General features: G+C 41.9%; 1 protein-coding gene across 5 annotated transcripts; it reads left to right on the forward strand.

The window, feature by feature from the left end:
* Positions 1-25,149: 25,149 nt before the first annotated feature.
* On the forward strand, positions 25,150-120,729 carry NRCAM (neuronal cell adhesion molecule). 5 transcript variants are annotated; one of them, XM_060020235.1, is made up of 28 exons: positions 25,150-25,258; positions 27,667-27,684; positions 30,546-30,651; positions 32,552-32,748; positions 39,068-39,190; positions 43,797-43,967; positions 44,486-44,542; positions 46,349-46,460; positions 48,500-48,684; positions 50,783-50,914; positions 60,391-60,534; positions 61,711-61,822; positions 63,150-63,316; positions 63,720-63,867; positions 65,223-65,347; positions 65,792-65,821; positions 67,577-67,678; positions 73,992-74,189; positions 74,287-74,357; positions 75,360-75,585; positions 75,979-76,094; positions 77,432-77,636; positions 87,474-87,596; positions 88,860-89,045; positions 90,040-90,075; positions 101,086-101,217; positions 102,395-102,473; positions 112,523-120,729. In XM_060020235.1, the coding sequence occupies exons 1-28, from the start codon at positions 25,150-25,152 to the stop codon at positions 112,758-112,760; spliced, it is 3,648 nt and encodes a 1,215-aa protein (XP_059876218.1). In that variant the 3' UTR covers positions 112,761-120,729. The 5 variants fall into 5 exon arrangements, with proteins under 5 accessions (XP_059876218.1, XP_059876219.1, XP_059876221.1 ...); XM_060020236.1 differs by lacking the exon at positions 44,486-44,542 and having other exon boundaries at positions 88,860-89,036; XM_060020238.1 differs by lacking the exons at positions 65,792-65,821; positions 90,040-90,075 and having other exon boundaries at positions 88,860-89,036.
* Positions 120,730-144,179: the final 23,450 nt, after the last annotated feature.

The raw sequence follows: 144,179 nt of genomic DNA on the forward strand, positions 1-144,179 counted from the left end.
ATGGAATATTACTCAGCCATAAAAAAGAATGAAATAATGCCATTTGCAGCAACATGGGTGGATCTAGAGATGATCATACTAAGTGAAGTAAGTCAGAAAGAGAAAGACAAATATCATATGATATCACTTATATGTGGGATCTAAAATGTGACACAAATGAACTTATCTATGAAACAGAAACAGAATCACAGACATAGAGGATGACTTGTGGTTGCCGTGGGGGAGGGAAGGATTGGGAGTTTGGGATTAGCAGATGCAAACGATTATATATATATTATTATATATACTATTATTATATAGAAGATGGATAAACAACAAGGTCCTACTGTATAGCACAGGGAACTATATTCAATATCCTGTAATAAACCTAGTGGAAAATAATATGAAAGAGAATATATATATGTATGACCAAATCATTTTGTTGTACAGTAGAAATTAACACAACATTGTAAATCAACTATACTTCAATAAAATAAATTTTTAAAATAAAAAGAAAAGAAATGGTCCTACCAGACTAGAAGGAAATGTCTTATACTTCACCCCAAATGGTTAAGTTGAGGCCACGCCATCCTGAATAGGGGAGCCAGCATGCAGCCTTTCCGTGACCTGTTATTTCACCAGAAAGAACACTGCAGGATTTTTATATGCCATTCCCTAGGTGAAGGCCCAAGTGGTCAATTTCTGTGTGTTTTGGCATAACACATGATGAAAGAGATAAAAGGACCTCACCTAAGAGAGATATTAATTAAAAAAATATACAGGGACTTCCCTGGTGGCATAGCAGTTAAGAATCCACCTGCCGATGTGAGGGACACAGGTTTGATCCCTGGTCCAGGAAGATCCCACATGCCGTGGAGCACCTAAGCCCGTGAGCCACAACTACTGAGCCCACGAGCCGCAACTACTGAAGCCCAGGCGCTAGAGGACCCGAGTGCCACAACTACTGAGCCTGCGTGCTGCAGCTACTGAAGCCTTCACACCTAGAGTCCAACAAAGAAGACACCGCAAATGAGAAGCCTGCGCCCCGCAGCAAAGAGTAGCCCCCGCTCGCCGCAACTAGAGAAAGCCCGCACGCAGCAACAAAGACCCAAAGCAGCCAAAAAAATTAAAATAAATAAATTAACTAATAAATTAAAAAAAATATACGGGAGTCTTCATGATTTTCTTCTTCACAAGCAGCTAAAGAGATTTTTCTTTGTTGAGATTGGCCAACATGAGGTTGACCAACTTGTGCTGCCCCTCCCCCCATCCATGCCAATGGCGACTATGGCAGATCAGTCCTGGCCTTGTAACGCCAGATTGCAGCCTCTGGCTCCTCCCACAGTCCACCACGAGGTCATTGCCAATTGATTCAGGATGGCCTAGGAGTCTAAACCTATTTGCTCCCTCTCTGTAAACGTTTATGATGGTTCCTTTGGTTTGAGAATCATTAAGCCCCATTGAAAACAACAATGTGAGGAAACTTTATAAAGAACACTCTGGTACTTCTTATACATAAGAGAATAGACTTGTGGTTGCCAAGTACAATGTTGTGTTAGTTTCAGGTGTACAGCACAGTGATTCAGTTTCCATATATGTATGTATGTGTGTGTGTGTATATATATATATACACACACGTATACACACACACACACACACACACACACACACGCATATACAGAGAGAGAGAGAATATATGTATTCTTTTTTAGATTATTTTCCCTTATAGGTTATTACAAAATACTGAGTACAGTTTCCTGTGCTATACAGTAGGTCCGTGTTGTTTATCTATTTTATATATAGCAGTGTGTATATGTCAATCCCAACCTCTTAATTTATCCCTCCCTTCTACCTTTCCCCTTTGGTCACCATAAGTTTGTTTTCTAAGTCTGTGAGTCTGTTTCTGTTTTGTAAATTATTTCATTTGTATCAATTTTTAGATTCTACCTATAGTGATGTCATATGATATTTGTCTTTCTCTTTCTGACTTGCCTCACTCAGTATGATCAACTCTAGGTCCATCCATGTTGCTGCAAATAGCATTAAGTAAATATTGGCTATTATTATACAAAAGGAACAGTTTAAAACCTGACCATTTTGAACATGAGGAATTTCAGGAAGGAAGCCAAATTCTGCTGTGTAATTTGGAAAGTGTAAAACAGAGGTCATATGTGAACCTGTTTCCTAAGAGGTGATGGGGAGCGATTAGGGGGACTCCACCTAGTTGCTAAACCAGGTCAAACTGGGGCTAGGTCTCCACCAAGCTGTGCTGTGGAATCATCCATGTCTCACGGAGGGACAGTGAGATCCAGCTACAAGGTGACCTGCCCTCACCACTGCATCAAGGGTGAGGGCACTGGTGAGACCTTCCACCAGGTTCAGGGCTATTCCATTAGCCTGTATCCCAAAGCTCCAAGGTTTCCTGAAGGATCCAGGAGAACTGGGGAAAGGAACAGGGTTCTACAGATGATAAGGGAAGGGACGGTTGGGAGTGTGCCCTGAGCATTGTCGCATAGGTTTACCTTCTATACACAGCTGAATCCCCTGGAGCCCTGGGTGAGCCTTGGCTACAGCCCATTCAGGTCTGAGCATCTTTCAGGAGGTGGGGCTGAGGTGAGCAGTCGGTGGTCGGAGGTTACACAGGTGCCACCGTGGCCCCTGGGAGCACCTGATGGAGCTCCCAGCCTGGATATCTCAGCACTTCTTGAGCAAATGTAAGGTCAACATTCACTACCTGTCTGCTACTGTTCCTTACACTGTTTGCTTTTGGAGGGAGGAGAGGTGTTGAGATCGCTGCTTTTTCATGATGCCTTGCCTGGGGACAGAGAATAACTTTTTCTTTCCCTAAAGACCCTTAGAATTAGAAAGCTAGAGGCTGAATGAGGGCTTAATCCAATGAATCAGGCTGGAAACAGACTCTGATTTCTGATTAAACGTGACAACCCAGGGAAAGAGAATTGTGTGTGTTTGTTACAGGAACAGAGAAATGGTCTTTATTTTTAGCCCTAACTCTGGAGACAGTAAGAAGCAGTGGGTTGCCAAGGAGACTAATAAAGGTGGCTCCTGTCTAAACAACTGGCGCCAGGTACAGTGAAACCCTGGATCCTTCAGTATGGAGCATGGATATGTCTCTGAAACATCAGTTTGTTACAACGGTTGGACCATTTTTGGAAAGACCATTTCAAGTAAAGGTAGAATAATTCTGGTTTGGGTGAGAGCTAGTGACCTGAAGTTCATTGTGATTTCCCCAAGAGTCCTAGTTGTGCGTGATCTTTTTAATTAAACCAAAAAAAAAAAAAACCCACAAAACCCCAAAACAAAAAAAACACATAATTTAGTTTGTGTAGAATTTCAGCATAATTAGAAATAAAATAATGCAGCATCAGATATATCTTCCTAGGTAACTGAAAAGAGAGCTTTACACAGGAAGTAGAAGAGAAGATGCTAGGCCATATTATATTTTCACGGACATAGCATTAAACTTAGTGGTAACATTAGGATATGTTTTGGAAACAGCACGTGATGAAATGTGGAAAGACTGCACAGGGGAAGGCCTGAGTGTATTGTAAGGTGAATAATGTTCAGAAGCTCTTTAGGCTGCCAGGCTGCTATGAAGCCTGGCTCAGGTCACTTTCAGCTGCCTAACATGTGTTCCTGGCGGATGGCATCCACCCAACACGAAGACGAGCGTTTCTGATTAAGTCATCCTCTAGGCCTGTGAGCCCAGCTCTGCGGAGTGAGTCATTCGTGGAGATGAATGACTTCTCATGTCCTAAGTGGTTTCCGTGTGACAGTTGTGCTCGTGGCGGGGGTAAGGGCTTCAGAGAAACACCCCATGATTTGAGGCAATTACCCAGCGAGGTGCATGGCTGGGAAACGCCAGCACCTGCCAGATGGTGCTAGCAGGAAGCGGGAGCTGGGCGGTGCCTGCTGGGGAAGCTCAGAGTCAGGGCAACGGACTGCTATTGGCTCCACGGCCAGTTTGCACCTGTTAGGAAAGGGGCCAGACCGCTGTGTCGTTCACATGCAGAGGATTTCTTTCTTTGTCACCTTTGGAGTTAGTGTTATTCTCATCCTCACACTTGGGGAGAAAGGACATCAATTCTCATTCCCACCAAAAAAAAAAAAAAAGAGGCAAAGAAAGTCATGAAATTCTTTTCTGTGAATATGTTGAATAAACAGAGTGAAATGAGGCAAACAAACACAATAATATGATTTGATTATTCCTCCTGGAGTCTGGAGTCAGGAAATTTGGGGGTCGCTGCCCCAGGGCATCAAGGTGCTCCCCGAGGGGGCCATAGAAAAGAGCCAATTGCCCTGAGCGCCTTGGAAGATGAGTTGTTTCGGGGTCCCCGTGGGCTGTGTTATGTTCACCTTCCTTCCAGTGTGTGCCCCCAAGTCAAGCTGGGAGCCAAGCTTGAGAAGCTGAAGATGTCTGAGAAATGCGTCTTCAGCTGTGGCTTAGAGAAGGAATTTGCACCAAGGGAGTTCGTAGTTACGTTTCCAGTGAGAGAAAGGAGAATGAAGAGCTAAGCCACGGAGCTTCACGGTGAAAGAATGTGACCCAGAGAAAGAGAAAAGGGAAAACAGTTCTAGGCAATGAAGCAGAAATATTTTCACCCTGTGTGGGTCAGAATAAGCCACTGGGATGCCGTGTGCTCCCTGAGGTGACGGAGGACAGGCCAATGCAGAGTCTCCAGGAGACGTGACGCAGCAAAAGAGCGAAGCTGCACATCTAGAGATGTGTGTCTTGTATAAAGCTTGTCCTGTAGATCTTCAGGGAATAAACAGGGAAGAAAAAGGATGCCCAAGATTTGTAGTCATAAGAACTTGTCCACTATGAGCTGCCATAGGAAGATTATGGGCTTTGGACCCACAGGACTGGGTTCAAATCCTAGTTTGAACTCTCACTGTGAGATCGCAGATGAGTCATTTGGCCTCTGTGAACCTGTTTCCTCACTGCATAAAGAGGATAATGTGGTCGCTGAAACAAGGCAGGCCGTAGCAGTGCCCAGGGCAGAGGTGTTCCTGTTTCCCCTGTTGGCCTTTGGAATAAGAGACACAAAGGAGCCCTAGAGTAGGGGTTGTAGGGACCCCAAGGGGCCAATTGTCCTCCTGGAGCACGAATCTAGAGTGTGAGGCTTTGCACCTCCAATCTAAGACCACCACCCACTTGTCTTAGCCTAGGGTCCCCTAGAAGCTGAGTCAGAGACCAGAACTTGTTTGTTTGGAAATGTCATCTCAGGGAGTAGAAATGCAGAAGAGGGGAAGTGAAGCAGAGAAATGGGAAAAGCCAACACAAGGATGCATGATTATATTGGCTCTTGGACCCCCCAGGGACCTGTGAGGGGGTTTACAAGATGCCCGTCAGAACTGGCCGCCAGGGGATGAAAGGCGGGTGCATTTACTCACTGGCTGGAGATTCCCATTGCTCAGGGGGGCGGCCCACAGCACTAAGTCTCTGGCCCTGCTGGGTCATGCGTCCTGAATGCAGGGTGGACTCCTGGGACTGTTGAGCTGGAGATGCCCAAGGCAGGCAGCAAGGGGTCGCTTATGAGGGACAGGATGAGGCCGCTGTCCAGGTGCCCCTGTGCAGAGCTGCTCCAGGCCTGCAGGGAAAGAAGACCCCAAACAGCTGGGGCTGAAATTTGAGGAGCCATTGAGAGGGTTTCAGAGCCCTGCAGAAGACGGGTGAATATACCAACTCTCACAGGAATGTCTTCTTTGTCCTTCTGCCTGGAAAGAGGGGCATGAATAAATAAATAAACAAACAAACAAGCCCGCCCGCCCTTGGGCCTTTCAACTCTATGAGTCCCAAAGATAAAAACCAAAACTTACTGAAAATGACTTGGTTAGTAAAATGTGAATGAATAGGGCAAATCAGAGCAATGGCATTTATCGTGTAGACAAGATACGGAGCAGAAGAGAGCTACAGCCAGTGTCTACTTAGAGAACAGCAGACTCAGTGTAGGCAGTTGTGATCAACCCAGAAAGCAAAGGCGGCATCGGTGTTTGGGCTCCAAGGAAAAGCTGGTGAGAAGCCAAGTTTATTGATCCTTAGTACCATGACCATCAGCTGGGCCTTAAGTGGTTTTTGTAATGATATAGGAAATCTTATTCAAGATGAAACTTTGGAAGGGATGCCAGAATGGTTTTCTTAGTCTGAGATTTAGAACCCAAAAGAGGACATGGGGAGTCTTTCAAAGAGACTTGGCTCCAGGCAAAATTATAAAGTAGATCAGGTTTGTTTTCAGCCCTTCTCTGCTGAAGGGCTAACACCCCAACACCCACTTTGCCTGCATCACATTCACCCTGTGGGAACCTAGCATCCCCACTGGACTCTCAGATGCCTCTACGCTGTCAACCAGTCAGTTTTTAATTGATGCTTACCATGGACCAAGAACCTTGCCAGGAGGAATCAAGTGTGACAACACCCCACATTGTAAGTCTTCCCCTGATGTCATCCTCTGGTGCCCAAGTCCTGCCCGTGATGGCTAGATCATTTGCAAGATTAACTTATACACATCGTGCCAGACATCTTTCATGCTCCCCTTCAGAGCCTCTCAGCCTCTCCATCCCTTGTTCCAGCTCTGCATGGCCTCTGAGCAACTTGACACCAGGCTGTGTCTCATCTCCCACCCAACGTTCCTGTGTCAGTACCACTGCAGGACCCACTAGGTGTCCATGCCTGGGAACGCACAACCCAGAACGCAGGGGGCGAACCTTTGGGTGGAGCCTGGGGTAACTTCCTCCTTTCCCCACTCCATCCTAGGGCAGGTTCTGAACTGCAGTTTATACGGCTTCTTGGAGGTGTGGTCTGTGAATTGAAAGCGAGTCATGCTCTGCGGCTCAGTAAACTTCTCCACACTGCCTCTCCTTCCTTCTCAGCATCTCTCCCCTTGGATCTCATTCCTCTCCAAGAGTGTATTCCCCGATAAAAGAAGAGCTCATTCACTCCTTCTAGAAATATTTGTAAGGTACATACTATGGGCTAGACACTGCCTAAGGCACTATGAATACAGAGATATTTTATACAGAGTACTTATCTGCCATCAGATAAGTACCCGGGAGCCATATCATTTAATTCTCTTTCTTGGAGGCCAAGAAATCCTGGCCACATGGCCTAGAGCTGGGCTTGCCTGTATGGGTTAGGAACCCAGAGGGGACAGAAAGAAATGTAATCCCACAAAAGAACAACAGAGAGGCAAAGGAGGGAAGCAAGCCAGAGCCCATCTGGGAAGACACACGTGGGAAGAGGCAAGAGGTCAGAAGTCAAGGAGGTCAGGAACTGAATTAAGAAGGATAGAACTGGATTGAGAAGTGGAGTAGGGGGGCAAAACAAGGCAAAACCGTTCAGGACTAACTCCGGAAAGCAGGGATATCAGGAGTTCCTTCCTTGTGGGTCTGGGCCCTCCAGAAAACGAACCCATTTAGCAAACTCTTACTGATGGGGTGGTAGTTCAGAAAGCTCACAGAGAAAAACAAGTAATCGACAATCAAAACATGAAGCCGGGGCTTCCCTGGTGGCGCAGTGGTTGGGAGTCCGCCTGCCGATGCAGGGGACACGAGTTCGTGCCCCGGTCCGGGAAGATCCCACATGCCGCGGAGCGGCTGGGCCCCGTGAGCCATGGCCGCTGAGCCTGCGCGTCCGGAGCCTGTGCTCCGCGACAGGAGAGGCCACAACAGTGAGAGGCCCACATACCGCAAAAACAAAAACAAAAAAACATGAAGCCATGAATACCCTTGTAAACGTATGCATGGGTTCTTTGGGAGAAGGTTAGCAGAGACGTTTTCCTCTAGAGCTGCTCTGTCCAACAGAACTGTCTGTGATGATGATAATGTTCTCTTCTGCTCTAGGCAGCCACAGGTAGCTGTGGGTCACTTGAAATGCAGTTAGTGTGACTGAGGAATTGACTTTTTAATTGGAGCTCATTTTAATTAATTTAAATCGAAGTAGCCTCATGTGGTCAGTGGCTACTGTTTAGGGTTAGGGTTTAGGATTAGGGGTTAGGGTTTAAGGTTAGGGTTTAGGGTTAGGGATAGCACAGTTCGAGAAGATGGCATCTTTACTGAGTGTCCAGGGGAGAGGAGGTGTTATCTAGGCCAGGAGGAGGGTAGGTATCAAGTAGAGAGTGGGAAAAGTGTTCCAGCCAGAAGGAACAGTTAGGGCAAAGCATGGAGATCAGTGTGTCTGTTCGTTAGCTTGTGATAGAACAAGGGGCAAGAAAGGGGGCTAGAAGGGGACGCACGGGCTGTGTGTGACAGGCCTTGTCACGTTGACGAAGTCCCCTTTTACTCAGGGTGTGTTAAGCTCTGCGTGTGTTGCTGTGAAAATACCACATTCATCTCACGTATCCTCTCTCCAGCCCTGGAGCCAGGTAAATTGACCTCATTTTACAGGAAGGAAACTAAGGCACAGAGTTGATTTACCATAACCAATGCAACATAGCTTTTAAGTGGCAAAGTCAGGATTTGAAGGAGGGTCTGACTCATAGCCCATCTTCTTTCCACTTTATCACTTTTCCCCACTCGGTTTTTTTTTTTTTTTTTCAGATTCTTTTCCCTTATAGTTTATTATGAGATACTGAATATAGTTCCCTGTGCTCTACAGTAGGACATTGGGGTTTATCTCTTTTATATGTAGTAGCTTGTATCTGCTAATCCCAAACTCCTAATTTATCCCTCCTTCTCCCCTTCCCCCTTTGGTAACCATGAGTTTGTTTTCTATGTCTGTGAGTCTGTTTCTGTTTTGTAAATAAGTTCATTTGTGTCATATTTTAGATTCCACATATAAGTGGTATCTTATGGTATTTGTCTTTCTCTTTCTGACTTCTTTCATGTAGAATGACAGTCTCTAAGTCCATCCATTTTGCTGCAACTGGCATTATTTTATTCTTTTTGTGGCTGAGTAATATTCTATTGTATATATATACGGCATCTTCTTTATCCATTCATCTGTCGATGGACATTTAGGTTGTTTCCATGTCTTGTCTATTGTGAACAGTGCTGCTATGAACATAGGGGTGCATGTATCTTTTTGAATTATAGTTTTGTCTGGATATATGCCCAGGAGTGGGATTGCTGGATCATATGACAACTCTATTTTCAGTTTTTTGAGGAACTTCCATACTGTTTTCCATAGTGGCTGCACTAATTTGTATTCCCACCAACAGTGTAGGAAAGTTTCCTTTTCTCCACACCCTCTCCAGCATTCATTATTTGTAGACTTTTTAATTATGACCATTCTGACTGATGTGAGGAAACAATAAAGAATTTACTGTATAGCACAAGGAACTAGATTCAATATCTTGTAATAACCTATAATGGAAAAGAATCTGAAAAAGAATGTGTATATCTGAATCACTTTGCTGTATACCTGAAACTAACACAATATGGTAAATCAACTATACTTCAATTTTAAAAAAAGGAAAAGAAATCAATTCATTATATGATATAAAAACACAATAATAGTATTACGTCCTTTCTTATAGTTGCGAAAATAAAACTCTAGGATGATAAATTTTTAAAAAGAAATAGATATATTTAACTTATACTGGAACTAGAATGAGTATTATATGTGAGAGCACGTACCAGGGGAAATAAAGCCATGAGTGTGTCCTCTGAAGTGTGTCTTGATTTGCAAAACACGGGGTATTCAAGTTATTTTTGTTTTTTATAGCTTTATTGAGGTAGAGTTTACATACCACCAAATTTATGCATTTTAAGTGCAGTTTGATGAGTTTATACAACGGTATAAGTTTATACCGTTGTGCTAGCTTCACTCAAATCTAGTTTTAGAACACTACCATCACCCCAAAATTCCTTCCTGCCTGTTTCCAGTCGATCTCATTTCCCACCCCCAGCAGCCACTAATCTAGTTCTGATTTTATAGTTTTATCAGATGAATGGAATCATAGAGTCTTTTATGTCTGGTTTCTTTCACTTAGCATAATTTTGACCTTTTACCATGTTGCTGCACACATCAGTAGTTCATTCTTTGTTACTGCAGAGTAGTTTTCCATTATATGACTATCCCTCATTTTGTTTATCTTTTCATCCATTGATGGACATTTGGATTATTTCCGATTTTTGTTTATTAGCAAAAATGCTACTGGGACCTTTGCATACAAGTCTTTTTGAGAACATATGTTTTCATTACTCTTACGTAAATACCTAGGAGTGGAATTGCCGGGTTTATAACAAGTGTATTTTAACTTTTAAGAAATTGACAAACTCTTCCCAAGTGGTTACCTTTTTTACATTTTCATAGCAACGTAGGAGAATTCCAGTTTCTCCACATGCTCACCAACACTTGATACGATCAGTCTTTTTAAAAATAGCTATTCAAATGGGTGTGCTGGTGTCTAAGTTGCATTTCCCTAATGATAAATTATACTGAACATCTTTTCATGTGTTTATTAGCCATTTGTACATTTTCTTTGGGAAAGTATCTATCCAGATCTTTTGCCTATTTTTTTTTTTATTGTTTGTCTTACTTTTGAGTTGTAAGAGTTTTTCTATATGTTGTGGATACAAGTCCTTTATTAGCTTTATGATTTGTAAATATTTTTCTCCTAGTCTGTGGCTTCTTTTCGCATTTCCTTATCGGTGTCTTTTGGAGCACACATGTTTTTAATTTTGATAATGTTCAGTCTGTCATTTTTTATCTATCATGTTTTTTCTTTTATGGATTGTACTTTTAGTATCATATCTAAGAAATCTAATCCAAGGTCACAAAGCTCTTCTCTTATTTGTATTAAAATTATTGAATTTCATTCCTTTATAAAGTATCAGGAATCATCTGGGGACTTCCCTGGCAGTCCAGTGGTTAAGACTCTGTGCTTCCCCTGCAGGGGGCTCGGGTTCAATCCCTGGTCGGGGAACTAAGTTTCCCGCGCAACTTGGCCAAAAATTAAAAAAAAAAAAGAACCATCTGGATGCCACAACCGTGCCTTGGCCATCTCTGTTTGTTAGTTTTATGCCTTAGTGGTTGGGCTGATGATAGGGATCAAGAGGCCAGGTATACTGTTGTCATTTTAAATAATTATAACTTGGCCCCAGAAGCCTTATATTTTCCATTCTGCTGAGCACAGCCCTCAAAAGGCTCCTTCCTGCCCGTTTGCCATCCATCTCCTCTGACCACCCCAGCGTCAGGCAGCCATTGAGCTGGACATAACTGATTCTCAGATTATTGAGTTAAACTTAATTGAATCCTCTAAAATTTCCTGCACATTTTATTCTTTGCATGAGAAGATGGCACTCTTTTTTTAAACATTTATTTTATTGAATTTATTTTATTTTATTTACAATGTTGTGTTCATTTCTGGTGTACAGCAGAGTGATTCAGTTATACATATATATATATTTCATATTCTTTACCGTTAATGGTTCATTACAGGACACTGAACATAGTCCCCTGTGATGTACGGTAGGACCTTGTTTATCCATTCTGTATATAATAGTTTGCATCTACTAATCCCAAACTTGCAATCCATCCCTACCCCATCCACCTCCTCCTTGGCAACCACAAGTCTGTTCTCCGTGTCTCTGGGTCTGTTTCTCTTTCATGAATAAGTTCATTTGTGTCACGTTTTACATTCCACATGTAAGTGATATCGTATGATATTTGTCTTTCTCTTTCTGACTTACTTCACTTAGTATGATCATTTCTGGGTCCATCCATGTTGCTGCAAATGGCATTATTTCATTCTTTTCTTTATGGCTGAGTAGTATTCCATTGTGTGTGTGTGTGTATATATATATATATATATATATATATATATATATATATATATATATACCACATCTTCTTTATCCATTCATCTGTCAGTGGACATTTGGTTGTTTCCGTGTCTTTGCTATTGTGAATAGTGCTGCTACGAATATAGAGGTGCATGTATTTTTTCTGAATTAGAGTTTCTGTCTTTTCCAGATATATGCCCAGGAGTGGGATTGCAGGATCATATACAAGCTCTATTTTTAGTTTTTTGAGGAACCTCCATACTGTTTTCCATAGTGGCTATACCAGCTTACATTCCCACCAACAGTGTAGAGGGTTCCCTTCTCTGCCTGGAGCATTCTTGTTATTCTTCCAAGGCAGAGTTCAGCTCTTCATACTGAAGTCTTTCTTCTTCCCTCTTGAGCAGAATTGGTTGCATCCTGCTTCCTGCTGCTAGTGAAGAACATACCACGTTGTTTTACATTTGGTTACGTTCTCCTAAAGCACACTTCCCTCTCCCAAGCCCAGATCTGAGCACATCAGCGACATGAATTATGTCGAATTTGCTTTTCAATTGTCCCCCACCCAGAGTATCTGAAACTTAATAGGTATGCAATGAATTTTTTTTCTTTTTTCTTAAATTGTATTAAAACAGACATAAGATAGAAGGTACCATCTTAACCACTAGTAAATGTACAGTTCAGTGGAATTAAGTGCATTCACGTTGTTATGCAACCATTATCACCACCCATCTCCAGAACTTTTTTCATCTTGCACAACTGAACCTCTGTGCCCATTAGACAATCACTCCCCGTTCCCCTCTTCCCCCACCCTTTAGCATACTCAGCAATGCATACAGGATCACTTGTCTCCATTCAAACCCTCCCTCTCAATGGAAACCAAAAATACACCTTTCAAACTTGGCTGTTGTTTTCTGGTTCTTATTTGTCTGTCTGACAGCTTAATCCAGTTTGCCAAGTCTGTACATAAGAACTAGGTCTCTTGAACTAGGTAAATGTAGGGACAGAGAAAAAAATGCGAATATATATATCCTGCGCTTATAACCAACTTGGATAAAACTCAGAAGTTACCCTGGAGCTGCTATTGAGTACTGACAGATCTGCTGGAGCAATTTCTAGAAGGGTAGTTAGGCCTTCTGAAAACAAAAACAAAATCTTTTTTTCCTCTACAAAACTTAGCAGGACGTTGGAGGCCAACAATTAAAGTTTTGTACTCCAGCAAAGGCCTAGAACACCCTTTTCAGAAATTCTTGAAGTAGACAAAAACCTAAACTTTGAAAGCGTTCCTCAGACAGGCTAATTGGACATATTTAAGGTGCTGCCCTTGGCCTAGTGAGGTTGGGCAAGGTGGGGGGGCCGATGTTTACCAACTTAATCCTGAGCCCGCTGAGCCGGCAGGGAGAGAAAGGACTTTTAAGTTTCTTCTGCCCATGACTGGGTAGCCCCTACACTCACACCCAATACACAGTGAAAGCCATATCCAGCTATTCTCTTCTGCTCTGGGAATGTCTCTGGGGTCCCTTGGTCTCCAGCCTTATTCTTGGTGGTCTCCCTTGGTATCCTGTCTGTTACCTCTTTCCTGATTGCATCCTTTACCCAGCCCTTTCACTCCTACAGTCTGTCGGCCGCTCTGCCAGCCTTTTGAATTCCTTTCTCCAAAAGATGTTCAGCTTGGCTCCCCTGGACACAGGGATACAGCCAGTGACGCCCAGACCCAGAAGCCACTGCCCAGCGTCAGCCAAGGGCCCCCAAGCCCACTCCTCTCTGAGAAAGCACTGGGCACAGACGTACCTTACCTGCTTCCGTCCTACTGCCCTTTGAGAGATTACTCATTTCTGCATTCCTGCCTTGCCTACCTTTATCAGATCCAATAACCAGCAGCCTTGTGGAATCTGACGCTTAGCTCTCTTTTTTTCCCTGTTTTTCTTTTTTCCTTCTGCTGTGGTATCTCAATGGCTGTACTGCTGGTGGCTACTTTATTAGATTCCACTTACATTATAGCAGGTGCAGCTCTCGTAATTCCGAGTAGGGCTGAAAGAGACCTTAGAGGTAGTCAAAGCATGAGCCCTTGAAGAGGGGCTTCTGTGTAAGTGTTTTCCTTAAAATAGTTATGATTCCTTACATGTGCTTAAAACTTTTATTTTTCATAGGTATTTTTCTGACCACCTTCTTTATGAATTACCACAATTTCCAAGCAAAAAAGTGATGATAATAATAATGTAACTTGGAAATTTCTCACAGCTGCAGCATTTCTTCTTTCATTGCTATGTCTTCGTCCTCCTGTCTCACTTTTTCTTCTTACTTCCCAACTCTCTTTCTGGAAAGCCACAAATATTTGTCTTTAGGAACTCAGTTGACCCACAAAAATTTTGTTCATGAATTACTCAACTGAAGAGCTGCAAAGAGGCTGTAATTCTAGGTTTAATGTTCCTATTAACCAACTTTGATGAAAACCAGAGGCTTTTCTCTTCTGATTCTTCCAGGGAGCTGGAAACTTGGACCAAGAATGCTTTCCTCTGGTTGATGCTTCTAACCCGCTCTTTGAGTTGTTATTTCTTCCACACCATAGCAATGAAATTCCATATTTCTTCTATGAAGTCCCTTTAGGCAGTGATAGAATATGACCTTTTTATAGAAAAGGTGGTTCCTGAGAAGGCACACAAACAGAATATTCTAGAGCTTTGACTGTTGGCTTGATTGAATCTCACATTGCAGAGAACAGTGTTTCTAACATTCACGCTTTTGTGTGCTTTGCTTCTATGGAGAATATGGACTCCTGAGGACTTCTGAGGAGCTAATATTTAACTTCCTGGAGACTGAATTCTATTCTAAATGCCAGGAGGAGGATATGCTCTTTGAAGTAAATCTGACAAATTCTCTTCGAAGCAAAGGATCACTTCCTGATTTTTTTTATAAATGCAGATTTTCACGTAGCCTGTTTAAAGAAAATTAAATGTTCCAGGAATTAAATATGAATTACTCCCCTGTTTGGCTGGTAAATCCTTTGTAGTAGAAAATGCATATCAGCGAGTGACTGGGATTTGTTCTTTATATAAAATAGCCTCTAGCTGGAATGAAGGATTTCCAGCTATTTAGTTTATGATAATACACCTTCCCCAGCACTGATACCAAGTGGAAAACACAATTCTTCATGTCATGTCAGACTCCATTTCTCATTTTCACAGTCCCGTTGTGATTATACAGAGCCTGGATACCTTAGCAAAATGCATCTGGAAATGTTACTGTGAAGATTATAGTCATTTGTGACATGGCAGGAGGGACAGCCTTTGGATTTGATCAATCTGGGCATTCTGCCTGCTCGCCCCCATGCCCAGGCCCATGTCTGGGGGAAACCCAAGTTACAGGAAAGAGTGGTTCAGACATGCAGCTGAACGGAAGGCAGAGGAGATGGTTGCAGCCAGCCAGCGCCCACACAGCCCTTGTGCACCACCATCATCCCGCCCCCTGGCTGATCACTGAGAGGAAACAGTGCAATGGCCCTCCTGTAGCATGTGACTTCTGAAACTCTTTCCAGAAAGGCACCTTCAGATTTACTGTGAACCAAGCATGCCCTCTGTGGCAGAGATAGTGGTGCCCCAGAGATATTCACAGGCACTGGATATTTCCCAGAATCCCTTGTGGTTGGAGTCATTGACTCCCTCCGGTCCATGGGTGGTGAGCAAAAGATGTGACGTCACCTCTGGGTGGCGGCAGTTAAGAGCAGAAGAACACGGGGACTCTGGAAGCCACGTATTGAGATGGCAGCCTCACAAAATGGTGGAGCCTCTGTCAGCCTAGAACAGAGCCTCTTGCCCACCCACACCGGACATTTGCAAGAGTGGGGTATATAAACTGTACTGTGCTGAGACCTCGGGGTGATTTCTGCCAGCGGTTTAGGATAATTCTCTCTCCAGCTCTTTCTTCTCCCCATCCCCCCAACTCAGGCCATTGAGATCTTGACCCCTGCCATGCATCTCCAGCCTGAATGGCTCATACCATTTCACAAGAATAACAGTTTGTAAATGCCGGCTTCTTATCTTTGACATATGACATAATGTTTCTAGAGTGACTAGCCTGCCAAGGCATTCCAGAATGCTGTTATCTACTATTAAGTGGCTGCCATGTTGCCATGTGTTGTTTACTTGACAAGTAGGTAAGGTAGCGCCCATGGAGAATATTAATATCCTGCGTGGCCTTTTCTGCTGGAGGTTTTAATAAAGTGTTTCTGATCCTTACATCTTTTCGGTGATATTTATAGAAATCTCCATTTACAAGAAGATAAGTCGAGCCAGAGCTTGTTTTGGTGACTTGACAAATGTTTCTGAATATATAACGAGGCTCATATTCAGAATGAAATTTCCATTTCTCAGACTTCACCTTTAGAGCAGTTCCCTACTTTCCATTTTTAAAAATTGGAACTTTGTTTCTGTTTCGTAATCTGAAGGAAATCACCTGGGAAGCGGACCTTGTGATAAAGTAAGAGACCTGTCTCTAAGGCCTGCCTTTCCCCTTCTCCTTCCCTTTTTCTTCAACTCCCTGTTTAGTAGGTGAGTGCGTAGGTGCAGGTAGAAGCCGAGATTGAGCAGCGGCAAATTCTGATCTGATTCAGAAGATGGGAAGGTAGAGCTACACAGGGCTCCCTCTCACCCTGTCCTCTAGCTTAATTTTTGCTTTTCTGCATTAGAAATAGATTGATATAATCCCTAAGACTCTAAATTAGACATGATCCACAATTATTTTAGTGTAAAAAGTTTTCTTGGATGTCAGTAGTAACTGTTTTCTGTTTATTGAGTACAAGTTTTGTATGAGAAATATAACTTAAGTCTGTGTCCTTTGGCTGGACCAACATATATACAAGGAAGTATATCTAGGAAAAAACAAAATGACATCATTTTAGAGGGAAAACCGACATCACCAGACTATTCATTTAGGATTGCTGTGGTCCCAGCCATGACCTTGTAAGAAGATCTGTGCATCTAAATCATCAGAACTCTTTTTTTTTTGTTGGGGGTAGGAGTTTATTAATTTATTTAGAGGGCTTTCTCTAGCTGTGACAAGCGGGGGCCACTCTTCATCGTGGTGCGCGGGCCTCTCAGTATCGCGGCCTCTCTTGTTGCGGGGCACAGGCTCCAGACGCGCAGGCTCAGTAGTTGTGGCTCACGGGCCTAGCTGCTCCGCGGCATGTGGGATCCTCCCAGACCAGGGCTCGAACCCGTGTCCCCTGCATTAGCAGGCAGATTGTCAACCACTGCGCCACCAGGGAAGCCCCATCAGAACTCTTGAATGGGCGAATTAGCATCTTTCTGGTTGCAAGAAATAGCCGATCTGAGTTTATCTTAATTAATTGTTTCAGGTATCTGTGGCTACATAACAAATCACCTCCAAATTTTGTGGCTTGAAACAATTATTTTTTGTAATTCTAAGCGTTTGTTAACCCTCAGATGACTGGCATCTGATTGTTCTGTTCTCAGATGGTTCTTCTGTTGCATATAGTTCAGCAGGTCACTTGCTCAGCTGATCTTAGCTGGGAGCTCAGTAGGGCCCAAAAAGTCCAAGATGATCTTTCATCTCCCCAAGGTCTCTTTCTACTCTTTCCTCTCACCATACATAGTCTAGCTAAGCTTCCTAGAGGGAACATTGCAAGAGGAAAGCCCAGTGTGCAAATGCTTATCATACCACTGCTCGCATAATCCTTGCTAAAATCCCATTGGCCAAAGCATGTCCCATGGCCAAGCCCGGAGTCATAGTGAGAAGGGAGTACACAAAGGGACACATGCTGGAGGAGTGCTTCCTGTGGACCACTGATGTAACAGTCTACCTACCACGTTAGTGAAGGCTCGTTTTAGCGTTCACACGCTGGAAGAAAGACAAGAAGACCTTTCAACCGCAAGCACTATTCTGGCGAACCTCATAGAGATTTGGAACGTTGTTTGGGATGCCAAGAGTTTGAGAGACCTGGTGATCACAGTGCAAATGGAGCAAGTCCTTGTCATCACCTGCCAGGCATTCCACCAATGCCGTGGGCACTCAGTGACTGTCTGCTTCTACTGACCCTGTTGCTGCCCACGGCCGCATTCTGCTCGGGACACCTCCCATGCCCTGCTTACTCATGGTTTCTCATGCTGCCTTGCCTCTGTGTCATCTTTGGCCTTTGTTCCTGCTCCAAACTGTTGACTCATTCTCTCTTTCCGCCTCCTATTCATGCTCCCCATGAGAAAGGAATTTACTACCACTTCGTTGGTCACTCTCCAGCCCTCTAAAATAGCCAAGTCATCTCACAGGCTCTACATGGCCTTTGGTCAGACACCCACGCCGGATTCTTCTAGCCCTGGTCAGGATGATGGCGTCAGCGCAGAAAGACAGACTGTGAACATGGCAAGCATTGAGGGAATAGTCTCCTCTCTGATCTGTTTAGCTAATTGTGATTGGATTCGGAAGTGGGGGTGAGGAAGGCTTTCTTTGAGAGGCCCTAGTCCCTTTCTCTCTTACTCCGCCCAGCCTTCCTTTTCTCGTCAGCTCTCTCACCCCTGAAGCCGATCCTGACAGATGTCATCAGATAATTGGCTGGACAAGTGTGGGACAGGTGCCACCCTTGGTCATGGTCGCCATTAGCCTCACCCATATGCACTTTTCATTAAGCATGCTTTATCCTTTGTTTTAGATCTCTCAGTTAATCATCCTTTACTGTTTCCTTTCTTGTAATTGCTGTGTTAAATTAAGGAGGTGTGAAAAAGCCCGTATCCAAATAATTTCGTGTGTTGCAAATAACTAGATTTTATTGAAAGACTTGGCTGTTTTTGATGATCTAACTTCAATGGCAAAAGGGCTTTAAAATTGTTTTCTATATCCAAGCGGTCCTTAAAATATTGTGTGATGTGTGTTTTTAGACCTCTTCATGCATGAAATATCCCTAGAATAATTCACAAAACTTGGCGTTAGTAACCCTTCCAAGGGAGAAACTGGGTTGTTGTGCTGCTTACTTTGAATTATGTGGCCTTTTGTACCTTATGAATGTTGTACCATGTGCATGTATATTGCCTACTTTCTTTGAGGCATTTTAAATATTTCTAGTTTTTAGTTTTTAAATTTTTTGTGGTTCCCTTTTTGTTTTAAATTGATGAATAGTTGATTTACAATGTTTCAGGTATACAGCAAAGTGATTCAGATAAATATAGATGTATATTCTTTTTCAGATTCTTTTCCATTATACGTTATTATAAGATATTGAATATAGTTCCCTATGCTATACAGTAGGTCCTTATTAGTTATCTATTTTATATATAGTCGTGTTTACCTGTCAATCACAAATTCCCAATTTATCCCTCCTCCCCTTTCCCCTTTGGTAGCCGTAAGTTTGTTTTCTATGTCTGTGAATCAATTTCTGTTTTGTAAATAAGTCCATTTGTACCATTTTTTTAGATTCCACATAGAAGTGATATCATATGATATTTGTCTGTTTCTATCTGACTTACTTCACTTAGTATGATAATCTCTAGTCCATCCATGTAGCTGCAAATGGCATAATTGCATTCTTTTTATGGCTGAGTAATATTCCCTTGTATATATGTACCACATCTTCTTTATCCATCAGTCTTTCAGTGGACATTTAGGTTGCTTCCATGTCTTGGCTACTGTGAATAGTTCTGCTGTGAACATTGGGGTACATGTATCTTTTCGAATTACAGTTTTTGTCTTTTCCAAATATATGCCCAGGAGTAGGATTACTGGATCATATGATGACTCTATTTTTATTGTTTTAAGAAACCTCCGTATTGTTCTCCATAACTACATTGCCTGCTTTTAAAATTAACTTTCTGAAAGTGTGTCTTGCCTACAGTGTCCTAGCTTGTGGTTCCTTTCAAAGGCCAGGGTCAACATGTGGTACAGTTCCAGCAGGCCCTGTTCACATGCCATCCAGTGTGAAGGGGCCCCTGAAGTTGTGCTCTGGGCCACACGGGGAAGATCTTCTGTAGATATTCACAAACCATTATTAGCACTTTGTTTTTTAACATCAGTGACTAAACTTGGTAATTCTGTTTGCTTATTGGCTAAATGCAAAATAAGAGGATATGAGAAGAAGGGCAATGTGACAGGCTGAAAGCTCTAGAACTTTTCGGAAGAACTGGAGCTCTGGGTCTGTCACTTCACATACCTTGTGTGTGTCCTTAAGCAAATGACTTTACCATCCCGCATCTCAGGTTCCTTACCAGTAAACTGGGAAATGAAATAGAGTTTCCCTTTTGGGGTTATTGGCAAGATGAGATAAATTAATACATGGAACAAACTCAGAGTGATTCCTGGCACATAGAAGGTCTCAGTGAATAATGGCCACCATGATTGGTTTTTTCCTCATCTGTTTAATGGGTATAATACCTGCTTTTCTATTTTCTGTGATTTTTATGAATACCAAGTAACATAATCAGTTAGAGTGCTCTGAGTATTGGAGATTTGAGCTATTATCAAGATGTATTCTGTCATCTATTACTTGGTTAAAAAACATCTATTAATTATTCACCTTTCCTTCAGTACTATTCCAGGTTCTAGCTACCAGATTCCTTGCAGAATCTCTATTATGGGACATCCCTTTGGTCTGGGAGGGAATTAGAAACATGTTCCTCTGCTTCACAAAGTTTGCCTTGTTATTTGAAGAGATCGTTACACTCTCTAGAGTCACATAATCCCAAACTCCTTTTTTCTAAGGCGCATTCCTGGTAGTGGAGTTGTGTAGATTTGTGTGACTTTGTTCCTGTGTTAATTATACAAAGTGTTTGTCCATTTCTCTCTAATCTTCCTTCCGTAGTCTTAGACTCAAAACCAGTGATTGACCAGCACAAGCACGGGCTAGGAATGGGCATTAGTGTGCTTATTCCTTTTGGTAAATGTTTAACAAAATATAAAAAGTAACCCTCCCAATACTACTCAGCCGTAAAAAAGAGTGAAATAATGCCATTTGCAGCCACATGGATGGACCCAGAGAGTGTCATACTGAGAGAAGTCAGTCAGACAGAGAAAGACAAATATATAACATCACTTATATGTGGAATCTAAAATATGACACAAGTGAACTTATTTACAAAACAGAAACAGATGCATAGACATAGAGAACAGACTTGCGGTTACCAAAGGGGAAAGGGGTTGGGGGAGGGATAAATTAGGAGTTTGGGATTAGCAGATACAAACTACTATGTATAAAATAGATAAATAACAGGGTCCTACTGTATAGCACAGGGAACTATATTTAACGTCCTGTAATAAACCATAATGGAAAAGAATACATATATACACACATACATGTATATTGATATATAACAATCAGTTTGCTGTACGTCAGAAACTAACACAAGATTGTAAATCAACTATACCTCAATTAAAAAAACAAGTAACCATCCCGAGTTGATTGCTGAAAAACGCCTTTCACAGTCAAGATGATGCCACTTCCAGTTAGCTATCCACTCAGCGAGGCCAGCCGCTGAGGGCTCACCAGAGCGATAATTAGTGTGCCAAAGGGCATCCAGTCACATAAGCATCTTTGTTTACTGGCTTAGAGAGTAGATTGTGTTACACTGTGCAATCAACATTGAACCACCCATGTTGGGAAGCTGAAAAGTACAGACAGGCTAGAATGAAGTGGTAAGTGGTGCATGGCCTTCTGGTTCTAGTGGAGAGCTGCTATATTTTTTTTATTCAAATAATTTCAGTTTTCACTTGAGAAAAACAAAGATTTTCTTTTCTTTCTTAATGACAGGACTTCTTAAGCAACAAGAGAGCTGTGTTTCTTGGGCTTAATATGAATCCTTTGTCAAAACCTTAGGTTTTTCTTTTAAAATATATGGTAAAAATGTGAGGCAACATGTGCTGTATGGTTTCATATGAATTTTAGGCAAAAGAAGTAAGGAAATCTTGAATTGTGTTTCTTTCCTCATGATAAAAAGTTTACTAAAAGAGGGAGATTTTTTTTTCCTTCTGTTAAGAGATTCTGTAGGTAATACATGAAAAGTTGCTTTGAACGGAGTGAAATGAAGTGAAATAGTAAAAGGCTTTCTTGTTTATCATTACTCTGGGTTGTTTTAACAATATATGTGGTTTTCAGTATCAGGATGATTTATATTCTGAAGATGAACCTATCATTTGCCTCATTCAAGCATGCTTTAAAATGTCTGTGGCAAATATTGTTTGAAAATTAGAAGCTATATTGTGCTAACATGCCCTCTAGCCTTGACTAAACAAGATGCTGCTATTTCAAATGGGGGTTTCATTCATGCTAATGTAATTGCATTAACCATTTAGTTTTAGTTCACGCTTCTCATGTATGAGAGAATGACCATCCTTTTTCCAAGGTAAAGTAAAAGACAGGTGGGCTCCTGGCAGGGCAGGGTGCTGACATCGGTACTCCGAGGGCAGAAGCAGTGGTTTTTCTTTGTAAGACTTGCAAAGCCCATCGCTCTTCAAGAGAGAAAGCTCAGTTTTCTGTAGCTGTATTTGATTTTCACTGTGACTGAGTGCCGGGGACCTAATGCTGTCCTTGGGTATTGGGTTATTCACCTGTGATGGCATTCATAGGAGAAGTCGGTGATTTTCCATGGGCAGGATTTGGAGGGTGGGCTGGGCCATTGCTTTGTCCTCCCCAAACAGAATCTACACTGGAGATGATTTTGTGGCTGTTGGTTTAAATGAACTTACAGCTTCTGAAGAGAGACCACATCTTCATTCCCTGTAGTTCATGAGCTCCTCTCACTGTGAAGATTGACTCATGTCTCTTTAAGTAAGTGTTGTTTCAGTTTTTCTTAAGATTTTTATTTTTTTCTTTATATAACACTGTGATATAATGTGGAATATTTTATTCCATCTATATTCTGAAAAGGCAAAGCAGTTGAATGATACTTTCTTTTACACGACGTTGTGTCATTGTTTTCTCTGTTCTGAAGGATGAGTCGTTAAGGCATCCAAGGAAAATAAATAATGAATGAAAAACTTGGAAATTGTATGTAGTTGCTTACGATCTTACGGGCGTTACAATTTCTTAGTACATCTTTTAGAAAGTGTTTTAGTTCTCTGGCGTCTCTTCAGAAAGCTAGGCACTTCAATTGAATAAACTCAGTTAGCTTGACACACAAATCAAGCGGGTATGCCTTTTGTCTTCTTGGTGCTTGGTTCTGTCCTTTTCTCTCAGTATGTGTAGTATGTACCATGGACTTGTTTTAGTGCCATTTGTGCCATTTATGTTAATTTTCCTTGAAGCTTATGTGTAAATTCACAATTAGCGTTTCAACCCAAAAAAAAATCATGAGAGACCTAAGTCAATTCGATTAAATGGTATAGATCTGCTTTGCATGCACAGAAAGACAGTCTGGATTATATTTTGGTTAGAAATGGTTGGGCGAGCTTTTCTACCGGCCTCTCGCTGTTTAATGGTCATGATTGTTTATATATTATAATATGGGAAGACAAATTTCCTGGATCTTAAATGAAACCACACAGTATGGATGTTTCATTCACAAAATAATATTTATATATGTATCATGTCTATGTTTAGCATATTTTTTTGTATTTGTTTAGCAAGAAATGTCCAACTATAATTATAATCCGGTTCAAATCAGAACTCAGCTGCTAGCAAAACACATGTTGTCAGCATTGTTTCATTTTTCTTTTATACATTTAAGCTCTCTTCCATACACAGACATGATATGCCAACTAATTTGATCATATTGACAAGAGTTTGGTTTTTAAACCAAGTAGCGTAAATATAAATATAGCCACAGGCAGACTGTGGTCAGAGTGCCTATCTGAATACAACCTCACCTTTCCCCTTTCCCTCCTTCACTTTTTTTCCACCAATATTTATTTACTCCCTACCACGTGCCAGGCACTGTGATGAGCTCTGGGGACACAATGGGGAACAGGAAAGATGTTGTCCCTACCCTTCGAGGCTTTCAGTTCAGTGGGAAAGATGGACATTTTAAAAATACACGATTACACCAGTAATTAAGCTGTAAGAACAATCTTAGTTTATAATAATGACACCCCTACCTTCGCAAGAGAGCCATTGGTCACTCACACTTCTCTTTATTGATGAGAAGCTGTGATTAAACCCGTCATTCCAGGTAGAGGTCTGTTGTAGGACAGAGGTCTGTATTCCGTGTGCTCATGTTCTCTTGGTACTTTCATGTGCAGGGCATACTACCTTAGGTGATAGGAGAGGAATACAAAGATGGGAGAGGCTCAACCTTTGCCTGAAGGAGTAGGGGAGAGAGTATGCATACCCCCAAAAAAGTCTATCACTGTATCTACCTGTATACTATATGTGATGAATAAAACGTAATTTCAGAGATTCTCAGAGAGTGAAATGCCTTCTAGTTTGAGTGATCAGCTCATGTTGGGTTGGCCAAAAAGTTCGTTCAGCTTTTGCCATAAGATGTTACAGAAACCCAAATGAACTTTTTGGCCAACCCAGTAAACGCTCTATAAAGAAACCCATTGGACATTGTTGAGGACATAGGGTGGAGAGGGCATTCCAGGTAAAAGGAATAGAATAAACCAAGGCAAGAAGTTAGGAAAATTCAAAGCGTACTGAAGGATTGACCCAAGAAAGCAAAGCAGAGTCAGACAATCAGGCAAAAAAGAATACTTACGTGACGATAGAGGGAAATGAGGTTGGTGGGATGAATTGAGACCAGGTCGTTCAAGTTTTTGTATTACTTATTTAAGGATATATTGAACTTTAATTGGGTAGGTCCCATGGGGCTACTCCCAGTATTTAACCAAAGACCCTTAGGAAAACTAATCAGCACTGTTTAGGAGGGTGACTGCAGTGAGGAAGACCTGGAACTCAGAGCCCAGGCATAGCTGTTGCCACCGTCTAGGTAGGAGATGGAGAAGGCCAGAATTCTTGGTGGTTGAACCGGTAAATCAGTGTTTGGGGTTTGAAGCAAATTGGCAACCATGCCCTGAACCTTCCCAGTGGTAATCTCTAGAAAGGAGAAGCCATTAGGCCTCCCCTTCAAAGGCACACCTTCTAACTGATTTATAAGCCAAGTTTTCCTGATCTATTAGGAACATGGTAGCCTCTAATATAAAGCAGATATTTAAAATGGGAAAACCAGAAGGGTGGCAAAGTTGACAGATTTTGCTTGACATCCCTACAAATATTTCTGACCTAATTTTAGCTGATTTATGAATAAATGAGTCTCTCAGTCTTCAGAGTGGAATATTTAAAAGTTAGAGTTCCATTTAGAGTTCATGTATAATACAGAACTGATTTTCTATGCTGCCGACTTCCTCTCTTCGTTTCCTCCTTTTTTCAAAAGTGCACTATAATTCTTCTCCTATCCTTTTTCAGTTTCCTGCATGAGACTTATTTAAACGTTGCACACACATCTTTTGTGAAAGAAGAAAAGGAAATTCAGCTTGTGGGGCTCAGCGGGAGTTCAGCTAATGCAGCTTAAAATAATGATGCCGAAAAAGAAGCACTTATCTGCAAGCAGAGCACCCCTGATCCTCTTCCTGTGCCAGATGATTAGTGCACTGGAAGTCCCTCTTGATCGTAAGTATTAACGTTGGAAAGCTCTTAGGCCCGGGAGTCAGACCCTCCCCGGCATTTACCATCACTCTGAGCCGTGTGGATGGAGGAGATGTCCGTGTGATCCTGAAAAGTGAATCAAAACTAATCTGGCTTTTACCTTCAGCACCCTGTGTTTATAAAGAATCAGACCCTAGAAATGGCCATTGAATCGCAGACACATTGTCCCTTCCCTGTCATTATCTTTCCCTCCCCTCAGGTGCTTTTGGTGTACCATGGGGGGGCTGACCAGAGAAGGAGTGAATTGTGAGCTACCCTGATCCTCCCAGCAGGCAACTCTTTATAGAAGCAGTCCCGCAAGAAAACTATAGAAATCGCTTTAAAATGATCACAGAGACCCCCCACACACCCCGTTTATCCTGTCCCCGCATCTCCACCTTCTTTCTTCATATGCTAAGAGTGAAAAGATCATCTCTCAGCCAACCCCACGCCCCTCTGTATCCCCAAACTACCCACGGCTCGTTTCTCTGGATTCAGACAAGGCACAATTCACTTTTGAGTTTGGGATCTTAATATGAGTTTAGAGCTAGGAACTATATCTTATCTAAAGCCTAGTGAGAGGTCTTTGTTTTTAAAACGGTGATAAAAAACCAAGATGTCAATGTTGAGAATGAAACAAGTCTTCGGCAAAATTACTATTTAAAATGGAGCAAGTGGGCTTCCCTGGTGGCACAGTGGTTGTGAGTCCGCCTGCCGATGCAGGGGACATGGGTTCGTGCCCTGGTCCGGGAAGATCCCACATGCCGCGGAGCGGCTGGGCCCGTGAGCCATGGCTGCTGAGCCTGCGCGTCCGGAGCCTGTGCTCCGCAACGGGAGAGGCCACAACAGTGAGAGGCTCACATACCACAAAAAAAAAAAAAAAAAAAAAAAAAGTGGAGCAAGTAACAGCTACTATAGGAGCCCACCCTTTCCTGAATAAAGTACTGTATATACTGCACTCTCCCTGGGCTGGGTGGCCTGTTTGTAAGAAATAAAGATAATGCTAGGGGCCAACGGGTCACTTTTCCTGCAACGGAAAGCAGAATTTGAAATCTGGACTATTACTGTACTTCAGAATTGGTTTATTCTTCATCCCTAATCAGCATGACCTCTTTAAATCCATTAGCTTCTTGAATAGAACATCTGTTTGGCGAGCTTTCCAAGGTACAAGGAAGGTACACTTTCCCGGGGCGATTCTATTGTTGGGATGTCAGGTTTTTTTTGTTTTTTTTTTTGCCAATGAGGTTGCAACTGCCAGTGGGGAGACAATTAAGAAGAGATGTGATTGGCCCCATACTTTGTTGACTCCCTTTTCTGTGCATCTTTAGTCTAAAGTGTAAGAAAATGCAACGTTCTCCTTCTTTTCAAAAGATATGCATTCAGTGACCTTAATTTCAGTTAAAAAAAAAAAAAAGAGATATGATTGGTTAAGCCCATTGGAGTTGGAATGCCTAAGTAAGCATTTGCCCTAATGGATGTGTAGAAGAAAGAGCATTTGAGAGAAATGCTTTTGTTCTCTCTTCTGTTAAATATGTTCCCCTTTAATCTGACTGCTCAGTCTTACAATCAGAGGGAAACAGTCACCTACGGCTAACTCAATTATCGCTGCTAATGGAGAACAGCAGAACCATGATGAAAAGAAAGTCACAGGCAACCCAGGTGCTCCTGCATTAACCTTTGCAAGTAGTAATGACAGGCAGCACAGCAGAGTCATGTGAACTGCATGCTAATGTCATTTCTTCCCTGCCCCTCTTCCTTATCCCCCCTTTCCATGAGCCGCTCCTTGGGGTGGGTACTAGCAAACCCTGGGTGACTGAGGAATTCTGAAGCAGAGACATGCTAGCAGTCTGAAAAGTGCAATTACCTACTTGGCGATTAACCGTAGAAATCTAAAAACCTCAGATCAGTGTTGGATTTAGCTTGGATGGAGCGCTGTCATTGTAGCAATGTCCCATTGTTAGGTATTGTCACCATGTGCGTAGTGATGTCTGGGGTAATAGGATCAGACACAACACAGTCTGTGACAACTCAGATTAATTGTAGATTTCAGCTGTTTTTCAAATTGAATGTAATTACTTGTCCAGCACAACACGTATGGAATGGAATTAGCCATTCCTATTCCTGGCAGAATCATTTTTTGGCCTACAGGATCCCTTTTGTTCTTCCATATGTGGATGTAGAAAGGTCTGCTTCAGGAATAAACAAAACCTTTAATGGGAGTTTCTTTCTCTTGCTACTTCACAACCTCCGTCTTTGCTCTACTGGTTTTTTAGGTCAAATAAAATAGGCAAGATGCCCCTTTTATCTTCAGGGTGCTAACGTTCTTATTACTAACACCTGGTTTTCTTTAATCCTGTCTGCCCACTCACCTGCTGATATTGCTGGGGAAAAAGCAAAACTTCTTGAAGACTGTAAGTGTCTTTCCGTCATTACCAGGCAGTGTGAAAATTTGACTGTGTCTTTGTTTTTGAATGAATGCTGTGAATTAAAACGCACGATTTTGTTTTCGTGACTAACGTCTTTTTAAGTGTGTGTGTTTACTGTGGCTAATCATTGCATTTAAATTCCAAGAAGCAGGTTTAATCTATTCCTTGCATGAATTCTGAAGACTCAGGTATTACTGTCTTTCTTTTACCAGTATTCTGGGCTACTAACTTCTGAGCTTTGTTCACATCTGATGTAACTCAGTGAGAAAATTCACAAAATTTGAAGAGAATGTCTGGTTCTAAATGCTGTTAAAGGCTTGCTGGAATAAAAACATGTCTTTGGGTATATATAGGAGGTGGGTGCATGAAAATGCTTCACCCGAGTTCGCTGTCAAACTTCTTCAACCTGTAGGACTGGGTAGACTAGTGTTTCTAAGTGTCATCAGTATAATGGCCCAGAGAATTTGAGAATTGTTTTGATGTGTGCAAAAGACAGGCACTCCCATTCACATCATCTCTGCGTGGCGTGCTCTAATCTATAACTGCTGCCTCTGACAGTAGGGCAACATCTGTCATCTACCTAAAAAAGTAGTTTTCAGGCATTTGAAAAATTCTTTGGTATTAGATTAGCCAGGAAAATTATATAAAACCACCTTTTCCCCTTATTACTTCAAAGCCCTTGTTAGTTGCCAGTTGACCTAAGCACGCTTCAAAGAGGTACATCTAGGTGCTAAACTCTTAGTAGTTACGCGTGGCAGCTAAGCCAGCTCTGTTACAGACACATGAATAGAAGTTCTGGGTCTGCAACCATTACCCTTGCACCTCTGTCACTTACAGAAAAGCACAAAAAATTGGACTGAGTCACTCCTAAAAATCCCCCTACCCACCACCTATGCCCACCAGTCCCTGAGTGGGAAATTCTAGGCTTCTTTCCATCATCCCAAACTCTCTACTCCCAAAGCCTGAAGGATCACTCCAAAGTGAAGCTGGTCTAATTAAAAATGTTTATAGCTAACATCACTGAACCATTATAGGACTGGAATGTACTAAGAATTTTACACAAATTATTTTATTTAATTTTCCCAGCAACCCTAGGAGATAGATACTACTTTTAAACCCTGTTTTTCCTCTGTGGAAACGAGGGCTTACAGAAGTTAAGAAACTTGCTTGAAGTCTCACAGCTGGTAAGAAATAGACTAGTTCTTAACCACTAGCCCAAACTGTTAACCAGCTTTGGTAACTGCCGGCTAGAAGCATGAGTGTCCTGTGAACAGTGCTAGAGGCTGGGAAGAGCAGCTGGCTAAGGAGGACGAGGAAGGGATGGATCTTGCTAAAGGAGTTGAAATTGACGCTGTGCAGTAGTATCCCGCAGTTAATAGGTGCACAATAAATGATGGCAATTATGAGTTTCATTTTTTATCTATATTTTAGGTGTTATTTGGATGTTTAGTAAGAGACGTCTGGTGAACAGCCCCGAGACTGCAGACAAAGCAAGAGAAGAGATCCATGTTTACAGATTTATAAGGCATTGAACATGGAAATGATCAATTTAGCCCTGGCAACAATTCACCACAGGAAAGAAAGACAAAAGCTGAGGACGATTATTAAGCTTTGGGAAATACTTGATTGACAGGTGGAAGAAGTTTCACAAAGGAAGCACAGAGCATAGGTGGAGAGGAAAGGGACGATCCAGAATATGAAAAATGATCCAGATAAGTCTTTACATGGTAAAGATGTCCTGTACATTGTAAGATGTTTAGCAGCATCCCTGGCCTCTACCCACCAGATGCCAGGACCACCCCCATCCCAGTGGTGACAACCAAAATGGACTCTGGATGTGGTCAGATGTCCCCCAAGGACTGGGGGCAAATGGCCCCTGGTTGAGAACCACTGGTCTGTGTAAACAGCTCTCCTTCGAGTTGTGCAAGGCAGTGGCTTCCACCAGGAGAGTTCGCTTCTCTCCTCTGCTTTGTGCCTTCCTAGTCAAGCTATTTTGCTGCTCTGAGCAACAAAAGAAGTTGAAATGGATTATTTCTCCAGTCCCTTCCTGTTCTACACTCTGTGGTTCTGATTTTACAAGAAGGAAGACGTGGTAATCTTAGAGTGACCTGAACATCAAATGTCCACGTACCAGCTTTTTTCAGATTCAGTTGCTCCAGATCAGAACAGTTTCTCCCTACAATTTGATAATAAATGATCAGATAACACTTTGAAGAGTGAAATGAGAATATTGTTTCCTAAAACAGAGAGCTTCCCAATTCAATTTCTCTTCTAAAGAAGTTTGTTTTATCTTTGCTCCTAGTAGCCACCTACCTCCTGGCTCTAATAAGACATGTCAAGTCTCTAATTTTAACCATCTTTTTCACGTTAGCTTCTCAAATATATTTGTTACCAATGTATTAATTTACATCAGCCCAGTAATGAACTACAAGTCCGTAACTCTTTCCCAAGAAAGATGCAAATTTACCTCATAACTTAAATTTCATTGAAAGGCATCATTTGAATCAAAACTATCAGAGAAATTTCTCATTGTTACATCAGAAATGAAACATCTTAATATTAAGCTTATATTGGTAATTATTTTCCCATACTTTCAGAGTGGGGAAATGGGCTTTATGAGCACATATAAAGTTACCAAAAGGGAGTTATGCCTTGACTCCAAAATTTTAGGAGTCTTTTAGCTAGCTAAAAATCTGCTGAGGGGGTGTGTTACCACAGTGGAAATTACTAGAAACATTTGGAGAATATTTAGTCTAGGGTAAGTGATTTTGATATAGAAAAAAGTGATTGCTATTATGATATTAAATGATTTATTTCTTTACATTGTTCTTCTTTCTACCATTAAGTGGTACAACCTCCAACCATTACTCAACAGTCTCCAAAAGATTACATTATTGACCCACGGGAGAATATTGTAATCCAGTGTGAGGCCAAAGGGAAACCTCCTCCAAGGTGGGTGTGCTTTGTGCTGTTATAATATTGATAATAAGCATTGATATTCATGTTGAAGTTAATTTCAGGTCCTGCATATTATTAAAGTATCATTTGTAGGTTCATTGTTTTGTCTCTCTGCTTAATTAAATTCTGTTGGTCCTTCTTAAAAACCCAGATGGTTGCATTTCCATACTGATACCTTTCTGTGATACGCTAAAAAATTGTGGGAAGGTGTGGAAAGAGCCTTCTGATGGCTTTATGACATGGGTAGATTCCTTCTCTATGGGCCTCAGTTTACAGATAAATGTAAAATAAAGAAGTTGAACTTGACAACTTCGAAGATCTCTCCTAGCTCTCTACAAGTCTATAAAATAGCCCCAAGTGGTTTTCCAAACATGGCAGTGTTCAGCACTCAGGATTCTCCATATGCACCTTGGCATGCGCACTGTACAGCCTTTTAGAGTTGGGAGAGACAGTAGACATTATCTGGTCCAACCAGTATATCTTATAGATGGGGAACTGATGCCCAGTAATGCTAGGTTAACCTATCCAAGGTCCCACAGCTCCTTAGTGGATGATCCATAACTTGTCCAGTAGTATCTGGAAATTCTGGAGGGTTAGATCATTATTTTTGAGAGATAATGTGTATTTTTTTAAGTTATAAAGAAGGGAAATTTTCTCAATATTTTATTTCCAAGTTTGTCTATGACGAGCCTTATTCATCTATCACAGACTGGCACCGGAGAAAAAAATTACCAAAGTATACCAAAAACTTCCATCAAAGGATGGCTTCAAAGCAATCTCTTCTGTCATATTATTAGAAACCCTTGAGCACTCAGGCCCTAATGTGATGTCCTTTGATGACACCCCTTTTAGTTTAACATTTAATTACTACCTCCTGTAACTGTTAGGCAGGATTTCTCCATCTCAGCTCTATTGATATTTTGGGCTGGGCAATTTTTTTGCTGTGGAGACAAGAGCTTTTCTGTGCATTGTGGGATACTTTGCAGCATCCCTGGCCTCTACCTACAATAAGCCAGCAGCAGCCAACACCCCTGTCCCCTACCCTAGGAGTTGTGACAACTCCTGCTATAAGGATAAGCAGTGGGAAGGGAAATCCAGGAGGGCTTGGAAATCATGGGAAAGTTCAGAGATTCATGCTTTTGTTAAGAGCGTGGCCATTGTTGATTTGTGACCAGTTATCAAGTATTTGATTACTTGGGCACTGGGACTTCTATATAAGGCAGTCTTTTACATAAATAAAACTGAAAAAGAAGACTTTCAGTTGACAATTTGAAATACTTCCTAAGAAATTTACAAAAATCATCTCTAGAATTAAAAATTCTCAAAATATATTTGATATACAATGATCACTTTTAATAACCGACACTTAAAACACCATTGAGCTCATGTTTCCTCTCCTCCCAACTCATACTTTGCATTTTGGTAACTTGACACTGGTCTGATCACTTTTAAACACACACATATATTAGTACTTGTGAAGGCCTTTCTTCTTACACTTCAGCCCAGAGCAAATCTTTATAGGCAGGTTATCAATTCTATGAACAATGGAGTTTACAATTAAAATGCTAATAAACCTCTAAGAGAGTATGCCTCGGAGACCTACTTCCTATGTTTTCTTTGAAAGATGACAGGCAATCTGTATGCATGATTTCTTTATTGAGTCAGATTTTGGTTAGTTCTAATGAAGACATGTACCTTAGTATGTATGGCCGGCACTTTTTTCTAAGTCATAATTCAATGAAACATTTTAGGTGTGGAGCCTATTGTTCTTTTACTGAATACTAAAATCTAATCGTTATTTAGAAATCCATAAAATTGCCAGGAATTTGTTAGAGAGGAAATAATCCTGTTTTTCTGGGCTGTAAACAAGCTTAATCCTTTATGCGTTGGGCAGTTTCTCCTGGACCCGAAATGGGACTCATTTCGACATAGATAAAGACCCTCTTGTCACCATGAAGTCTGGCTCGGGAACCCTCACAGTCAACATCATGAGCGAGGGGAAAGCAGAGACCTATGAAGGAGTTTATCAGTGTACAGCCAGGAACGAACGCGGGGCTGCAATTTCTAATAACATTGTCATCCGTCCATCCAGTAAGTCGGACCTGTTCACCAAACAGGACCCTTTTTAAAGTATAGCTCCAACCCCAGCATCTGTTACACCATCTAAATACCATTACACGAAAGCAATGGAATTGATTCCAGTACTCTGAAAATCATCACCCCTTTCCACTTGACCTCAATTCCTCAGCCTAATGCTTTGCCAATCCAATGTGTCTTTTGTACAAGTCCAGAATAAAACACCAGGGGTAAGGAAAGTGTATTTTTCCTCAAATTGATCTAATCATTAATTTCTCATGAATCTTATATTTAAGCGTACTCCAAACAGCCAGATGGAAATAAATTAAGTATGAAATGGGTAATTGAGGTCTAAGTGTTATTTCTTTAAATGTTTTTTAATTGAAGTACGGTTGATGTACAATATTTTAAAAGTTACAGGTGTACAATTTTTAAATGTTATACTCCATTCATAGATATTGTAAAATATTGGCTATATCCCCCATGTTGTACAATATATCCCTGTAGCTTATTGTTTTTTAACATCTTTATTGGAGTATAATTGCTTTACACTGGTGTGTTTCTACTTTATAACAAACTGAATCAGCTATACATATACATATATCCCCATATCTCCTCCCTCTTGCGTGTCCGTCCCACCCTCCTTATCCCACCCCTCTAGGTGGTCACAAAGCACCGGGCTGATCTCCCTGTGCTATGCGACTGCTTCCCGCTAGCTATCTATTTTACATTTGGTAGTGTATATATGTCCATATATACACTACCACTCTCTCACTTCGTCCCAGCTTACCCTTCCCCCTCCCCGTGTCCTCAAGTCCATTCTCTAGTAGGTCTGCATCTTTATTCCCATCTTGCCCCTAGGTTCTTCATGACCTTTTTTTTTTTTTTTTTTTTTAGATTCCATATATATGTGTCAGCATACAGTATTTGTTTTTCTCTTTCTGATTTACTTCACTCTGTAGGACAGACTCTAGGTCCATCCACCTCACTACAAATAACTCAATTTCATTTCCATTTATGACTGAGTAATATTCCATTGTATATATGTGCCACATCTTCTTTACCCATTCATCTGTCGAGGGACACTTAGGTTGCTTCCGTGTCCTGGCTATTGTAAATAGTGGTGCAATGAACATTATGGTACATGACTCTTTTTGAATTATGGTTTTCTCACGGTATATACCCCGTAGTGGGATTGCTGGGTCATATGGTAGTTCTATTTTTAGTTTTTTAGGGAACCTCAATACCGTTCTCCATAGTGGCTGTATCAATTTACATTCCCACCAACAGTGCAAGAGGGTTCCTTTTTCTCCACACCCTTTCCAGCATTTATTGTTTGTAGATATTTTGATGATACCATTCTGACTGGTGTAAGGTGATACCTCATTATAGTTTTGATTTACATATCTCTAATGATTAGTGATGTTGAGCATCCTTTCATGTGTTTGTTGGCAATCTGTTTATCTTCTTTGGAGAAATGTCTACTTAGGTCTTCTGGCCATTTTTGGATTGGGTTGTTTGTTTTTTTAATATGGAGCTGCATAAATTTTGGAGATTAATCCTTTGTCAGTTGCTTCATTTGCAAATATTTTCTCCCATTCTGAGGGTTGTCTTTTCATCTTGTTTATGGTTTCCTTTGCTGTGCAAAAGCTTTTAAGTTTCATTAGGTCCCATTTGTTTCTTTTTGGTTTTATTTCCATTTCTCTAAGAGGTGGGTCAAAAAGGATCTTGCTGTGATTTATGTCATGGAGTGTTCTGCCTATGTTTTCCTCTAAGAGTTTTATAGTGTCTGGCCTTACATTTAGGTCTGTAATCCATTTTGATCTTATTTTTATTTATGGTGTTAGGGAGTGTTCTAATTTCATTCTTTTACATGTAGCTGTACAGTTTTCCAGGACCACTTATTGAAGAGGCTGTCTTTTCTCCATTGTATATTCTTGCCTCCTTTATCAAAAATGAGGTGACCATATGTGCATGGCTTTATCTCTGGGCTTTGAATCCTGTTCCATTGATCTATATTTCTATTTTTGTGCCAGTACCATACTATTTGGATTACTGTAGCTTTGTAGTATAGTCTGAAGTCAGGTAGCCTGATTCCACCAGCTCCATTTTTCTGTCTCAAATTGCTTTGGCTATTCGGGGTCTTTCCATACAAATTGTGAGATTTTTTTGTTCTAGTTCTGTGGAAAATGCCATTGGTGGTTTGATAGGGATTGCATTGAATCTGTAGATTGCTTTGGGTAGTGGAGTCATTTTCACAATATTGATTCTTCCAATCCAAGAACATGGTATATCTCTCCATCTGTTTGTGTCATCTTTGATTTCTTTCATCAGTGTCTGAGTATAGGTCTTTTACCTCCTTAGGTAGGTTTATTCCTAGGTATTTTATTCTTTTTGTTGCAGTGGTAAATGGGAGTGTTTCCTTAATTTCTCTTTCAGATTTTTCATCATTAGTGTATAGGAATGCAAGAGATTTCTGTATGTTAACTTTGTATCCTGCTACTTTACCAAATTCATTGATTAGCTCTAGTAGTTTTCTGGTAGCCTCTTTAGGATTCTCTGTGTATAGAATCATGTCATCTACAAACAGTGACAGCTTTACTTCTTCTTTTCTGATTTGGATTCCTTTTATTTCTTTTTCTTCTCTGATTGTTGTGGCTAAAAGTTCCAAAACGTTGAATAATAGTGGTGAGAGCGGACAAAATTGTCTTGTTCCTGATCTTAGAGGAAATGGTTTCAGTTCTTCATCATTGAGAATGATGCTGGCTGTGGGTTTGTCATATATGGCCTTTATTATGTTGAGGTAAGTTTCCTCTATGCCTACTTACTGGAGGGTTTTTATCATACACGGGTGATGAAATTTGTCAAAAGCTTTTTCTGCATCTATTGAGATGATCATATGAGTTTTCTCCTTCAGTTTGTTAATATGGTTTATTACATTGATTGATTTGCATATATTGAAGAACCTTGCATTCCTGGGATAAACTCCACTTGATCATGGTGTATGATCCTTTTAATGTGCTGTTGGATTCTGTTTGCTAGTATTTTGTTGAGGATCTTTGCATCTATGTTCATTAGTGATATTGGCCTTTAGTTTTCTTTTTTTGTAGTTTCTTTTCTGGTTTTGGTATCAGGGTGATGGTGGCCTCGTAGAATAAGTTTGGGAGTGTTCCTCTCTCTGCTATATTTTGGAGGAGTTTGAGAAGGATAGGTGTTAGTTCTTCTCTAAATGTTTGATAGTATTCGCCTGTGAAGCCATCTGGTCCTGGGCTTTTGTTTGTTAGAAGATTTTAAATCACAGTGTCAATTTCAGTGCATGTGATTCGTCTGTTCATATTTTCTATTTCTTCCTGGTTCAGTCCTGGAGGTTGTGCTTTTCTAAGAATTTGTCCATTTCTTCCAGGTTGTCCATTTTTTTGGCATAGAGTTGTTTATAGTAATCTCTCATGATCCTTTGTATTTCTACAGTGTCAGTTGTTACTTCTCCTTTTTCATTTCTAATTCTATTGATTTGAGTCTTCTCCCTTTTTTTCTTGATGAGTCTGGCTAATGGTTTATCAATTTTGTTTATCTTCTCAAACAACCAGCTTTTAGTTTTATTGATCTTTGCTGTCATTTCCTTCATTTCTTTTTCATTTATTTCTGATCTGACCTTTATGATTTCTTTCCTTCTGCTAACTTTGGGGTATTTTTGTTCTTCTTTCTCCAATTGCTTTAGGGATATGGTTAGGTTGTTTATTTGAGATGCTTCTTGTTTCTTGAGGTAAGATTGTATTGCTATAAACTTCCCTCTTAGAATTGCTTTTGCTGCATCCCATAGATTTTGGGTTGTCATGTTTTCATTGTCATTTCTTTCTAGGTATTTTTTGATTTCCTCTTTGATTTCTTCAGTGATCTCTTGGTTATTAAGTAGTGTATTGTTTAGCCTCCATGTGTTTGTATTTTTTACAGATTTTTTTCCTGTAGTTGATATCTAGTCTCATAGCATTGTGGTCGGAAAGGATAGTTGGTACGATTCCAATTTTCTTAATTTTACCAAGACTTGATTTGTGACCCAAGATATGATCTATCCTGGAGAATGATCCATGACCACTTGAGAAGAAAGTGCATTCTGTTGTTTTTGGATGGAATGTCCTATAAATATCAATTAAGTCCATCTTATTTAATGTATCATTTAAAGCTTGTGTTTCCTTATTTATTTTCATTTTGGATGATCTGTCCAAGGTGAAAGTGGGTTGTTAAAGTCCCCTACTATGATTGTATTACTGTCCATTGCCCCTTTTATGGCTGTTAGTATTTGCCTTATGTATTGAAGTGCTCCTATATTGGGTGCTTCTTCATCTGCTGTGTGTTTCTGTCTTCTCATTTTGCTTAACTTACTGTATTTGGGGTCTCCTTTTCGCTGGCTGCAGGTTCGTAGTTCCTGTTTGTTTTGGTATCTGCCCCCAGTGGCTAAGGTTGGTTCAGTGGGTTGTGTGGGCTTCCTGGTGGAGGGGACTAATGCCGGTGTTCTGTTGGATGAGGCTGGATCTTGTCTTTCTGTCAGGCATGACTGCATCCAGTGGTGTGTTTTAGGGTGTCTTTGACCTTATTATGATTTTAGGCAGCCTCTCTCCTAATGGTTGGGGTTGTATTCCTGTCTTGCTAGTTGTTTGGCATAGGGTGTCCAGCACTGTAGCTTGCTCGTTGTTGAATGGAGCTGGGTCTTAGCGTTGAGATGGAGATCTCCGGGAGAGCTTTCGCCATTTGATATTACGTGGAGCCGGGAAGTCTCTGGTGGACTAATGTCCTGAACTCGGGTCTCCCACCTCAGAGGCACAGGCCTGACACCCTGCTGGAGCACCAAGATCCTGTCAGCCACACAGCTTCTCCGGAGAGTCTCTGAAGACCCGGTGGGCTCAGGAGGCAGCTGGCGGCCCCTGCGAGGTCCTCCACGAGGTCTCCCTGGTCTCCGGCATCTGCTGGACCCCGAAGTAAGCGGTGACTAGAGAACGGGCAGACTGAGAGCCCCAGCAAGCTGGCTGGGCCTGGGTGACTGCATGGAGGCTGCCACAGGAGACAAGTGGGGGCCTGCGGGCATGTGTGGCCTGGGCCACCGCCAAGCTCTCCTACGGCAGCAACCGCGAGATGGATGGCACGGAAGCCACGCTGGGGCCTATCCTTGTAGCTTATTTTATACATAAGAGTTTGTAGTTCTTGACTCCCTACCCCTATACTGCCCCTCCCCCTATCCCTCTCCCCACTGGTAACTACTAGTATCTGTGAGTCTGCTGCTTTTTTGTTATATTCACTAGTTTGTTGTATTTTTTAGATTCCACATATAAGTGATATCATACAGTATTTGTCTTTCTCTGTACAGAAACTTATTTCACTTATCATATGCCGTCCAAGTCCATCCATGTTGCTGCAAATGGCAAAATTTCATTCTTTTTTATGGCTGAGTAATATTTTCCATTGTATATATGTACCACATCTTCTTTATCCATGCATCTGCCCGATGGACACTTAGGTTGTTGCTTCTATGTCTTGGCTATTGTAAATAATGCTGCTGTGAACATTGGGGTGCATGTATTTCTTTAAACATTTTTATTTCAAAATTTCACTGGAAATAGGGTGACCTCACTATCTTGATATTATTGTGGCTCTTTTTGCAATAGTCAGTACCCACATGCTCTCAACAACCCAAGAGCATGTATTTAAAGAATAGCAACCATTTGAAGTTCTTGTCATTTTTTAAAATGTTTATTATGTATATAATATGTGCGCATTATAGAATAAACCAATTACAAATGAACAAAAAAGAAAGTTCAAAATTACTCGCAAATCCTTTCATTCAAGGAAATTACTATTCTTTCTATTTTTACCCAGGCATATATGTATGTACATGTCGAAAACAAGCTCATTCTGAAGTACTATTTTATAACCGTTTCTGCCTTATCTAGATATCATGTATATTTTATATTAATCTTATAAATAAGTATGCAGTGTCTAACACTGTATGATATTCAAAGGTGTACATGTACAGTTATTTGTTTAACAAATCTTTTGACATAGAAATGTTTTTCATTCTTTCATGAAGGGCACGCTTGTAGAAAAATTAGTTTGTATCTTCTTAAGGATTTATTTAATATAAATTCTTAGACATGGAATTGCTGACTCAGAATTCATACTACTAATGTCATTTTTTAACACCGTATTTAAAATTTTTTTTGTCGTTAATGTATATAAATTTCGAGTTACTATTTCTCCAAAAGTTTGGTTTATATTTCTTTCTAGTGCTCTTTTTATTTTCCAATGCAGAAATAACTTAGAAGTTATTGTTTCATTTCATTAGGATCACCGTTGTGGACCAAAGAAAAACTTGAACGAATAACACTTAGAAATGGCCAGTCTTTGGTACTGCCCTGCAGACCCCCAGTTGGGTTACCACCACCTATAATATTCTGGATGGATAATTGTAAGTTTTAAAAATAAGAACTTTCTTTCTTCAAGAGTCTTATGATTATTGGCTGTCCCAATCAATTATTACCTCTTGTGATTCATAAGATGTTTATAAAATGTCTTAGAGATTCTCAGGAAAATAAATCACATATCCTTTCATTCAGTCACTTTATTTTATTGAGCACCTACTATGTACCAGGCACCTCTCTGAATAAGCCAAACAAAGGTCCTGCTCTCACTGAATTTATATTCTATGCAATGGGAATAAAAGCGGGGAGAGAAGGAAGCGGAGAATAAATGCATTTAGAAAACATGTGTCAGTTGGCAGTAAGTGCTGTGAAGAAAAATAAGCAGAGTTTTGAGCAGAAACTTACAGGAGTGAAAGAGCAAGCAGGCCCTTAAATATCTGGGTGGAAAGAGAAAAACCAGTTTAAGCCCCAAGGGCAGGAGCATCCCTGGTGTGTGTAAAATCAGCAGGGAGGCCAGTGTGCCCGGGCTGACTGACCCAAGGGCGACAGTGAGAGAAAAGGTCAAGAAAGTCCAGGGGCTCCAGTGCGAAGGGCTTTGGCTTTTGCTTTCAGTGAAGTAGGGAGACATTGAAGGAGTGGCTTCACCTGAATCAAAACAAATAGTAAGAGCCTCACTTTGGTTCATGTGTGGAGAACAGAGAGGACGAAAGGGGGAGAAGGGCGTTCTGTTAGGAGGCCAGTGCTGTGATCTGGGCAAGAGTTGACGGGGACTCGGACTTGGGTAGTGGCAGTCAAGTAAGTAAGAAATGGTCAGATTCCAGGGACTCCCCTGGTGGTCCAGTGGTTAAGATTGCACACTTCCAATGCAGGGGGCGTGGCTTTGACCTCTGGTCAGGGAACTAAGATCCCACGTGCCACGAGGCCATTAAAAAAAAAAAAGAAAGAAAGGAAGGGAGGCAGGGAGGGAGGAAGGAAGAAATGGTCAGATTCCAGATATAATTTGAAGGTAGATCCTCCAGGATTTATCGGGGTCAGGGTGGAGGCATGAGACAGAGGAATCAAAGGTAACCCCAAAGTCTAATCAAAGGTAACTCCAAAGTCTAAGACTGAACAACTAGTAAAATGGAATTGCCATTTCCTGAAACACCAGAAGCCCATCAAGGGAAGGAAATCAAGCTGTTCAGGATGTGTTATGTCTCTTCTTTCAGTTTCGTTCTTTTATCCCCAACAACAGCTAATTTTCTTTTAATTTAATTTTTTACTTTATATTGGAGTACAGTTGTTTCACAATGCTGTGTTAGTTTCAGGTGTACAGCAAAAGTGATTCAGTTATACATATACATATATCCATTCTTTTTCAGATTCTTTTCCCATATAGGTTATTACAGAATATTGAGCACAGTTCCCTGCACCATACAGTAGATGCTTATTGATTATCTATTTTATATATAGTAGTAACAACAGCTAATATCGATTGGACATTTACTAAGTGCCTGTCCCTTTGCTAAAGACTTTACATAAGTTATCTCATCCATTTTCTACAGCAGTCCCAGGAAGCATTTCGGATGACTCTTACCACTTTTTTTTTTTTTTTGCGGTACGTGGGCCTCTCACTGTTGTGGCCTCTCCCGTTGCGGAGCACAGGCTCCAGACGCGCAGGCTCAGCGGCCATGGCTCACGGGCCCAGCCGCTCCGTGGCATGTGGGATCTTCCCGGAGCGGGGCACGAACTCGTGTCCCCTGCATCGGCAGGCGGACTCTCAACCACTGCGCCACCAGAGAAGCCTAGACTCTTACCACTTTTTAGATGAGGAAACTGAGGCACAGAGAATTGAAGTCATTCATTAGGCAGTTTAACATCTGTTCACCCCATCCCTATCCTTAGGGAATTGTTTGTTGCTCTGCTCTCCCATCCTTCCACACCTCCCCTTAGCATGTTACGTTGGAGACTAGGGACCAGGGTTTGGGATGAGAGGCTTGTGAGGCATCCTTGTGGAGGTTCTGCCGGGAGACTAGGCACCAGGGTTTGGGATGAGAGCCTTGTGAGGCATCCTTGTGGAGGTCTCCAGCAGGAATCAGAGCTACAGCTACATGAATCCAAGGAAGACTCAGGGCTCTTGCCGACAATGTGTGAATGTTAGTGCTGCAGAGATGCTCTGTAGAGCCGGGGACTGGAGGGGAGGATGAAGGGAGGGAGTGCAGGTGGTGAAGAGCAAAGCCTGGGGACTGAGACCAGGAGCCTCCAGGGGCCAAGAACTTAGGGAGCAAAGGAAAGTAGATGAGAAGAAGCAGTCACTTAGGTAAGAAGAAAACAAAAAGAGAGGGTGTCCCCGGGACGAGGGGAAGAAAAAGTGTCAGGAAGACAGAATATCAGCCGGTTCAAATACTGCTGAGAGATCAATTTCCAATCTGACTGAGAAATGAGTATTACATTTGGCAACACGGTGGTCGCTGTTGACCTTGACAAGAGTCCTTTGGGTAGAATGGTGGGAATGGTTGCAAAATATGTGTAGGGAATACATTCTGTTCTCAGTGACATGATTTCCTTTGAAATCACCAGCTGTGCACATTACTGAAGATAAAGTTCAGCTCTCACATTTCATTTCCAGTTTTGACTGTTCTGCATCAAAGCACTCAGAGAAAGTATCACAAAGAAATGGAAAATCAATATATAAATGAATAAATGGGCGAAGATATTTTTCCTATGATCACGTAACAGCTTTTACAGATTTTGAAAGAATAAGTAACAAATCAAATGGAAATGAGTGGGTTATGTGGTCGAGGATAACAGTATCCAAATGTACTGCCAAAATGAGACCCAATATTTGGTTATTGGTTCTTACTCAGAATTGATGACTTTTCCACTTAATAAAGAGGCATATACATGTAGAGTCTCAGAATCATCTGAATATGTAACTTATTTTTTTCACATTGCACTGCTGGCCATGTCATTTACCTACATTTTAGGCTGTAGGCAAAGCGTCTGGACCTTTCAAGTGAAATTTCATCTGGATATGAGAAAAAATTCAGATCTGTGTAGCATTCTTCTGGGAAGATGACCTTATCATGGTATTCCTATCTGCATACATTTTTGTCCCCAATGTAATGCCAAGGAACTCCTTGGGCAAAGTGCTACCATCCTCATAAAATGGCGTTCCCTTTCATTTGATCTCCCAACACCGGTCCATAATAAAATACAGCAGGAGAAATGGAAGAGAATAAATGTGTCCCTATCTTTAGCTCTTTGTATTCATGAAATAAATGTACATTATTTTTCGGAGTTATTTTTTAAAACAACCCTTTCCCTGGTTAATGGCTTCAAACCATGAATTTACAACCACCATCCAAACCCCCATCTTGACCTAGAACTTGACTAACATGGCTAACCAGCATCCTTTCAAGGTCTGGCTCCACATTTCCCTACCTTTTCCTGCCCAAGGGAGCTGCAGGCTTTTCCCCATAATTTTGCATTTCATGACATTTTAGATAGGGCACCTGCTGCTGTAGGAGCACATCTGCTTGACTCAGACTCGAGAAATCCTCCAGGAGACATGACACCTGGCCCCAGGCAACTAGGAGGTACAATTTTTCCTGGTTCTCTCACTTCAGAGCTGAAGAACTCTCCCAGTGAACTGAGTCAGATGCTTCCTGAGTCATGCTAGCCAGCCAAGTGTCAGTTCACACATAGATCATTGGTCCCATCTCCCTGAGTTCCTCATCGCCTTAGAAAATCCCCCCTCCACGCCTGAGGCTAGACTGTTCCTTGGGCCTGAGGAGAAGTCGGTTGTTAAATGTGAAACTGGAAAGTCAGAATGCTGATGGTTATTCATTTCATTTTGGAGCTTCTGTGAGGGGCCAGGTGCATTTTTTAGGGCTACAACAGTAGACAAAGCAGATGACGGTCTCCGTCCTTCTGGAACTTAAATTCTAGTGCGGGGAGACGGGCTATAAGCCATACGCATGACAGGTAAAGTACATTGTCTGTTAGAAGGTGATAGGTAACACTAAAAAGAAAAAGTAGAGGAGGTGAGGGAGGCTGGGTGTGGGGGGCCTCTGAGTGGCACGTCTGCAGCATTACACCCTGTTGTTAATTGCCTGTTTGCTGCCTGATCTCCAGTTAGATCCCAAGCTCAGGGCAGGGAACCGGGTCCACCTGACACCTTGCCCAGGACCTAGTTCATCACAGTTAGGTGCTGTCACAGTATAAGGTGTCTGACTGTGTATGTACTGCAATAGATGCAACCCGTGTTAACATCCTTACAAGTTTCCATAATGCACTTTCTGAGATACGTGTGTATCTATGATTAACAATTAGGGATTAACTTAAATGTTAGGAAAAGTCATGCAAACTCTGTAAAACATTTTTTGGTTTATGCTTGCTTCATGAAACCCTTCATTGGACAACTCTAATCTCACCTCTACACCCACTCCAGAGAAATGAGGGTCTGGCAGGTACAATTGGAGTTTTAATACATGTGTCTTTTTTTTTTTTTTTTACAGTTATTTGCTTTTACTCAAAGATCTTTATAGAGAAAAAAAAAACATTCAAGTGAAGTTCACAGAACTAGTTATTAGTAGATACATTTATCTCACTAATTTGCAAAGTGGCTACTTTGTGATGGAATGATCTAGATGTCTCTCCGCCTTTCTCCAGCCTTTCAAAGACTTCCACAGAGTGAGAGAGTTTCCCAGGGTCTGAATGGAGACCTTTATTTTTCCAATGTGCTCCCAGAGGATACCCGGGAAGACTACATCTGTTACGCACGATTTAATCACACTCAAACCATACAGCAGAAGCAACCTATTTCTGTGAAGGTGATTTCAGGTAAGAGTTCAGTTTCCAGAAACTCTCTTGCCATGATGTTTACAAATGTGTGCAAATGTATGAATTATTAAATCCTACTAGCTTTGAAGTAAACAGGTTCACTGATCAGGAAAGTACCTGTGAATAGTCGCTAAAGTGTTGGCATATGTATCAATATTATAAGGAGCTTGCCTACCTTAAATACTGTATTTTACAGTTTTTGCTGTCATACCATTACTGTTGCCATGGTAACTTCCTGAATCTACTTAGTGTTCTGAGCATTTGTGAGTGCTTTATGCTCCACGATGCCTTTAATTGGGAGTCCTGCTGCTTCGGTTATATATTCACATATTACTGATTGGGGGTGGCTGAGTGAATTAATGAAATAGTTCTATACAATGTAAAGCACTGTTTTTACTTGGTAGGGATGGTACTCGGTCAGCATAGGTATATATGTTTGCTTTTGTTGCCCAATACTTTCTTTTACAATCCCCTGCCCCCTACTTTTTGCATTCTTCATAATATTCTGTTTATTTCAGTGGATGAATTGAATGACACTATAGCTGCTAATTTGAGTGACACTGAGTTTTATGGTGGTGAGTTATGGTGATTGTAACTGATATGTCTCCTTCATTGTAGAATTTAGTTCACTAACTTCACCTCCATGGCTGTTTAACCTTATTTCTTTATGAAATTCCTAGTTCCATGTTTAATACCACTAAAATCAATGTATGTTTCATATGAAGTTTAGCTCTGAGCTTTCAAACATGTCACTAAAACGTGTTCCATGTTGTATGTATAATAATGAAAGTTACTATAACTGTTTTCATGTAAAGAACCATTCCACGAGATTTGGAAAAAAAATCTTTCGTGTATGTTCAGAATTACATTTTTCATATTTTGTCTGGCTCATAAGCTTTTCTCATGAATTAAATAAGAGTTGGCAAGGTGCGTTAACCTGCTAAAATACTAACGTCAAAGTCTTAGTAAACTTTCTGCAATTAATATTAAGTGGATTTTGATAGTAAATCATCGTATTTCCATCTGTTTTCACATGACCTTATCAACGTCATATAATTAGCAATAGTATTTCTCTTAGTTTTGTTTAAAATCGAGTGACTGTCTTCAGTGGAAGTAATCTTTTTAAAAATAGAGGATTTAACTTCATTCTTTTAAAAAGAAAAGAATTTGATTTCCTTAACGGAAATATGGCTCTCAGGTATAGAGTCTATACCTGAAAATTATGGGTTCTGGATATGGGGTCCTCTTAATTATCTATAAGGCAGAATTTCTGCTGTATTAATTTTTTACCTTTGAGATATGAAGTAAAAAACATTAAGGTACTATCAATGACCAGAGTAAACAGATCACAACTCCTGCCTTATTTTATTTTATTTTATTTTATCTTACCTTATTTTATTTTATGTTAAAATCCTCCTGAAAAATATGGGTCTCAAAATCATTCCCAAAGTGATTTCAGAGCAGTAAAATCTAAGGAAAACTCTAATTTATCTCCAGTAATACCTTCTCTGGTGTTCAGTCTTTTCTTCTGAGAAATGAGAAGAATTCATATGTTACCTTTTCAGTTTTTATGAGCATCAAGTAGATAATACATTAAAGTGTTGAACACTGTAAAGGGCTCTTAGGACCTCAAGACGGTATGATTTCGACTTTAAGTTTTTCTGAGAGGCCATCAGGAGATAAGGCCACATTTAGGCAAGGACTACATAAAACATGAAGGTAGTCTGTAGGTATCTTCCTGAGATTTCTGACTTGAGCCCTTTTTTTACGTTTTTGTCGAGGAAACCCATTTCAATTGCTTTAAGTCCACCCTTAATTTATGACACACAATTTGCCATACCTCTGCAGTCACTTTCTAGTTGTGTTTTGTTTTGTTTTCCATAAACTTTGCAGTTTTGATATGTTAGATGTCCATCACGATTTATCTTCACGATTGGTCAATGGAATTGACTATAATGTTGTCCCTAGGGTAAAGCAAAATACCCCTTCCATCACCTTATCTTCCAGACAGCTCATTTTCCATTTGACGTGCACACTCATCTTAAGAGATGGATAGTTTGATAACATGATTTTCCTCTCTATGTCTACATTTTGAAAATTTGCCAACTCACCAGAAATTCATAGGACCCTAACCCAAATTAGGGAAATGTACAAGAGGAAAAAAGTTCTTATTATTAGTGCTTGTGGTGCAACCAGAATACTTTCTGCTTCCGGCTGAGTGAGTGATGGCTATTTGCAAGGCAAAGAGTGTGTCTGTTTACCAGATTTCCCAATCAAATGCTAAATGGATTCGCAAAGGGATTAGGTTCTTAGACAGTGAACGGGGCTTCTAGAAATCCGTGTTCATAACTCTGAATGCATATTGATTTTCTCGTTTGCAGCTAAATCACATAGAGAGAGGCCACCAACATTTTTAACTCCGGAAGGCAATGCAAGCCGCAAAGAGGAATTACGAGGAAATGTCCTTTCACTTGAGTGCATTGCAGAAGGGCTGTGAGTTAACTCTGTCTGTCTTGATGTCCACTTCTTATGTAAACATAGTAGATTGGTAGAGAGGCGTTAATATCATAACAAGAGTCATTGTTTTATGTTGATTCCATTAAGCATCAAGAAAAATGTGATAATTCCTTCCAAAACAGGCCATATAAATTTCATGTTATTAAAATATTTTGTTAATAGTGTTCCTTTTGAGATAAGTATCAGTAATCACCTTCTGACTGCTCTGATTATGTAATTCAGGTTATTATTTTGCTACTGTTGTCTAACAAAGCATCTCAAAAATTAGTGCCTTAAAACCCATAGCTGTTTATCACTGATCGTTTGTCTGCAGGTCTGCAGGGCAGCTGTGCTGTAACAGGCTAGATCTGACTGATTTCAGTTGACCCTGTTTGTGCATCTGCCGGGCGGCTCGGCTCTGGGTTCACAGCTCTGGGTCTGCTGGCTATGAGCAGGGCAACGGAGCTCTTGACCATGAGTTTCTCACATCCCTCTAGCAATCTCGCCCTGGCTTGTTCTCCTAACAGCAGAGGCAAACATGGCCTCACAGGACCTAACCTACCTGGCACACTGTCCCAACCCCTGCTTCCTAGTGACCAGTCACCAGCCCAGCTTCTTTGCAGATGTCTCATCTGTGCAGACCTCAAAACTGACGCCACCCCCAGAACACACGTGCCCTTGACAGGAGTCCCATATTAGGAAAACGTTTAAGGCAAGCTTCTCTATGTAGTTCCCTCTTATGCCGGACACAGAGCAAGTACTACTGATAAGGCACATTTGCTGAAAACATTGATTGGAATCTCGGAAACATGTTGTGATCACGTGTTAGGATCTGTGCTGTCTTTGGCCTGGTGACTCCAAGTCCACATTCCTTCCTAGAATCCCAGAATTGGCCTCCAGGAATAATTTTACCTCCGGAGGCGCATGGAGGCCTCTGCTGGCCGTGTCGGGAAATCACACTACTCACAATTCAGTTCCTCAAATATATCTGTTCAATTATTTTTATTCGACAAAACAAATGAAAAAAATCCTACAATCCATTAATTCCACTTGCATTTCTAATGATAAATACATTGTGATCTTCCTGAGGGCGTGGACCATTCTGTTTTTTATCTTTATCTTCCCAACACACAACTCGGTGCTTGGTCTATAATTTAGTCTCAGTAAATGTATTGAATGGATTTTTATTTTACCCTCATGAAAACCTTCTCAAGTCACCAGATCAAAACAAGCATCATTCTGCGCATTAAGGCAACAGAGAAACCTGAGGCCCAAAAGGGTCAGGGATCCAAGATCAGAGAGCAATTTAGGGATAAGGCTGGGATTTTGAAGCAGACCTTTTAACTCTAAGCCTATGTCTGGCTTTTCATCTGCCTCTATAGTTCATGATTTAATAAGAAACATAGGTGAGAAATGGTATGAGTAACACATGAGTTGGGCCTGCTTCTGTCAATTGGTATTTTAAAATATCACTAATAATGAAACTAAAGTAAGAGCACGATTCCTCTAATCACTTCATCAGATAGCCTGTTATAAGATAGGGAGGTGCTTCCATTTGAAATGGAAATGTGTGAAAAGTTCCTGGGCACAAATATGTATATCAGCTCTTTCTCTGGCATTTTTAGCTCTAGCCGATAAAAAAAGGATAACTCGGTGTCATTAATTTCATGGTCATTCTTTTGATTGACATAGTCCCTTCATGCAGAATTTTCCAAGAGTGCCTCACCGATCAGAACTTTGAAGAAAATAATTAGGTCCCTTCAGTCAAGTAAGTCTTGCTGCCATTCTCACCAGATCCCTGAAGTCCAAGTTCACAGTGTGCCGTAAATTAGGACAGTTCTGCTTGTGTGAAAATGGTAACTTACAGACTGAAGTGTAAGGTTTTGAGCATGACTCAGGAAAGTGTGGTGCTAGGTAAAATCTCTATATATTCCTCATGATCTTTATGTTTGTGACAAGCTCGCATGAAAATCACCCTCAAAAGCAGCTAGGTGAACTTCTTTTCTTGTAATGTTATTGTTTATTCATCTTATCAGGCCTACCCCAATTATTTACTGGATAAAAGAAGATGGAACACTCCCCATCAACCGGACATTTTATAGGAACTTTAAGAAAACTCTGCAGATTGTTCAGGTTACAGAAGCAGACTCTGGGAATTACCAGTGTATAGCCAAAAATGCACTAGGAGCCATCCATCATATCATTTCTGTCACAGTTAAAGGTATATCATTGTCTAAAATACATGGCTCTTGCCTCCATTGAGAATCCCTGAGTCTTCAATCAAATGCCTTTGATTATATTCAATAATAATGTAATTTATATCAACATACATGGCACCTTGAATCTCTTCTCATTGCTATTTATAGTGCATCTAAATCAGGTTAAAAATTCACTCCCTCGGATCTTCCTTGTAGAGGATTCCAATTAATAAGTGTAGAAAGAATGAAGGAAATAGGAAATCACAGTTAGAATCCCACAGTTATAACTGCTGTAGGCAAGAGCTAGTGATGAATGCTAAAATTACGGGACGGAACTTTAAGGAGAAACAGGATATTTGCATAGCCTCAAAGTGTTTCTTCTCCCCTCACCCCCCAAAAATTAATTACTGAGGCAGGTTTAATATATGTCCACAAATTCTTTGCTCCTCGTGCCTTAAGGAGATGGAGCTTAACTGTCCTCCCCTTGAGTGAGGGCTGGACTTGCTTGCTTCTAACGAATAGAACATGGAAAGCAGGAAAATCATAACTTTACAGTGGAGAAACCTGGCAGACATCACTCTAACCAAGTGATCAAGGTTAATATAACCACTCATAAGCCATGTCAGTATCATGTACTCCCAGATATGATGGACGTCTACAACAGCGGTTACCAGTGGGGAGAGGCAGTAAAGGGGTAGAGGGTTAAGAGGTACAAACTATGATGTTTAAAATAAGCTACAAGGATCTATTGTACAACACGGGAGATATAGCCAATATTTGATAATAACTGTAAATGGAGTATAACCTTTTTTAATAAAAAGAAGTCATTATGATGATACTGATGGCGGTGGTTGGATGGTGATTATAATCTAAAAATTCAGGAGTTCTTCACTCAGAAATCACCAAATTTGACCTTAGATGGAAGAGCTTTTGTTCACTTAAAACCTTCCCATTGATCTGTAGGAGAATTCAGTAGTCACTGGTAGAAACATTCTCTAGGAATGAGTGCATGTTGAAAATGTTTCACAAAATATTTTAGTTACAGATAAGAAGTAGAGAACATACCTTAGGAGAAATACAAAGATTAATCAATTTAGTAAGCTTGATTTATCCCTGAAAGAATTCAGTTGACTAGTTCTCCTTTGTAAGTCTGGAAGGATGTTCAAGGAAGAAACTCTTCATGAGAAAAAGAGAGATGATGGAGAACTTATAGTGTTGGGCTGGTAATTAACATTGATATGTAACCCTTATGACTAACACTGACATATATTCACTTTTCTCCATTTCTGTCCTGAGAATGATGAAAAGAGGATGTTCCTTATTACAAAAAATAACCAAAAAGCTCTTGATTATTTAGAGAAAAAAAAAAAGATGTTCTACAAAATAACTGACTAGTTGTCTTTAAAAGTCTCGGGTTCATGAAAAACAAGGAAAGAGCAAGAAACTTCCAGATCGGAGGAAACTAAGTAAGAAGATGTGACAATTAAACGCAATGTGGTGTCCAGGACAGGGTCCTGAGACAGAAATAAGACATTAGGGGAAAAATTGGGGAACTCTTCATACAGTGTGTAGTTGAGCTGATGGTATCCAATGTTAATTTCTTGTTTTGGTATCTGTTCCATGGTTTTGTAAGAGAAAGCTGATGAAGGGCTTCTAAGAACACGCTATACTAACTTGGCAGCTTTCCAAAACTGCAAAGCTTTAAAAACTGCTTCCCAATTTTATAATTGTATGTATTCTACAGGGCTCAGATTTATAATTGCATGTATTCTACAGGGCTCAGATTTTAAATTCACGTTTCTTAGCCCTATCTGTACCTGTAAATTCCTCTACACCGTTAGAGAAATGTTACCTCTTCGATGTCTGATTAACGTAATGTAAAACAAGATGACGATATTTGAATCAAAAGGCTCTAGAAATAATACATAGATGTCACTGAGTCTTCTTCAACATTCTTCTGAAAATCTGAAGTGTTCTTTGAAGCATAAATCGATTCACTCTAAAAAAAATGAAACTAACAAATGTTTTGCAAAATACTTCTTTTTATTAAGATAGTTCAGTTTGCTAGAATAACTTATTTGATTCAATTTTTTGTGGGTTTTTTTTCCTTTCCTCACAAAGCGGCTCCGTACTGGATCATAGCACCTCAAAATCTTGTGCTGTCCCCAGGAGAGGATGGAACCCTGATCTGCAGAGCTAATGGCAACCCCAAACCCAGAATTAGCTGGTTATTGAATGGAGTCCCCATAGAAAGTAAGTTTCCTTGAGTGGCTTCAATTGCAGTATATTTTCGGAGCATAGTGACATCTCCACAGGGTACAAATGGTGATAAAATAACTTGGCTTAAGGGAGGAAGCCATATATAAGTTAAACAGAGGCACGAAATTACCTTTAGGTTTTAATTTTACTACCTTTAGATATAATTTATTATGACGCATCGTTTAAGCTATTTTTTTTTCTTTTTTGGCTGCGTTGGGTCTTCATTGCTGCGCGCAGCCTTTCTCTAGTTGTGGCAAGTGGCGGCTTCTCTTTGTTACGAGGCACGGGCTCTAGGCATGTGGGCTTCAGTAGTTGTGGCACGTGGGCTAAGTAGTTGTGGCACACAGGCTTAGTTGCTCTGTGGCATGTGGGATCTTCCCGGACCAGGGCTCAAACCCGTGTCCCCTGCATTGGCAGGCGGATTCTTAACTACTGCGCCACCAGTGAAGTCCCATTTATGCTATTAACATAACGGTATGTGCTGGTTGGAACTTGGCAATATTTCCTCTGTTTTTTACATGGATCATAGGAAGAATGACAGGGTGAGAAATAAACATCACTGAAAAGTTCAGATTATCTTCTTTGTTCAAAATGTCAAGTGATTTGTGGAAACATCGCAGGAGTCGGAGGGGATGGGTGGGGAGGCTAGGAATAGAGACAGTGGATATGACAAGAATAAGAAATACAACTGTCTTAATGTAAAGAGGTTTTCATTCCTAAGTAGAGCCCAGATGTTCCCACGTTCTCCAGTCTTGAAAGGTCACCATCCCATTTAATACCCAAAGAAGAACACATCCTCTGACCCCAGTCCTCTGCCGGGTGCTCCATCTTTGACCAGTTTTCCCTCCCTCCGTATTGCTGAGATCATCCTTGAGCGATACCTATATGGTCCTAGCTGCCAAGTGTCACCTCTTCTGCCACCTTCCCTGGACCACTCCAGCTGTCTCTCAGCCAGCTTGTCCAGGCTGCCCCCCTGCTGCCAGGAACAGTTCCCCAAAGTGTGACCACAGGCTTTCCATCAATCTTCTAAATCACAACAAAGACCAGTTTTACAAAACTTGGTTAAAGCCTTGAGCATAATATAAGGGAATTATAGCAAAGAAAACTTAAAATGGATAATGCGTCTTCCTGCTCCCGGATTCCTAGGCCCATGGCCATTCACAGGGAGCCTACTGCCTTTCCTTTTTCTTGACCCCGCTTACCACCAGCTGCTACTAAGAGGTGAATTTTTGGACATTTTCCCCTTCTTGAAGTTCAGACCTTCTCTTAGACCCAGAGAGAGAGAGAGAGAGAGAGAGAGAAAACCGGTTTCTGTTTCAAACCCAGCCTCAGGTTCACTCTCCCAGTCAGTAGCATAATAATCTGCAAAGATATTCTTTACCCCCAATAAAGAGAACCTTTAGGATTATGATGCAGAGCAGCTTAGCTCCACATTTTGCCTCCAAGCCAGAATCAAAAATTGGTTCCACTTTTACATACCCACAAGGTCCATTAAACTGGCTTTCCTGCAAGTCTTCACCCTAAGATGGACCTGAAAGCTGCTGGCAGATTTTAAATGAGACACGTCCCTTCTTCTCACCATCAAGGTCTTACCACTGCAGGTCTAGAGGGGGTGAGAGACCCGGTTCCATGAGTGTTTATTAGGAGTTTGTGTCACACAACACAGTCCTTATCGGATCCTCAGAAACAGACAGCCTGTGTTTACCGTAAAAGGAAATGTGTTCCTGGGAGAACACCGACACTAAGGAGGCCAGCAAATCGGGTTTGGATATTTCCATTCCCAATTTTAACTAGGATGAGGATCACGAAAAACTGCAGAGAGTATTTTGGGACTGTGCATTGGGAAGCTGTTGCCACTCTCAGAGACAAATAGGTGAAAACTGAGAAAAAGTGGAAGAAAGCCCAGAACTGAAAAATAAGTTTTTTGGTAGAGTATCTGATTTTCTTAGGAATGTGTTCAGAATGGCAATAAAGGCTGGAGCGTGCTCAGCACGTTGGCGCTGTGTTTTGCATCTCAGAGGCTCTGTGCCAATTTATGGAAGGGTAAATGGGCCCCTGAGGTCAGGGAAACTGACAGGTGGGAGGGGACATCCATCATTTCTGAGCAGGAAAGCCAGGGAGCCAGGGAACGTTGGAAAGATAAATCCTCAAGCTCCGCAGCCAGCATGCAATCGTAAGCAGGGGAAAATGGAGATGTAGGTGGGTCAGTGACACGAGGACGAGGGGAGATAAAATAAGGAAGCTGATCTTTCCTCCTGATTGGCTCAGCTTGTGAGCATTCCAAACCGGGCACAGGTGGTGCCTCTCAGGGAACCCTGTAACTGCAGCTGTAATGAGTTTTGAACTTCTAGGTGTAAAATAAGATTCAAGGGTGTAATGTTCAGCACAGGTACTATAGCCAGTATTTTATAACTTTATATGGAATATCAAATCACTGTGTTCTACACCTGAAACTAATATCGTATTGTAAGTCAACTAGACTTTAAAAAGTCAGCTTTGAAATTATACTCATAGACACTCCCCTTTAAATGAAATATCGGGGGGGAGGATCAAAAGTGAAAAGCCTACATTTTGGGGACGGGGGCGTGCAGGACAGCGGTCCCTGGAGACAAGTGGAAGCTGTCTGCTGTAACCCCGAATCATCTGATTGGGTCCAGAACAAAATCTTTCAAATCAGGTTCCAAATCAGTTCATTTCTTCCATCCCCAAAGTATGTGTTAAGTCCACGCTGGAAGGAAAACAGGAGGCTCAGCAGAGTAGGATCAGAGTTCCACGGTGCCTACAGATCCAGGGCCCCTTGGCCTCTGGCGTGCCTCACAGCAGTCATTCTGGTGGACGAGCAACAAGAGAAACACCGTGCAGCCTGGCAGCAAAGCCAGGGGCCCTGGCCGCCAGGCTGCCCCACAGTGCTGGGAGCAGGTGCTGTGTATTTTTACCGAGGTGATGAGAAGTGTCCCTGGAAGGTGTCTTTTTCCACATCTGGTAGCCAAGCTAAAAGTGCATGGATTACTGTTCGGAATCTCAGAACTGAAAGGTGACATTGGGCTTGAGGCACCTGGGGGGGACCCTCACAGCTGTCTGCACGATGGTACTGCAGGGCCACCGCTGTTACCCATCCCCACCCTCAGCCACTATAGTCCACCTACAGCTTCTGCTGAATGACTTCTTGGCTAGACACTGTCTTTTTTTTTAATTTTTAATGAAATATTTTTGTAATGTTTAATATAAAAAAGTTTTAAATTGTATTCAAGTATAGTTGATTTACCATGTTTTGGTAATTTCTTTTTTTTTTAATATTTTTTACTTTTGGGTGCGCTGGGTCTTCGTTGCTGTGCACGGGCTTTCTCTAGTTGCGGCGAGCGGGGGCTACTCTCCGTTGCGGTGCGCAGGCTTCTCATTGCGGCGGCTTCTCTTGTGGAGCACCGGCTCTAGGCACGTGGGCTTCAGTAGCTGTGGTCTGTGGGCTCAGTAGTTGTGGCTCGTGGGCTCTAGAGTGCAGGCTCAATAGTTGTGGTGCATGGGCTTAGTTTCTCCGCAGCACATGGGATCTTCTTGGACCAGGGCTTGAACCCATGTCCCCTGCCTTGGCAGGCGGATTCTTAACCACTGCGCCACCAGGGAAGTCTCTTTCTTGTGTTAATTTCTGTTGTACAGCAAAGTGATTCAGTTGTACATACACATTCTTTTTCATATTCTTTTCCATTATGGTTTATCATAGGATGTTGAATATAGTTCCCTTTGTTATACAGCAGGACCCTGTTGTCTATCCATTCACTATATAATAGTTTGCATCTGCTAATCACAAACTCCCAATCCCTCCCTCCCCCACACCTCCGTCTCCCTTGGCAACCACAAGTCTCTTTCCTATGTCTGTGAGTCTGTTTCATAGATACGTTCATTTGTAGATACTAAGTCTTAAACAGCTACGTTCCAAGTGAACGCTACCTGTCCCACCCTGTGTGTACCTCTCCTGATCCAGGAAAAGGAGTAAATGAAGAAGAAAACTGTCCCCAAGTAGGTAGAATTCGAAGAGCCTCGTGCTTCTCCCCTGTCCACCCTGCCCATGAATTCGGATGCCTCTGAACAGAACTGCCTTTGAGGTTTGGGTACCATTCTGGAAACAAGAGACTGGGGCTTGTTTTTCATCTGCAGTTTGCTGAGTTTGCAGCCCACAGATGCATTCAGCAATGACAGGGCAAGGAGGAAGGGTGGCAGAGAGGCAGGGGTAGCAGGAAAGAGCAAAATTTACCATAGTATATAGTGGCACAGAATTGGCATGGTGAGGATTCAAGGGGAGACTAGAGTAGACCCCAGAAGTTAGCTGGGAGCACAGTCTGGCTTGCTGACACCCTCTACTTAAGCGGCTGCAGAAACCTTGGGTGGACCAGTTGCCAAGGGGCAGGAACAGGGAATAGCAGTGCTTCTGCAGTATCATCGTGCAGCATCCCCACCAGGTGCCTGACATCGCCGCCAGCTTCAACACAACAGAGACATTATCAGGGCACCACAGTACCAGATACACAGCCTCCCCGCTCCTGACTTGTGGGCAATCACCTAAGGACATTGCCACTCTCTCCTCCCACCTCTGCGGGCTCTGGCTGCCAAGAGCGCATGAGGACTGTAAAAGGAGAAGCTAGATCAGGAGGGGGAGGGGTCAGACTTGGGTTCTGTTAGCAAAATGCAGTGGTTTTTTTCAATATGTATTTTATTTATTTATTTTGGCTGTGCTGGGTCTTAGTTGCAGCATGCAGGATCTTTTTTTTTTTTTTAAATCTTCATTAATTATATTCACACCAAACCTCCAAATTCCTTGCATGTGGTAGCACATTCTCAGATCTTCACAATTCAGTTTTTTTTTTAGTAGTTGATGGTTCTTATTTATTTATTTATTTATTAACATCTTTATTGGAGTATAATTGCTTTACCATGGTGTGTTAGTTTCTGCTTTATAACAAAGTGAATCAGTTATACATATACACATATTCTCATATCTCTTCCCTCCTGCGTCTCCCTCCCTCCCACCCTCCCTATCCCACCCCTCTAGGTGGTCACAAACCACCGAGCTGATCTCCCTGTGCTATGCGGCTGCTTCCCACTAGCCATCCACTTTACGCTTAGTAGTGTGTATATGTCCGTGCCACTCTCTCACCTCGTCACAGCCTCCCCCTCCCCCTCCCCATATCCTCAAGTCCATGCTCTAGTAGGTCTGTGTCTTTAGTTATGGCATGCATGCGAGGTCTAGTTCCCTGAACAGGGATCGAACCCCGGCCCCCTGCATTGGGAGTGCAGAGTCTACCCACTGGACCACCAGGGAACTGCCAGCAAAATACAGTGTTACTGATTTGTGACTGTGCATTTCAGACCTGGCACCTACTGTTTTACACAGCCGGAAGAATTCATTCAAAAAGAGCCTGGGACCTAATCTCAGTATCTTCCAAAGCTCTGTCCCTCCAGGACTGGCCAGGTTACTTTTAACTTTCCTTGAAGCAAAAAACAGACTTATTAAATATGGAATTTGTCCAAAACCACCTAATTTTTTTTTTTTTTTTTTTGCGGTACGTGGGCCTCTCACTGTTGTGGCCTCTCCCGTTGCGGAGCACAGGCTCCGGACGCACAGGCTCAGCGGCCATGGCTCACGGGCCCAGCCACTCCGCGGCATGTGGGATCTTCCCGGACCAGGGCAGGAACCCGCTCCACAAGAGAAGCCACCGCAGTGAGAAGCCCGCGCTGCAATGAAGAGTAGCCCCCGCTCGCCGCAACTAGAGAAAGCCTGTGCACAGCAACCAAGACCCGATGTAGCCAAAAATAAATTAATTAATTAATAATATTTTTTTAAAGGAAAGGGCTCAGTGACATCGCTTATAGGGGATAGAATGCCTAGATGGAGAAGAAAAGTCTTCTCTTCCCCCAGAGATTTGGAGGCTGCACCATTTAGCAGAAATAAGGCAGATACACTCAGATGCCTCTCAAGGAAAGAATAACACTGGAAAGAGTTGATAGCAAAACAAAACAAAGAAATGCAACCGTGGGCTACATAAAAGCTCTTTTAAATGGTGTATATTGTGCTTGATGAATCCCTTCTAGGGGAAGATCGTCCTACTGGCTTTGTGAACTGAACTAGTCTTCCATGTTCATGGTGAGGTAACTTTTTATTGTGGTTAAAAAAAACACATAACAGGTCCTACTGTGTAGCACAGGGAACTGTATCCAATCTCCTCGGATAAACGATAATGGAATGTAAAGTAGTTAGCTAGGGGGAAGCAGCCGCATAGCACAGGGAGATTGGCTTGGTGCTTTGTGACGACCTAGAGGGGTGGGATAGGGAGGGTGGGAGGGAGGCTCGAGAGGGAGGGGATACGGGGACATATGTATGCATATGGCTGATTCACTTTGGTGTACAACAGAAACTAACACACACATAAAAACAGATTATTGAAAAAAGAATGTCTATATGTGTAAAACTGAGTCACTTTGCTGTACAGTAGAGACTGGCACAACACTGTAAATCAGCTATACTTCAATTTAAAAAAAATCATGCATAACAGAAAATTTACCATCTTAACCATTTTTAAGCATATAGTTCAGTAGTGTTACAGTACATTCACACTATTTTGAAATAGATCTCCAGAACTTTCTCATCTTGCAAAACTAGAACTCTATACCCATTAAACACATGGTGATATAATTTTTTTGTTTGTTTGTTTTGTTTTGTTTTTGTTTTCTTTGTGGTACGCGGGCCTCTCACTGCTGTGGCCTCTCCCATTGCGGAGCACAGGCTCCGGACACGCAGGCCCAGCGGCCATGGCTCACGGGCCCAGCCGCTCTGTGGCATGTGAGATCTTCCCAGACCGGGGCACGAACCCGCGTCCCCTGCATCGGCAGGCGGACTCTCAACCACTGCGCCACCAGGGAAGCCCTGGTGATGTAATTTTGAAGAGCTTAGTATTCAAGAAATTCGGAGGGACTCCTGGCCCTCCACTGCCTGCTGGTTCCACAGAGGTACAGTCAGAATGGACATGGTGTGGGCACTGGGAGTCCCCTGAGGAGGCCCAGCACTGAGTGCTCAACTGCTGGGTCCAAATGTGCTAAGAATAACTGACAGAGAAAGGGATTCCCGAAATGCTGCTCTGTGCCAGCACGCCTTGCTGAGATAGCGGAAAGACATTGCTGAGACTATGTGTCAGAAAGGCCCCCGATGGTCCTAGACTTGGGATGTGGGACAAGGAACACGGGCTGCCCTGAGGGATGCTACATTCTCAGGGTACCTGGCTGCCGGCTGCAGCACTAGTCCACTTCCTAGGCTAGTGTGGCGTGTCAGTCCTCAGCTGTCATTTACTGAGGAAATCTATTCTCTGTCAAAGGAATTGCAACTTGTATTTTTCTTCTGGTTAGAAAGAACATGTTCCTTAAGGCCATTTTGAAATCATTAGAGTCATAAACAGCGGATGTGAGCTAAAATGCCAACTCAAAGCATCTTGGCTCACCTATCACTAGTTGAACTAGTTGGAGCATCTAAGATGATTTCCTAAATTAGCTACTGATTGTGGTCAGAGTGTCAGACATACAACTACATACAGAACTGTGTGATAGTAAATTTGTGTGATTTTAAGCCAGTAAGTTTGGAGTAACTTGTTCAACATCAGTAGAAGCTAATGCAGTACAAGTAGGCGTGATACTTTGAATATGTGTAATAAAACAAGGATAAATAACTATAGTTTGATTTATTTTTATTATTTATTTTCATTAATAAACCACAGATGAACCCGCTATTTGAAGCTTTTTAAAGTGATAAAGGAGTCTAAAGGCAGTGATAAATATGTCTTAGGTGCCCATCCTTTTCCTACCATCAAAGAGGAAAAATGGGGACTTCTCTGGCAGTCCACTGCTTAAGACTTCGCCAATGCAGGGAATGTGGGTTCGATCCCTGGTTGGGGGAGCTAAGATCCCACATGCCTTGTGGCTGAAAAACCAAGACATTAAAAAAAAAAAAAAAAAGCAATATTGTAACAAATTCAATAAAGACTTTAAAAATAGTCCACATCAAAAAAATCTTTTAAAAAAAAAAGGAAAAAGCATGTTTAGAATGAAAGTAAAGGCTATTAAGTGGTTCAGGGTGCAAGAGCAGTTTAAAAGGAATGGTGCTGTTATTTATTTTTTTAATTTACTTTATTGAAGTATAGTTGATTTACCATGTTGCGTTAACTTCTGTACAGCAGAGTGATTCAGTTTTACATATATACATTCTTTTTCATATTCTTTTCCATTATGATTTATCACAGGATACTGAATATATGGGTGCTGTTATTTAGATTTGAGTTTGATCAGCATGCCGAGACAGACACCCACTACCCCTTTCAGTGTACTTTTTTTTTTAAATTTATTTTTGGCTGCGTTGGATCTTCATTGCTGCACGCAGGCTTTCTCTAGTTGCAGTGAGCAGGGGCTACTCTTTGTTGTGGTGCGCGGGCTTCTCATTGCGGTGGCCTCTCCTGTTGCTGAGCGCGGGCTCTAGGCGCATGGGCTTCGGTAGTTGTGGCTCGCGGGCTCTAGAGCGCAGGCTCAGTAGTTGTGGCGCACGGGCTTAGTCGCTCCGCAGCATGTGGGATCTTCCCGGAACGGGGCTCGAACCCGTGTCCCCGCATTGGCAGGCGGATTCCCAACCATGGCGCCACCAGGGAAGCCCTTAGTTTACTTTTAAAGCCATGTAATGTCACAGCCTAAGATTTAGTGTTCACAAAAAGGAAAATATTGTCCAATAGCACAGCACTTCCAAATTGTTGGGCATGCCTTGGACTGAATTCTCATATATTATATTACCAACCTGTTCCATTCTGCTTCAGTAAGGATCAGTCCTGGTCTTCACATTTTTTTAAGTATTTGAGAGATTTAGCTGAAACTGCTGCCTTTAAGGGAAATCTCACATAATTTATTTCTACTTCAGCCTCAGGAATTGTCAAAACAAGAAAATACATACTTTCACATTTGATTATTAGCCCTATACTTGCTTACATATTTATTTATCAATCTGTTTCAATAAGAGACTCTTAAAAGACACAGGTTTGGATGATCTAAAGGATTTCTCGATTTTTGGAGTAGATTTTGCTGTCTCCTCTTGATAATTTGCCTTCTCAAAAATAACCATAATTTCTTCGTGAACAAGGTAATGTTTTTCTGAATTTGTATTGCAGTTTACACCTAACGTCTTGCTTTTTTTCCCTGAGGCTCTCAAAATAATATTGAAAAGAATCAATCCATTTAAAACTAAATGGTTATCAAGCATATACCCATGATGATAAGTGATAACTAAATTATAGGAAGGAAAACTGTGGTTTCTGTTGGGTTGTTGGTCTTCTCTTTCTTACTGCATATACCTAGATCAGTCTTCCACTTCCTGTAAATTAGAGTTCAAGCTTTACATCTTTTAAGCAAAGAGGAATGAATATATACTTTTTATTTTTACACCCAAACAGTTGCCCCTGATGACCCCAGCAGAAAAATAGATGGCGATACCATTATTTTTTCAAACGTTCAAGAAAGATCAAGTGCGGTGTATCAGTGTAATGCCTCTAACGAATATGGATATTTACTGGCAAACGCATTTGTAAATGTCCTGGGTAAGCTCTCCCTTTATTAAAGACATGACAAATTAAATTCATGACCGCTGTTGTTTTTCATTCATTCAGCAGAAATATATTAAGCATCTACTAGGCAGTGGCACAGAACTTGGAGCTGTAAGGGATATACAAAGATGGATAAGATACACACCTTGCCCTAAAGGAAATTACAGTCTGGCCTTAACTTTCTTTCATAACATGGTTTTGACAATGGCAAATTCCTCATTGTAGAGGTAATCAAAGAGGCTGCTCTGTTCATAGACGGTTACATTGTGTCCAACCCCTCAAAAGGAAAACAGCATAGGTCTGCTGTTCCTAACTGAATGTGATTGCTTGTTCCATCCTTAGAAACTGACAAGTTGAATGACAATTTCATGATTCTGATTTTTGAAAGTAAGTCATTAATCGTAATGTTTGGCCGTGACCTAAGTCACGATGTACATTTATTTATCAATTCATAACAATATGTTTAGAAAACGGTGACATAAACATATTCTGAAAGGGTTGGGTTTATGTGAACATTGTATTTCTCATATGGGACAAAACTACTAAAATACCAAATTTGTTAAGAATTTATGTGAGAATTGTTTTCATGATGCCGGGGAATTATCTTTCACCTCTGTAAGTGGAGTAGGTTCCCTTTCAAACAAAATTAGGGTCAGGAAGCCAACCAATATGTGGTATTTTTTCCTTTGTGCTTGAAATGAAGGTCAGTAAATCACAGGAAGAGCTGAGCCGTTAAGACGTTGATGGAGGGACAGGAAGCAGTTTTTATTCTGGTGCTGTTTTGAGTCATCAGCACTCTGCTTTTTTTCTGCCGGCTTGGATGTTCGCCACCACGCCCCCACACCCACCTCGGTTATTACCCCAAGGTTCTGATGGGCCAATCATCCAACAAAAATGTATTTGGCCATTATTTTTTGTGCCAGACACTGTGCTGGTTTATGGGGAGGAAACAATAAAAAGTCCCATTCCCTGCCTGCAAGGAACTCACAGTGTAGTTGGAGAGATAGATAAAGAAATCAGTTATTAAAATACTGTGCTAAGGGGAGAGATACATTGGCTGTGCCTTAACATGAATTCTAATGGCCTGAAAAAAAAATACAATAAAATACAGGTGGGCCTAAGTGTTTATTTTATTTTAATATTTACTTTACCTTTCCAAAACGTTTTTAGCTGAGCCACCACGAATCCTTACGTCTGCAGACACACTCTATCAAGTCATTGCAAACAGGCCGGCTTTACTAGACTGTGCCTTCTTTGGGTCTCCTCTGCCTACCATCGAGTGGTAAGTAGTGGCCATATCTGTTTGTCATATTTACATTTGCCAAAGCCTTCAAATTTCTCAATATGTGGGGTTTTAGTCAGAGAACAGGAAAAAGGCAGGGCAGAAGCCATCATCCTATTAATTATTAAATGTGTTCACAAATATTTATTAACGACTCACTCTGTGGTAAATACTGTCACATGGATGACCTCTTTGGCAGCACGCTTTGTCCATCCCAGAGGGATATGTGAATGTTTTTGAAAAAAATTAAAGTGGCTGTATTTTGCAGTGCTACGGACATCACCCGGGACGTCATGAATGGTGGCTAGAGGGACGGGTTGGGGGACATTCCTTGATAATAAAATATCATTTGGGGCGGACGCAGGGTCCATAAGCTTAAAAAACAGAATTGCTATTACCAGTGTTCCTCTCCCACTGAGTGTCCTGGCTTGGATCCGGCCAAGCGCCCCTGTATCCTTTCACTCCCTCTTCCGACCATCCCTTTTCACGTACCACTCGTGGTACACGTCCTGCCACCCTCCCAGCTTGCTTTAGCATGAGCTGAAAGAGACAAGGCCAGGGGAGACAGCAGCTCAGAAAGAATGAGTGAAAGAAAATTGGAACATTCATTTATGGGTTGTCTATCAGGTGCCAGACACTATGTGGGGCTCCACTTCCTGGTGTGAGATCAAAGCCAGGTGTAGGATGAAAGCCCAAACACGGATGCTTGTGCAGAAAATTTCCTAGCAAAGGAGACGGATTAATGCTTAGTTTCACACGGCTTTTCATCCATCCTCACTTCTCCCGTCTGACACTAACCTGGAAGCTCAATGTGGGCATACTTTACATGCATGCTTTCTTTTTCTCCTTCCCTGAATATTTTCCTATTTATACTCCCAGAAGTACAACCCTTGTAATCTTGAAGTCAGAATCTCTTTAGAATTGTAACGTGTAGATGGAGTTACAAAAACATCACAGTAGGGGGGAAAGGTCAAAAAGAGTAGTCTTCACTGTGTCTATTTTATTACTTATTAGAGATAAAATAGGTTAATAATGTGTTTATTAAGTTATGAATCTCTTATAATGAAAATTACAAATTAAGTGTTTTGTATTGTCATCCTAATTCTTCAAGCACCATCTATCGCTGAATCCTCCAGTTTGACATCTGTCTTTGCATTAACCCCTCTGATTTACAAGCATGCAATATGCTTGTGCAGCTTCCAGACGTCTCTGACCTTGATACTGTAATGCAGATCGTGTCGTGTGTTGGACCTTGAACAGGGCATTTCATGTCTGACTTCAAATTATAATATTTTTATTCCTGTTTGTGATCATTTTCATAATGAAGGTTTAAAGGCGCTAAAGGGAGTGCCCTTCGTGAAGATATCTATGTTTTACATGAAAATGGAACTTTGGAAATTCCTGTGGCCCAGAAGGACAGTACGGGAACTTATACATGTGTTGCAAGGAATAAGTTAGGAATGGCGAAGAATGACATTCACTTAGAGATCAAAGGTGAGGCAGAGGTGACATTTTTTCAATATTATGAGACTTTGAGCAAATTCTCCAGCTTTTTTTAAAAAAAAATTTACTTTATTGAAGTATAGTTGATTTACATTGTTGTGTTAATTTCTGCTGTACAGCAAAGTGACTCAGTTATACATATATGCATTCTTTTTCATATTCTTTTTCATTATGGTTTATCACAGGTTATAGAGTATAGTTCCCTGTTCTGTGCAGTAGGACCTTGTTGTTTATCCATTCTGTATGTAACAGTTTGCATCTGATAACCCCAAACTCCCAATCCTTCCCTCCCCCACCCTCCTTCCCCCTTGGCAACCACAAGTCTGTTCTCTATGTCTTGATTCTGTTAAATTCTCCAGCTTTGGCAATGGATAACGGTAACTTTCCATTTCAGATCCAACGAGGATCATTAAACAGCCTGAATATGCAGTTGTGCAAAGAGGGAGCACGGTGTCCTTTGAATGCATAGTGAAGCACGATCACACTTTAATCCCCACCGTCATGTGGCTAAAGGACCACAGGGAGCTGCCCAGTGATGGAAGGTATTTGAAGACAATTTCTTTCCTTTCTCTTCCTTCTCTCTTTAAGCTGCTCTTGAATGAAAGGTTTATTGTACAGTAACTTGATGGTTATGTTTTTAAAGTTTCTGAAGTCTGCTCTCTCTCCAAAGGAGATATACGTTTTCTCTTCGTGCTATAGAATATTTGGACCTAAAAAGGTATCAAGTTATAGAAATAAGACCCTGACAGTGTTTGTCTGTCTTTGTGTTGGTCTCCTGCGTAATTTAGGATGTGAAAAACCTTTCAGGTCTTGAAAAACATCCATTGTTTTCTAACTTGTACGGTGCACTCTCAACAGATGTTTTCGTTCCCATTTTACAAATAAGCAGAAATACGATCTCTTTAATCATCAGAGTGAGCCTGAATCTTCGTCAGTATTTTACAGGACACTAGTTTTTATTTGGATGGGGAGTTTTCATTTTACCTAAAGCGAGTAGAAGGAGAAGAAAAAAAAGCAGGTAAAGAATTTGAAAGAGCCTGAGCACATTGCATTCCTTTAGCTTCGTATGAAAGAAAGGTCATGCGCATTTTCCAGGTGAGACTCTCGATTTGACAAAGTACACAGAGTCAAAGACGAGAATTTTAGCTGATGCAGAGGGGGCACAGGCATCACCCCGACGGGAAGGAGTGTTGTCTGCTGGTTTCTGTGGCTTCTTTCAACTGTGCCCAAATGGTGCCCTGTTGCTTGTAAATGGCCCTTAAAAGAACTATGTGGGAATTTGGGATTAACGATACACACTACTGTATATGAAATAAACAACAGGGGCCTACTGTATAGCACAGGGAACTATATTCAATAGCCAGTAATAACCTATAATGGAAAAGAATCTGAAAAAGAGTATTTTTTTTATATATATATATATATATATATATAAAGCTGAATCACTTTGCTGTATACCTGAAACATTGTAAATCAACTATAGTTCAATTAAAAAAAACAATAATTAATATCAAATTATTTTAAAATACACACTTTGTTAGAAATTGAGCCAGATGAGTGGTAGCAGCAGAAGCCTAGGAAAGCCCTCTGTTCAGGGTAACTGGAGCTGCCCCCAGCTCAGCTCTAGATGCCTCTGGTCTTAAGGAAGCTCCTATAACTCCAGAGGCGTGGTTGAAAGCCATCAGACTAAATGACGTGACATCATTTCTAACCCAAGCTTCTCCCTCATTCAAAATGTTTGCCAACTTTACTCATTATCAAAGTGGCATGTATCGTATAGGATTTTAGCTCTAATGTGCTGCAAATCTTTATCATCTTTCCCTTTTACCAAGTTCACAGTTGCTTTCATGCCAGTAAAACCGTCATTCCAGCCGCTTTGAGCATGTGATAATTACAGGTTCACTGTTGACAAGGACCATTTGGTGGTCGCTGATGTCAATGATGATGATGGTGGGACCTACACATGTGTGGCCAACACAACTCTGGACAACGTTTCGGCCAGTGCTGTGCTCCGCGTTGTCGGTAAGAGCTAGAACACATACAGCACAACTGGCTGCCCTGTTTTAGGTTGAAAGGAAAAATTGTCAGTAGTAACTGTTTGCTTGTTACAGTTTTAGCATTTTATAAGTGAGTTAAATATGCACATCTTTCTTCTTTGAAAGATGCCTTTGAGGCAGTAATTTCAGTATAAATGTACTCTGTAGCAACACTGCAATAAACCGGTGGTTAAGCACATTAGTGATATTTTTATGAGAAAACTGGGGGGAAATGATCTACCTTTATTTAAAGTCGAAGGGGTTTTCCCTCTATGTTGTTACTGCATGTTTATCGATGCTGTGTCTCACAGCTAAGCATAAGGCTCAGTTTTATAATCTTAATCATGCTCAGTCTTTGTCTTCTTGTGCTATATTATATCTGTCCACTACTAATTTTGATTAAACTCCTTTATATTACTGTCCTTTCTAGCTCCCACTCCAACTCCAGCTCCCATTTACGGTAAACTAATATGAGTCCTTTTCTCTGTTTTCTTTCAAACAATTTCACACGTACAGAAGAAGTCCGTTACTTTCTTTTCTCTATCATGTCATTGTGTTTCTTTAAGGAAAAGGGCTCTGTCAGGTGTTCTGCCGTTTTGTCCATTTACTGCTATAAATCATCTCTTCATTATAATTCGGGAACTTTTCACTGAATATATTGCCACTCGCTTCCAAGTATTTCATGTGTTATTGCAAAGTCATTTCATTCGCTGAAAGTCCCTCTTTGACAGCATTTCCTTGTAAAGTAGCATAGTGCTTTTTCAAAAGCTATCATCCATATTTTACAGACTGAAAGAGCAATTTCAAATATCATTCCACAACTTAGGTTTTCATTTCAATCGATTAAAAGTTGTTGTGGAGCTTCCCTGGTGGAGCAGTGGTTGAGAGTCCGCCTGCCGATGCAGGGGACACGGGTTCCTGCCCCAGTCCGGGAAGATCCCACATGCCGCAGAGTGGCTGGGCCCGTGAGCCATGGCCGCTGAGCCTGCGCGTCCAGAGCCTGTGCTCCGCAACGGGAGAGGCCACAACAGTGAGAGGCCCGCGTACCGCAAAAAAAAAAAAAAATTGTTCTGGAAAACTAAATGTTGTTTGGGGATTCCATTTTCAAGAAATTTACATAGGAAAACAATGGATGCTTAATACAACATTTGACCTTTCTATCAAAGAAAACCACCAACTCACTGTGTTCACAGAAGATAAATCACTAAAGAAAGACGAAAAGGAGGACACTTTCACGTAGCATGATTTTTCTGAGTCGGGAAGTTAAATCAATTTTTTTCCCGAAATCTTTTTAATTAAAGAACCCTCATGTTTATTCAACATATAAATACAAAAATTAATTTTGTGGTGAAAACTCAGCTGGATGTTACATAGTATTATGGATTATGCTGTAGAAGACCTGTCCTTTGTAGACATTTACTGCTTCTTTACTGGTAGGAAAGAAGTGCTTATATTTTTCTATGGCCTCTGGTTCCCCCAAGAACCAGAGTTACTGCCAAGAGCAAGGTCAGGAAAAGACCCAGGGGGAACTTTAACTCTCTAGATCTCAGAAGCACCATTAGAAGAGGCAGACATGCTCCTCAGACACCTTCGTCCCAACAAGCATCTGTACCCTGGTGTCCTCTGAGACTAAACACACCTCCCCGTATGCCTGACTGACTTATACTGAACATCCACATAAGGTTGCATGCCGAGGGCTACCTGCATGGCATCAATTTTAGAATTCCCTTAAAAATACAAATATTCTCCAGGTGCCCCCAAATCTGTAATTCAGCATGTTTCAGAAAGAACACTTGCATCTTCTTTTAATAGTATGTACATCTGCCTGTATTTGTTTTTCAGCATTTCCCATTCTCTATTTCCCATTTATTAGAAATTCAGCTTCCGTATTATTTTTCCTGTTTGTGCTCCTCTATGTTTATGAGAAGACACGCACTGAGAGTGCTGGAGAACCATACATGTCCTCCCCTGGCTTTGGTGACAAGGGATTTAGTTTCATTTCAAAGAGAAACAAGCAGAGCTCATTGAGGGGTTCTCTTGGGTGTGCATGTGTGTTCCCAGCAGCCTCAGCTGTTTTCATTTGCTTTCAGTTGCATGCTCACTGGCCATTACGTGTGCTGTGTCTTTAAAAGTCCCCTTCGAGAATAGTATCATGAGTAAAGGAGAACCTCCTAAGGTCGGGCGGTTAACTATGATGTGTGTGTTTGGTCTACAGATGTCCCAAATCCTCCCTTTGACTTAGAATTGACGGATCAACTAGACAGGAGTGTTCAGCTGTCATGGACCCCAGGCGATGACAACAATAGCCCTATTTCAAGTATGTGGTGTCATTTGCTTTTTCACTGATAAACTTAATGATTATTTTCAAAGCACTGTATCCCATGTAATTGAAATTCCTTGCAAAAGATATTTGCTGGCATTCTCTGCTTCATTGCTAATAGAATCAAAACAGTTATTTATGTTCTGTTATTCAGCACTGGAGTTATTCCTGGTTACGACTTCTGGTTTGGGACACTAATTAATTGCTGAAGATGTTAATTAAGCAAATACACTATCATTTTGTGTTTAAGATCCATAGAATCACTTTCAATTTCTACCACAGTAGGAAGATGTATTGCAAGTTATTCATTTTGCCCATTAATATAGGAGAAAACAATAGAAGGACCAGTCTAGCTATTAGGAAATTGAGACTTGGTGAGTAAAGTGACTTTTCAAAGCCACAGTTGTTAACAGAACTGGGGGTAGACATCAGGTCTCTTTCTTCCCGTTAGCCCTGGCTATAAAGTGGCACAGTCACCAGTGTCACCTCCTCACCTTGATGACATCAGCTTAGAGAATAAAATCAGGTGAGGGACCATGCTATAAAGGTACTGGAAGAGCTTAGTAAAATTAGACTATAGATAAGCTTATACGTTTTAAAACCAAAAAGGTACTTAAGAGAGTAGACACAAGTCTGTAATATATTACTACCTTCAGGTGTATACTGCAGGAAGACTCAATTCCTTTCCAGTGATGACCTAAGATACTGCTGAAGTGATGTGCGTATTGATTTGTTGCACCTGCTGGTAAAGCAGACTAGATCCAATGAAAGTAAACAAAAGCGTCCTCTCTATCTTGTGTTCTTTGGTGGTGTTCCTTTCTCAGTGGAGTTTTTGGTCCTTGATCAGAACATGTATTCATTCATGCTGAATCTTCCAGTTCATTCAGTACATTAGCCAGATTTAGCTGGTGAGGATGCTTGGAGACTCTAATTTTTACCCATGTTAAAATGATACCATTAGATTTCAAGGCATTTCTACTCTTTTGTTCGTTCATTCATTCAACAGACATTTATTGAATACCTATTATGTACCAGGCATTCTTCTAAAACAAAACAATCAAAAATCTCTGCCCATATGAAGTTTATATTTTAATTGAGGACACAAATAAGATAAAATTAATACATGTTACGTTATTGTGTATAATGTCATTATATATATGTATATGTGTGTGTGTGTGTGTGTGTGTGTGTGTGTGTGTGTATACACACACACACTACTCAGATCTCCTTTTAAGAGAGAACCCACTACAAGGAATGTCAACAACAGGCTCCATCTGCTGCCCCCTCCCTAGGGATCAGCTGCAGCATTCCCATGAGACCCCTCTCTTCCTGAGCTAGTCCAGGGACTGAGCACAGCGAGGGTCCTAGATTCAGCCATGCCTCCTGCAGAACTCCACTCTGGGGCTCCTTGCTGACCTGGCTGAATCTATCTGTATTGGAATCTGAGGCTTCTTCCACACACACCTCCTTCCCCTCTCCTTTCTCAGATGTCAGACCTGCATTACGGTCTGAAGATCTTCCCTGCCATCTCCTGCTTTCTGTCTCTTTTGTCTTCCATGGACTCTTTCCCAAATAAATCTCCTACACATTTAGTTCTATCTCTGCATCTGCTTCCAAGAGGAGTCAAACACACATGTGTCTATTCACATGGTTATGTGTGTGTCCATGTTTAGGCCATGCAAAGAACAAAGCAGGAGAAGGAGAGTAAAGAATATGAGGGTCAGGGGTATAATTACAAACAGGGTGGTCAGGAAAGGCTACCTTAAGAAGGTAACATTCGTATGCAAAACAGTATGGAGGTTCCTTAAAAAAGTGAAAATAGAGTTACCAGATGATCCAGCAATCCCACCCCTGGGCATATATCCAGGAAAAATGAAAGCTGTAATTCAAAAAGATACATGCATCCCGAAGTTCACAGTGGCACTGTCTACAATAGCCGAGACACAGGCGCAACCTAAGTGTCCATCAACACATGAATGGGTAAAGAAGATGTGGTACATATATACAGTGGAATACTACTCAGCCATAAAAAAGAATGAAATCATGCCATTTGCAGCAACATGGATGGACCTAGAAAGTATCATACTAAGTGAAGTAAGATGGAGAAAGACAAATATTATATGATATCCCTTATATGTGGAATCTAATAAATAGTGCAAATGAACTAATTTATAAAATAAAACTAGACTCATAGACATAGAAAACAAACTTATGGTTACCACAGGGGAAGGGGAGGAGGAATAAATTAGGAATTTGGGATTAACAGATGTGTACTACCAAACAAGGATTTACTGTATAGCACAGGAAGCTATATTCAATATATTGTAATAAACTATAAAGGAAAAGAATGGGGAAAAAGAATATAGTTATATACATTTATTTATGTATAACCAAATCACTTTGCTATACGCCTGAAACTAACACAATACTGTGAATCAACTATACTCCAGTTAAAAAAATAATAAATTTTTAAAAAGAAGGTAACATTTGAGTATGTCAATAAAGACATGAGGAGAGAGGTAGTGAACGCACTATGCAGTTAACTGAAGGAAGACCTTTCCAGGGAGAGCAAGAAAAACAGCAAAGCCCCTGAGACAGGAGCATGTCTCTCGGAAGCCACTGTGGCTGGCTGGAGTGAAACAAGAAGAAGTGAAGTAGGAGAGAAGGTCAAAGAGGCAAAGAGTTGGTGGGTGGAGTGGGATGTGCACTGTGCAGGGCCTTGTAGGCCCTTGTAGGGGTTGGGAAGGAATTGGAGGGATTTAAGTAGAGCAGTGGTCCCCAGTCTTTTTGGCACCAGGGACTAGCTTCATGGAAGTGTTTTTCCACGGAGGGGGAGAGGGGGGATGGTTCAGGCGGTAATGTGAGCCATGGTTCAGGCGGTAATGCAAGCAATGGGGAGCGGCAGATGAAGCTTCACTTGCCTGCCTAACAAGCCATGGACCAGTATCGGTCCACAGCCCAGGGGTTGGGGACCCCTGAAGTAGAGGAATGGATCACACTGGCTATTCTATTGAAAATGGTCTAGAGAGGAATAAGAGGGAGAGTGGGGAGACCCAGCAGAACTACAGTTCTCAAACCATGCGTTGAAATACCATGCAGAACGTCAGCAAACCTCAGAGGTGCCTCCAGATATTAAGTTTTTGATTTTTAAATTTTGGGTTTTATTTTTTTAATTTAATTTTATTTTTTGGCTGAGTTGGGTCTTCGTTGCTGCGCACAGGCTTTCTCTTGTTGTGGTGAGCAGGGGCTACTCTTCCTTGTGGTGCGCAGGCTTCTCATTGCGGTGGCTTCTCTTGTTACGGAGCACGGGCTCTAGGCATGCAGGCTTCAGTAGTTGTGGAACATGGGCTCAGTAGTTGTGGCTCATGGGCTCTAGAGCGCAGGCTCAGTAGTTGTGGCACACGGGCTTAGTTGCTCCATGGCATGTGGGATCTTCCTGGCCCAGGGCTCGAACCCGTGTCCCCTGCATTGGCAGGCGGATTCTTAACCGCTGAGCCACCAGGGAAGCCCCAAAATTTTGGTTTTTAAAAAAACACAGTGACATCTCTCAGACACCCCATGAAATACTAGCTGGAGGCAGTTCACAGTTTCAGTATTGATAGTGCTACATCACACTGTGACAGCGTCATATCTCCGCAAAGCCTTTGTGGTGATAAAAAGCAAGTACCATGTGAAAATAAGTGTGAAACAGGAAATGAGGAAGGTGGTGTCAAATCTGTTTACAGGGTTGGACAAGTTATGCGGTGCCCAGTAGATTTTAAGACATAAACACTTATTAGATTATATAGACCTAACTCCTTAATACACAGAGATGTTAGGTATTTCTTTTGACCTAAGGGAGCCATGAAAAAAATTACTGAGACACTAAGCACACCATGAACTAAGAAAGTTTGGGAACTTGTGAGCTAGGAGGTTATGCAATAATTCTCACAAGAGATCTTGGTGACCTGGAATAGGCTTATAGGGATGGAGGAGCTGAGAAATGGTAAGCTGAGATTTTGAATATATTTTAAAGGTACAGCCAACAGGTCTATTGAGAGTAAGAGAAGGAGAAAGCCAAGAAGGACTTCAAGGTTTTGACCTGAGTTGTCACTACCAGTTGGGGTAAAGAGCAAAATGAGTCTTGGTCACATCCAATTTGAGATACTGTACTAGACAAACAAGTGGAATTCTTGAGTAGGCAATTAAGTATCCAAGTCTGCAGTTCTGGGGAGAGATAGGGGCTGAAGATATAAATGTGAAGGTCATCAGTTTATGAAACTGGAGATCACCAGCAAATTAACATAGATTAGAAGGAGAACTCTAAGTGCTGAGCTTCCGAGCATTGCAACACATATTTCTAGTTCATCTTTGTACCTTTAGTTCATATCATGGTACATGGCATGTAGTAGGCAATTAATGAATATCTAAATACCTATTTTTTGCATTTCTTTTTTTTTATTGAAGTATAGTTGATTTACAATGTTGTATTAGTTTCAGGTTTACAGCAAAGTGATTCAGTTATACATATATTTTTTTGACATTCTTCTTCTTTTTAGGTTATTACAAAATATTGAGCATAGTTCCCTCTGCTAAACAGTAGGTCCTTGTTGGTTATCTCTTTTATATACAGTAGTGTGTATATGTTAATCCCAAGCTCCTCATTTATCCCTCCCCCTACCTTTCCCCTCTGGTAACCGCAAGTTTGTTTTCTATGTTTGTGTGTCTATTTTGGTGTTTTGTTTTTTTTTGTTGTTTGTTTTGCTTTTTTTGTGGTACACGGGCCTCTCACTGTTGTGGCCTCTCCCATTGCGGAGCACAGGCTCCGGACGCGCAGGCTCGGCGGCCATGGCTCACGGGCCTAGCCACTCCGCAGCACCGGGGCACGAACCCGTGTCCCCTGCATCGGCAGGTGGACTCTCAACCACTGCGCCACCAGGGAAGCCCTCGATTTCTGTTTTGTATATAAGTTCATTTTTATCATTTTCTTTTAGATTCCACGTATATGCAATATCGTATGATATTTGTCTTTCTCTGCCTGGCTTAATTCACTTAATATGATCATCTCTAGTCCATCCATGTTGCTGCAGGTGGCATTATTTCATTCTTTTTATGGCCGAGTAACATTCCATTGTATGTATGTGCAACATCTTCTTTATCCATTCATCTGTCGATGGACATTTAGGTTGCTTCCATATCTTGGCTTATTGTACATAGTGCTGCAATGAACATTGGGGTGCATACATCGTTTCAAATAAATACTTATTTTTTACAAGGGTAAAACATGTACATACCACAAAATTTTAAGAGAGACAAGAGGGTAGGTATGCACTGGAAATTAAGTCTTCCTCCCACCCCTGATTCTCAATTCCTCTGGTGACACCAGTGTTACAGTGTGTATTCTCCAAGAGGTAACACATGTACTTTCAAGCGTATGTGTATGTGTATATGTTATAGTAAATCTTTTTATTTTTATACAACTGTAGTATCCAGCACACACTGGATTATGTTCTAAACCCTACTTGGTTTCACTTAACAATATATTTTAGAAATCATTCTGTTTCAGTACATGCGGAGCAGCCCTATTCATTTTTTACAGCTGCAGAATATTCCATTGTGTGGATGCATCATAATTTATTTAATCAGTGTCCTATTGATGAACATTTAGGTTCATCAGTGTCCTATTGATGAACAATTGTTTGCAATTAGGTTGTTTCAGTTGCAAACAATGCTGCCATGTGGATTCTTTTTCATGTGCCTTCGAACATATTCATGAGCACATTTATTCAAAATAAATTGCTGGAAGCACAATTTCTGAGTCAAAGGGTCTCTGAGTTATCTAAATATCTAAATATTGTTAGATGTTCTAAATTGTCCTCTATAGAAGTTGTACCAATTTACACTTCCCACAAAGTATGAGAATGATTGTTTCCCTTTGTCATAGTTCGCAAAGTGTGTTAAACATTTGATTTTGCCAGTCTTTTTGGTGGGAGAAGGTATCTCTCTGTATTTCACGTAACATCTCCTGTTATGAAAAAATCAATCATCTTTTCGTATGTTTAAACTTTCCTAGGAATATGTGGGCCACTTCTAAACAATTTTAAGGAGCTAAACTCAGCATGCTAGAGAAAGCATACTCTTATTGGATTTGCTTAAGTGTTGAGGACACTAGGCTTCTGAAATCAAAATATTCTAGTGAATTTTTCTTGAAAGTGAGATAATTCATGTTCAGCTGCTCTTGTTAAGATTGTCCTGTTCGTTATCCTCGCAACCTACCATTGGGTGACTGAATTCATGTCTTGGATTTGTTGTGTGTGTGTGCTGTGGCCAGAATTCATCATTGAATATGAAGATGCAATGCATGAGCCGGGGCTGTGGCATCACCAAACTGAAGTCCCTGGAGCTCAGACCACAGCCCAGCTGAAGTTGTCGCCCTATGTCAACTATTCCTTCCGAGTGATGGCAGTAAACAGCCTGGGAAGGAGCTTGCCCAGCGAGGCATCTGAGCAGTATTTGACTAAAGCTGCAGGTAAAGCACGACTTCTGTGATATGAAATAAAATAGAAGGGTTTTCCACTGTTTGCAAGAGACCAAAGTTTACGAGTATGTGGCTGTTTAACTTCTAGAACCAGATAAAAATCCCACGGCTGTGGAAGGGCTGGGATCAGAGCCGGATAATTTGGTGATTACGTGGAAGGTGAGCTATGTCTGAAATATTCAACTATATTTTAGAGTGGAAAGAAAAGTTGTTTTTAAATAATACCTGTATTAAAATCCCCTTTCACACATTTTTTGGAATATATACATATATCATATATTTATTAATCATGTAGTAGGTAAAAGCTTGATCCTTGGAGCCAAAATGAACGGTACAAATCCCAGCTTTGCCACTTAGTAACTGTGTGACTTTAAGGCATTTCTTTACCATCTCTACTGTGTATCTGTGTGATGGGAATAACAGTGAACCAACCTCGTAAGATTAAAGGAGTTAATGCACTTATAACGCACTTAGAACGGTGCCTATCACATAGAATGCGCGCAATAAATTCTAGCTTGTGTTGTCACCATCGTAGAGAACCATCTAGAAGACAGGTACCAGTAGTCAACTTCTTCTACTTTTTTCTTTTTGGCCTGTCTCTGTTTTCTGGACTTGGAAAATTAATATATATTTATTTGTGTGATTTTAAAACTTATTCTAGATAGATCCATACATCCATACTTAGATACATACATGTTTGTATATACTTAGATACGTACATGCGTGTAGAAACAGGATAGAATGACAAGCCAATCTCTTTTTTTTTTTTAAAGAAAGAAGTAGTTCACAATTTCAGTCTCCAAGTAAAATAGACAGTGAGGTGCTGTCACACAACCAGGAGCACATAAAGGAAACTATATACCTGGAAAGTTTTATGTCACCTACCCATGACTGTGGAGCCAGAATCTGAGAGGCCTAGGTGGTTTTTACTACTTCAAGATAGAGATTAACCACCTTTGAAATGTTGATCCCAAACAAGCTGTGGATCTCATCACAGGTGAAAAAAACGGACAAAAGTTCCCTGGAGAAAATTGTTCATAGCTTGTACTTTGGTGGCGCAGTGCTCACCGTCTTAAGTCTGGGAATTGAATTTGCCGTTCCAGTAAGAGATGGCACCGCCGATCTGTTTTATAAGCTCTGATGGTCTGGCTTTTCTTGTAGCCCTTGAATGGTTTCGAATCTAATGGGCCAGGCCTTCAGTACAAAGTTAGCTGGCGCCAGAAGGATGGTGATGATGAATGGACGTCTATGGTTGTAGCAGATGTATCCAAATACATTGTCTCAGGCACCCCGACCTTTGTCCCATACCTGATCAAAGTTCAGGCCCTGAACGACGCGGGCTTTGCTCCAGAGCCAGCTGTGGTCCTGGGACATTCTGGAGAAGACCGTAAGTGCCTGATGCTACTTCATGTCTATTTTTCCCCAGCAAAACAGACTTACCAAAGTGCAAGTCAAGGCCATGTCCAGAGGTGCTGAGATTGGGAGGGAGGATGGGAGGCAGCCATGATTTCGCTCAACATTTCTGCATCTGAACAGCCTGCTACATAGAAAATAGGTTCAGCATGTTAAAAGCTATTACTTTTTAAAAAGATATGTTGTTCTCACAAAGTCAAATGAACAGTGCTCAAAAAAAAAAAAAACCCATCTATTCTCCATCCTTGATAATACATAGAATCAGGCTGGGGCATGTTTCAAGCCAAAATTAGGAGATGGTGACAGTTTTTGCATGAAATTCAAAATGACATTGATACTTCTACCCCCCTTTCTCATCTTTCCCTAGTCCCAATGGTGGCTCCCGGGAATGTGCACGTAAACGTGGTAAACAGCACCTTAGCCGAGGTGCACTGGGACCCGGTACCTCTGAAAAGTATCCGAGGACACCTGCAGGGCTATCGGGCAAGTGAAAGAGACCTTTCGTGTTCTTTTCTCAGAAACAGTCCGTCGGCCAATGCCAGACGCCCTTTGCTTGGCCGGAGGAGGCCTTGAGAGTTCGTCAGGTGTACTGCCTCAGGAAGCCTACCTCTGAAGCATTCCCGCTAGAGCTGGATCGAAATCTCACTGCACACAAAGGGAGAAAAAAATTCTTTCTCCATTTTTCCCACAGATAGTATGCATTCTGCCAACTCAACAGTTACCGCATGCACGAAATCGGGGAAACTAATGTTCAAAAAACTAGGATGTAGTGAAATGCACCTAGCTTTAAAACCACACTGACTGTGGTTTTAAACGAACAAAACTATGTGTTGAACAAACAAAACTATCCAGAAAACAATGTAGACTTTTGTTTTAAATAGTTTATAGTTCAAGATCATAGAGTTCCAACTCAGTCATTCTTATAAACATCAGTTATCTGTGTTCTTGGGAAGCACAGAAAGACCGATTCATAGTTTTGATTGAGAGGTGGTCAAAGAACTTTCACATCTACCAAGGCAGTCAAGGCTTTGATTGGTCAAACCCTGACCTCTAGAGGTCGGATTTTGCACTGCATCATGTTCAACTTTGGGTTTTTGGTTTTTCTTCCTCCAAGATTGCCAGATTCTGTATTTATGTTGATTTCTCTTGAAGGTGCCTTTAAACTCCTAAGATGACTTTAAGAGGACTTAGTAAACAATAGTTCTGGATTTCTATCTGAAGTTAATCAACACTTTATCTCTTCAAAATCTGTGTCTCCAATTTCATACCAAAAAATAAGTATTTTTAATTAAGTGATGCAGTTTGGCATAGTGAGAAAGCCCTAGACTTGAAGTGGAGGGTCTTCTTACCTCTTGATAGCCCAGGGGCACTTCTGTACTGTAGGAATAGTAATAATAAAAGCTTCACTGTGGTTTTTAGTATTAAACTAAATGATATATTGTACATGAAGTTGTATTAACTCTGGAAAAGTACATAAATATTGGGCAGTAATTTTTACCATTAGAATATTTTACACAAGCAAAGGACGCTTAAATCCTTCTGTATGGGTCTCATGCTGTTTCACTTCTTTGGTTTATTTCACTTAGACTTCTCCAACAACATAGAATAACCGAGCTTCATCACAATTTCTTAATTTCCCTCATTACCTATGCCTTCTACTCACTTGCCTCAGAATTGATATCTGTCAGTTGTTCCACTAGTCTAAAGTGTGCCAAGGGAACCTTCTGGGAAAAAAAATCATAATAAAACTTTAATTTTGTGAGCATGAGGATTCTGTTGGCTCCGTTGTCCATCCCTGACTTTTACTCTTGCTGTTTCAGATTTACTACTGGAAGGCACAGAGTTCATCAACCAGAAACAGACGCCATATTGAGAAAAAGATCCTCACTTTCCAGGGCAGCAAGACTCATGGCATGTTGCCTGGGCTGGAGCCCTTTAGCCACTACACACTGAATGTCCGCGTGGTCAATGGGAAAGGGGAGGGCCCAGCCAGCCCCGACAGGGTCTTCAATACCCCGGAAGGAGGTAGGGTGGGCGTGTCACTGAGATCCTAGCAGCGTGTGGTGCATCCTGAGAGACTTTGCGTGACCGATGGGCCCCCAAAGAAAGTATATTCTGGAAGCCAAATGTGATTTTCCCACAGATGAACACAGCACACACAGAGCTGACAGAGTGTCAGCTCATCTAGGGCCTGAGGGTGTGGGGAAGGCTTCAGAGGATTCCCTAAAACCCCCTTTCACTTCACTTAAAATTTTTCTCCACAGTTAATCACACGGTCAAAAACCTTGCTAATTTTTTTTAAATTTTTTAAAATTTTTATACAACTTTTTTTTTTTGGCTGAGCTGCATGGCTTGCAGAATCTTAGTTCCCCGACCAGGGATTGAACCTGGGCCCTGACAGTGAAAACTCCAAGTCCTAACCATTGAACCACCAGGGAATTCGCTATTTTTATACAATTTTTAAATGTTACTTTCCATTTCCAGTTATTACAAAATATTGCTTATATTCCCCATGTAGTAAAATACATCCTTGAGCCTGTCTTTTTTTTTTTTTTAACATCTTTATTGGAGTATAATTACTTTACAGTGGTGTGCCAGTTTCTGCTTTATAACAAAGTGAATCAGTTATACATATACATATGTTCCCATATCTCTTCCCTCTTGGCATTTCCCTCTCTCCCGCCCTCCCTATCCCACCCCTCTAGTTTCATTAGGTCCCATTTGTTTATTTTGTTTTTATTTCCATTTCTCTGGGAGGTGGGTCAAAAAGGATCTTGCTGTGATTTATGTCATAGAGTGTTCTGCCTATGTTTTCCTCTAAGAGTTTGATAATTTCTGACCTTACATTTAGGTCTTTAATCCATTTTGAGTTTATTTTTGTGTATGGTGTTAGGGAGTGATCTAATTTCATACTTTTAATGTGTCCAGTTTTCCCAGCACCACTTATTGAAGAGGCTGTCCTTTCTCCACTCTACATTCCTGCCTCCTTTATCAAAGATAAGGTGACCATATGTGTGTGGGTTTATCTCTGGACTTTCTATCCTGTTCCATTGATCTATCTTTCTGTTTTTGTGCCAGTACCATACTGTCTTGATTACTGTAGCTTTGTAGTATAGTCTGAAGTCAGGGAGCCTGATTCCTCCAGCTCCGTTTTTTGGTCTCAAGATTGCTTTGGCTATTCAGGGTCTTTTGTGTTTCCATACAACTTGTGAAATTTTTTGTTCTAGTTCTGTGAAAAATGCCATTGGTAGTTTGATAGGGATTGCATTGAATCTGTAGATTGCTTTGGGTAGTAGAGTCATTTTCACAATGTTGATTCTTCCAATCCAAGAACATGGTGTATCTCTCCATCTATTTGTATCAACTTTAATTTCTTTCATCAGTGTCTTATAATTTTCTGCATACAGGTCTTTTGTCTCCTTAGGTAGGTTTATTCCTAGATATTTTATTCTTTTTGGTGCAATGGTAAATGGGAGTGTTTTCCTGATTTCATTTTCAGATTTTTCGTCATTAGTGTATAGGAATGCCAGAGATTTTGTGCATTAATTTTGTATCCTGCTACTTTACCAAATTCATTGATTAGCTCTAGTAGTTTTCTGGTAGCCTCTTTAGGATTCTCTATGTATAGTATCATGTCATCTGAAAAGTGACAGGTTTACTTCTTCTTTTCCAATTTGGATTGCTCTTATTTCTTTTTCTTTTCTGATTGCTGTGGCTAAAACTTCCAAAACTATGTTGAATAATAGTGGTGAGAGTGGGCAACCTTGTCTTGTTCCTGATCTTAGTGGAAATGCTTTCAGTTTTTCACCATTGAGGACGATGTTGGCTGTGGGTTTGTCATATATGGCCTTCATTATGTTGAGGAAAGTTCCCTCTATGCGTACTTTCTGCAGGGTTTTTATCATAAATGGGTGTTGAATTTTGTCAAAAGCTTTCTCTGCATCTATTGAGACGATCATATGGTTTTTCTCCTTCAATTTGTTAATATGGTGTATCACATTGATTGATTTGCATGTATTGAAGAATCCTTGCATTCCTGGAATAAACCCCATGATCATGGTGTATGATCCTTTTAATGTGCTGTTGGATTCTGTTTGCTAGTATTTTGTTGAGGATTTTTGCATCTATGTTCATCAGTGATATTGGCCTGTAGTTTTCTTTCTTTGTGACATCCTTGTCTGGTTTTGGTGTCAGGGTGATGGTGGCCTCGTAGAATGAGTTTGGGAGTGTTCCTCTCTCTGCTATATTTTGGAGGAGTTTGAGAAGGATAGAAGTTAGCTGTTCTCTAAATGTTTGATAGAATTCGCCTGTGAAGCCATCTGGTCCTGGGCTTTTGTTTGTTGGAAGATTTTTAATCACAGTTTCATTTCAGTGCTTGTGATTGGTCTGTTCATGTTTTCTGTTTCTTCCTGATTCAGTCTTGGCAGGTTGTGCTTTTCTAAGAATTTGTCCATTTCTTCCATGTTGTCCATTTTATTGGCATAGAGTTGCTTGTAGTAATCTCTCATGATCTTTTGTATTTCTGCAGTGTCAGTTGTTACTTCTCCTTTTTCATTTCTAATTCTATTGATTTGAGTCTTCTCCCTTTTTTTCTTGATGAGTCTGGCTAATGCTTTATCAATTTTGTTTATCTTCTCAAAGAACCAGCTTTTAGTTTTATTTATCTTTGCTATCATTTCATTCATTTCTTTTTCATTTATTTCTGATCTGATCTTTATGATTTCTTTCCTTCTGCTAACTTTGGGGTTTTTTCTGTTCTTCGTTCTCTAACTGCTTTAGGTGCAAGGTTAGGTTGTTTATTCGAGATGTTTCCTGTTTCGTAAGGTAGGATTGTATTGCTATAAACTTCCCTCCTAGAACTGCTTTTGCTGCATCCCATAGGTTTCGGGTCATCATGTCTCCATTGTAATTTGTTTCTAGGTATTTTTTGATTTCCTCTTTGATTTCTTCAGTGATCTCCTGGTTATTAAGTAGTGTATTGTTTAGCCTCCATGTGTTTGTATTTTTTACAGATCTTTTCCTGTAATTGATATCTAGTCTCATAGTGCTGTGGTCAGAAAAGATACTTGATACAATTTCAGTTTTCTTAAATTTACCAAGACTTGATTTGTGACCCAAGATATGATCTCTCCTGGAGAATGTTCCATGAGCACCTGAGAAAAATGTATATTCTGTTGTTTTTGGATGGAATGTCCTATAAATATCCATTAAGTCCATCTTGTTTAATGTATCATTTAAAGCTTGTGTTTCCTTCTTTATTTTCATTTTGGATGATCTGTCCATTGGTGAAAGTGGGGTGTTAAAGTCCCCTACTATGAATGTGTTACTGTCGATTTCCCCTTTTATGGCTGTTAGTATTTGCCTTATGTACTGAGGTGCTCCTATGTTGGGTGCATAAATATTTACAATTGTTATATCTTCTTGGATCGATCCCTTGATCATTATGTAGTGTCCTTCTTTGTCTCCTGTAATAGTCTTTATTTTAAAGTCTATTTTGTCTGATATGAGAATTGCTACTCCAGCTTTCTTTTGGTTTCCATTTGCATGGAATATCTTTTTCCAACCCCTCACTTTCAGTCTGTATGTGTCTCTAGGTCTGAAGTGGGTCTCTTGTAGGCAGCATATAGATGGGTCTTGTTTTTGTATCCATTCAGCCAGTCTGTGTCTTTTGGTGGGAGCATTTAATCCATTTACATTTAAGGTAATAATTGATATGTATGTACCTATTCCCATTTTCTTAATTGTTTTGGGTTTGTTATTGTAGGTCTTTTCCTTCTCTTGTGTTTCTTGCCTAGAGAAGGTCCTTTAGCATTTGTTGTAAAGCTGGTTTGGTGGTGCTGAATTCTCTTAGCTTTTGCTTGTCTGTAAAGGTTTTAATTTCTCTGTCAAATCTGAATGAGATCCTTGCTGGGTAGAGTAATCTTGGTTGTAGGTTTTTCTCCTTCATCACTTTAAATATGTCCTGCCAGTCCCTTCTGGCTTGCAGAGTTTCTGCTGAAAGATCAGCTGTTAACCTTATGGGGATTCCCTTGTGTGTTATTTGTTGTTTTTCCCTTGCTGCTTTTAATATGTTTTCTTTGTATTTAATTTTTGACAGTTTGATTAATATGTGTCTTGGCGTGTTTCTCCTTGGATTTATCCTGTATGGGACTTGCTGTGCTTCCTGGACTTGATTAACTGTTTCCTTTCCCATATTAGGGAAGGTTTCAACTATAGTCTCTTCAAATATTTTCTCAGTCCCTTTCTTTTTCTCTTCTTCTTCTGGAACCCCTCTAATTCGAATGTTGGTGCGTTTAATGTTGTCCCAGGGGTCTCTGAGACTGTCCTCAGTTCTTTTCATTCTTTTTTCTTTATTCTGCTCTGCAGTAGTTATTTCCACTATTTTATCTTCCAGGTCACTTTCCAGGTCACTTATCTGTTCTTCTGCCTCAGTTATTCTGCTATTGATCCCATCTAGAGTATTTTTAATTTCATTTATTGTGTTGTTCATCGTTGCTTGTTTCATCTTTAGTTCTTCTAGTTCCTTGTTAAATGTTTCTTGCATTTTCTCTGTTCTATTTCCAAGATTTTGGATCATCTTTACTATCATTATTCTGAATTCTTTTTCAGGTAGACTGCCTATTTCCTCTTCATTTGTTAGGTCTGGTGGGTTTTTACCTTGCTCCTTCATCTGCTGTGTGTTTTTCTGTCTTGTCATTTTGCTTATCTTACTGTGTTTGGGGTCTCCTTTTTGCAGGCTGCAGGTTCATAGTTCCCGTTGTTTTTGGTGTCTGTCCCCAGTGGCTAAAGTTGGTTCAATGGGTTGTGTAGGCTTCCTGGTGGAGGGGACTAGTGCCTGTGTTCTGGTGGATGAGGCTGTATCTTGTCTTTCTGGTGGGCACGTCCACGTCTGGTGGTGTGTTTTGGGGTGTCTGTGGCCTTATTATGATTTTAGGCAGCCTCTCTGCTAATGGGTGGGGTTGTGTTCCTGTCTTGCTAGTTGTTTGGCATAGGGTGTCCAGCACTGTAGCTTGCTGGTCGTTGAGTGAAGCTGGGTGCTGGTGTTGAGATGGAGATCTCTGGGAGATTTTCGCTGTTTGATATTATGTGGAGCTGGGAGGTCTCTTGTGGACCAGTGTCCTGAAGTTGGCTCTCCCACCTCAGAGGCACAGCACTGACTCCTGGCTGCCGCACCAAGAGCCTTTCATCCACACGGCTCAGAATAAAAGGGAGAAAAAGTAGAAAGAAAGAAAGAGGGAGAGAGAGAGAGGGAGGAAGGAAGGAAGGAGGGAAGGAAGGAAGAAAGAAAGAAAAGAAAGAGGAAAGAGGATAAAATAAAATAAAGTTATTAAAATAAAAAATAGGGCTTCCCTGGTGGCGCAGTGGTTGAGAGTCCGCTTGCCGATGCAGGGGACACGGGTTCGCGCCCCGGTCCAGGAAGATCCCACATGCCGCGGAGCGGCTGGGCCCGTAAGCCATGGCCGCCTAGCCTGCACGTCCGGAGCCTGTGCTCCGCAACGGGACAGACCACAACAGTGAGAAGCCCACGTACCGCAAAAAATAATAATAATTATTACTATTATTAAGAAAAAGCATTTTTTAAGGAAAAAAAGAAACGGACGGATAGAACCCTAGGACAAATGTTGAAAGCAAAGCTATACAGACAAAATCTCACGAAGAAGCATACACATACACACAAAAAGAGGAAAAGGGGAAAAAATAATAAATCTTGCTCTCAAAGTCCACCTCCTCAATTTGGGATGATTGGTTGTCTATTCATGTATTCCACAGATGCAGGTACATCAAGTTGATTGTGGAGCTTTAATCCCCTGCTTCTGAGGCTACTGGGAGAGATTTCCCTTTCTCTTCTTTGTTCTCACAGCTCCCAGGGGCTCAGCTTTGGATTTGGCCCTGCCTCTGCGTGTAGGTCGCCGGAGGGCGTCTGTTCTTCACTCAGACAGGACGGGGTTAAAGGAGCCGCTGATTCGGGGGCTCTGGCTCACTCAGGTGGGAGGAGGGAGGGGCACGGAGTGCAGGGCGAGCCTGCAGTGGCAGAGGCCGGCGTGATGTTGCACCAGCCTGAGGCGCGCCGTGTGTTCTCCCGGGGAAGTTGTCCCTGCATCCCGGGACCCTGACAGTGGCGGGCTGCACAGGCTCCCCAGAAGGGACGTGTGGATAGTGACCTGTGCTCGCACACAGGCTTCTTGGCGGCGGCAGCAGCAGCTTTAGCGTCTCATGCCCGTCTCTGGGGTCCGCGCTTTTAGCCGCGGCTCGCGCCCGTCTCTGGAGCTCCTTTACGCAGCGCTCTTAATCCCCACTCCTCGTGCACCAGGAAACAAAGAGGGAAGAAAAAGTCTCTTGCCTCTTCGGCAGGGCCAGACTTTTCCCCGCAGTCCCTCCCAGCTAGCCGCGGCGCACTAATCCCCTGCAGGCTGTGTTCCCGCCGCCAGCCCCAGTCCTCTCCCTGTGCTCCGACCGAAGCCCGAGCCTCAGCTCCCAGCCCCACCCGCCCCAGCAGACAAACCTCTCGTGCTGGTGAGTGCCGGTTGGCACTGATCCTCTGTGCGGGAATCTCTCCGCTTTGCCCTCCGCACCCATGTTGCTGTGCTCTCCTCCATGGCTCCAAAGCTTCCCCACTCCACCACCCGCAGTCTCCGCCCGCGAAGGGGCTTCCTGCTGTGTGGAAACCTTTCCTCCTTCACGGCTCCTTCCCACTGGTGCAGGTCCTGTCCCTATCCTTTTGTCTCTGTTTATTCTTTTTTCTTTTGCTCTACCCGGGTACGTGGGGGAGTTTCTTGCCTTTTGGGAGGTCTGAGGTCTTCTGCCAGTATTCAGTAGGTGTTCTGTAGGAGTTGTTCCATGTGTAGATATATTTCTGGTGTATCTGTGGGGAGGAAGGTGATCTCCGTGTCTTACTCTTCTGCCATCTTCCCAATTCCCCCTTGCACCTGTCTTACCTCCAATAGTCTGTACCTCCCAGTCCCTCCCACTGGTAACCACTAGTTCATTCTCTGCATTTGTGAATCTGCTTCTTTTATGTTGTATTCACTACTTTATTGTATTTTTTAGATCCCACATATAAGCACTATCATACAGTATTTATCTTTCGCTGTCTGGCTTATTTTACTTAGTATAATACCCTCCAAGTCCATCCATGTTGCTACAAATGGCAAAATTCCATTCTTTTTTATGGCTGAGTAGTATTCCATTGTGTGTGTGTGTATGTATATGTATATATATATATACCACAGCTTTTTTATCCATTTGTCTGTTGATGGACACTTAGGTTGTAGAATCTTGCTGATTTGATGCTGACTTGGGTCATTAACTTTCTGACCTGAAGCAAGTTATACAATTTCTCTAAACCTCAGTTACCTTAGCCAGAAAGCATGAGAACTAGATGTGATCACCTAAGAAAAATATCTAGAAAGGAAGAGAATCCTCTAGGTTGTAGTTTACTTCTTTCTCAGTGCAGCTTTGCAGTTCATGCTAGCGTGGAACTGAGTTAGAAGGTTGGCCGTCTTGACAGAATGTGTTGGGAAGAGAATGGAAGCGTCATTGCAAGTGTGGGCCATGCAAGGGGTGGAGGAAGGGAGAACCACACACAGCTGATGCGGGAGCAGGGGCCGGAGGGGTCAGGACACGGACACCTGGGAGCCTAGTGGATGAGGAGAGAGGACCATGTAGTAAGAAAGGCACCAGCATGGCCTTTGCTTATCTTGAATTTTGCCTCAAGCCAGTATTGAAAATGATCCAGATAGCTGCTGTGGATTGCTTAGGTCTTTTTTTTTTTTTTTTTTTGTGGTACATAGCCCTCTCACTGCTGTGGCCTCTCCTGTTGCAGAGCACAGGCTCCAGACGCGCAGGCCCAGCGGCCATGGCTCACGGGCCCAGCCGCTTTGCGGCATGTGGGATCTTCCTGGACCGGGGCATGAACCCACGTCCCCTGCATCGGCAGGCGGACTCAACCGCTGCGCCACCAGGGAAGCCCTGGTCTTTTTTTTTCAAATAAACATTTTGGTTACAATTTTATTTTAGAGGACAATTCTTTTTTTATTAAAGTATAGTTGCTATACAATATTATGTAAGTTACAGGTGGACAGTCTTTTTTATGACTGAGTAGTATTCCACTGCAGATATGTACCACATCTTCTTTATCCATTCATCTATTGATGAACACTTAGGTTGCTTCCATGCTTGGGCTATTGTAAATAATGCCGCTGTGAACGTTGGGGTGCATGTATCTTTTTGAATTAGTGTTTTTGTTTTTTCCGGATATATACCCAGGTGTGGTTAAAAGCAGGTCACAGACAAACCCTGTCCTGCCTCCTGGTTGAAGGGCTCATGGTGTTGGCAGCTACCCAACAGCCTCTGAGAATCGTCTGTGTCCACCTCCCGTCTCATTACAATGCCTTGTCCTCAGCCTTGTTGCTCCTTGGAGGCTTAGGGCTCCTTCCACTAGAGGCTTTCGCTAGTGAGACCCTGCACTGGCCCTTTACGTGGCTCAGGGGAAGGTGCCATAGAAAAGAGAACCAGGGGATTAAAGAACAGACAGGAGAAGAGTAGTCTGTCCAAAGGTAAGAAACAGCATGGCTCCTTCAGGGAACAGTAAGTCAGGCAGCCGAGAACGGTGAGAAAAGGGAGGAAGGTCAGCTAGGGAGGACCAGAATGATGGATGGTGTTAAATGGTATGGATATTAACCCTCAAGCCAGAAGCTCTTAACCTGAGGATGGTAGTCTCTTCAGGTGTCAATGAATGGGTTTAAGGAGCTCCATGAACCCCCTAATATTATATACAAGGTGCGTATATTTTTCTGGGGAGAGTTTGTGGCTGTCATCAGATTCTCAAAGGGGTGATTTGCGGAAGCTTAGAACTATGGGGCAGGACTGTTCTAGGCTAAGACCATCGAGGGTCTGAAGGGGGGCAGTGGCATAGCAGGGTGGGTGCAGCAGGATTTAGTGTCCCAGGTGATGGTGGAAATGAGGCAGAGGGGGAAATTCAGCTCGACTGCCTGGTTTCTGGCTAGAGGGACAGGAGGGTTTAGGGAACATGGTAGGTTGGGTAGAGAAGGTCACGATCGTGAGGGAGGGCTGCCATCATCCATCATGCTCTGAGGAGGTGAATAAAAGACCAGGCATGTTTCCACTGGTAATTTGCCAGCCTCTGCCACGGAGAACCTGACACCCTGCACTCCTTCCCCAGAGCCAGGGGTGTGCCAGCACCCGGGCTGTTGTCCATCACTACGAGCTGCCGGGCGTCTCTCAGCTGTCCGGATAAGAGCTTCTCTGCGCTTGGGGCGGGGGCTGGCTCAGGCCCAGAGCTCGGCAGCCAGGGTGTTCTGACAGTTTGGAGACACCTGATTTGTTGGAGAAAACAGTCTTTAACAGCCCAGAAAGAACATAGCTGCTTCTACTCAACAGTCTGGTTAGAATAGTTCCACTTAGTCACTAGTTCACTTTTATTAAGACCCCATTCACGAAACAAACAAGTACCATCTCTTTTAAAACCATTGGTTTGGGTCCATATAAAGGCAAAGCCCTTACGTATTTGGAGAGGATGGTTTTAATGAATCTAAATGGAAATGGTGAGGAAAAGCGCAACAGGTTTCTATTAACGTATTTTCAGCTGAATCAGGAACAAAACTGAGTTACAGAGGACAAAAATCTTGGGGAATTCCCTGGCAGTCCAGTGGTTAGGGCTCCACACTTCTGCAGGGGGCACGGGTTCGAACCCGGGTCAGGGATCTAATATCCCGCATGCCGTCTGGTGCAGCCAACAAAAAAAAAATCTTGATGAGTTGTGTGGACCTGGTGAAATATTTCACTTTAATACAGTTTGAAACATTCAGAAACCTTTGTGTTGACTGTATGTCTCATTTGAAGTCCCCAGCGCTCCATCCTCTTTGAAGATTGTTAATCCAACGCTAGATTCTCTCACTTTGGAATGGGAGCCACCAAGCCACCCGAATGGCGTTTTGACAGAGTACACCTTAAAATATCAGCCAAGTAAGTTACGGGGAGAAGGTAACAGGGAAATATGGTTTACGAAGGAAAGAAACTGTTATCTTAAAATACAAACGGGGTATTTCTTTACAGATGTAGGATATATACATATACCTTCAAGTGTCATTCTAGAAGGAACTTCAAATCATACTTTTTAAAGAAAAATGACATGTGCTTTTGAAAATTAAATAACGTGTAGAATAATACAGACCTTGAGCACGGGGTTTAGGTGCGTGCTGTCATTATGTATGTAGGCGTCATGTATTGTATAACCAGCGAATGGTAAGAAGAGGGGTTTCTTTGGCACAAGGCCTCTGAAGATGAGATTTAGGGTTATCTAACAACCCATGACTCCACCTGCAAAAACAAAGACATGAGAAATGCTATTGCGATTCCACCAGAAAATTTTCCCAGCTTAGAAGCCCATGGAAAATGTATTTCCCCTTGTTACACCGTATTATAGGATTTTTTTTTATGGTTTATCCCATAGTTGATTTTTTTATATTTAAAACGTATGCAAAAACAAAATTAAATATCTATGTATATATATTTACATATATACATACATATATTAATATATGTATTTGTATTAGAATCGCAGTGTGGACCTTGAGATTATCTTTTTAAAAAAGTTTTATTGGAGTATAGTTGATTTATAATGCTGTGTTAGTTTCAGGTGTACAGCAAAGTGAATCAGTTATACATATACATATATCCACTCTCTTTTTAGATTCTTTTCCCATGTAGGCCATTACAGAGTGTTGAATAATGTTCCCTGTGCTATACAGTAGGCCCTTATTAGTTATCTATTTTATATGTAGTAGTGTGTGTATGTCAATCCCAATCCCCCAATTATAGGACTATGTAAGGTTATCAGTTATGTCGGACAAAGAGTGAGTAGGATTACAAAAGTCAGTGTAGTCCAGGTTTAACATTTTTGGTCGACACATTTATTTACCATAGTATTCCTACAGCAATGAATGGGGAATGCACTTTGTCCTTTTTTTTTAATGGAGGTAACATTGGTTTATAAAATTATATAAGTTTCATGTGTACAACTCTGTATTTTGACTTCCATATACACTACAGAGTGCCACCACTAAATGTTTAGTTTCCATCCAGTTGACCCCTTTACCCATTTCAACCTCCCCCCATTCCCCTTCCCTTCTGGTGACCATTGTTCTGTTCTCTGTATCAGTGTGTTTGTTTTCGTTTGGTTTGTTCATTTATTTTATTACTTTATTTTGTTTATATTCTTATTGACAGTTAACAGCACCCATGAATTAGGCCCTCTGGTGGATTTGAAAATTCCTGCCAACAAGACCCGCTGGACTTTAAAAAATTTAAATTTCAGCACTCGGTATAAATTTTATTTCTATGCACAAACAGCAGCAGGATCAGGAAATCAAATAACAGAGGAAGCAATAACAACTGTGGATGAAGGTAAGATGGGTATGTATAAAATCCATATAACTAGACGTATCGTGAGACAAATCTTTACGTTTATGCTTTTTCTTTCCTTCTTACCATGGAAGTATCCATGTTACCCAATTAATAGAAACGCTCATTTGTAACCTCTCATTCTGATACATATATATAAGCAGCTATTTAATTCATACTGGAATAATGATTTGATGTTTGTTTTTTAAGTCCCTATGAAATTTTTAAACTTACAGTAAAATATTGAGGTGAGAGTGGGAAATTACAGTATTTTGCCACACTTAAATTCAGAGTTCACGGCAATGTTTTTTCCTATCTACAACTTTACATATATACACACATACACATCTGTGTAATACACACACGCACACACAGACATGCATACGTATACACAAATAAATACATGTAACTGTGGTTCTGATCTTGATTCACCAGAAAATAATTTGCTAGTCTACATACTGATTTAGGTTTTCTAGCAAGGATATCAAAACAGTTATTAAATAAAGCATTTACTTTGTGTTTGAGCATGGGACTTCATAGTTTGCTATGCCATCTGGTACAGAAAGCAAAAGAGCCCCATTAAATGTATTTAGAAAAAGAATGAACACTTCCTTTACTACTTTTAAAAATGATTTTGAAAAACTTGAGATTCGATGAAAATGATCAAAAGCATTGTAAAAGATTTTGCATGTCTCTAAATTGTAGAATTGCTTAAGGATCATTTATCTGATTATCTTCCATAGCATAAGAAATTGACATTTTTACCCCAAAATTGGTTTGAAATCTCCTAAGCCTTCTTACATAATAGGCAAGTATGAATAAAGCACTTTAAGTAATGTGGGGATTTGATTACTGGTAAGTTTGGGAACAAAAACGTACCTTTGTCCCCTGTACCTGATGTGGTACACTCCATTCTTCTTGCATGCTTTAGCATTTTAAGAAGTGTTTTTATGTAGCTTTACATGCTAACTATATAGTGTCCTATTTCTGTTTCCCTTCATGAAAGCTGGTATTCTCCCACCTGATGTAGGTGCAGGCAAAGGTAAAATCATTCAACTGCATGACTTTCTACATGTGTGAAATTTGCCATGTTAACCGTGGGGAAGTGCAGCATGGGTTAAAAGAGAAAATATTTAAAATAAGCTTTGAAGCACCAAAAGGAAGATGAGATCCTGCAAGATCTTGACTTTAAAATTCATGTCTAGTCCTTTTTACAAGGAGAAAGCCACGCATTGAATTCACCTTTTCTCAAGACTTATCCCAGGTCCAAATCCTAATCTTGGCTTTTAATGCTATGTCCGTGGCTAGACCAGACAGGACCCGAACTGTACCTTTGCCACAGACCCTCATGATGGCCATGCCGTCTATGAAGGGTTCAGAAATGTTAGTCCTGTGATAAAAACAGCCAGTCAGAAATCAGACCAACCGAGCTTCCTGTTCTAATCTGATTTACCTGTACTCCTCCTAGACACAGTGCACACGTTGCTGGCATCACACTACACTGTCCACCTGGAATTTCAGCTTAGCCGTACTCCAGCTGCCCTGGGACTGAAAACCTCCCCAGTGGGATCCCCTCTGACCAAGTGTTCAGGCAACCCGCATGCTCTGCTCAGCTGTGTTATTCCATTTCTGTCTTCGCCAGACTGCTTAAGTCTCCTCCTGGGGCAGAGCCGACAATCACAGTGAATTACTCTTGTTCTCCTGTATTGCTCACAGCTCTCTGGATGAGGAGGACTGGTTGGGAGAATGGTGCCGGAAGAAGTGTAGTATTTCTTCCACCCAAAGATCCCCCAGTCTTTGACTCTTGGCTATTGGTAGCTTTGTCAGCTTTTTAGGGAGCAGTGGAGGCCGCCCTGCCTCACGTGGCACTGTTCTCATATAGAGCACCCCTGGCCAGGGATTTTCTTGGGCTTTGACAGACTAAACAAGTACAAATTGGAATGAAGAAAAAGTCGACCAAAAGAAATAAGTGCTTTGCCCTAAGTTGTTCAAATCTTGGGAGCTTAGGCCTGGTCGTATCTTCTCTTTTCGTACAAATCTTATATTCAGAGTCTTGGTAAATTTTAAAATGTAGATCAGGTAGATTTGGGAATGATTGAATAAGAACTGTAACCATTTTCAATCATCTTCATAATGTTTTATAGGTGTTTTTACCCTTGAAAGAACAAAGTTGTAAACATTCAAAATGTTTAGATCGTGGAAGGATGGAACCTCCCTTTTATAAGTGTGCTTCTTTCTGGGGATGATTAGATATCCATTAAAATCCGTGGTGGTCTTACAATAACTTACTGCTGGGTTCCCCTTAGACCCTTTCATGGAAGCATTCCAGAGAAAGCGTGGCCTCTTTCCCTGTGCAGCGGCCATGTCGCTGGGGCTCAGCCTAGAGGCAGTAGCCGATTACTTGAGCTGCAGCAGGGCGGTTTGTGTTTTCCGTTGACTTGTCATATTGGAAGAGGACGTGCATGCCCCTGGAAAAAAACATCACCCGCTGATTTTAACGAATTCAGACTAACTAAAAGAAATGGCAGTTAATATAGTTGAGGTTTTACCGTTTGATGTTACTAAATTGAATTGTGAATTACTTCTGATTATAGAGACAAGCAAAAAGAGAGTCTCCGAAGGTTCCTAAAGCCCCCAGTGTTGAAATCTGGTGGGACTCAGATAAAAAGAGAAATGGTGTTTCAATTTTTTTTTTAAAAGCTAAATCTAACCTTCTTTTCTATATTGTTTCATTTCATAGTGCATCAGTAAGTGAACATTGCTTGCATAAAATGATAATATTTTACCATGACGAGACTTCAAACTGCTTGAGAGTAATTTTTCCCTGGGTTTCCCTTCCTTAAAAATATTTCTTTTTTCAATCTAGGAATGAATTCTGTCCTCTTCTCTGTTTTCCTTCTTTGTGTAGAGTGTAGGGACTCTCTGGGAGACAAGAAAGATAAAAGTTCTCCACAATCCTTCCCAATTTTAGTATTTTTAATATATCTTATATATATATATTTTTAATCTTTTATATTTTAATTTGAAGCAACACGAAAGAGAGTAAGTAAGAGATGAACCATTGAGAGAAAAGAGGTGTGATATCCTTGGCTATAGAAGCATCAGCCTCTAGGGATTTTCATTCACTTCTGAAGAGAGGAAAAGAGATGGCTTGGAGTTCACATTTTTAAATTTTCTTACAGATTTTAAGAGAGGTGAATGAAACCCAAGCTTCCAAATATACAATTATGTCGTGTACATTTTGTATACAATTACAAAATGATTATCTAAACCATGAAGTAGAAGCCGGGAGAGTCCAGTTAGCTGTATTGTGCCAGGCTTACCCTTTTCCTTACCGTTATCCTCAGTTTGAGCATGGAAATAGGTACTCGAAATCTTCAGGAGTCACTTCCTTTGGTCTGTGTCTTTGTTTGGTCAAAACTCTCAATATCGGTGTAAGAAACAGTAGATGTTTGGCTCATTTTGTTCAATTTCTTTGTCCCTTTAAATAACTTCAGGGTCTGGGGTTCTAGGAAATAGACCTGTGAATGCATCTATAGAAATGAATTGAAAACACGCAGATAATGGATTTGACTTATGGTCCCAGTATTGCTGATGGATGGACACTGCTTTATCTGTGGGTTATTATCTGCTTTCTCACCTTGGGACCAGTCATCAGGACACTTTTGTCAGGTGACTAGTTGGGGCACAGGAATAGGGAGAAACTAACTGGAAAGTCAGGAACTGAACCTGGCTCTTGACCTAATTAGCAGCCGACTGTGGTCGAACAGGACAGAGCACAGGAGGGCACTGAGGCGCTGGTGATGAATCCTCTCTGTGGTCAGACTCTCACTGTATCATTATACCAGAGTCCACTGCACAGCTACCACTTAGGTCAAGAAAAAAGGCCAGTGAGTAAAACTCAAGTTTAAAGTTCACAACTTTATTTGGCCTGAACCAAACCAAACCGAACAAACAAACAAAACAAAAATCTCCAAATATATAGAAGTTTCAGTCAATCAACAGCTCATGTCTATCTGGCCCATAAAAACCATCAGCCTTTTTAAGGCACTGTGTGTTAGCACAGTAAGGCAGACTCTGCCTTTGATGTGCTTACAGTCTGGCAGGTAAGACAACAGATTAAAAAAAGAGTGAAAAGAGATGGAATTTGAACAAAATGTTACCTGAGCTTAGAGGAGTGAGCCATTTATTTTGCCAAACAGGATCAGGAAAAGCTTCCCAAAGAAAGTAATATAGAACTTGAAGGACGGATAGAATTTTGGCAGATGAGTCAGGGGGGTGGGGTGTATAAATTCTTAAGAGAGGGAATAAGCCAAGGCATGGGGTTTAAAAATCCACAGGATGTTTGGGTTATACCCAGCGGTCCACCTGCGGGCAGAGGTAAGCCATCCACATTTGAAACAGGGAAGTGACAGGATCAGAGATGTAGTTTCGGAAGCTAAAACGTAGGTAACCACTCTGGTGGGCTGTACAAAGAAAGACTTAGAGTAGGAAGAGAGATTAGATACAGATTTAAGAAAGCCTAGAGGAGAAAAGACACTAGCACATCCAAGGAAACATTGCCTGGCATGTCATAGGTGCTCAGTGAGAGTTAGTTCAGTAACTGCATGAGTGGGTATTAAAAGCAAGGAAGGTTAGAATTCTCCATAATAAAAGGGGCCAAACCGCATAACCTTAGAAATTGCACTGTCTTTTCTGGGTGTCTTTAAAAATAAGCTGAGGGACCAGAGCATGTGAACGTTTATGAGGGACCAGAGTATGTGAATATGAGGGACCAGAGCATGTGAACGTTTCTGTTGAATATGGTGTAGCTGGCAGTAAGAAATGACTTTGTTACCCGGTTTTTAATTTGGGGGCTGCATTTGAGGAGATTGAGAACATTTTCAGGATGTACTGTGGATCATCTTGGAAAATAACTTGACCCAAATAAATGGATCAGATGTATCTGAAAAAATCAGAGCGAACCATCAACCTATATATTTTATACGTAACTAGGAATCTCTTTGGTTCGTGTTATTAAATACAAGGGACATAGTAAGTTCCATTGCATATGTTATTTTCAGGTTGTGGTACCTAAAACTGTTCTTTACCCACGACTCGTAAACAAGAGTAATAATGAATAATTATATTCCAGTGTTTAATGGATTCCCAAGTCAGGCGCTCTACTACATCCTCGCCACATCTACTAGGAGATGGCGTAGCTTTAGTTTTCAGCAGTGTATGAGAACCCAGTGCCCCCTCCCTAATGAAGTGTGCTCTGCACGTAATGAGCTGGGTGGCCAGTGAATGTTTGTGACAAAATGTTGAATATAGTCCAACTTTCTGTTTAGGCCTTTATCATGCAAATAAATATTAAAAAAAACAAAAACAAAAACTGTGGGTTTAGAAAAACCAGTACTTGGGAAAGGTTGAATCTATAACTTGGATAAATTTTAAGGTATTTAAGTTTACTGAAAGATTCATCTTGTGAACCTTAAAAAAACAATCCTTTCCATAGTTCGATCCAGCTATTTAATGTATAACAGTTGTTTTTAGAAATATCATTAGAGAAACTCAATAATTTCACAAGGCAAGGTTGAGATCAAGAAGCTTCCTTTGTATCAAAAAGATTTAACTCAATGGGAATGTATGCAATTAAAATGCAATCTGATATCCAGTCGATTTTTCTTTGAGGACGTTTTCATGAGTTCTTCCTTTTCACTGATTTATTTGACATGACCCAACTTATAATCATCAAAAATGATAAACTGAAGCACCCTAGATTTTGTCTTTAGCTTTTAAAGTGTATTTTCCTTTCTGAAAGCATTAAGTCACTTCTGTTCCCTTAAAATATTCAAATGTGTTGTTTTTGCAAAATTTCCGTAGGCAAAGAAGAATGGAGGAAAGAAACTGTAAATGGTTCTCGGGGCTTCTTTGGGTTATAGGGTCTAATGCCAGGAACAGCATACCAAATTCAAGTTGGTGCTGACGGGGACTCTGGCTTTGTGGATTCAGAGGGTATGTTTGAGACAGGCCCTGGTGAGGCACACACCATGCCCGTTCTGGCTCCCAGTCAGAGGTGAAGCCACCCACCGCTCCAGCTGGAGGCGGGAGTGCTGGTGGAGCTGTGTTTTGGCGAGGAATGTCAACTGTGCGGCCCAGTTGGGTGGGGAGTTGGGTTCTTAATTGTCTTTGGCTCTTTATATCAAATGAATTCCAGAATTGAGCACGTCATCTTCTAATCACACGATTGCCAAAACCATTACAAAAGCAGAGGGAAATATGATTCTTAACCTACATGATTTGGGTGATTCAATTTTTCACATCATTTACATGTCTAAACTTTCCCTCGGAGTTAGGATGGAATTTTTGAAACACTTTAGAGCTGAAATAACTCATTGATAAAGTCACAATTTTTTATGCCAGAATGGACTGTAATCCAGCAGAACCCTGCCGTTTGGGTTAGACAACTGATGCAAAGAACGTTAAACTGGTATAGAGCAAGAAATTGTTCAATGCATGTATTTCATTATCGTACCATATTTGACTGCCTGTATATATTTTAGTTATGTGAACATTATCACAATACACAAGGACATTACAGTTTCTAAAATAAAGAAAAAAGTTTCTAAAATAAAGAAAAATGTTCTTGTAAGATGCAAGAATATTCCTATTTACTCATAAGATGGAAAACAGTCCACACTTGCTTCAATTTTAAGAAGGGTTGTGTGGTGTGTGTCCATTTTGTGATTCATAAAATCATGTTATCTTCAGTCACTTCATGCATTCTTGGGGGCATGTTGAATTTCCTGTAGAAGCTTTAGGCAAAAATGTATTTTTTTGTGTCTTTCCTTACCCAAGCATTATGATTTTTAATATCATTTCTTCTAATTTAGAAAAGATACAAACATGAGTGGTTTTTTAAAACAGAAAGAAACCAAAGGTAATAGTCAATAACTTATTAAATAAAGGTAATATTAAAATACCTTATAAAAATATTCATGTGCTAAAATCATAATGCTTAAGGAAAAAAATTTTTTTCCTTTTTTTTTTTTGATTTTCATATCCACTTGCGTACAGAGTTCTAGGAAAATACTGTTTTAAACTTAAAAGAGGAATATCCATTCACAGCTAGTGTGATGAGGTGTTTGTTATTATCGAGAGATTTTAATTTCAAAATACTAAAAACTCAAGTAGATATTCTGCCCATATTTACAGCTAGAATGCTAATAATAACAGCCCTAGCATTTATTCAGAGCTAATCTGTACCAGGTGAATGGTTTTCTTGGCTTTTCTCATTTGGTCCTTACAACAATCCTTTGAAGGAGACAGTGTTGATACCCACTCACACCTCACGTCAACGACCAGTAATGAGAGGTAGACGGCCTACCCTGTCACCCAGCTAGAACGCAGAGAGCTCAGCCTTTCAACACTGAGGAGAGGCTCTCACTACACCCCCTGTTCAGGGCCACAGAGGCCCACATCCCAAGGGGAACAGGTTGTCTCAAAAATGACCACTCTGTTCAGCACTTGGGGCATCTTTCCAGCACCCTTCATGGCCCCCGTGTACTCCCCACCTTGCAGATCTAGCTAGAATTGGATTCCACCCACAAAATCAAGTTGTGGCATGTTTTTTTGGTCCTCTTCTAGCACAGAGGGCAAACCCTTTAGAAAAACATTTTGTCTTCGGTGTTATTATACCTAAAGTAACAGCTGCAGCTGGCAAGTAAGTTCAAGATGAACAACCATCATGGGTGGGCCATTCTTGTGTGCCAACGAAGGAGAAATAGGACAAGGCCACAGCCACTTCTCGTCACCTTTGACGTGAGAGAATAAATATCCATTAAACCCTAGTGACTTTAGTTAACATATTACCTCCAGGAGCAAGTACTGTTAATCCAACTTCCGTGTGCTTCCGGTTTCCATGTCTGTCCTGTAAGGATGAACTCCAGGGCGACGGTACTGTCTTCTGCTGCTCTTGCTTTTTGCTCCTCCGGCTAGGTTTTGAGGTGTGAATGCCAGTACTTGGCGTGGAAACATACCATCCTGGCTGATTTTTTAACTCTTTGCGTGAATGAGCTCCTTCTCTCTGAGTTGCGTATTTCAGGAATCTAGACTGGACTTTCATCTGTGCTTGTTTTATGAATCTTCTTAGCGTGACACCGTCTCTGCCTTTGACAGTCTGGATTTTTAAGGTCTATTTCTTAATTTCTTTTCCTGTGGCGCACACTGGAAAACAAAGGGGACTAGAGGCGGTGTCCTGGTGTCATGCTTCTCACCCACACTTTTGTTAAGACCCCACCTCCTCTTCTTGCTTTCTCCCCTCCTTCCCTCAATCATTATGTCTCTTCTCTCCTTTCACAAAAGATTTAGAGCAGATTTGCTTTCACTGGGCCCAACAGTTGGGGTGTTTTTTTTAGTGGATTGTGTTTTTTTGGTCAACTGCCTCCAAAACTTTGGCCAAGGTCCTTGTTTTCCCTTTCTAAACATTTCTAACTACTTTAATGGGACACTTTTATACATAATGGGTTCTTCAAAAATAGCCATTTATCTCACTCTTTTTCTTCCATGTTTTTAAAATTCTTTTTAGTTTTCATTTTACATTGGAGTATAGTTGTTTAACAATGTTGTGTTAGTTTCAGGTGTACAGCAGAGTGATTCAGTTATACATATATTCATTCTTTTTTAGATTCTTTTCCCATTTAGGTTATCCCAGAATATTGAGCAGAGTTCCCTGTGCTATACAGTAGGCCCTTGTTGGTTATCTATTTTAAATATAGTAGTGGGTATATGTCAATCCCAGTCTCCCAGTTTATCCCTCTCCCCACCTTTCCCCTTTGGTAGCCTTAACTTTGTTTTCTAAGTCTGTGAGTGTGTTGTCTTCTGTGTTCTGTTATTCTAAGTACTCAAGGACGTTTTCCTCAGAGACCTACTCCCACACAGCACAGGTTAAACATGAGACAACAAACAATGTGATGGAGAAGACTATTGTTAAGACTAACTTCTAGGAAACAAAATCAATTTCATGCCCCTGGCTTCTTTTCTGTTTTCGGATTCTTTATATTTGTCTATTTGTTTAATGTGTTGCTCTATGGCTTATTCAAGTAATACACGAATATAATTTTACTGTAAAAGTTTTTTTTTGTTGTTGTTGTTGTTTTGCGGTATGCGGGCCTCTCACTGTTGTGGCCTCTCCCGTTGCGGAGCACAGGCTCCGGACGCGCAGGCTCAGCGGCCATGGCTCATGGGCCCAGCTGCTCCGCGGCATGTGGGATCTTCCCAGACCGGGGCACGAACCCGTGTCCCCTGCATCAGCAGGCGGACTCTCAACCACTGAGCCACCAGGGAAGCCCTGTAAAAGTTTTAAATAAAGGGATAATCCTCTGTCACTTTCCTACCCAATCCTACTATATTACCCACCCATTGAAACTCAGATTCAAGAAGAGAAAGCCTCACAGGCTTCATTATGTGTGTGTGTGTGTGTGTGTATGTGTGTGTGTGTGAGATGCACAGTGGTGGCCATGACTTGGGTTTGTGTATGTATCTCTAGTTAAGATGATTTTGGAATGTCCTGGGAACACTTGGAGCCTCTTATAGTCATTCTGGGCTTCAGATCCCTTTTCATATGGATGGGAAATCAATAGAAGCTATTTTCACTTACATAATTTTTGTTTTATATCAACTTCTGGTGCGTTTGTGTGTGTGTATGTATACGTGTGTGAGCATGCATACACGTGCACCTCTTAACATACTGTGTCTGCCCAGTCTTCAATAAATGGGATAGTGACATATTTGAAACTTTTTTCTTTAGACATAGGGGCAAAAATTCAAAGTCAACTTGGATGTTTCTTTATCAGCTGTCAAGAAACATTTCTACTTTGTTCGTAGTTGCATAGCTGCAGACTGCCAGCCGGCAGTTCAATTTTGACAGTTACCATGTCTATTAAGACAGTGTCTGTGCTAATAGTTGAGGATTTATTGCCATTTGCCCTTATCAGTTGCATTCAATTAGATGAAAAATGTAAATGTAGATACTATTTATTAAAGGGCTGTAAATCATTAAGCATATTAAGAACAAGGACTCTGTAACTTCAATCAAATGCTCCATAGACTTACACCAGTTGATTTTTGGTTCAGTTTCAAAGAAAATGTACATATCAGAGACCATGTGTGAATTGAGAGAACTGTGTTCCCAGAGAGTATGTACTGATGGACTCTTAAAATATTTCAAAGGTAGAAAGTCGCTACAACATTTTATTCTCTGTAAAGACTTCTGCAGAGTTGATGCCTGGACATCAGTGCATTATAGCAGTAGCGCATAATGGCTGGTACCATGTTCTTTGGAGTCCGCAGTCTTGGGTGAGGCTCCAACTCTCAGGCACGGTCTTTACCCGTTCTGAGCATGGGTTTATTCCTCATGCCTACCTCACAGGATTTTTGTGAAGACTGAATGAGATTTTGCCCTCATCACAGTGCCTAGGATAGAATAAGTTCCAAAATGCTAGCTCTCGTTATCATTGTTTTCATCTTCATCCCGATGATGGTTATGGTACGTGTATGGTAGGGGAGCCCTGCCCATCCTCATGTTTCAGTTGTATCTAATGATGATACAACTCAAAACCCCGATAACCAATGAGACACAAGGGGCTATGGGGGAAAGGCTACTGGCAATTTGATTTATATTCCAGAGAATGTATTTCCACTTCTCATTTTATTTCTTCAACACACATCCACATATTTTTCACATTTCTCTTCACACTTGATTTCAAGCATTTCATTTTTCTCCCTATCCTTTGGGTGGAGAAAAAAGGCAATGAGGTGCTATTTTTGCAGCATAGAGCAGAACCTGGGATAGGTGTCGCCATGCTTCTTTCTGCATCCAGCAATCACATACATCTAACCCAACCATGTTAAATGGATTCAGAAGAAATTGAATCAAAAAAAATGATATAGGCATTCTTCTGAATTAAAAAAAATGAAAACCTTTTACCTTGATTATGGTCAAAAGAGAAAAAAATCAAGACGTTTTTTAAAAAGATTCATACCAGTGTTTTCAACAAATTCTCATGGGCTTGTCTGAATAGCCATTGATGCTGCACTTTGTCCCATTTGATTGACACTTTTGAATAATGCTGGTAATGCTAATTATTCTGTGTTTTTCTTAGGAGATTTGCATACTGTGATTGGTTGAATAAGGGGCTTCACATTATTTGACTCAAAACAGAATAGAGGAAGACTTAAAGTACATGTATACATGTGAATGAGTATTTTCTTTCTAAACTGGCCACTTATTCCGATAATGATACCACTGATCAAGATATATCTCAGAGTCTTTTGATTGGATTCTGAACGATATTGAATATTGCTTACTGATCCTTTGAGGGTAAATAGGATTTTTCAGAAATTTCCCCAGATCTTTCAGAACCAACTCTTATAAATGAGATGAATAACAAATGAGATGAAAAACAAATCTAAGTAATATTTTGGGTGCAAGTCGAGATGTTATAGAAAATAATAAGGTTGGTTATCTTATGTGGACAGGTTTCACGTGTGGAAAGTTTCCTTTTTAAACAGAAGGTTTCCAACACATTTGGAAAAGTTGCAACATCATTGCGATGATATTTTAGCCTCCCAGAGTGGTTCCTTTGAAAGAAAAATACTCAATTAGATGTATACTTTCTGTTCTGTTTAAAATGGTTTTCTAGTCTTATCATTGTACTTAATGTACAATTTATCCCAAAAACAATAAAAATTTTAATTGGTTTGGGACTGTGTTTCTGTTGAAAATATATAGTGAAAATAACTATGAACACAATGCTCAGCAGGGTTTGTTAGCATTGAATGGTGTTAGCAGTCGGATTTCTCTATTTGAATTGTTTTCATTATTGAAGATTTTTCAGAGTTAAGTATTTATGTAACTCCTGATTGATAACTGACAGATTCCAAGGCGGGGCCACATGTAAAATATAGAAAAGCTTATGTACTATGGCAGTTTTTTTTACTACAAGTGACTACAACAGTTGTCACCGCTCCCTTAACCCATTCACACTGACGCCATTGCTTTGTTTTCCAGCGATGGCAAGCCGGCAGGTGGATATAGCGACGCAGGGCTGGTTCATTGGTCTAATGTGTGCTGTCGCTCTCCTGATCTTAATTTTGCTGATTGTTTGCTTCATCAGAAGAAACAAAGGTGGTAAATATCCAGGTAAGAAAGAAAGATTGAAATTGCCGTATAATGCTGCATGATGAGCCATTAAACTAAAAAGAAATCATGAGAGTAATCACAGAGATTGCAGTAAGTGTATCCTCCCGAGAGCCATACATTTGGACTTTCTGTTCAAACAATTTTTGATCCCTTTGTACGTAATGGAAGACTCAACATTGCCAAGGATCAGAAGACACTTGGGGGAGCAGATGAGTCAGTCCTCTGACGGTCTTAGTGACTCTGCTTCCTTAGGCTTTCCATGAGTCATAGGTGCTGAAATAGCACCTAAAACCAACAGGCAGAGGGAGAAGGTACCTCAAGTTTTCCAGAGGAAGCGATGCATGAACTGGATCTTGATATCATGTTGTGTACTGTTGCTTTCCCTATATGGTTAATGTTTTGTTCAATTTAGTGGATCCAGTGAATTTCTATTTTCTTTACCTGGCCATTTCCCCTCCAGTGGCAGAGAAAAAATCTACAAGAAATTAGATTTACAGAAACAATTTGTAACCATGGATATAGTTAATAGATAGATTGGTAAAATAGAGGGAAATCTTAGAAGCTTCAGACTTATTCCTTTAGCAGGTAAGAGACTTGTGCCAAAATGCTTTTTTTTTTTTTCTGCGGTACGCGGGCCTCTCACGGCTGTGGCCTCTCCCGTTGCGGAGCACAGGCTCCAGACGCGCAGGCTCAGTGGCCATGGCTCACGGGCCCAGCCGCTCCGCGGCATGTGGGATCTTCCCGGACCAGGGCACGAACCCGTGTCCCCTGCATCGGCAGGCGGACTCTCAACCACTGCGCCACCAGGGAAGCCCGCAAAATGCTTTTTATATGAAGTCAACTTTGTATGTTAATTAGATGTTCATTCTACAAATTTACCTCCAAGAGACTAGAACATCAAAATATATGCATAGGGGGTTCCCTGGTTGCCTAGTGGTTAGGATTCCGGGCTTTCACTGCCGTGGCCCGGGTTCAATCCCTGGTCAGGGAACTAAGATCTGCAAGCCACGTGGCAAGTAAATAAATAAATAGCCACATGATACATCTGGTTGTATAACTCTATGGTGTATAGAATTATCTCCCACTGCTGTATATCTCATAGAGTGCACTCCTGAAAACGTTGAATAAGGAAACACAGGATCAATAGATAATAATGTCATTTTGGAATTTTTTTTAGTTAAAGAAAAGGAAGATGCCCATGCGGATCCTGAAATCCAACCTATGAAGGAAGATGACGGCACTTTTGGAGAATACAGGTGAGCCCGTGCTTCTCAGCCACCCTTCATCCTCCCTGCCTTGAACAGACACCACACTCAGTCTCCTTAGAATGGGATTCAGCCAGGAATGCACTCTGCCTGGGATTTCCTATTTATCTCAAAAATTAGTTTAGAAACACTTGCGTGTCTAAATGTTTACACACCCCGCACAGTTAAAATAATCTCACTTTCATTAAAAAATAAATTTCCATCTTAGTGGTAGGTTTGGAGATGGGATATCTTCCACTCTGTCCTATTTTCCAGAGACCCTTGCTGTAATTGATCAACATAGACAAGCTGGTGTGGGATAATAAGAGTTAAAACAACAATAAAGACCCTACAAACCTGCATTGTAAAGCAAACAAACTATCCTTGTCATTCTCTAAGCAGTGCTTTTGTAAAATTTATGTTACTCTTTTTCATCTTGGATTTGAAGCCTTTTTTCCAAAACAGGTACCTGTACCCCCTCCTATTAATCATGAAATGATGACCAGGCTGTTTTAGAAGCCGTTAATTATTAAGAAATATCACAGCCCTGGAGGCAGTGTATTAACTCACAGGGTTTTGCTAAAACATTCCTGGCTTGGCTCTGTCTTTTTTAAAGAGAGATAAGTGGTTACTTTAGATATGTTCAAAAACAAAAACAAAAGATATATTTATTCATTTAAAAGATTGGGATCTTGGTGTTCCAAAAGCATACATCTATTAATCAATGCCTTTGCACAGTGTTCTTTCTTTCTATAAGCCTCTTGTTTATATAAAGTATAATCTTTTAAATATGCGCTGAGCCGGTACTGAGGCTTTTTTTCATATCCATTATTCAGTGATCAACTTGTAACATAAACCCTAATGATATTCATTATATCCAAAGAAATAAGTAATCAAAACAAGAGCAGAAATGAATGAAATTGATGACAGATGCAAGAGTTTATTAATAATGTTAGCTGCTGGTACTTTGAAAAGATCATAAAAATTTTTTGCTGGAAGAAAAGGCTGTTAGGTAAAATAAAATATGTCACTATTGTGATTGCCAGATGACATTTACAAATAAGATATGTGTCTTAATTTTCACCTGTCTCTAGAGCTCATTTTTGGTGTTTCCATGTCAATATCACAAGGGGCAAAATAATGCCAAGGATAAGAAATATGAGAACTGATTGAGAAAAGCTGTGTATTTTTTGACAAAATTAGATTCACGCCAGTCTCCACGCAGATACAAGTGTTTTTCCTATATATCACGGCACCTCAGCTTTCATTCTGATCCCCTTTTCAGAGGAGATGACTGATTTTTTAAACTCTTCAGAATTCTGTATCTTAGGATACAGGAAAACATCTAGTGAGGGTTGTCTTGATGTCAGATGTTGACTCTGAGACTGAAAGGGTATGAAAACCTCATCAGCATCCCCACCTGTCCACCCACAAGGTTTTATAGCGCATTAAAGCAGCCTGCAGATGGCCACAGCCTAGGGTTGCCAGGCCTTAGGTTGGGTGAGTTGAAACCTTTGCTGATTTCATTCACTCTTCTACACGGTTTCTCCTGTAAAGCAGGGGAGCTCATAATTACTAAATAACTTGTTATTTTTAGTGTTCCTGTGACTAGAATTCTACCCAGGATATGCACACCACTCCCTCATTTGTAGTGCGAAAGCTGGATCTTTAATATAACCTGAAAATATCACGTATTTGCATGAACTGAAAACAAACATGGTGATGGGTTTCTCTTCTGCATTATCATGCCCAAGTGAATCTGGCAATGTACTGCTTACTCCATGCGTCTCAAATGTCAGCTTGCTCTTAGAGTGATGTGAAACCATGATCTGATGTGATATGACTTTCTCAGAGTCCCTCTGCTGCCTACTCCATTAAAACGTGATTGAAATTGAAGTTGACTGTGAACTCATCTGCAATCAAGAGACTTAGTTTTACTGGCAACTCAGCCACTACCCTTGATTTCTTTAGATTTGGCGTTTAATCTGTCTCATTTTTTTCATCTATAAAACGATAGAGTTGTTGAAGTACGAGATGATCTCCAAAGAGTTCTAGCTCTATGATTTCTGTGCTCCTTTGCAAACTATCTGCTAATGAGTTTTAATGTGATTTGGGGTTTCAGAGCAGTACACGGCAAATATGTTGTTACTGGCCTCATTGTTACTGTGTTTACATTTATTTGGTCATATTTATTTCTCTTGGTGTTAATTCATATGTGAGATGTTTGTGAAGCATTTTCAAATGGCTGTCTTTAGCTTATGCCTTGAGTTTCTCAGAAGAGAAAGATTTTTCCTTGGGCTTACTGAGTACACACACATTGGTTCATGTATGAAGAAAAAAAAACATGTTATTCCATTGATCTGGGAGTTGCCAAAGGAAATAAGGTTCTAACGGGTGTCTTAAACCTGAAACACAACTCAGTGACTTTTTTTCACTGAAGCTGAAAATTCATAAGGACAGTGTCACAAGTGAAATCACTTCTGAAAACACCCAGCCACCCTTTGCTACAGAGGTGGCTTCGTCCTGTGACTTCCTGACATGACCTCAGAATTTTTTCCCTTTGGCTTCTTTTCTACTGAAAAAAACGAAAAGACCTTTCATTTCATAGATGTCATAATGAACGAAAATGGTTCCAACTGTTTATTACAGAATTTTTTTAATAATACATTTAAATGTCACTCTTCTCCCTCAGTCACAAGAGTCCCTTCTCCGCTTTGTACCTTCTAGAAATGTTGAGTTCTGTATTATTTATTGATTCTTATTCTTTTTCATTCTGAAAATAAATTAATATGCTGATCAGACACACACAAAATCAGGGCTATTGCCTAAATGTAAATGAATTCTGTTGATGATTTGCTCGTTCTCAGGCTTGAAGATGAAACCATTTCTACATGGTTGGCTCTGAGCCAGCAGGTATTTCCTAGTGCAAAGAGGGATGGAACTTCAGTGGCCAAATTTGATGTTTTTTTTCATGTGCTCTAATCTTGTACCCTCACTCCAACACCCACCCCCAAGCAGTCACCCTCTGGTGGAAGCCTTCAGCTTTCTTCGTTTGTTTCTTTAATTATACAGAGAGTAGGATCTGCACCCTTACTAGCATATAGAAAAATCAGAGAAACAATGCAACCAACCGTGTAAGTATTTTTTTATTCTTCAGATCCATTCCTTTAAAAACCAGAATGAACGTAGGTCATAAGCCATATGCCCATGGTACTTGAATTCATACCATAAATGGAGGCTCTTGGCGTGGGAAGCTTGTCACATGAACTGGACCCCGCTGCAAGCATGTTAACCCGTGCTCATAAGGCTTGGATGCTGTGAAGATGTGATGCATTTGTTATATACTTCAGATTTATTCTGCTCACAGACATAAGCTGATATGTGAGCAGTATAAATAGTGACAGACTTTTACAGGGAGTGTTTGGGTCGTCAGTGTCAAAAAAAAACCCTGCAGTATGGTCTGGCCATGGTAAGATGGTGACTACAGGAAAATCAGACCCAACAATCACAGATGTATCCATCGTTGCCGCATTTTACTCAGCAGACATTCAGTGGATACCTTCTGTGTGCACAATCCTGAACAAAGTGCTACTGAGAAAAAGTGAACTCCCTAAAATTCATTCTTCAGGGTAAGGGAAAGGAAAGAGTATGTTCCGATGCTTTGTCTCACATCATAAAATTGATGAAGGGCTTCCCTAGTGGTGCAGTGGTTGAGAGTCCGCCTGCCGATGCAGGGGACACGGGTTCGTGCCCCGGTCCGGGAGGATCCCACGTGCCGCGGAGCGGCTGGGCCCGTGAGCCGTGGCCGCTGAGCCTGTGCGTCTGGAGCCTGTGCTCCGCAACGGGAGAGGCCACAACAGTGAGAGGCCCGCGTACCGCAAAAAAAAAAAAAAAAAAATTGATGAAGAAGAAATGAAAAACATGTTAAAGTTAGAATTTTGAAGAATTTCCAAAATGCCCACAGTCTATTTTATTGTTATTTTACAATGAATTCATTCAGCCAGTATTTATTGAGTGCCTACTGTATGCTAGGCTATGGGGATATTAAAACCAATAGAATGTTATCTCACTAGTTTATAGTCTAGTGAGGGATGCAGGGAGGTGAAAGAACAATCTGAGCGTAGTGTGAAGAGTGCTAGGAAAGGGAAGGGATACTGCTGCGGCACCAAGGGGGCAGGGGCAGGAAGCCAAAGCCAAGTGCATGGCCTTGAAGGAGGTGGCACAAGAAATCTTCCCAGAGGCAGTAATGCAGGAGCTGAGCTTTGAACATTCCTTTCATGGCACAACTTATAGCAACGAATAAAGATAATCGTGGATGTAAGTATCAAAAAATATATTTTATGGCTGTATATACTATTTTATGACTGTTTCATTACTTATTTTGAAATTTGTTCTATCTTTGACATTCTAGGCTAAGAACATCTGACACCTCCTGTCCTTAAAAAATTCTTATAAAAATGTAGATTAATTTTTTTAAGCTTTGAATACTGTGTAGCTAAATAGGGATGTGACTATTCAATCATCTTCTGTAACTTCTAAATTCCTCTCATTTGGGAAACTATCCTTTCACACTTAAACTTGACCAAGCAACTTCCCTTGGCACAATGTCAAAAGTAGTTGACTTACTCTTTCATTTGAAAATTCTCTTGCATTTGCAAATTCACCTTTGAGTTGAAAAGAGGCAAGCACTCATCCAGACTTCAGCAGAGACTTGTCACTGCTCATCACATCTGGAAAGTTCTAAGTGTGTGTGTTATACAAGCGATTTCTTAGAAAAAATATCTCTCTGAGGTGGGGTCTGGAGTGGAGAGAAGAGGTGTGATGGCAGGTGGTGATTTTTTAGGTACAAATCACGTGCCAGGCACTGTGCTGGTGCCTTATATACATTTTTCTCATTTAACCAGATTGTAATTCCTGAATTAGGACATTACATCACACCACTTTCTAAAAAGTCTTAAAAAGATCTTGAGATGCCTTTGAACAGCTTTTTCTGGAAAGACTCTGTTTGTGGGTAGAGCATCCCTTTTCTTCTCTTCTTTCAAGCACAGCCCATGTTGCTGTAGATTCTCATTCACTATGGCCATTAAGCTGGAAAGGATGTTTCCAGGGAGCCCCTTCCCTGGCCATTATTCATGACTGGTGTGATTGTGTGTATAAAAATCCAAATGAATCTGAAGGAAAATATTAGAATTCATAAGAGAGTTTAGTGATGTTGCCTGACACAAAATTAACATAAAAGTCAATTCTATTTCTTTGTACTAGCAAATGATTGGAAAATAGGATTTTAAAAATGATTCCAGTTATGATGACATGAAAATTTGATGTAGGAATAAAACCAAAAAAAGATGTCCTTGTATTCTATTCCACTGATCAATTTGTCTACCTCTGCCCCAAAACTACACTGTCTTAATACACTAGCTCTGAGTGAGTCTTGATAGCTGGTAGGTCAAGTCCTCCAACTTTGTGATTCTTCCTACAGACGTTTTAAGATATTCTTGGCCCTTTTCATGTACATATACATCTTAGAATCAGCTTGCCAAGATCCACATAAAAACCTACTGTGTTTTTATTGGAAATAAATTGAATCTAAAGAGCAATATAAAGAAAGTTGACATATTTACTGGGTCTTCCTGTCCATAGTTATGGTATATCCCTCCTTTTTATTTACCTCTTATTTAATAGCTCTGAACACGAGTTTCATTTTCATGGGGGTCTTACACATATTTTTGTTCAATTTGTTCTTATCTACTTCATATTTTTACGGTAGCCAAAATGGAATTATTTTTAAAATTTCATTTTCCAATTGTTTGCAAGTACTTAAATAAAATTTACTTTTATGCTAATATAAGCAATATTACTAAACTCTCTTTTTATTCTGATGTTTGCCTGTAGGTTCTTTTGGATTTTTTACATACATAATCATATCGTTTATGAATAATGACAGTTCTTTTCTTCTTAATACATGTCTTCTATTTCTTTTCCTTATCATATTGCTTAGTACTTCCAGTGCAGTTTGTTTGTTTGTTTTTGGGTGGCTGCATTGGGTCTTCATTGCTGCACGCGGGCTTGCTCTAGTTTCAGCGAGCGGGGGCTACTCTTCGTTGCAGTGCACGGGCTTCTCATTGTGGTGGCTTCTCTTATTGTGGGGCACAGACTTTAGGCATGTGGGCTTCAGTAGTTGCAGCACATGGGCTCAGTAGTTGTGGCTTGTGGGCTCTAGAGCACAGGCTCAGTAGTTGTGGCACATGGGCTTAGTTGCTCCATGGCACGTGGGATCTTCCTGGACCAGAGCTTGAACCCGTGTCCCCTGCATTGGCAGGCAGATTCTTAACCGCTGCACCACCAGGGAAGTCCCTCCAATGCGGTTTTGATTAGAAGTCCTCATTATTATTTCTGATGTCAAACAGAAAACTTTCAACATTCACCATCAAGGATGACATTAACTCAAAGTTTCTTATAGACACACTTAATCAGATTAATGAAGATACTTCTGTTCCCAGTGTATGAAAGTTTTTTTGTGAATGTGTGTTGGATTTTACCATATACCTTTTTTCTAAATCTACTGAGATGATCATAAAATATTTTTCTTTTCTTCTGCTAAAATGGTGAATTATATGGATTGGTGTTTAAATGCTAAAACAAGCCTGCATTCCTGGAATGCAACCCAACCTGGTCACGATATATTATCTTTTTAGCAGATTGCTAAATTCTATTTGCTCATGATTTCTTTGGGATTTTTTTCATCATTTGTGTTCATAAATGAGATGAGCGTGTAATTTTACTTTCTCAGAGTGTTCTTGTTGGTTTTAGATATCAGTGTTATACTAGACTCACAAAATGATTAAAGGAGTGGTTCCTCTGATGTGTCAAACTTGAACATGTCCAAAGCTGAACCACTGATCTTTCAGCCAAAACACGCTGTGCTCCTGAGTAAGCGTAATTCCATCCTTCCTGCTACTCAAACCACCATCAGAAAATCCTGTTGGTGCCACCTTCACAATATGTCTATAATGACCACTTTGTACCACGCCCAGTGTTCCACTCTGGCCCAAGTCATAGCCCTCTCACTCCTGGATTATTGCTGTAATTCCCCCAGCCCCCTAGAGCAGGGGTTGGCAAACTTTTTCTGTAAAAGGCCCGATAATAAGTATTTTCGACTTTACAGGCCGCACAGTTTCTGCTGCAACTCTACAATTCTGCTGCAGTGCGGAAGCAGGCAGAGACAACACATAATGGTCACGGCCCAGTTTTGCTGTAGTTTGCCAACTCCTCCCTCTAGGGTAGGCTATTCGTAACACTGATGACAGTAATCCTTTTTTTTTCCTATAAATTTATTTATTTTATTTATTTATTTTTGGCTGCGTTATGTCTTCGTTGCTGTGCACGGGCTCTCTCTAGCTGCGGTAAGCGGGGGCTACTCTTCGATGCGGTTCATGGGCTTCTCGTTGTGGTGGCTTCTCTTGTTGTGGAGCACGGGCTGTAGGTGTGCGGGTTTCAGTAGTTGTGACTCGCAGGCTCTAGAGCGCAGGCTCAGTAGTTGTGGAGCATGGGCTTAGTTGCTCCGTGGCATGTGGGATCTCCAGACCAGGGCTCAAACCCGTGTCCCCTGCATTGGCAGGCGGATTCTTAACCACTGTGCCCCTCCCCCCCCACAGTAATCCTTTTAAAATGTAAATCAGATCATGTCACTCATCCATGGAAAACTCTCCAGTGACTTCCCATCTCATCCAGAGTTAAAGACAGAATCCTTATAATGTCCTACAAGGCTCTGATCTAGCTCTATTACCTCTTTTACTTTAATCTCTCTCTCTCCCTCCCTCTCCCCCACTCTGCCCCCCACCTCCCTCTGAGCTCCTTTGCCATTCCTAGAACAGGCTTGCCCCACCTCAGGGTATTTGCACTGCTGTTACTCCTGTCATAATGGCTCTCCCTCCAGCTATCCACCTGGCTAACTCAACCCTTTTAAGTCTTTGATCAGATGTCACTTCTTAACAGGGCCTTTTTTGGACATCCTATTTGAATGTCAGTCTTCCATCCCCTCCCCTGACACCTTCTGTTGTCTTTACTCAGCCCTATATTTTCCATAGCACTAATCACCTTCTGACACACTCTGTAACTAATTTTTTAAATATGTTGATTGTCTGTATTTTCCCCTACTAGAAGTAAGCTCAGTGAAGTCAGGGCTTTAGTCTGTTTTGTTTCCTGCTCTATCCCGAACGACTAGAACATTATGTCTTAGAGTAGGCACTCAGTAAACATTTATTAGATGTATGATGGATGGATGGATGGATGGATGAATCAAAGAAATGCCATAGACTAGAATTTCCTGGAGTGTACACCTTGGAACACTAGTTCTACAAAGCAGAATAATACTAATAGTTGGAATCCAGGTGACAAAATTCTGCTCACTATTGAACTCCTCAGTAGAATTAAGTGTCTCACCAAGTCATGGGCAGTATTTCACAGGAAGTATTCAAGCACAGCCTAGAAAAACTAATGATTAAATTCCAAAAATGTGCAAGTTATTCTTACAGTGGGTTGGAGACTGGGTGCTATGTTCCCCACAGTGCCCCAAACACAGGCCACCCCAAGGCTCTGTGATACGTCCCCAGCTGTTTATTAAAACGATAATATCATTTATTTAATTTGTGACAAGCACTTGTGTATTGCTAAAACAGGTAATTTTCAAGAGCGTATGCCAATGTCATGTGAAGCCAGTATTATTTTCAGTCTTGAAATGTTCTCCTTGGTGAAAAACTGGAGACCCTAGTAGAAATTATTGGCCAAAGAGCCAGAATGTTTGTGCATCATGAAATATTTGTATCTTGGCTAAAAAAAAAAAAAAAAAAAAAAAAAAAGAGTTACTCTTCAAAGAAGAGGGAGCAGTTAAATCCTGACACAAATTCCTAGGTGAGATACTGCAGCTCATGGGACCTGTCTTTTACATGAAATCTTTTTATTTTTTACTACTGTTGTTTATGTTTCCCATTCTTGCCTTGGATTTTTGTTCTTTGAAAGAATACAAAAGATGTCATTGCCTTTTTTTCCTTTTTTTTTAAACCAAATGTTACTTGTTAGGGACTAAGTATGCGTAGCTAGTTCCTTGACCATGTGAGTGAATGTCCTTAAACATAGTGATGACTCTGCTACTTCCAGATATTGTGCTTAGGGGTTCAAAAGAGACATAAGCAAATATAGAGAGAGAGTCCTACACATTTTTATAAAATTACACTCCTCAGATTCCACACTGTGGAGGAGGGAGTAGTAAGGTAAAAGTGAGGGCAGGAAATCTTCGCTTTTGCATTTGACGTGCCGTTAATAGTACAAATGTAGCGCTCTGAAGTTAAAGCATGTCTCTTTCCAAATTAATAAATCTTTACCCATTAACTAAAATTCTTACAGAAAAAAAAATACTGTATACGATCAGTATGAGGATTTGGCTTTTCTTCTTAGGCTATTTTCATTTGTTTCTTCTGCATCCTTTTAATGGAATGTCTAGGTCTCTTGAAAGGTAAGGTTCAAGTTTACAGGTCTGGCCTGTACTCAGTAACAAAAAGATTTGAGATGCAGGATTTTGCTTCTTGCTCAGAAAAACAAAAATCCATACTTCACACTTAACCAAAATCATTCTCCATTCATACCCAAGGAATCAGAGATATTATGCAGTTTAACGTACTAACTTCTCAACTTGTCATAAGCTTTTACCCCCTTTCTAATTCTATGAAAGTAGTGATGATTTTCAGCTTTTCTCAGTTCTTCCTTTTGTAATGCTTGTGATGATTTCTGAATTGCTTCCGAATCAGTAGCCAGAAATCTGTCATTGATATTGACATGCACCCTACAAAGCCATCCACCTACCGGAGACTTCATGATTAAACCATTTGTGCACTTGCCTTTCATTCCAACCGTGTCCCGGTCTTTGGAGGTCACCTGACGATTAGATTGGGCTAGAGGAGCTCAGGGCTCCAAATGCTTTCTCATCATTTGCACGCATGATCTTTGGGAACCAAGCCTTTTCCCTAAATGCCAGTCTTGACGAAAATGTTTTCTCTTTTTTCCAGTGATGCAGAAGACCACAAGCCTTTAAAAAAAGGCAGTCGAACACCTTCAGACAGGACTGTGAAAAAGGAAGATAGCGATGACAGCCTAGTTGACTATGGAGAGGGGGTGAATGGCCAGTTCAATGAGGACGGCTCCTTTATTGGACAGTACAGTGGTAAGAAAGAGAAAGAACCAGCCGAAGGAAACGAAAGCTCAGAGGCACCGTCTCCCGTCAACGCCATGAATTCCTTTGTTTAATCTGTGAGCTCTTTGCCAATATCCCACTTTTCTCAAATCTTAAGTATTTGTCGGTCCGCCTTCTCATACTTTGAACATTGAGGCAGAAAGTCTGTGTTCTGCTGTGTGTTCATATGATGAGAACCATCAAAGCAAGAACCTAACTCAGTCAAATGATATCTTAATGGGAACTGCAGTGCAAAGTGCATACTTTTTCATTCAACATAGGTTATCTTGATTTCCTGAGAACTGATAAAAAATAACACAGTGTCATCAACAGATCATGTTCTTCCCTCCTCGGGATACAGTTCACTAGGATGCATGAAAAATGCTACACCTTTAAAGAATATACCTGTGTATGTTATTCAAACATGGGTTGGTACTTTGTTTATACTCTCCTCCACTGAACCCCTAAATATGAATTCCGTTTTCATTGTCAAGAGTGTTACTGTAGTATTCTCTAGAACTTCAGTGTCTTTGTGGACATTGTCGTGAAATTGGTGACTCTATGTCTAGCTGTCATTAGTCTTTTGGGGAGACTGTTAGGCACAGTGTGTACAGTCTCTACTTGCTAAATGCGTTAATTATGACAGGTGCATTTGCTCATGCTTATGAGACGCTCTTACCTGCTCTTTGATCCTGTTACTCCACAGACTTCTTAATCGTCCAGGTATTACAGCGGCACAGTGTTCTTCTACCTTTTACATCCTCTCTCCTTTCAGTGCTTTTTAGGCATAAACAATGCGTATTGCAATGCATCTTGGCATTTGTGGCAGACCGAGAGAATACCAAACAGATCACTCCAATTCAGTGTCAAAAATTATTCCAGAAAGCACAGGGCAAGACACATGCAGTGCCTTCAGACGATAAGCATTCCACAACGTACCGCCTTCTGTATCGTTCGGTACAGTCGACTCTGTGTCCTAGATTACTATCATTGTCTAAAAGTAACTTTGAAAAAGCATAGTTCATGAAAACTGCAACGCTGAAAAAAAAAAAAGGAACTGTGAAAATAAAATTAGGAAGATAGTTTATTTTAAGGGGCATGATTTCCCCCATAGGTATAAAAAGAAAAGCTTTATCACCAACTGGAGCAAGTGATGATTTTGTGGTCTTTTATGGGTCCTATTAATACAAGTCACATTCAGTAAGAAAGATGTCAACTTGGTAGGTAGAAAATTTTTAAAAAAACAAGTTATTCCAAAACTAACAGGATACAACAGCACACCAACAGGAATATATTTTCCTCTAAGTCTCTATGTATGTGGCAGCTTTTGAAACTCTGCAGCATTAAACAATGTGTATCAAATTGCATGGATGCCTTGCAGAATCTAAGAAGTCTGACAAGTGCTAACAAGGCCAACAATCAAAGGGATTACATCTCCAGTTTCAAAAAGAAGCATATATATTCTATCATATTCATAAATAATATCTATCAAATGGTTTCCTTCCAAATATGAAAATCTATAACAACCTATGGTTGAAGGAATGCTCAGTTTCATTTGCCAATAAATTGGTTTCTCATAACTTGCATCAAGTTTAATTTTAAGTAAAGCTTTTTATATGTAGATATTTTGTTGAATCTGTAAATACACTTAAAGTGTAGATGCTATATGCTTATAGGTGTTACGTACAAATAAACAGGCCAACGATGTTTATGTTGTACTGTATAAGATGTTAGCTAATTAATACAGTGCATGGGATTGGAAAGCATTTAATGAAATGCCTTTTGGGTTTTTATTTTCCCTTTTTGCTGTGAAACTGAAAGAGTGAACTATTTTCCACATTGACAGCAGGTTTCTAGAAGAAATCTTCAGAGCTTTGCCTAAGCACAGTTTGAAGTAATCCCAGGTAAAGATGGCCCTACCTAGTTTCATATCTCCAATATGCACTTTTCACAGATCAACCTTTCTAGTGGAAATCCAGAAAGACAAAACAGGCTGCCTTGGCATCCGAGAGCACAAAGATAAGTTACTTAAAATTTGCCAGTGTGTGCGGGGACAAGAAAAGTACAGTGTTTCCTCTTCCATAATGGTAGATGCTAAATTTGTGCATGAAGGGGTCATTTCTGTACTTGTGCAACAGAGTTTGTATTAAAAATTAAATGTGGTTTTAAAAGTCCCTCTCTCTTTTGTAATATATCATGTTCCTAGTGGAGTGTGAATGTCCAAGTAATGGTATATGTAACGGTATAGGCAGATGTGACTGGATTTCCGTCAAAAGAGTGACTATTAGGGCTTCCCTGGTGGTGCAGTGGTTGGGAGTCCGCCTGCCGATGCAGGGGACGCGGGTTCGTGCCCCGGTCCGGGAGGATCCCACATGCCGCGGAGCGGCTGGGCCCGTGAGCCATGGCTTGTGCTCCGCAACAGGAGAGGCCACAACAGTGAGAGGCCCGCGTACCGCAAAGAAAAAAAAAAAGTGACTATTAAACAGTCATGATCTCTTTGTGATTTTTAACTTCTTCAAACCTAGATTTCCTAATGTTTTATTTTATTTTATTTTTCTATTGGCCATGCTGCGCGGCTTGCGGAATCTTAGTTCCTCGACCAGGGATCGGGATCTTAGTTCCCCGACCAGGGATCGAACCTGGGCCCCTGGCAGTGGAAGTGCAGAGTCCTAACCACTGGGCAGCCAGGGAAGTCCCTCCTAATGTTCTAAAATAGCGCAAATTTTGCTTTTTGCTTTTAAAAGGCAGAGGAAATTAAATGCAAAACTGGACGCAATATAAAAGAGAGCTAATAAAAGAAGGGCATATCAAACATTGTAATGCAAAGGCGAAGTAGATATTACCAGCCTTTAGAGAAACAGTCTGAGAAGTCAGGTAATGCTTCCTTTCCTGAAGCCTGACCTCTGCAGGCCTGTTTGCTGGTGCCTTTGGTCACCCTCTCTTCTGCCCTCCTGGACCTCCACTGTCCCCGGCCACGGCAACTGGATTCCTTAACCTCTCCTGCTTGATGACACAGTTTGGGCGTTGACGAGTATCACTCTCGGGTGTGTCATCCACCCGCTTCTCAACAGCCCAATTCTTCACGTGTCTCACACCTGTCCAGCTCTGCAAACAGCCAAGACCTGGCTTGTTCCTCTGTTCCTCCACCTGCCCTTGGTCCCCTGGTCCCAGCTTTCCATCCACAAGACCTTCCGCTGGCACAGAGCTCCCTCTCGCTATACAGTTACTTGGATAACAACATGATATATACATCAACGTAAGATGCTAATAGACCCTATGTAGACTTTGTTATTAGTCTTTTTACCGTGGAGAGCATTCACTTCTGACGGCAAGTCAGGGTCTCCAGTCTACACCGCGGGCCAGATTCACAATCTACATCCTCAGGCCACGTCATCAGTCACAGCTCTGTTTAGCAAGGGCGCTGGCCAGTTGTAAAGCCTGACTACAAAAAGCATTGGTCTGTTGATGCCTTCTTGTTCAGATGATTTATAATGGCCCTGGTTTCCTTTTTTTTTCGTAAATTTCAAATTTTATTGAGGACCTACGATGTGAAAATTCTCCCCAAAAATGTAATTGATATTTCTGTATTTTAAAGCATAATGATTAATTTTACTTTCATAATTTAAGTAATTTTAGCAAACTCTTATCATTCAGTTCCTTAAGATCTGTATTTATACAGTTGACTTTGCAGGGTGAAGAAGAAATTAGACAATTGATATAACCCAGTGTAACCTCGTTTACTTTTAGTGTCTGATAAAATAATTGGAAGTAGCTCGTGGAGGCAAAGGAAAGAAATGCAAAGAACTGAGAAGTTTCACCTGAACTGAGCAAATCTCTCCTGCTCATGAGATTTTTCTACAAATTACCACCAGAGGGCTCCCGTACTTTATTCAATGCAAAAGAAACTGCAGGAAAACGAAGCTTCTGGAGAAACAAGGCCGACCACCTTTGATAGTCAGACTGGGTCTGATCATGCAGAAAATGATTGCCTGCTGTAACCCGGGAAAATGCAGTTAGCAGCTTCCTCTGACGAGTTCACGACCTCCAGGGAGTACGTCTGTGTCACCTTGAGCCTTGTTAATCTCCTCCCTCGTATTGATTGTGGCTGGGTGGCTGACAGCCCATCAGCAGGGACAGAAGGACGAGTAGTGGGCCTCCTGGCTCCCCCTAGATACCCCCTCGCCTGCCAGGTGGTGGGGCTGAAGGAGGGGCCGGTCCCGAAAGTGGTCCCCCGTTTCTCCCGATCGTGCCATCTTGTCTGCCACCAGTGGTTGATGTCCTGTGGTTGGTTAGCACAAGAAGCACAGTTTAAGCACAGACAGCTTTTCTTTTTCACTTTAGAAAAAGCAGCAGAGGGAAGGAATACTCGCAGAGGATTTATATTAAAGAAACAAACAAGCAAACAGTTCCCAGGTTGAGGTAGAAAGAGACCAGCGTTTACCTTCCAGCTCTGCCATCAACCAGCTGTGGAACAAGTGAGCCCCCATCTCCCACCTCTCCAGGCCTCCGTTTCTTCAACTTTGAAATGACAGAAAGCAGATGACTTCTAACATCCCTTTCTGCTTAAATCCTGTGATTCTCAGTCATCGCCGTCGCCAAACAAAAAAAACGTTTGAACACCTACGACTACCAGGCATTTTGCCGAGTGGGGAGGGTACAGATGAGCAAAACCAGATGTGGTTCCTGCTCTCACGGTGCCTGGAGTCTGGTGTGAGAAGACAGACATTAATCAGATAACCACCTGAATGACTGTGTAATTAATTCCACCAAGATAAGCGCTGCAAGGGGAAGGAACGCCGGTCCATGAGAGCAAGTGATGTTCAGAGCGGTGGGAGGCTTCCCTGAGGAGCTGGGACCTGGGGGACAGTAGGACCCAGGGGAGATGTCAGGACAAAGCGGCTGCCCAGCAGAGGCCCGTGTGCCCAGAGCAGATGCAGGGGCCAGAGATCCTGGGCACCAAAGGATAGGTTTTTGTATTTATTCAAGGGGCAGTGGAAAGAGGGGAGTAATTGAAGGAGTTGAAGTAAAGCGTTACATGACCAGATCTGTTTGGGGAGGAGGCCGAATTCATAGGATTTAGTGCACACAATGGGCTGGAAAAGAGCCAGAGGGGTTGATAAAAGCCACTGGGAAGCTTCACAGTCGTTTAGATAAGAAATGATAGAGGTTGGATCCAGATCGTATCACTGGAGATGGAGCGAAGCGGGTGGATTCTAAAGATATTTAGGAAGGAAATTGACTGGAATGATAGGTCAGATAAGGGAGGTCGAGGGAAAGGGAGAGATCAAAGATGGCACTTAGATTTCTGAGTTGTCTAACCTGACGTGAGGGTTACTTAGCTGGGAACATGAAGAGAGAACCAGATCTGGGGTAAGTTATGAGTTCAGGTTAATAAATGAAGCAGTTTGAAAAGCGTCCGAGACATCCAAGTGGAAGTCACTAGTAGCAATTGGATATATGGGCTTGGTGCTCAAAAGAAACTTCTAAGGTGATGGATAGTGATTGAAGCCAAGAGGCACAGGATGAGATTGCCTAGGGAGAAAATATAGACAAGAGGGCTGGGGATTACCTCCTATTAAGAAACTCCCTTAGGGAGTAGATAGGAAGAGGCAGATGGACCTCTAAAGGAGACCAGTAAACAGGAGGCGGAGAAGCTGGGAAGAAATAAGGAGAGTGCGTTGTCTTGGAAGCCAGTGAGCGAGACCACTTCAAGAGCAGGGAGTGGTTTACAGTGTCACTTGTTGCCGAAAAGTCAAGCAAAATGAGGATCAGAAGATGTTTGGATTTGAAGATACAGAGGTCATCTGAGACCTTAGGAAAAGCCGTTGGGTGGAGTGTAGTGACAGACTGAAGACAGCTGAGGAGTGAGTACAAGGTGAGCAAGTGGAGACAGTGAGATTTGCCACCACCCACGTGGACAACCCATCCAGCCCTGGGCTCGCTCCTTCGCGTCTGTGCCTCCATAATGATAAAATCTAAGCCTCCCGCTCTCTGCCCACAACCTCCCCTCCAACCCACTGTCCCCTTAAGCTTATTCCTTTTCTTTTTGTCCCCCTCCCCTCCCCTGTCTCGCCCCTCCCCCTTGCCTCTCCCCACTGGGAACCACTACTTTGTGAGTCTTTCTTTATATTTAAGTAAGTTGGTTGTATTTTTTTCTCCATCCCTTTTCCAGCATGGATTTTATGGTCCATTATTTTTGAAACACTCCTGCTTTACCCCAAAGCCCTTTGCCCTGTGGAGGTATCGTGTCCCTAAGGATCCATCTACTGTCTGCTTTCTCCCGCCTGCCCCTAGGAGCTGAGAAATAGAATAGAGGTCAGTGTCATTATAAAATCATAAAATTTTCAAATGGTTCTACTCTCCGCACGGCCCTGCTTCTTTTTCTCAGGTGAACTTATATTCTCACGCTCAGCAATGGCTCTTTCAAACCTTCTCTACTCTCCTCAGACATTCAGCCCTAACCCCTCTCCCCACGCAGCCTCACAACACATCACTCTACAAAATGACCTTATATCACAATTCACTACAGAAAGAAAAGAAAATAGAGATGGGAATTCCCTCATCTTCCTGCTAGCAAACCACAATGCCTGCTGCAATACGCCTCCCGTTAAAATAGGGGATCAGTCCTTCTACCTGCATCTGGGAACTTCTCCTTTGTGGATTCTTACCTATCTTATCCCTTCTTCTGCTCAACTGGACTGTCTATTGACATTTAAACACCAAGTCTCTCCCTTCGAAAACTAACAGACAGTCAAAACCTGATTCCCCTCCCCATTCACTCCCTTCCATTATCATTTTCTCTCCTCCACTTCATGGTCAAAAAGGTTGAAAAAGTTGAACTAGTCCCAGGAAAAGTAAATGATGATCATCACAAAAGCCACTAGTTGCCAGGCAGTGTATTCTTTTTCTTTCTGTAGCCATCAAATCTCTCCAGTCTCATTCTGTGTGTCCTAGAGACGCTGTCTTGCTTCAGCTGTAACTCTTTAGCAATTATCTCAGTGAATGACTCAGCAAACTTTTTTTAATCAACAAACTTTGTGCATGTGTGTATGCATGTGCACGCAGACTCAGCCTGCATATTGGACTCACCTGGGAGCTTTAAACGTCCTATGCCTGCCCACCAACCCCCATCGTGTCTCTGTTCTAATTGTCTGAGAGCTAGCTTGGCATCAGGGTTTTTCAAAGCTCCCCAGATGATTCTAATGTGCAGCCAAGACTGAAACCAGCGTGGAGAAACAACACGTTTCCACACACTTGTGTGTGCACTTAAAACGTTTAATGAACAGCGTTTTGAATATATTTCTTCATACAGGTTGATCTCAAATTCTCCTGTATTCCTCCCATGAAAAACAACAATATATGTAGGGAAAATGGACCCCGCATTGTCGGTGGGATTATAAAGTGGTTCAGCCACTTTGAAAAAGTTTGGCCATTTCTTAAAATGTTACATATAAATTTACCTTACGACCCAGAAATTCCACTCCTGGTATATACGGAAAAGAAATGAAAAAATCGTCCATGCAGAGACTTGTATGCAACAGTTCACAGCATTCATCATAATAGCCAAAGAATAACCCAGACGTCCGTGAACTGATGAATGCATAAACACAATGTGGTCTATCTGTGCAATTAAGCAATAAATCCATACAATTCAATGGAATACTGTTTGGTAATTTTTTTAAGTACTAATACCTGCAACAACATAGAGGACCCTCTGTAACATTATGCTAAATTAAGAAGCCAGACACAAAAGACTTCATACTATGTGATTCCATTTACTGAAATGTCCAAAAAAGCTAAACTACAAAGAAAGAAAGTAGATTAATGTTTGTCTGGGAATGGGAACGGGGATTGCTGTAAATTGGCAGGAGGGATTTTACTGGAGTGATGGAAATGTTCTAAGACTGGATCAGTGTTGATGATGTCACAGTTTGATAAACTTACTAAAAAGTATTGAATTGTATATACTTAAAACAAGTGAATTTGTGGTAAGTTATACCTCAATAAAGCTGTTAAGATAAAGCATCCCTAGGCTTACGTGTATCTGAGAGTGATCGGGTCTGTGTATAAATGAGGCTTGTGGCGAGTACAGTACCCCCTTACAGGTCACTTCCCCTCCCTGTCCTCCTGTTTTTTTCTAGGAGACCCCACAAGATCAGTGGTTCTCAAAGTGTGGTCTCTGGAACAGCAGCGTCAGCACTACTGGATAGAAATGCAGATTCTTGACCCACCCCAAGTCTACTGAGTCAGAAGTTCTGGGGGTGGATCTCAGCATCTGTGCTTTAGCAAGCACTCTGGGTGATTCTAATGCATCCTAACGTGTGGGAAATACAGCACTCAACCTACGTGCCAGCCTCTCTCCTCTCCCACCTGTAGGTATAGGAGTGATTTACCTTCTGAGATTAAAAGAAGAAACTAGGCTCTTTTCATAATAGCAAAAAACTTGAAATAACCGAAATGTCTATCATCAAGTAAAAAACAAATTCTGTTATATCATACCAAAATTCATAGCAGTGAAATACTAATCCACAATAAAGAGGAATAAACTACTGATGCAGGTAACTCATTCTGCTGCAAGAAGCCAAGCAAGTTTTATTTATATGAAACCCAGAAACAGGCAAAACGAATCTACACTGATGGAAAGACTCTCAGCGGTTACCTGGGGCCGGGAGTGGGGAGGGATTTACTACAAAGGGGCTGAGGATGCTTTTAGGGATGATGGAAATGGTCTATATTTTGATTATGGTGGTGTTTACAGGGGTGTGTTTATTTGTCAGGACTCAAAACTGTATACTTAAAATGGGTATGTTTTATCGTATTGTAAAAAACTATAAAACAGAAACCTCAGACTGAACTGGGAGACCAGAAGGGGGAGCTCTCATGCCCTGGGCTGATAGCAGAGCCAAACAGGAAAGACTCCTCTTCTTTCCTGGCAACGACTCAGCCAATGAGAAGCCAAGGCTCCTTGTTTACTCACACCCTCCCAACTCCCTCTATAAAAGCCTGCTGCTTCCCGTGCTCGGGGGCATTTGCTCATGGTTCCTCATGGTTGTGGGTACAGGAACGCAATTCTTTTCTGATCCCGAAGAAACCCATCTTTGCTCGGGAAGTAACTGATTGTTCGTTCGGGGACAACAAAATGTAAGTTATATCAATATTGCTGTTTTTCTAAATTACTTTATTTCATTTTTCTACAGTTTTATTGAGCTTTGATGTAATATAACACTGGTTTTCAAAGAAAAAAGGAACTGGGCCTAAGTGACCCCTCTCTTGGTTCTCTCTTTTTCTCTGAATGGCCTGCCCAAGGAGGCAGTGGGGAGGTGGAGGGCCTTTGCCTCTGCTCCCACCTCCATGTGGTAAATGCAGGGGTCAGGACGCAGCCTGCCTTCTAGAGTCTTCCACAAGCCATCTCTCCCGCTCTACCCGGCCGTGGGGTGGACGGCCGTCTCGTCAGGCATCTGAGGATGCATGTCGGCTCTAATACACACCCAGACCTCGCAAGGCCTGGGAGGCAGTCCCCCTCTAATTTGCGTCTCCGTGTGGCAAGGCCACTTGTGAGGCTTTTCCAAAGCCCTGGCTTGTTGACATCTTCAGCTCAGTGCTTCATGGCATCCCTCTTCTGTTTTATATTTCTCTCCCAGGCTTTTCACTACCGTCCTTCGTCCTTCCTGCTGTCTCTCATATTTGCTCTCCTGGGCCTTAATAGCGTCTGTTTCCTAGCTCTCAATTCTCCATCCAAATGAGGCGGCATTGACATCTCAGAATTAATCTGTTCAAAATTTGTCTTGAGCTGTTGTATGCGCTAACTCTTCCCTGCCCGATGCACCCAATCTCAGTAATCAGCCTCACGTGGGCTCAATTAAGGCAAAACTCTCAGGTGTCATTGTTTTTTCTTTCCCCACCCAGCAAACCCAACAGCCAATTCACGACGTTTTTTCCAAAATGTGTGTTGAATACACGCAACCGCTCTTTATCTCTCATCTCCCAACCATACTGCCTACCCTTCTTGCCCTCCTGCAAGCCAAACACCACACAGTAGAGCAGGGTTGGTAAACCTTTTCTGTAAAGGACCGGATAGCAAACAGCTGAGGCTTTTGAGGCCGCCAACTACTCGGCTTTGCAGGGAAATCAGCCACAGGTGTGGAAGATACTTCAAGTGGGTGTGGCTGAGTCCCAATAAAACCTTATTTACAATATAGGTAGGTGTGTTTTGTACTGGTCTCAGGTTATCAATAGCCATGTTATTGGCTAGAAATGCCCGAGGCAAGAGTTTGAGTCCTCTCGGGGACCACTTACCTGAAAGTAATTTAAGGAGTGCCTCTTTAAGGAGGTCATTAAAACGCTCCCTGAGGCCAGCTGCCTGCGGCTTTAACGTGGCTGGAAGACGCGAAGAATATTAGGTTGGAGAGGCCGCTGTGGAGTCTCCTGAGAGGTAAAGCGGGTGCCCTGGTCAGAGTCAGTGATGTCTGTCCATCCAAAAGGAGCAGGAATAAACAGGAAAGGGATGACCTGTCTAGAAGAGGAATTCTGGGTACGGGTCGCCAAGGAGTCCCTTGTAAGTATTGGTGATTGTGACACCCTATCTGGAAGCCCCAGCAGAAGGGGGCATTGGGCCAAGGAAATCAGTCTGCTAGCGGGAGTGTGGTCTGTCTCGCTGGGAGTATGTCCCCGTCTGGATGGCCTCTGTTTGGTTTGGGAGCAGAAAAGGCACTTGTTTGTCCCAAGCTTGGCGGCTCCTGCTGGAGAGGGGAGTCCCCTCCCTTGAGGCACAGCTCCCCAGTGACCCAAAGTTGTGTGGCCCATTTCTCGAGTTTGATAGAACAATCCAGAACCATGAGGCGTCTGTACTGGGTGGAGCGTGGGGGTGGGGGTGGGGGGCGGGGTCTGCCGGATTGTTAACAATGGCTTCTGATATGGCGCCATTAGTGTGAGCGGAAATGATAGGAACTGGGGACTCGGCTAGTTCCTTGCATATCTGGCCCCCCAGGTGGGCTTGCCTCCTGTGAGAAAACTGCCCCTTAGCCAGCAGCCAGACCAGACCACAAGGCCATTAGCAACCACCCAAGAGTCTGAAAACGTGGATCTGTGAAAGGCCCCTTGGTGTGGCCTCCCGAGGGCTGAGTTCCATCGCCTGGGCTGCGCTGGATGGTCTCCTCCACTAGCGAGGCGCCCAAGGTGAGGCAGGTGGAGCTGCGTCCTCCAGCTGTATCCCGTACGATGGTGGCGCTGCTATCCCTGAAGATCACTGACTCCCCATCCATCCCAGACGGTTGTTCCCAAGGGGCTCCCCAAATAGCCGGAGCTGGGGAGGTGGGGCACTGTTACTTCCTCGGGTATCCCAGGCAAGGGGCTGAGCATGGGGGAAGCCACATCCTTCTGTAATTTGGAAAGGCCTTTGACCTCAGGTATCGCCCTCTCCTGAAGGTACCATTTCCATTTTACCAAGGAGGCATGAGTAGCCGTGCCGAGCTTCCGCTGGGTGGCATCTCAAACCCAGGACGTTATAGGAACGTGGGTCTGGGGTAGTCAGGTGGGGCTTGTTAGTGCCTCCGTTTCTATAAGAGCCCAAGAGGATGCCCAAAACTGGAACTCAGGGGGAGTATTTGGGGCTGCTACTGCGCATAGGTGCTTAGTCCAAAACCGCATAGGAAGCCAGGTGGCCTCCTGTTTGGTCCAGAGACCCCAGGAGGCATAGTCAGGTGTGGCTGATGACTTGACTCGGAGCGTGAGGCCAGAGGGGACTAAAGGTGAGGCTTGCTGGACTGTCCGCTGGGCCGCTTCTCAAACCCACTGGTGGGCTTCATCCCGATGGAAGGTGGCAGGATCTCGCGTGTGATTGCACATCTGGGGCAAAGCCTTAGTGGGAGAGGAGGGGTGTGTTGCCTGCAGAACATGAAAAGACCTAGTACGTGTTCTGCCTGCGTGTGAGGACGGGGGTGGGGAACGTGAGTAATCGATGTTTGACTGTTCGGATTTCTTCGCCCTTAGAAGACCAGATGATGCCCTGAAACTTGGCAGGTGAGGCTGGGCCTTGGGTCTGAGAGGGTTGATTTAACTCCCACCTGTTGCTTTAGCTGGTCTTTGCCCACACCGCTTCCTCAGAGGGAGCCTCAGCCTAAGGTCATCAAAATGATGCCAAGACCGGCACTTTCCAACTGTACGGTGTTTCAATCCTGGCAGCAGAGGTTATGTAGCCTTGCAGGACTGTTCAGATATCCCATTGGGAGCCTCGAAATATACATGGAGCCCCTTCCAAAGTGAAAGCAAATTGGGCCTGGGACTTTTCCGTGGTAAGAACAGAACATATGAGCTAGGTCAGTGTCCTTGAAGCGCTCTCCCTGGGATTGTTGTATGACCTCACTCAATCCTAAACTATTAGGAATTGCCTGAGCACTGTGGTTCTGACAGTCCATGGTGAGGTTCCGTGCATTAGTGGTGGCTTAAGTACTGGCCACATGGGTATTGAAAGGGCCTGATAACTCCTGTCTCAAGCATGTCATTAATGACAGGGTGTACGCCTTCAGTGCTCTGTGTAAGTCGGTACTGGGGACTGTACCGTCCTGACCGGAGGAGTCCCTGCCATCCGTTTGGCGAGTCCCACCAGGAGGTCAAGAACCTGGGCTTGTTCCGGGTGGCATGGTGTCATGTCGGGACATCCATGCCCACAGGAGGGAAAGAGGAGCCGGCGGGGACGGGGGAGGGCAGCCCCAGAGGAAGCCCTTTGAGGTGAACAGCCCAATCATGACGTCCAAATGGGTTTGTGTACATTTGATGGTTTAACCAGCAGTGCCGTGTAAGAGAAGGCTCCCATTTGGGGAATTTAGAGGGATTGCCTGGAATGACAGTGATTTGGGCCCTGGGGTCTAACAGGGCCCAAAAGGACTGCTTGTTTACTGTCCCAGTGGACCACCAGAGCGACCAGGGGGGATTGTTCCCGGAGGTGAGAAAAAGCCCGGAGAGCTGCCAGTTCCCTAGGATAGGGGCCCGAGGTGGCTGCCAGTCCTGGAGGTTAGGGAGAGGGGGAGAGCGGTCTGAGGGCAGCTGGGTGGCAAGAGGGTGGCTGGCAGAAGGGGGCTGTAGCTGGGAGAATGCCAGTTTCAGGGCGTGGAGTCGGAGGTTGGCCGTCCAGAGATTAAGTGGCCAGGAACCCCAGTTGCCGAGACCCCTAGTGGAGACTTGCCTGCACAAACGACCACCTTCCCACTCGGCTCCAGAAGCCCTGGGGAGCCACGTGAGCAAGTTTAACTCTGACCACCCGAGGACTGGAAAGTCTCTGGGGGTGTGAGGCTGGTCCTCAGCTAACCAGGGAACCCTTGACCTTTCAAATGGCTACTCTTCTCCTTTCCCCATCTCCCAGACAGTGGAGCTGTCAGCCCAGGGAACCACTCTGCATTCCGTGGGCATTAGTAATGAAAATGACTCCCCAGACCACCAGGGCAGACCTAGATGTGTTTCCTTCAGCACAGGCATCTGTTTCCCGGCTCCGGTTTGTGGCTTTCCCTTCACACCTCTTTTCTGTCTTCTCTGGCTAAAAGGGAAGGGGAGAAAAGGTTACAATGCCCTAAAAAGAAAAGATACCTTTTTAAATAATACTGCTGGATACTAAGTACAAGAAAACGGGCATGGGACAGCTTTTCACAGCACAGTGATCAAAGGCATTTTCAGAATAAGGCATCGCCGTACTGAGTGGAGATACGGGGATATCACGATGAAAATAAAGTTAGCATCAACTGGGCTTCCCTGGTGGCGCAGTGGTTGAGAGTCCGCCTGCCGATGCAGGGGACACGGGTTCATGCTCTGTTCCAGGAAGATCCCACATGCTGCAGAGCGGCTGGGCCCATGAGCCATGGCTGCTGAGCCTGTGCATCCGGAGCCTGTGCTCCGCAACGGGAGAGGCCACGACAGTGAGAGGCCTGCGTACCGCAAAAAAAAAAAAATCAATTGGCATCTTGATGCTTCCCGTTGACAACCAACTAGGAAGGGAGATGGGGAGGGTTACATGGGGAGAGACCACGCAGTCTTTGAAGGGGAGGGGATATGGGATTCAAGGGCTGTTGTCTCTCTCGCTCCTTTCTGCCCTGCATCTCTGTCTCCAAACTTGGAAGGGCTGAGTCCTGGTTCATGCAGTCATGGAGGTAACACTAGAAGTCCCATTTCATCCGTAATGAGTCATAGAGTTTCAACTCCCAGAGCAGGTGCGTCCGGAGACCTGCAAGAAGACCCCACTTATCCCCAGAACTGCGGGAAAATGTGGAAGCATGGCCATGTTGACACGGCTTCTGGTCTCCTTCCCGGCCAAGGGTAGAAATGGAGAAGTAGGGGAGGAAGCAGTTGTATAGGTCTTAACACAACCGAAACTCCCCAGGGTAAAACCTGAAATGAAAGGAAATGTCAGGTATAGACATGATCATACAATCTGTTATGGACTGAAGGTGTCGCCCCAAAACTGTTTTGTTAAAGCCCCAAACCCACATTAGGATACGGAGAGAACACAACCCCTTAAAGGCAGGAAGCAGCGTCTCACCAGGAACGGTGTTGGCTGGCACCTTGATCTGGGACTTCCAGCCTCCAGAACTGTGAAAAATCAATTTATGTTGTTTAAGCCACCCATTCTAGGGTATTTTGTTACAGCAGGCTGAACAGACGAAGACGTAATCCTTTGCAAATTACTTTATATTTTTTCACGTTCTGTCCCCCAAATGCAAACATTCTTTGTGGTGTTTTCCTACGTTATGTATGAGCATTTAATCCTCTTTAGTTAGCAAGAATTTGTTGCGTTGGAGCGAGGTTGGAGAAGAAAAGTAACCCACCTTTAGTGCCTTTGAAAGGTGCTCTAAGAAGCAGTGTCCATTCCTACTGAATAGTTCATCAATCCTGTGAGGTAGCACCGCTTTTCTTTCCAGAGATCACACATCCATACAAGAGATCTAGCATGTGAACTCAAATGTATCTGACTCCAAAATACTAGCTCTGTCCGCCTTTGAATTATTTCTCCTTAAACCCAAACTACATTCAATAAAACTCTGATGTTCCAAATGGGAGGAGAATAGTCCAAAAACAAACGTCTGTTCAGTTGTGGAAAACTAATATTTAAAAATATAAGGAGAGCTTGTTTTTTTTTTTTTTTTTTTTTTTTTTTTAACAAAGTCAGTAGGCGCTCGGTCCAAAGGCTGTGAAAGGGAAGGACGTGATGTCTGGATACCCAGGCTTGAACCCACATTCATGTAAGAACAGAGACCCACATGGTACTCTTTTCTAATTTTAGCACATAGAGCACAACCTCAGGACAGCCGGTTTTTAAGAACCGTCAGGCTCCGCTGGTTGTGAAGCTGCCGGATGTTCCAAGGCAGAACCAAAGCTGCCTCGATTTTCCCCACGCTTATAAGTGCTTCATAAGGTCCTTTAAACACTGTGGTGACTTGTTCGAGGTTGTCGGCTGTGTCGTGGTTATTATTTCCACAGAGGTGGGAAGGACACAGTGAGAATACGAAGGTCATGCTAACTGCTTACCAGCTCTGCTCTGGGGAGTAAGTTCATGGGCAGATGATGATTTGGTGGTCTCAGCTCTCTGCTCAGCTGAGCTTAGTCCTACCTCTGTCTTGAGTGAGCGAAGGGAGGAAGAGGAGAGCAAACTTGGAGGTCTGGATGTGCTGCTCTGCATCTCGTTACTCCAAAGAAGAATGGATCCTTCCATCGAGCAGTTTTTACATCTGGGGGTGCATGGCCAATATCCAGTGTTGCAGGAGAGCCAGAGGAGTGTAAACAGTAGTCTGTACTCAGGGCATCTTCAGAGCAATTAGAGAAGTTGAGTGACCTCATGTCCAACGATTAGGGATCTAGGACCAGGCCCTGTAGTGGTATATAAGCTATAATTATCGATACAAAGACAGATGTCATCATGGGCTGAGGAAGAGGAGAGGACCTTGAAAGATGAATGGAAAGGATAAGGATGGAAAGAGAATAATAATAATGGCCCCTGAAGAGGTCCATATCCTAATCCCTGAAACTGGTGAATGTGTCACGTTACATGGTAAAAATGACTTTGCAAATGTGATTCAGTTGAGTATCTTGAGATAATTCTGGATTATCTGGGTGAGCCCAATGTAATCCTTGGTCCTTACAGAGGGAGGCAGGAGGGTCAGAGTGAGGAGTAGGAGATGTGACAATGGAAGCACGAGATTCGAGTGATGCAAGGGGCCACCGGCAGCGAGCCACCTCTAGAAGCTGAACTCAAGGAAATGGATTTTCCCCACTGAACCACAAGGAGGAACCAGACAGGCTGACCCCTTGACTTGGGCCCAATTAGACTAATTCTGAATTTCTGACCTCCAAAACGTAAAATTGGAAGTTGTAGGGGTTTTTTAAGCCACTAAGTTTGTGGTGATTTGTTACAGCAGCAACTGGAAACTAATACAGGGGGGCATTCAATCTGGAAAAGCAGCAAGATCAACAAACCCAGAAGACAGTGACTTCTAGGTGATCATAACCCCAGCCCCAACATTGGGGTCAGGGAGAAGTAGTGTGCAAAGCGTGATGCCGGGATGTATTTGTTAAGGTTGCCATAACAAGGGACCACAAACAGGGCAGCGTAAACAACAGAAGTGTATTGACTCACAGTTCTGAGAGGTAGAGACCCGAGAAGAGATAGAGGTCCAAGATCAAGGTGTAGGCAAGATGATGCTTCCTTCGAAAGCAGTAGAGAAGGATCCACTCCAGGCCTCTCTCCCAACTTCTGGTAGTTCCTTGGCTTGTGGCAACGTAACTCCAGTTTTCTCCCTTTGTGCATGCTTCTGTATGTCGAAATTTCTCGTTTTTATAAGGACACCAGTCATATTGGATGAGGGGCCCGCCCTACTCCAGCATGACCTCATCTTAACTAATTATATCTGCAATGACACTGTTCCAAATAAGGCCACATTCTGATGTACTGGGGGCTAGAACTTCAAAAATGGATTTGGGGGAAGAGAGAGGACACAATTCAACCCATAACACGATAAATAGGAATTGAATCCTGTCAGTGTCAACGCCTCCTGTAGCTTCCACAATATGCTTAGATGGATGAGAGTTGCAAAGGGAAAAGAAAATCACTGGCTTCTTGAAATTGACATTTGTGCCATGGCTCGTAGTAGCCTAAGGTGGCATCGAACTCCTCATGGTTTCAGAATTTTTAGGTCCTCCGAGAGATGACAAATCCTGTCACAGGACAAGGTGAGAAATCCATGCCAGAAGCTGAGAAAGGGAATCGGCTGATTGAAGAAGGAATTTATGCCAGTGTTGGGGGCACTTGCAACCGTGCAGTGCTTAACTCCTTCAAAGTACCTAGAGTTTCCTGCAACTCTCGTTCCTAACCATATTTTCATTGACCCCTGGGCTCTTATCACCAGTGGTGCCTTCTGAAAGTGAAAGTTCAGAGGAGTAGAAAGAGTCGCCAAGATAAAAACAAGATTGGACTCTGTGAAGTGTTTAACTCAAACACACTGAGTGACACAGGATGTCCCAGGAGTTTGGGGAAAGCTCCTTGATGGGGCAAGGGGAAGGCAGAAAAACCAACCAATGAATGGAGATGGAAAGACAAGCTGGAGAGGCCTGAAACCCATGGATAAGGACATAAGTGGCAAACGATGAGAAGGGTATTCCCAGAAATTGTGCAACCTGCCCAGATTGGGATGTCGGTTAAAGCTGGTCAGTCCTCCAAAGACTTTTTAAGCCTGTGCTCTCATCTGACACATCCCACATTCAGAGTTCAGTCGCTGTGTTTGGCCATGACAGGCTGGTCTTCACTCTTTCTACCTTCCTTGCTATGTCATTTCATTTCAGGGGGGGATTAAAATAAATGGTTTCTGTCATTTTATATTTTTAAAATTTTTATTGAGACATAGTTAATTTACAGTACTGTTTCAGGCAGACAGCAAAGTGATTCAGTATGTATATATATGTACTATTTCATGATAGTTTACTACAAGATATTGAGTAGAGTTCCCTGTGCTATACAGTAGGTCCTTGTTGGTGATGTATTTTACATATACTAGTGTGTATATTTGAATCCCAAACTCCTAATTTATCCCTCCCTCCATCATTTTATTTTAAAAATATTTTGGTTCTTATTGTTCCTTCAACAACCCCCCAAAAATAAAAGCACGTTGATAATTAAATACTCAGAGTTCTCTGATATTCAAATACACTTGTTATCCAGTCCATGTCCTCAAGGGGTTTGCAGGTGAGGAATGACAGCGAGAGAGACTCACTTATCACAACACAGATGACAGCAGCTGCAGGAGACACACGTACAGGTGTTACATGCACCCAGCGGGGCAGCCCAGCCCAGACTGGAGAGTCAGCATGTGTTCTGGAGGAGATGCTGAGACATTCATGGCATCGAGTAGATCATGGGTGTCTTAGTCCATTCAGGCTGCTATCACAGAGTACCAGAGACTGGGTGGCTTACAGAGAACAGAAATTTATTTTTCATAATTCTGGAGGCTGGAAGTTCAAGATCAGAGTGCCAGCGTGATTGGGTTCTGGTGAAAACCCTCCCAGTTCCACACTGCTGACTTCCTGCCATGTCCTCACCTGATAGAAGGGGCAAGGGATCTCTGTGGGGTCTCTCTTACAAAGGCACTAATCCCCTTGACAAGGGCTCCACTCTCACGAGCACCTCCCAAAGGCCCCACCTCCTAATACCATCATCTTTGGGCTTAGGATATACACATAAGAATTTCGGGGGAACCCATTGTAACCATAACAATGAGTGACACACTTTTTCCGAAAAGAGCCGGGTAGTAAATATTTTTGGCTTTGCAGGTGGTATGTTCTCTTCCACAACTCTTCAACTCTGTCATTGTAGACACTGAAGCTGTAGATGGTATCAACTATCGTCAACATGGCTGTTTCAACTAGACTGTATTTAGTTTCAACTAAACTGTATTTATGAACACTAAAATATGTATTTCATATCGTTGTCATGTGCCACAAAATATTATTTTTATTTTTTAACCTTAAAATGTAAAAGCCAGGGCTTCCCTGGTGGCGCAGTGGTTGAGAGTCCGCCTGCCGATGCAGGGGACACGGGTTCGTGCCCCAGTCCAGGAAGATCCCACATGCCGCGGAGCGGCTGGGCCCGTGAGCCATGGCCGCTGAGCCTGTGTGTCCGGAGCCTTTGCTCCACAACGGGAGGGGCCACAGCAGTGAGAGGCCTTGCGTACCGCAAAAAAAAAAAAAAAAAATGTAAAAGCCAGTCTTTTTTTAAGATCTACTGAAATTATCACTTTTTTTTAATTGAAGTATAGTTGATTTACAATGTGCAAATTGCTGCTGTACAACAAAATGACTCAGTTATACACATATATACATTCTTTTTTATATTCTTTTCCGTTCTGGTTTATTCCAGGAGATTGGATATAGTTCCCTGTGCTATACAGTAGGACCTTGTTCTTTATCCATCCTAAATGTAATAGTTTGCGTCTACTAACCCCAAACTCCCAGTCCATCCCTTTCCCTCCCCCCTCCCTTGGCACCCACAAGTCTGATCTCTATGTCAGTGAGTCTGTTTCTGTTTTGTAGCTAGGTTCATTTGTGCCATATTTAGATTTCACGTATAAGTGATATATGGTATTTGTCTTTCTCTTTCTGACTTACTTCACTTAGTATGATAATTTCTAGGTCCATCTGTGTTGCTGCAAATGGCATTACTTCGTTCTTTTTAATGGCTGAGTAATATTCCATTGTATATATGTACCACATCTTCTTTATCCATTCATCTGTCGATGGACATTTAGGTTGTTTCTATGTCTTGGCTATTGTGAATAGTGCTGCTATGAACACAGGGGTGCATGTATCTTTTTGAGTTATAGTTTTGTCTGGATATATGCCCAGGAGTGGGATTGCTGGATCATTTGGTAATTCTTTTAGTTTTTTAAGGAACCTCCATACTGTTTTTCATAGTGGCTGCACCAACTTACATTCCCACCAACAGGGTGGGAGGGTTCCCTTTTCTCTGCACCCTCTCCAGCATTTGTTATTTGTAGAGTTTTTAATGATGGCCATTCTGACCAGTGGGAGGTGGTACTTCATTTTAAGTTTGATTTGCATTTCTCTAATAATTAGTGATGTTTAGCATTTTTTCACATGCCTACTGGCCATCTGTATGTCTTCTTTGGAGAAATGTCTATTTGGGTTTTCTGCCCACTTTTCAACTGGGTTGTCTGTTTTTTTGTTGTTGAGTTGTATGAGCTGTTTGTATATGCTGGAGATTAAGCACTTGTGGGTAGCATCATTTGCAAATATTCTCCCATCCTGTAGGTTGTCTTTTCATTGTTTTTTTATGGCTTACTTTGCTGTTCAAATGCTTATAATTTTGATTAGGTCCCATTTGTTTATTTTTGCTTTTATTTCTCTTGCCTTGGGAGACAGACCTAAGAAAACATTTGTACGATTTATGTCAAAGAATGTTTTGCTTATGCTCTGTTCTAGGAGTTTTATGGTGTTGTGTCTTATGTTTACATCTTTAAGCCATTTTGAGTTTATTTTTTTGTATGGTGAGAGTGTGTTCTAACTTTATTGAATTACATGCAGCTGTCCAACTTTCTCAGCACGACTTGCTGAAGAGACTTTTTCGCATTGTATTTTCTTGCTTCCTTTGTCGAAGTTTAATTGACCATAGGTGTGTGGGTTTATTTCTGGGCTATTTATTCTGTTCCATTGATCTGTAAGTCTGTTTTTGTACCAATACTACACTGCTTTGATTACTGTAGCTTTGTAGTATTTTTTAAAGCTAATCTGATTTTTTTTTTAATTTAATTTTTTTTGGCTGCATTGGGTCTTCGTTGTTGCATGCAGGCTTTCTCTAGTTGTGAGTGGGGGCTACTCTTCGTTGTGGTGCATGGGCTTTTCATTGCAGTGGTATCTCTTATTGTGGAGCACAGGCTCTAGGCATGTAGGCTTCAGTAGTTATGGCATGCGGGTTCAGTAGTTGTGGCTCGCAGGCTCTAGAGCGCGGCAGCCTCAGTAGCTGTGGTGCATGGGATTAGTTGCTCCGTGGCATATGGGATCTCCTGGACCAGGGCTCAAACCCGTGTCCCCTGCATTGGCAGGTGGACTCTTAACCACCGTGCCACCAGGGAAGTCCAGCTTTGTAGTATTGTCTGAAGTCAGGGAGGGTTATGCTTCCTGCTTTGTTTTTTTCCCTCAGGATTGCTTTGGCGATTTGGGGTCTTTTATGGTTCCATATAAATTTTTGAATTCTAGTTCTGTGAAAAACGTCATGGGTAATTTGATAAGGATTACATTAAATCCACAGATTGTTTTGTGTAGTACTGCCATTTTAACAATATCCTTCCAATCCAAGAGCATGGGCTATCTTTCCACTTCTTTGAATCCTCTCTAATTTTCTTTATTAATGATTTATAGTTCTCGGCATATAAGTGTTTCATCCCTTGGTCAGGTTTATTTCTAGGGTTTTTTTTTTTTTTTACATTCCCTTTCTGATATTTCATTGTTTGTATAAAGAAATTGAACTGATTTCTGAATGTTAACCTTGTCTCCTGCTACTTTGCTGAATTTATTTATCAGATCTAGTAGTTTTTGTGCGGAGTCCTTAGGGTTTTCTATATATAGTATCATGTCATCTGCATATAGGGACAATTTTACCTCTCCCCTTCCAATTTGGATACCTTTTATTTCTTGCCTGATTCTTGCCAGCACCCCTGCGGACCAGCATCTCAGGCTGGGGAGTGCTGGGCGGTGACACTGACCAGCTGTGCAGGTCTGTCTCTGTTTTGCCCTCTGCAAACAGGTTGCTGTGCTCTCCTCCCAGGCTCTGAAGCTCCCCCTCTGTCCCAGCTGATCTTCCCACCAGTGAGGGGACTTCCCAGGGTGCTGAAACGTTTCCTCTTTGACAGCTCCCTCCCAGGGGCACAGGTCCCATCCCAATTCCTTTCTCTCTCTCTCTCTCTCTCTCTCTTTTTTTTTTTTTTCCCCTTGTCCTACCCAGTTACATGGAGATTTTGTTGCCCTTTTGGAGTCTGAGGTCTTGTGCCAGCATTCATTAGATGCTGTACGAGAATCCTTCCACGTGTAGATGTATTTTTGATGTATTTGTGGGAGAAGGTGAGCTCCATGTCCTACTCCTTCACCATCTTGATCCAATCCCCTGTAAAAGCCAGTCTTAACTTGTAGGTCATCACAAACGCAGGTGGCAGGACAGACTGGGTCTGTGGCTTGGAGATTGCAGACCCCTGAGCTAGATGAAGAAGTGGGAAAAGCATACGAGAAGAGGAAATAGCTCATGAGAAGGCATAGGCACATTCAGAAACTACAAGTAGTTGTTAATGATTAATTTTTTAAAAAGGTAAAATGATGACTCATACAAACATGTGCCAAAGATTTTAATTAATGAGGGAACCAGTAAAATGTTATTACTAGTTCAAAGAGAATTTTTTCAAAAACACATGTATATAAGCCATCAGAAATGCTGAAATCAATTGGTCAATATCTATAAGGCATCTTATCAGTTGCATCTCCTTAGGACACATTTTGCAACTCTATAGACAAGAATTATTGCATTACTATCAGTAGTACTTTAAGACCTACAGAGTCGTAAAGTAGCTCAAAGACATAGATAACCAGGAAGGATGCACTACATGGGAACGCTAGTAATTTTTTCCTCATTTCAAAGATTTTTAGTTTTTCCTGGCACAGTTCGGTGTGATTGGAGGGAAGGGCTCTAAGAGGATTGGTTCTGTCCCTCGTGACCCATGACTGTCCCCGACATCCTGGTCTTTATTACTATTTCTTCTGCTTCCTTATTATATCAGTTCATTTCAGGGGAATCAAAGGAAATGTTGATACCTTTGTAACCAAGGGCAAGTTACTTCTTTGTGCCTCAGTTTCCTCATGTGAAAATTGAGGATAACTTAGTACCTACTGCACAGGGTGGATATGGGAATTCAATAACTTAGTATGCTTTATTCTCCTACTTCCACTGCTGTGGATTCACTGAAACCCTAAAGTGTGCTAGAGTGACACTGTGCCACGAAGCCAGCACACCAAGGAATGAAATAAAAGCAGCATGGCCATCCTCCAGGGCTGTTAGTGTAGAGAGGATGGAGGATGACTGTGGACCGGCGCGTGGCTTTAGCGGAGTCATTTTACACTGTAGATCTTAGTTTCCTCATCTTGAGGGCAAAGAGTTAGGACTGTAATGATCTATGACTCTGTGTTAACCATTTTTGCATAGAAATGACACAGCTTTTACACATTTATCAGCAACTTAAAACTTGGTACATTTTAACCCTTTCCTATAAGTACAGAAATGCATTTAAAAAATTCTGATAGGAAGTATAAAGGTTCATGCCTGGACTTGAGTCCCCTGGCTCACTCTTAAATACCCGGTGAGCTCCATCTACCTTAGTCTGGTAACTAGAACATTCCAAGGCAGGTTCTGAGGTGGGAGGTGCCAGGATTACTTCAGGCCCAGGTCACTGTAGACTGCATGCATTTTCCCTTCTTCCTCTATAAGGAGAGGAACTGGGAAAGTTGGTTATAAAAGAAACCAAAGGATAAATTTGCCAGGGCTCTCCCCAGGAGCCAATGGGCTCTGCCTGGGATGACTGACTGAGATAACACGGGGCGGTTGACGTCTGTCCTGTCAGCGAGGGTTTGGCAGCGTCCTCTCTGCCTGAAGACTGTAGGCAGGCGCATCTGTCCTTTCAGAGTTCCAGCAGCCTGTGTCAGCTCTAGGGCACATAGTGATCTTAGCTTCATTGGGGTTCACAGAAACTTCTGAAAGGCTGATTAGCCATCTCAGTGGCTCCTGAGACTTTGTAATTGTCCACACATCCCGTCTCAGGACTTGCAAGCCTCCTTGTGCCCAGTGAAGACTCCTGAGCCCTCGAGAAATCCCCTGGAGTCTGGGCAAGTCTCAGTAAGTGCTGCCTCCTCAGCCCTGCGGTGAGGTGGGTCACCAAGGAGCAAAGGCAGGCCAAGCCACCGCCGGACGACGAGGCCCATCCAGTGTTTCTGGCTGAGATGAGGCTGCATCAGGGAGTTTCCTCCCAAGCTGCCTTCCAAGGAAATACCCTGTCCCAGGGGTATGAAACGTCCGCTTTCCCACATTTGAGTACAACTGAATGTATTGAACTGTGTGCCTAAAACAAGTGGGTTTTATGGTATGTAAGTTATACCTAATGGAATTTGCCTGCTTTGGAGGTCTCGCAACGTAGAGCAATAGAGCTATAGGATCCCACACTGTTGCGTGTGGCACTTGCTCCTGCCCTGCAGCCCGCCCGCCCTCTGCTTCTGGGAGATGACAGAGCCAGAACAAGAGTGAGGGGGCGGGGCGCTTCCCTGGTGGCGCAGTGGTTGAGAGTCCTCCTGCCGATGCAGGGGACACGCGTTCGTGCCCCGGTCCGGGAAGTTCCCACATGCCGCGGAGTGGCTGGGCCCGTGAGCCATGGCCGCTGAGCCTGCGCGTCCGGAGCCTGTGTTCCGCAACGAGAGAGGCCACGACAGTGAGAGGCCTGCGTACCACAAAAAAAAAAAAAGTGAGAGAGGGGAGAAATCTGGAAGGATTTTCACTGAAAGGTTGTGGGCTTCCAGGAGATTTTTATTTTCATCTTCCTACTTCTTTATATTATCTGATGTGGGGTAAATGAGCATATATTATATTTCAGGAAAAGCAATAAAGCTGTTTTCTTTGTGGAAAAGAAAATGAGAGAAGCCAAGACCTTTGATTAAGAAGAGCTATACTGAGAGGCTGCTTCTGATTACCTGATAGACTGACCTTTTTGTCCCATGGGCAGGTTATTTTTTGGAAAATACCTTCTGTCTGACAACACTCTAACCCTAACCTTAATCCTAAAAGGTAAATAGTTGAGCCATTCTGAAGGCAGATATTCTGAGAATGTGGCGTCAATTTACAGGAAAACAGCCCACAGTAACCTATGCATGGTTATTTGAAGGTAAATTTATGAAATGTAAACGGTGCTGTCACTTCAATTTTCATTCTAAAACTGGAGATACGCGTATCAGGCGACAACCTTCAAGATACAGTAAAATCACCCGAGAATGAAGCAAACCTTTTAAATTTACATATTTCAAAAGGAAACACTTTTTATGGAATACCAATGTTTGGAATAACTTTTAAATATACACCAATATTTAGTGTCTAGGGTTTCATATTTTGTACAAAAATTTAAAAGACTAAAGGGAAAAAATAGTATTCGATTAATAAAACAGATCACAGACCGATCAAATGAGCAAACTGAAAAGTCCTTTTATTTCACTCAAACCCCCTGTGGCAGTTTCTACCTAAAAATGAAATGCTACTCTCTAGTCTCCTACCCCCTGGTGCTTTGTGGGAGTTGTTGGTTTGTAAAAAGAAATGAAACAAGATAGTTCAGTGGATACTGACTTCAAGTTTCCTCTGTGTTCAGTCCTGAAATGGAAAAGATGTAATTTCAGTGTTTGGAGTTTTCTTTCCAGTATTTCAGAAGTCAACACGTGCATCTGGCCTGTTTTAGGGAACAAAATTAAAAACAACAATGGCATCAACTTAAAATATAGCAATAAACAAAAACACACAAATAACAAGAACCTTTGAAAAACATTTCTGAAAGAGCTTAAAGATCTACAGAAGTATTTGAGGAACGTTTGTTGAATCTATTCTCTAATCTGTCACTGTTGTAGAAAAAATGAACATCTAGTTTTGGTTTAGTTCACAACCATTATTCTCCCATGAGGATATTCTCCATGAGCTTGTAGGAATCCCAGATATGTTCTTTCAACAAACCAACAAACTTACCCACTGAAACTGCATAGGATGTTTGAAATGGATAATGTAAGATACTGACAGGTGAGTGAAATTTAAGATCTGCCTTAGTTTCATTCCTATCCTATAAATCGTCTTTGGAGGACAATGGAATTCCAAACCACATGGAGTCCCAAACCCCTTAAATCTACAGTTCCTGCACTGGTTATATTTGGTGAATCACAAGGCAAACAGAAGATGTGTGAGACATTTAAGATGACACTGAGTCAGCTGGGACTTGACAGAGTATTGAGAACTAAGAAGAAAATATTCCACTTTGTCCCCCTGGAAGTAGGTTGAGGGTCTCCTGTTTCTATGAAACAAGCTCCTCTAGTTAAGCACGTTTTATAGGTGATAAACGTCAAGCCACCTGAAAATGATTACTGAAGCATGAACCAGAAAAAAATGAATGAGTAAAACAGGGGAAAAAAAATCCCTACATTATCCTGGCAATTAAAATTGGCTTTAGGGGAAACGAGAAGAGAAAATGAGAAGCTCTAAGAGAAGAAAACAAAGAAGGTCTAAGAGATGGCGGGGGAAAAAAAAGAAACTACATTTTGTGAAGAAAGGCAAGACAGTGACTGACAAGGGAAATAACAGTTGGCTTAAATTACCACAGGGCCTTATTAGGACATGTAGGAGAATTTTCCAGCTGTTGTAAATTAGTGACACTAAAGAAAATTGTCCCTCTTGTCTTGAATGCTTTACTCCCTGGAAATTCCGTTTGATTACTTTCCAGGTCCATTCACTCTGGTAACTTAGGCCTGATGAAAGCCAACCCAAAGCAGGCCAAATCACGTGACCCCCAATTTTTTTTTAGTAAATTGATTTATTATTTATTTTTGGCTGCACTGGGTGTTTGCTGCACGCGGGCTTTCTCTAGTTGTGAGTGGGGGCTACTCTTCATTGCGGTGCGCAGGCTTCTCACTTTGGTGGCTTCTCGTTGTGGAGCAGGGCTCTAGGCGCACAGGCTTCAGTAGTTGTAGCATGCAGGCTCAGTTGTGGCGCACGGGCTTAGTTGCTCCGCAGCATGTGGGATCTTCCCAGACCATGGCTCGAATCCGTGTCCCCTGCGTTGGCAGGCGGATTCTTAATCACTGCGACACCAGGCAAGTCCCACTCCCCAAATTTTAAAATCTAAGTTCTAAACCTAAATTTAGCAATTGCGATTTTTCTGATACATATTTCTCCATATGATTTTTTTTGGTGGTTTCTGCAATTTAATATCAGTCCATTCAAAAATAAAATGCCTACTGTGTGCACTGCACTAAGCTTGGCGTGTGGGAATACAGTGTGATATATGTTATATCCTTGGCCAAAGACCTCGTGGGGTAGAAGATCATGGCCAGGTGAATTCATCACAGAAGGGTAGATGACAAGCTGTCTTAGTTACAAAAACTGGCCAAGAGAGCAGCTTCTTAAGGAGAATCGGTTCATTCCAGGACTAGAGAATGGGGGAGAGGAATAGGCCAGATTCGTCTAAATTCTGCTGATGGTCAGCTCAGTGGAGATTAGGCAAGACCCAGCAGTGGAGAATACATGAGAGTTAAAATATTGAAGATCTGGCGACTTCCCTTGTGGTACAGTGGTTAAGAATCCTCCTGCCAATATGCAGGGGACATGGGTTCGATTCCTGGTCTGGGAAGATCCCACATGCCGCAGAGCAACTAAGCCCGTGCGCCACAACTACTGAGCCTGCGCTCTAGAGCCAGCGAGCCACAACTACTGAAGCCTATGTGCCTAGAGCCCGTGCTCCGCAATAAGAGAAGCCACTGCAATGAGAAACCACATCACAATGAAGAGCAGCCCCTGCTCACTGCAACTAGAGAAAGCCGGCGTGCTGCAAGGAAGACCCAACGCAGCCAAAAAAATAAATTAAAATATATATATATATTGAAGGTCAGTCCCCTGTGGCAGAGCCATGGGAAGAGGCTGACGTAAAGGGGGACTCACCCCAAACAAGAAAACAAAGTGCCAGGTTCCCAGTCAAAGGAGGGGGCTCAAGGTAAACAGACTCCTAATATTGGGCCAGGCTACCTGCTAGAAAGAAATGGACCCTAGGCAGAAACCCAACCCTGCAGGATGGGAAGGGAAGAGAAAGTCGGCTCGGTGGGTGAGGAGTGCTGCCCCCTGGTGGGCACTAGAACACCTAGCACTAGATCCTCGGGCCCTGGACCATGAGTCTGGGGATGATGATCAGAGGATACACAGGAGTTTACCTGCCAGAACTGAGCCTTTGGCTTCTGGGCACAGGAAACGTGAACGGCTCAGTTACTGGAGTCAGAGGAAGAGCAGCAAGGATAGGACTTCGCTGTGGTCCTTGCCATCACATTGCTTAGAGTAATTAGGGGGAGACAGACAGCAACACTTCATCGCCATAGAAAAGCTGTCATTTCCTCGTGAAGGAGATGGAGTAGCCACCTCTGCCTGGAGGGGACAAAAAGGCTTTGCAAAGGGTGAAAGCTAAAGGACAAATGGAGATGGCAGAATGGTGTCCTGTGCAAAGGCCTAAGGCAAAAGTGCCTGACATATTGGGGACAGACTGAGTGGAACATAGCTCTCCTGCAGGGAACGTGGAAAGAGACATTGGGACCAGCTTGGGAACATGTTTTGTTACGCCACACTAAGAAACTCGGGTCTTGATGGCAAAAGGAAACCGATGAAGCTTTGTAAGCCAAGAAGTGACGAGTATAAGTCTGTGTTCTCTAGTGACGATGAGGACGATGGCCCAGAAGGGGCCAAGGATAAGATTTAGGAAGCAACTGGAGTCTGGGTTACAGGCGTGAGGACAGCCCCCAGCTAACGTATTGACGTAAGTCTGTAGAAGAAAGAAAAAAATGCAAGGAAAAAAAAAATCTGACTTGACAGCATTTGGAAATCAAGGAATTTCCTTCATAATATTATTTGATGATGTCCTCTCGGGAAAAGCTAAGAGTCATACTGACAATGTAATGTTTTAAAATTTCTGCTTTGAATTGCTGAGGTACACATAACTTTGTTTTGTCATTAAGACCTGGCCAACAAAATACTAAATTTGGTCTTTCTAAGCAAAATAAAAGAGTTCAGTCAATAAGTTAGCCTCCCCCTACAACCAGCTCCCCTTGCCCCTCCCCACACCGTTCGTGAAAGGATCTTCTGAGTAAACGAGCCAGTGAAAGGTAAGACTTTCTAACTAACGATCTTGGGGGTGCACAAATGGTGAGGATCAAACCGACAAGAACAAGGGAGGAAGCACTGTATGGACTGTGCCTTTAAGTCTTCCAGTTGGGTGATGCTCTGGGACCCAGTCTGAGCCCCACAGCTTCCCTCTGAAAGGACATGAGCAGTATCCCAGTGCCAGCAAGCCAAGGCCCCAGGGCAGCCATAACAATGGGCTAAGGGGAAAAACAGCGGAGGAATAGCTAAGGCCGCTTCCCTGTTTGTCAATGGACCCCATCCATCGTTCACGGAGTCCCTGCTCAGAGATTTTGACTCTGTGTCTCAGGAGAATGGAAGGGAAAGGAAATTAAGCACAGCTGAGGTTCCTGGCTTGAACAAATGGGTGGAGAAAGATGCCATTAACTGAGATGGAAGTGAAGAAGATGGATAGATTTGAACAAAAGACTTCAACTGTGAGTATTGTGGGATTGAGGTGCTGGTGGGTCGTCCAGATAGAGACGTCCACGGTGGTTGAAAACATGGAGCTAAACCTCAGGAAGCAAGTGGGTTAGAGAAGAGAAATAAGTGGATTCAGCCATTAAACTGTCCCAGTGAGTCTGTCTGAAGAATACACACAGGAAGAGAAAGGAGATGCTCAGATGATAAAGCCCAGGGGAAACACCAACATTGATGGGGAAGGTAGAAAAAGAGAATATTACAATGTTCATTGCAGCTCTATTTACAATAGCCAGGACATGGAAGCAACCTAAGTGTCCATCGACAGAAGAATGGATAAAGAAGATGTGGCACATATATACAATGGAATGTTACTCAGCCATAAAAAGAAACGAAATTGAGTTATTTGTAGTGAGGTGGATGGACCTAGAGTCTCATACAGAGTGAAGTAAGTTAGAGAAAAACAAACACCATATGCTAACACATATATATGGAATCAAAAAAAAAAGTCATGAAGAACCTAGGGGCAAGATGGGAATAAAGATGCAGACCTACTAGAGAATGGACTTGAGGACACGGGGAGGGGGAAGGGTAAGCTGGGACAAAGAGTGGCATGGACATATATACACTACCAAATGTAAAATAGATAGCTAGTGGGAAGCAGTCGAATAGCACAGGGAGATCAGCTCCGTGCTTTGTGACCGCCTGGAGGGGTGGGACAGGGAGGGTGGGAGGGAGACGCAAGAGGGAGGAGATATGGGGATATATGTATATGTATAACTGATTCACTTTGTTATACAGCAGAAACACACACCATTGTAAAGCAATTACACTCCAATAAAGATGTTAAAAAAAAAAAGGTTGTTTCACCTCTTTGGTATCTGAAAATATCAACAACATTGTTTGCTTGATGACGTTGATATACTCAAATTCAGTTAAATAATGGGGCCATAAACCCGTCACTCCCAATCTAAGAGGCACTGAATAGTGTCACTGCCAGAACCTTTGTATTACAGCATGCACTACCAAAGCCTCTGCACAAGGGTAAAAATGGAGAGAAGTCTTTCAAGCTGAGTAAATCCTGAAAGACTGACGTTTTGTTCCCTGAAGATGAACACGCGTTATGCTGGGGGCAGCAGTTACAGGCAAGGACGGCAGAGACCATGGCCCAGCCATGCGCTAGCCTTCTGGAGTTTTAATTTAATTTTTTGTTGTTGTTCAGAATGAGCCGAGTCTTCTTTTTGACACACGTCACTATAAATCAGTGAAATGGGTTAGGTAATGTTGTCTTAACGTCTGATTTGTAGAGGATAACTTTACTACTCAAATTCTAGGAGCCAAAATATCCCATGGATTGTGTCACTCTTTCTTTGTAAGTTTCATCAGACACAGCTGCTTTTCTCCAGGCCACCAGAATCTTGGTTTCTGAAGGCAAAGTTGGATGCTTAAGTAAAAGACACCACAAGTTAGTGAATGGTGAAAACATCTGCGTTTATCAACTGCTCTCTTCCAGGTTCACAGTTTACTTTGTAAACCATTATTATTGCAAGTAGTAAATAAAAATTATTTGAATAGGCCCCTACCTTTCATCCAAGTAAATTTAGAGCATCCCCTCACCCCCAAACAAACAATGTATTCCTCTAGAGGGCGTGGCAACTCAGTTGCTTTTGTGAGCACGTGTAAGCCTCTGATTCTTGGTGAATCTTCCTCAATAAGTTCCTCAATAACCTAAGAACTTAGTTATAAATTTGGCAGGAATGTTGCAGTTTGTTGCTGTAGCCCTGGTATCAACGCCTAGTCATTGCTTTCCGAAGTTTGGCACCTAAATGAAGATGAACATTTGCCGTAAAATCGATTTCTGTTTCCCTCTGTATACGAGGGGTGTGTGTGTGTGTTCGAAAACCTAAGGCAAGTAGCTTCGCAAATCACCTTTCTTGGCAGGTTTCGGAATACCTCGCATCTGTTTTTCCTCAGGTGCCTTGGGAAAAGCATTTTCTATTTAAATTGCGTCTCACTTTCAGGTGGAGCTCTACACGCCTGTGTGCCGCCTGTGCCTCTCAACGCGCACACTCAAACCGGTTAAGCCTCGCCTTGG

Source organism: Delphinus delphis, chromosome 9, assembly GCF_949987515.2.
Source record: "Delphinus delphis chromosome 9, mDelDel1.2, whole genome shotgun sequence".
Lineage (NCBI taxonomy): Eukaryota > Metazoa > Chordata > Mammalia > Artiodactyla > Delphinidae > Delphinus > Delphinus delphis.

Excerpts from the sequence above, each read along its gene's own strand:
- NRCAM (XM_060020235.1), top strand. The coding sequence starts at position 25,150 with ATGCAGCTTAAAATAATGATGCCGAAAAAGAAGCACTTATCTGCAAGC. Across the intron at positions 61,823-63,149 it reads CCTCTGCCTACCATCGAGTG|GTTTAAAGGCGCTAAAGGGA; the intron begins GTAAGTAGTGGC and ends TTCATAATGAAG. Across the intron at positions 102,474-112,522 it reads GGCACTTTTGGAGAATACAG|TGATGCAGAAGACCACAAGC; the intron begins GTGAGCCCGTGC and ends TCTTTTTTCCAG.